The following is a 144,179-nucleotide window of genomic DNA, read 5'->3' as shown; positions in this document are numbered from 1 at the left end:
TTGAGTGACAGCAAGAACATGTTCACCGTTCAAGTCTTGATGAGTGAGTTTTATGCTGACTTCGGTTTCGTTTTGAATGGCTTTTTTAATTTTGTCAGCTTGTCCTTTTAAAATGTTGAGACTGATCTTTTGGTACATTTTTAATAGAAAAAGAAATTTTTTTTTCTCATCGACTGAAAGCGCTTCCGGAGAAAAGATCGTGTAGAGTGGATGAGATTCTTTCTCTGATGTGGTATCTGACAATGATGTCTTCTCCTCTAAAATCGATCAAGTGATCATCTTGATCAACGATTTGTGTTTCCATTCTTGAAATTTTGCTGACAACGATGGGAAGGTAAATCAAGTGAAAAGGTTTTTCAACAATTTTGGTTCCGGGTTCAACTTGTGGATAAAAGGAGTAAATGTCGTTTGTTGATTTTCCGTCTAAATAAGACGAGCCGATAATGTCGTTAGTGACTCGAATGACTGCAGTTTCTTCAATTCTTACGATGTTTTCAGATTCGTAAGTGCTGATGACGCTAGTGACTTTATTGTGATCAACAGGGTCTTCTCTTTTTTCGACGTAAGTATATTCGTTTTTGTCGAATCCAAGGAGAGAACCTATGCTGTTATTAACGTTAAAATCAACCCAGTATCTTGTCGTTGCTGTAGGCTTTCCAAAAGTCAATACGGCTTTGAGCGAAGACTCGTTTGCTGTAATGACGACTCCGTCTACTCTGTACAAGCTTCCAGTTTGTTTTTGCATTTCAGCTTGAAGGTAATCGTTGAGCTGGTTAATTTCGTAGGATCCTTCTTGAATGTAGATGGTGTAACTGTTTGATCCAGCGTTTGGACTGTATCTAAAAACGTTATTTTTAGAGGTGATGTTGGGATAGCTTCGATAAGTTTCGAGTCCGACGAGCGCCATTTCATACTGTTTGTTCATATCCAGCTCGATGGGTTTTTCAAAGTATGTTTTGATGGAGCTGTTGGATACGGTGGGAAGATCTTTTTTAGATTTGGTAAGCAAATAGAATCCAGACATGTTTTTTATACGTTTAGAAAATAAAAATCGTCAAACCCCCTTCGATATTTTCCATTATCTTTTTCGGAGGATAAATCAATGACAGCAAAAATAAATAAAATCAAGGAGCAGAGTAAAGTAAAAGCGTTGAACTTTGAAATGATCTAAAAAAATTTCTTCCCCATTAAAAAAAAGATGAACTTCGTGACGATTGAGAATTTTGGTGAGAGCAAATTATTTGCTGGGGAGATTTACCCAGCCACAAGACCTATTCAGTACCAGAAGATTCCGCTGTATTACGAGTATGTCAATGGAAAAGCTCCTTTTATTTTAAGAACCCCTGTTTTGTATTCTTTGAGTGTGTGTTTGAGAATTTGGATCCAAAGACAAAAGAGCTGACGGGATATTCCATGTCTTTTGTTTCTCATGAGGGATCAGAAGAAGAAAAGTTCATGGAGATGATTGAGAAAATAACAAAATTTCTTCGTGAGCAAGTCGTTCTTAAGACAACCTGAAGAAAGGAGGAAGAACGAAAAAGATCATGGTAGAGGATTTGTCCATTTTTAAGAAAAAGTCAGAAAGTTCATCTTCCATTTTTTTCGGAAAGTTGTATACAAAAGAAAAGAGAATCACTTCCTTGTTTTGCAAAAAGGAGTTTAAAAAGCTTGTCATGGAAGATCCATTGAGGTATGTTCGTCAAAAATGTTTTGCGGTTGCGTCTTTAAAAATTGAAGGTGTTTTTATTGGTTCGCAGGTAGAGTCCATTCAAGTCAAGCTTCCAGAGGTGGTCATCATTAAAAATGCTCCTGTTTTGGTTCAAAGCATTATGGGTGATTTGGATTTAGATGAAATGGAATCCGACGAAGAGATGTAAAAATGATCCATGGAAATCACAACTGATTTTTAAATTTTGCACGAATTTAAAAATGATCAACGTCGAAGGAATCGTTATACCTAACGAGGCTTTGACCAACTTTCAATTGGAAAAAGCTGCTAAACAGTTAAAACTAAAAAACTTTCGAGGTGTTTTTGAAAGAGATACATTGCCTAAAAAACCGAGAAGAAAAGAATGCGGAATTGTTAACACAGGTGATTCGAGCACAGAAGGATTTCATTGGGTGTGCTGGTACAAAGACGGTGATAAAAATTCAGCTTTGACTCTTACGCTCAACCTCCTCTTGCTGAATTGGTAAAATATCTGAAAAGTCCTGTTTATTACAACAGCGAGCAAGTTCAGTTTGGTAATACTTCTTATTGCGGTCACTTGTGTCTTTACGTCTTGAAAAAATTAAATGAAGGATTTGACTTTCAGGACGTTATCAACACCTTGTGGTAATTTTCCACGGATCCGCGCTCAGGCAAAAAATAAAATCTGAGGCATATAAAAAATGATTGACAAATTTGGTAGATCAGAATTGGGTCGTTATTTATACAACACTTATTCAACCTCTCTTTCAAGCGATCTGTATGTCAGGACTTATGGAAACAGCACCATCATTGCTGATTTGGATTTTAACTCTCACAAAATCATCAATCTGGCAGAACCGACCACTTCGCACGATGCCGCCACTAAAAATTACGTGGACACTCATGCGTCAGGTGGTGGCACGGTGATTGGTACCGCAGACTTGGATTTAAATTTCCACAAGGCGATCAATTTGAACGAACCGACAGCTCTTCATGACGCCGCGACAAAAAATTACGTCGACGTCAGCTCAAGCATGAATGTGAAAGTGGACGGATCGAGCACCATCACTGGAGCCTTGGATTTAAATAACCACAAGTTGCTCAATGTTCTTGATCCAACCACTTCTCACGACGCGGCAACAAAAGGGTACGTCGACACCAAAGTGGCTTATTCCAATATTTTATACACAGACGTCAACATGACGCAACACAAACTGACCAATATGGCAGAGCCCGTTTCTGCTTCGGATTCAGCTACCAAAAATTACGTCGACACGCATGTGTCAGGCGGAGGATCATCGATCGGAACAGCTGACTTGGATTTGAATTCGCATAAATTGATCTATGTGCTCGACCCGTCAAGCGCGCAAGACGGAGCAACAAAAAGCTACGTCGACTTGTTGTTGCAAAAATCGAGTTTGACCAATGTCGTTCCAAGCTCGAGTTTCACCAGTTTGGGGTTTAAGTCTCAGACCGTAGCAGCGCTAACCACTTCTCCTGTGTTTGCGTTTTCCGGAAAATCTGGAGTGCTGAGAAGGTTATGGTTGGCTTTATACAGCACCTCTGGCACAAATATTCCCGGTCAAGTTTTTATTCGAATCTTTACAGACGGTGAAATCAATGTGGGAAACTACGTTGAGGTGACCGACGGAATCGGAGTGGATCAAGCAGGACTTGCTACTGATTTGCTTTTTTCACCATTGGGAGGACCTTTTTACGCCAATTCTTTGCAAGGATGTAACATGTTTAACACCACTTCCTTGGGAGCATATTTCACGTTGGACATGCCTTTTAGAAACGACATCTCCATTCAACTGGTGAACAAAAATGCCACGGCCATCACGTATTGGATTCAACCCTTCATTTCCACTCTTGCTTCCATTCCTGCCACCATCCCTCTTTTCAAACTTTACTGTCATACGTTCCGATATTTAAACACCACTTACGGAAGCGAATACGTTTTGATGAACACCAACGGAAAAGGAAATGGCGTCTTTCTCAAATACATCAAAATGCACATCATCGGAGCTTCTGGAAACTGGTGGGAATCTCGAGTCAGAATGTACGATGGAAATGTGCCTCCTGGAAACGGAACCGTTCTCACTCCTTGGACACCATACAACACCAACAATTACACGTATTTTCCCGGATATGACGGTGACAGCACATGCTTCTTTTCCTCCTCCGGATTGGAAGATTTTTATTTGTCGTCGTGGAACGGCTCAAATTTAACTTCCTTCAACAACAAATCCACAGGACTTCTTTACCAATCCACTGCATCTATCGGATCCACCACCACCATCTCCTTTTACAGAAATTTCGGAGAAGCTGATTCCATGCCCAGCGTCGCATCCGGAAGAAGGCTTGTCGTCACTCTCAACTCGGGTGATGCGCAAGTCGGTCAATCCGGAAGCTTTTACCTTTTGCTCGGTCAAGTGTTTTATTATGCATAAAAGGTATATCTGAACCATGAAAAATATTATGCAAAAGAAACTAAATAAATTTCAGCACAAATAAAAATGTCAGAGGAAATCGAAGCGATCTTAAGAACCTGTGATAGACTTTTGCTCATTGCGGAAACTAAAGAATGGGTTCGATGGTTGCTTGAAAAAAAAGACGAGGATGCAAAATAAGAGGAGGATGCAAAAGAGAGAAGAGAAAGATTAAGAAAAAAGTTTCCTTTACTGTTAAAAAGATGAGAAGAATCATTTGTGTTGACGAGAATAAGTTGAAAGGCACCGTTTATTTTAACGACCATTTGGATCATCCTCCTAGACGGCTTTGTAGACGTTCCAGATGCGAAATATTTGCTCAAAGAGACATCAAGTTGAACCGTTTATCCAAGCAGACGATTGTTTTTATGTTTGGGATTAAAGTGGATAGAGGTGTTGCTTTGGTGAATTTGAGACATGCGCACAATTTAAAGCTGAATTATTTCAGTCACTTTTTAATTTTTTCAGAGTCTGTGGATAACGTCTTTATGGAAATTTATAACAGAAGCGACAAAGACGTCGTGATTAAAAAGGGAGAGAGCCTTTGCATTGTGAATTTCTTTTAGGTTCTTTAAATTTTTAGATCCTCGCCAGGGAAGAAATATTTTTATTTCTCCTTAATAAAAAAATGGATTTAAACAGTTACAAAGAAATATACCCAGTTCTTCCAACGGCTCCAGTCGATGATTCAGGACACGTTTACCGTCTTCAAAAAATAAGCGAAATCCAAAAAGAGATAGACAACGAGAGAAAGAAGCGAGTTCATCTCAGCAAAAAGTACCATTGCGTTTTCAGGATCATTTCGAATGTGGACAATGCGATGCAGGGATTGTGCATAACATTGGGTGCGACTGGAATAGGACTTTTGTCCACGATTATTGCCAGTCCAGTAGAGATTGCGTGTGAAGGGGTAGCTATTGGATTGGGTTTTTTATCGATTGTTGGAGGTCAAGTGAACAAAAGAATGGCCTTGAAAGCGGAAAAGCATGAGAAGATTAAAGTGTTGGCCGAGTCCAAGTTGAACACGATCAGCAAGCACATTTCGAAAGCGTTGATGGACAATAAAATAAGCAATTAAGAGTTTCAGTTGATTCTTGGTGAGCTTCAAAAGTTTAAAGAAATGATGTAGGAAATACGAACAAAAGCCAAAAACGGAATCGATGACTTGGCAAAAGAGACACTGATCCAAAAAGGACGAGAAGATGCCATTCAAGCGTTTAACAACTTTTACAAGAAGGGTGAAAAATAATTTCTATCGTATTTTAAAAACCATGCCTTTTTTTAAAATACAAGACCAGAATAAAAGAGATGAAATTGTGAAAGAAGTGAATGAGAGAAGAAAGAGGAATTATCAGATCAGCATCAACGACAACATTTCAGATGCAAATTTTCAGATGGATGTGAGCTAGTTGTTTAAACCGCTCATCCAAAGCAACAAAAAGACGCTCAAAAAGATAAAATCCGAGATTAAAGACGAGGTTAAAGACGAGGTCAAAAATGAGCAGGAGAGCATCAAGCCTGAAGCTTTTTTAGAATCGTCAAAAGTGGAAGAGCCGTCCATTTTTCCTGAGGACGATTAGTTCATCAAAAGTTTGTTTGATCTGGACACAAGAGCAAAATTTAAAAGAAGCTTTAAAAACAAGTTTGAATTGAGCAAAAGCGATGGTCAATATACGATTGGAAAAATGGGAGTGATGTTTGAAGGCAACGACATGATTGTTGGAGGTGAAAAGTATGAAGGCACAAAAGGCCTTTGGAATCTCATGACCAATCCAAACGTTTCAAAGGACGTGACGGCAGAAGATGTGGCTAATTACTCGAAAATTTTAGTGGAGAGTGAAGCCGTAAAGCCGGATGCGAGACACAACAAGCCCAGAGCTTCCGAGATGGGGAAATACAATCAATTCATCATCCCTATTGAAAATGAGCTGAAATCTCAAAAGACTGAAAGTAAAGAAGATCCTGTTTCAGCTCCTACGAGTTTTGACCTGCAAATGCTTGATCAAAAGCTTGCTGAAGATGAAAAGAGGAGAAGGAAGAAAGAGTGGAAAAAGGAGTACCGTAAAGGTATAGAACGGATTGAAAAAGAGAAAGATACGATGAGCATTGAAAAATATAATGAGTATATGGATCGCATGAAAAAAGCTTATGATAGGAAGAAAAAAGGTTTAGGAGTGATCGTTCTTCCAAGCGATCCGAATGCGTTGGTGGAAAAGCTTGAATTGAGCGTGGCTGCTTGTCGTGCTGGGAATACGGGATCGAGAAATGAAGCTGTGAGCATTTGCGATGAATTGTTGAGAGAAAAAGTGATTTGCAAAAACCAGTACAAGTCAATGATGAAGGTTATCTAAGGGAAAAATTTTTTTCGTGTATTTAAAAAATGATCATTCACAGAAACAGATATGTTAAGAAACACGTTGTTGGAGGAAGCGGAATCATGGATACGTTTCGAAACATTTTAAAAAGGGCAGCAGCGTCTAGCGCATCAAGAGCAGCTTCAACTTTGGCTCAGAAAATGGCAAAAAGCGAGTTGGGAAGAGAAGCGATCACCGCAACCAAATCGGCTGGTAAAGAATTAGCTTCTTCGGCAATTGTGACTGCGAAGGATGTAGCTATTGATCAAGGCAAAAAGGCTTTAGAAAAGGTGTATGCCAAGACTGGAACTCCTAAATCCGAAGGATCTAATCCTAAAAAAGTTGCTCTTACTCAAAAAAGCAAAGACATTATTTCAGGGATTGTTGCAGCAGCTCCAAAAGCTCAAAACGTCAGCAGCGATTATTCCTCTCTTGGAGGGTCTCTTTCCAAGAAACACGCCATCCGGATCCAAGTCCTCGTCAAGATGGGAAGAGGGCTGAAGATTGTCTAATCAGATGAAAATTTTTTTTTTCTTTGGTATAGAAAAATTGCAGATATTTTAAACATTACAGAAGAAGTCATCGTCGATGAGACCATTGAAAGAAATGAGTTTCACGAATATGAGCCTGTCAGCATTAATTTAAACACTCCCGGTGAGATCAGAATCATCATTGAGCAGCAAGATTTGTTCACGCATCCTTATGAGTCGTACCTTTTGATTGAAGGAAGGTTGACCAAAGCGGACGGAACCTCCTATGCAGATGCAGATGCAGTTGCTCTTGCCAACAATGGTATCATGCACCTGTTCAGTCAGATTTCTTACCAGTTGTCGAATCAGGAGATTGAAACCGTATACAGTCCAGGTCAAGCTAGCACCATGCTGGGTTTCATAAAATATCCTGTAGAGTTTCAAGTGTCAGAAGGAATGAATCAGCTGTGGCAAAGAGACACCACTGCCCTTGCTGATCTTGTAAACAACAGCGGTTTTAACGCAAGACAAGACTACATCATTAAGAAACCAGCGGATAAAGGCACCTTTTCATTTTGCTTTGAATCACATCTTTGGCTTTTGCGATGATTCCGAAAAAGTTCTTTACGGATTCAAGCACACCATAACCCTTGTAAGAAAAAGCGACACGGATGCCATTTTCAAGAGCGCAGAAACAGCCGCAGGAAAAGTCACCTTGAGCAAACTGTCTTTGTTCATGCCTCATTTCAACCCATCCGTAATGGCAAGCAACAATTTGTACAAGCTTATCGAGTCCAAAGTGGAGGCTCCATTAGTGTTTAGATCTCGACAGTGCGACACCATTGCTGTTCCAGTGTCCAATACGTTCAGTTGGAGGTTGAGTGCAAGATCGGCTAGCGAACGACCGAGATACATCATTGTTGGATTCCAGACCAATAAAGACGGCAGTCAAGATTTAAATCCATCCGTTTTTGACCATTGCAATTTGAAGAACATGTATATCACCTTAAACAGCGAGAGGTATCCTGCTGTGGATTACGACATTGACTTTAACAACAACAAATTTTAAAGGATCTACAGAGACTCGTGCAAGATTTTCCACAAGATTTTTGGTGTTCACGAAATACTCGCTCAACCCAATTTGACAGCTCAAAATTACAGGTACATTTGTCCTCTTTTCTGTTTTGACGTGAGCAAGCAGGCTGAGAGGTTAAAATCAACCGTTTTGGACGTGCAAATTAAGGCTATCTTTAACGCAAACGTTCCTAAAGATACTCAGGCCTTTGCCATTGTCATTTCAGACAAGCTGTTGGCTCTCAAATCTGACGGCAACAAGTTGAGCGTCATCTACTAAGAAAAAAAAAGGACATTTAATAAAAGGATGAAATATGCGAAAAAGGATTTGAAAAATTTACTTATCGAGAATGGCGTTTCGAAAACGTCGAAGAGCAAAATGGGTTTGGCAATGATTGCGCTGGAGAACCATTTGATCGACAAAAATGCGATGATGGAGGATGTCAAGCCGATAGACTCCAAATACAAAAGACTCCGTTCGATTCGAAACCATCCCGTGACTGTCAAAATAACTCATGCAGAAACAGGGGAGGTGACCGAATATGGATCTCTTTTCAAAGCGATGAAAGAGACGGGACACGGCAACAATTATTTTGAGAAGCGAAACGGAAAAATAGATGAAAAAGGAATTAAGATCGAGATCATTAAATAAAAATGACGTTTCACCCGTTTTTTCTGGAGTGCAGTCGAAGAGAGTCTGATGAGAAAAAGAAAAAGCAGCTCGAGGCTCTTGCGTTCAAGGATGTCCCGTTCAACGTTCCTGAAACATACAGCGATGAAAAAAGAGACGAGCTTTACGCGATGTTGTGGGAAGAAAAAAAAGAGGACGACTTTTCTTGGATGGAGAAGAAAATCAAAGAGCGCAACAAGGAATGGTGTCATTTGAACAAGCAAGAAAAGCTGAGAGCCATTGACAGATGCGTTCTTGAAATGGACTGCGAATGGGAAGAAAGGAAAAAAATATCATCAAAACTGAAAATGGAGACGATGCTTCAAAAATTCGAATGCTTTCCTTTTGCTGAAAAAAAAATTGAATTCGAGTTGAATCATTGACAGCGATTAAAAAAGATGGGTAATAATCAGAGCAAAATTGTTAAAGATGAATTTTCCAAACTCATTGAGAGAAAAAAAGAGTTGACTGAGGAAAGAAAAAAGTTGGCAGAGAGAAGAAAAGAGTTGACAGAGACGAGGGAAAGATTATTCCCGTGGCAAGGAAGACCAAAAAGAGAGTTGCTCGAAAAAATAGAAAATCTAGAAGCGATGTTATATAATCGATATGCATATGATGAAGAAGAAATTAAAGAGTTGAAAAAGGAGTTGGAAGAGGAAAGAATGAAAAAGTTGGAATATGAGGGAAGAAGTGAAACATGTGAGGAAAGAGCTGAAAGAAGAAAGTTGGTTAAAATGAAAAAAGAGTTGGCAGAGGAAAGAAAAAATTTGGCAGAGAGAAGAAAAGAGTTGGTGGAAAAAATGAGAGAGTTGAAAAAGGAAGGAGAAAATAAAGTGGATAAACTCATTGAAGAAATCAGACAGCAAAACAAAATGCTTGAAAAGATTTTCAAACTCAAATGCAAGGTTCGTCAAATTTTGCGTAGACCGTTGATGAAAGATGAGTTTAAAAATAAATACATGCCAGTTCACGAAATGATTCAAAACCTTCGCCATGACAGAATGCAGTCGCTCAAGAAATTACTGAAAATTCCTATATGTAAAAAAGACGAGTACAAGATTAATAGACTTTTTGGTAGTGATCTGTATTATCTAAATGATTTATTAATAGGTATGCCAAGAAGATTATTTGAAGAATATGATGAGGAAGAAGACATGCTTATGAGTGACGAAGACGCTCTACAAGAGATTAGGGTCTTTATTAATCTCATGCTTCCACCTTCCGAAGATGAGGACCGTTAAGATGAGGAGAGTGAAGATGAGGAGAGTGAAGATGATTTTTAGATTCTTTGGATCCTTTTTTTTTAATTCTTTTTTAAGAATTGAAAAAGTTCTTGCTGAAAAAAAAAATGAACTCGAGTTAGAGAAATGACGATGGATGTAAAAAAAATGAGCAGTGACAATGGGTATATTTCTTATGATGAAGACGAAGAAGAAATGGAGTTGGTAGATATGAGAATACGGTCTGACAATGATGATGAGGCTGAAGAAATGGGGAGATGGTTGGAAAGAGAGTTGAAAGAGTCTGAAAACGATATCATTGCTGAGGAGTGGGAAAAATTCTCTTCGTCTTCTTGGAGATTGGGAAGATTTTGCGCTCCTGCTGCTTGATGTGATCGCTGATATTTCTTTTAATTCTCTTCGGGGAATCGAAAGATGTTTGCTGAAAAAAAATTGAACTCGAGTGAAAGAAAAAACGCATCAAAAAAAGATGTGTGAATCGATGAAATCGTTGAAAAGAAAGGGTGAAGAAAGGGCGATAAAAGATTACACTAAAATGACAAGGGAGCAGCTCATTGAAGCGATAAGAACAACAAGACCTGTCATTGGACCTGTTTCGATGGATGAATTGAAAAGAAGGCGAGAAGAGATAAGAAGAATGAGAAAAGAAGAAAGGAAAAGATTGTTTGATGAGGCTCTGAAAAGTGCAAAAAGGGAGATTGAAAAGAGATTAAGACGTGATGAAGAGACAAGAGAAAGACGTGATGAATCGATGAGAAGACGATTGGATGAAGAGATGAAAAGGCTGTATGAAGAGAACCGTGGAAAAATTTTTTCACATCCTTTGTTTGATGCAAGATTCTTTAAGATCACAAGTGATATGGATGGTTTGCAACTCTAACTGCCCATGTCAAAGATAAATTTTTTAATTTTTTTTGAAGAATTGAAAAAAATTGAATTAAGATAAATAAAAATCTTTCAGTAATAAAAATGCATTACACGAAAAATGCTTTGAGAGAGTTGTTGAAGGAAAATGGTGTTACCAAAACATCAAACAATTTGTTGACTTTGACACTGATCGCGCTGGATAACCATTTGATTGATAGAGACGAATTAATGACAAATGCGAAAGAAAAAAGACCTGTGGGTAGACCGAGAATACATGCACCAAAAGAAAAGAAACCATTCGATCCTGAATGGAGAAGACTTGTTGGCATTAGAAATCATCCTTTAGCTTATAAGATAACTTTTGTGGAAACGGGTGAGGTGACTGAATACAAGTCTCATTACCAATTAAGAAAAGAAACGGGTCACTACTGGAAATACTTTGACAATAAACACGGTTATCAAATAGAAGTGATTACGCCGTGAAATTTTAATTTGTAACAAATTAAAATTTAAAATCTCAACAAATTGAATTGGCTTAAAGAATTTTTTCTCTCTATATAAAAAAATGGAAATGTTTAACATGAAAAGTCTGAGAGAGATGGCCCAAGAGCAAGGTCTCAAAGGCATCTCAAGGCTTAGAAAAGCCGAGCTCATTGCTGCTATTGAAAATCACAGCATTGGATCTGGTCCGGTTCCTTCGACAAGGCCGTTGCCTGCTCCTCGTAGACGAACGACAGAGGCGAGACCGTTACCTGCACCGAGACCTGTTTCCAATGACTTGATCTCGTTCGGTCCTGCTCGTTTGCAAAAGGATCTACAAAATCGAGTAACAAGAACTGAATCATCCATCCTTGAAACACCTGTTGTCGATTCAACAAACGTCATTGCTCCAAAACCTGTTCCTGCACCTAGATGGCTTTCAAGAATTGTGACATCTTTCTCCAACGGTTTTAACCAAGTGCTCTCTGCCATTGATCCCTACGTTACTGAATCGGTGAAGAATGCAGTGAGCAATGTGGGCAACGAAGTGAAGAGAACGGTGGGATCTCTCAAATCATTGACACTCAAAGCAATCGCGCGATCAGCAGTTTACAAACCACAAATAAAGTTTGAGTTGACTAATCATGCTATAAAACACGTCACTGAAAAGTTTTCATACAGCCCCTCTGTTCGATACGAAGACCCTGAAGCCTTTTTAAACATGGTTAAAGAGGCTTCCATTAAAGTCATTAAAAAAAGCGCAAAAACGAACCTTGTTTTAGTCTGCGAAATGGTGCGTGTGAATATTGCTACTGGAGAAGAAAATCTTCGAACTGTGGTCTTCCCTTCTATATATGAAATTATTCTCGAATCAACAGACAAAAGAGAAAGCTTTGAAACATGGAAACAAAGAATTCTTGAAAACATGTTCAACTACAACAAGGAAGGATCCAATTGGAGAGTCAACAAAATTTTAAGAGTAGAAGTTAACATGATCGATTGGATACCTTTCAGTGGTTCTTCCTACATAAAGTTACATAAAACGTTGGAAGACAAAAAAGCTGTCATCAACATGGAAAACGGTGACAATAAATGCTTTATGTGGTGTGTTACCAGAGCTCTTAACATGAAATCTATGCATAATTCAAGAATTGACAATGATCTTATTAAAAAATCAGAAGAGCTCAATTGGAATGGAATGGAATTTCCTGTAAAGACCACTCAAATAAAAATGTTTGAGAAAAATAATCCAGATATTAGCATCAACGTCTTTGGATACGAAGAAAAAATAATCCATCCTTTACGAATATCCAAATTTTTAGATCGAAAGGATAATATCGATTTGCTGCTCATTTCAAACAAAAACACTAACCATTACTGTCTCATTAAAAGCTTAGACCGATTGGTTGGTTCTTCATTAACAAAAGGAAAAAGAAAACAACATATTTGCAGAAATTGCATGCAAGCATATGACCAAGAAGAAAAGCTTCAAAAACATCAAAAAGACTGCTATAAACACATCTCGGTTCGAATTGAACTTCCTAAAGAAGGAACCACCGTTCAGTTTAAAAACTACAACATGTCCATGAGAGTTCCGTTTGTGGTCAATGCAGACTTTGAATGCTTCACCAAACCTGTCAACACTTGCACCCCTGACTCAAAACAGTCGTACACCAAAAAATACCAAAAGCATGTTCCAAGTTCGTTCAGCTACTTCATCAAATGCTTCGACGAAACCATTTACAAGGGAAAGCCAGTCATGTACACAGCAGAAAGCGAAGAGGATGACGTGGCTCAAAAGTTTATCACCAGGCTTCAAGCAGACCTTACAGAGATTCGGAATAAAAGCGATTTACTTCAACAACATGGAAAGAAAAGAAACTCAAGACGGATGAGGATAAAAAGAAGTTTAAAGACGCAACCGAATGCCACATTTGCAAATAGGATCTTAACGGTGACAAAGTGTGGGATCACTGTCATTTGACTGGAAAGTACCGTGGTGCTGCTCACAAACAATGCAACATTGATTACCAAATCCCAAGTTTCATACCCATTTTTTTACACAATTTGTCCGGTTACGACAGCCACTTGTTTATCAAGAAATTAGCTGGAAAAGACGGAAAGCTAACTTGCATACCCAACAATGAAGAAAATTACATCAGCTTCTCGAAAAAAATCAAAGTGAGAGACTATATCGATGAAAAAGGTAAACCTCAAAAAGTGATGAAAGAAATGAGGTTTCTTGACAGCATCAGGTTCTTGCCTTTCGGTTTAGACAAACTTACTAAAAATCTAACCGATGAACGATGCATGAACGTTAGAGAACATTATCCTGAAGATAGGCAGTTCAACTTGATTAGAAAAAAAGGCGTTTACCCTTATGATTGGGTAGACTCCATTGAAAAGTTTTCCGAAACGCAATTGCCACCAAAAGAAGCCTTTTATTCCAGACTAAACGATAAACACATCACTGATGAAGAATACGCACATGCGCAAAAAGTTTGGAATGTATTTGGATGCAAAACGTTTAAAGATTACCACGAGCTGTACAACATCTCAGACGTGCTCATTCAGACAGACGTTATTGAAAATTTTAGATTTACACAACCATTATCCTTTGGCTCCTGAAAGATTAACCATTGGAAAAGTAGAAAAGCTGGTTCCCAATTTAAACCCAAAAAAGAAATACGTCGTTCATCATGAAAACTTAAAACTTTATGAACGAATGGGCTTGATCGTTACCAAAATTCATCGAGGCTACACCTTCAGAGAAGAACCTTGGATGAAACCATACATCGATTTCAATACCGAAAAAAGAACAGAAACATCATTTGAATCTGATAAGGAATTTTTCAAACTCATGAACAACTCTGTATTTGGAAAAACCATGGAAAACATTGAAAATCATGTTGACGTTAGACTCATCACCACAAGAAAAGAAGCTTTAAAATTATCCAAAAAACCTCAATTCGAAAGCTTCACCATTTTTGATGAAAACTTAATCGCAGTTTAAATGAAGAGGAAAAAGCTGGTTTACAACAAACCTGTTTACTTGGGAATGTGCATCCTAGACATCAGCAAAATTTTAATGTTTCAGCAACACTATGACTACATGAAACCTAAATACGGTGATCGCTTAAAATTACTCATGACTGACACAGACTCGCTCTTTTACGAAATACAAACGGAAGATTTCTATAAAGACATTGCTGATGATGTACTTGAAAAATTTGACACGAGCGAATTTCCTAAAGATCATCCTACCATTCAAAACTTTGGATTTGACGTTGGGTTTAAAAATAAAAAGGTCATTGGAGAATTCAAAAACGAAGCCGGTGGGAAGCAAATCACAGAGTTTGTTGGTCTTCGACCCAAGCTCTACTCTTACACCATACATAATGAAGAACACAAAAAATGCAAAGGTGTTCAAAAGAACGTGGTTAAAAATCACATCAAACATCAACATTATAAAAAATGCTTAACGGATAAAAAAGAACATCTTGTCACCATGAACGTTATCCGATCTCATCTTCATGAAAATTACACAGAAGAAATTAACAAAGTCGCACTCAGCGCTAACGATGATAAAAGGATACTATTAAATGATCACACTCACGGAACCTTAGCCATCGGACACTACAAAACACGGTAAGAAATTTTTTTTGATTCAAAAGGCTTAGACAGAATAAAAAAGCAACAAATATACAAATAACATCATTATTTTTATATCTTCTTATCACATCACCCATCTTGCAAAATAACATTGAAACACACCAATATATTACGCTATCAATGTCACAGAACACGATGAATCATAATGACAACACATCCTTAACTATGCAAAAGGGTCCATGGCTCAGAACCCGCATTTTATATCTACTATCTCCTCTTATAGCAGCTGGTTTTAAATGTGTTTCCGGATTTCTGCCTTGACTATATACAAAAAACCAACTAATAATTCTAAAGAATTATGTATATTTTCGTAAAGGTCCATGGGTAGTTTATTACAAGCACATAGTTTACTGATTTGTGATAAACTAATAGAATTTAGAAATTAGATTGTTCGCTAATAATTAATTTCAACATGGATGGACAGAGAGGCGGAAAGAGAAGTTTTAAAGAAACCCACCTTTACAAATGTGTAATTTGCAAGTGTCTTATAATGCTGCTTTCCAAAAAAACAATTATTTTCTTGACCTATTATTGTTTAATTAACTTTCTCTTTTTAGCGGCTGTCCGAGAGACATATCCAATGGAATCAGAGAAGACTGTCCATAAATTTATTCAGAACATGTTCAAAACGCACCAACACACTTTGCATCGCTTAGCGGAAATAGGATTTTGTGCATATTTTTTAGTGATTTTTCATATTTAAACTTTTTAAGTTTTTTTTTTTTTGCATTTAGTTTTTAACTCTTTATAAAAAAAAAAACTATTTTAAGTTTTTTTAAACTTTTGACATCTTAACACGTTCGCTGCCGAGCTATTTTAAACTATGCTTTATTTCTTTGCTGAGCCATAATATCTGCAATGATTAATTTTTTCCGAGACTGTTTTACGTAATTTCATTCTCATTGCCAAGGCCAGATATCAACATTTCAATTAAAAAATATTTTTAATCTGAAATAATTCTTCAGTATTTTTTATTCTGAATATAACTGACAAAAAAAAAGCACTAAGAGTATAATCGTAGTTGGCAGCGAAAATGTTAAGGGTTTTTTTGAGGTTTTAAAAAACTCGCATTTTTGTTAAAATCCTTTCAAAGTATATGATAAGTGTTAAATTTCTATATTATTTTTATGCGAAATTAAAATAATCATGTATTTAATTGAATGTAAAACTAGAAATAGAAAAAAAGGATTTTGGCATGGCATTTTTTTGCTGATTTTTTGATTTCTTAAACATTGATTGATTTGAGCATGTGGTCACAGAGGTCGCCTCGTTTTTATTGAATAAAATATAGCAACTGCGAATTGAATTTACTGCCATGCAAAAAAATTGAGGCGACCTCTGTGACCTCATGCTTAAAAATCATTTTTACTATTGTGAATTTTATTCAAAAACCGACTAAATTCTGTGAAGTAAATGAAAATTCCGTAGTTCAATAACTTCCGGTAAGTTTTTATTTGATTCAGTTTTACCTTGCGATGATTTTTATTAACTATCGAAATGGCTACATTCACTCTTCGTCAACTTTTAACACATACATTTCCCCCAAGGCATATATTCTTAAGAAAAATTTTTAAAGCCGTTGCAAAACTTTTGGAGTCTAAGTTTATTGCACTAAATAATGCTGATTGTATGGTTAGTTTCAAAATTTTTCGAAGACGAGCTTTTGAGTTTATAAAAAACATTAGCAAATGTAGAAAAAAAAGCAGTTTGTTCTTCACTAAATACAAAGATTTTCTGGATAAAAAAATAGAATACAAATCATATGTCTGGTAAGTTTTTTATTAATTCTAAAATAAAATGTTATATATATATATATATATATATATATATATATATATATATATATATGTAGCTTAGAAACAGATCCTGAGCAACAGATAAGGAAATATGAGGAGGGACAACTTATTTTAAAAGAGGGTGAAAAGCTGATTCAGCAGGGTAACCTGCTCATCAAGCAGGGTGAACAAAAAATGAAGGAGGGCCAATTAATACTTGAAGGTCTTAGACTGAAGTTAAACAGGTACGTATGTGTGTGTATATATATATATATATATATATATATATATATATATATATATATATATATATATGTATATATATAAAGTTAAAAGTTGAACACACATTTTATACTTGTTTTAGGAGAAATACTGTAACAATGGGAACACCTGAAGCACCAAAACCTAGAAAATCTTTTTTAGAACTTACGAGTAGGATGAAACGTAAAAGAACTGATAATCTTCAGGGAAAAGAGCTGGAAGAACTTCAACATGCTGTAAAAAGGTTTGCATCTAATCCCTCTACTGTACCCAGGTCTAATTTATATGGTCCAAATTTATCATTGCATACTTTTTGCAATTTGAGACTAACAGACAGAACATGGGCTGAATTTAAAAAAATTGTTACACAAAATCATCATCTTGTTCCTCCAGGTTTAACCAAGTTAAAAGAATACAAAAAATTGACATATCCAGAGCAGGTGAAATATTCAGAAACTGAAGTAAAATGTAGTCTATTCAATATGATCAAACATTCAGTTTCTAGAGTGTTTGAGTATCTTTTGGAGGATGATGATAATTTTATTAAATTTTTAGCACAGGAGGAACGAGATAACATATATGTTATTTGCAAAGTGGGTGGTGATGGTCAGAGTGACCAATCTGAATTTCAGAATGCAGCAACTATGAAGAGAGGTGTGGATGATTCCACTGTGTATAGTATAGTGTTTGTACTGTTGGAGATTTGAAGTGGAAAAAAGATACTATGGAAAAATTGTAATCCAAATAGTCCAGATGCAACCCGTCATCTTATGTTTTGTTTTGCCAAAGAGACTACTAGTTTTATTCAAGAGAAGTTTGAACATTTACAAAATGAAATTTTGTCTTTAGAGAATATTAAGTTTACACTTCATGACAATACTTTTGTTATAAATTCAAGTTTGTCAACTATTTATACCACAATGAATGATGGTAAAACACTTAATGCTGTGGTATCAAAAATGCTTTAAAAAAATATAGCATCTCAGTGCTGTCATGTATGTCAAGCAAGTCCTAAGGAGTTTAATTTGGAAACCATTTGGAATAAAGATAAAGATGTAGACAAGAATATATTGAAACTTGTAATTTGCAGTCTTCATTTGTGGATATGCAGCAAGGAGTGGGTTTTCAATACTGCTTGCAAACTTCCAGCAGTGAAACAAGGAAGAAAAATTCCAGCAAAAAACAGCCAAGAATTTATTGAAAACAAAAAAAAATTCCAGCACTTATTCAAAATACAATTAAAAATAAGGGCATCTTTTGTCAGGAAGGGAAGTGGTACATCCAACACTGGCAATGTTGCACGAAAATTCTTTAATAATCCATCTGTGACTGGAAGAATTCTAAATTTGAATACGACTATGATCAAACTATTTAGGGACCTGCTAATTGATATAAATAGTACAACCGCAAGACCGGATGTGAAAATTTTCAAGCAGAAATCTGAACGTCTGTTTGGTCTCATTTCTAATGATCAGTTTTTAAAAGCTATGCCAATATCACATTCTGTGCATAGAATGGTAGTTCATGGTGTTTCTTTTATTAAATATTTTAAGTATCCAATAGGTTCTTTGTCTGAGAGTGCCATTGAAGCCAGGAACAAAGCCAACAAAACTGCACAAGTAGGTCATGCACGATTAACTTCTTTTGCTGAAAATACTAGGGATACAGCTAATTATTTATTTATGACATCTGACATGTACCTATACTGTAAGAAGAACAAAATGCAAGAGGTATAAAAGCTATACTGCAAGAAGATTAAGCTGATAACTGTTCTTAAGGTAAATATTGGAGAAAGCTATGTATATCTTTAAACTTAAATATTTAATGTTATCGTTTAATTTTATTAATGATACATTTTAGGTGCTGGTGGTAGCCAATCTGATATTTCTGAGATCTTTTTACATAATCAAACAGTATGTTTTTTTTATGCTTGCAAAAAAAAAATAAAAAAAAAATACTAATTGTTAGTAAAGTTGAAACATAAGAATCCCAAACTTTCATAGCGCAATTCATGAAGGCTTGTTGTAAATATTAAATGTTGCTCCACATAAGGATTGCTGAGATACGTTTAGAGTAAAAACTTTAATTATATTTCAATTGTATCTATTTATTACAGTGAATACAGTTTTTTCTTGAATTTATAATTATTAGAATTAGAATTTGATAGATAATTTCTATAATAAATAGTTTATATCTTAAACTATACTATTTATTAAAAAAACTTTTTAAAATTTTAATGCGTGTTATTAAATAATTTTAGGAAGATAAAGAGTAATGGTTCATATTATAAAAAGAAATCAAGGAAGCATCATTAAACCATGCAGCTGTAGTTGATAAGCAACTTTTAATAAACGGCTATTTTCATAGCCACATATTGTTAAAAACCTAAAAACGGCTATTTTCATAGCCACATATTGTTAAAAACCTATTTTAGCATCAGAACCTCTATTCTGCATTTGAGGGGAATGGAACTACTGGAGTATTTATTTTACTTTTATTTATAATAAAATACTTATGTTATTTCCTTTTTTATTTAAGATGAAAATATAAGTTGGAGACTAAAAATGCCTGTAACCCCTAAAAAAGATAAACTGATATATCAGACTTAAATAGAGACTTAAAACTGATATATCAGTTTTAAATATCAAAAACTATCGGTTTTATATCTTTTTAATCAAAAATCGAATTAGTCCGGATAAACCAACTAAAAAACCGGAATAAAACCGGTTTTAAAAAAGACCGGACTTTTTTTATAAATATATATAAAAACAATTTCTCATAATTGATGCTTTGTTCAAAAAATTACTTCAAAATGTTAAACAGTTCTCTAGTTATAAGGCTATTTCCTTTTTTTCTATCAGCGCGACGCATAGTGCAACATTACGAAAATTTTATTAAAAATATAATCATGTACTCTATCTTGTGGATGCGGTGAAATATTTCTATAGTAAATCATGTCTCTTTTTTTCATTAGTTGCTTTTGGATAGTTCATAATTTTCACACCTTCCTATATTCTGTTACCACCTTCCAGTCTCTTTCCAATACAATATAAATATATATATATTTATATTGTATATATATATATATATATATATATATATATATATATATATATATATATATATATATATATATATATATACGGTGGCGGCGTTAGGGTAGGGCCTGGTTGGGTGATGGCCCAGGGCGCCGAATATAAAGGGGCGAAATTTAGCCTTTTTTTGTATGGGGTTCAATTGAGCTAGGGGCGCCATAGAAATCTCGCCCAGGGCGCTGGTAGTGCTAAAACCGGCACTGTATATATATATATATACACACGTCTTTTTAAGCCTTCCCTAATACTTGTTAAATAGGGAACTTTAAGACGTTTTAGTTAAGACGACTTGAAATGTTTTATATAAGACCAACTAAAGATAGCTTTAAGACGTCTTAAATAAGTCATCTTTAAGACTTTTTAGTTAAGACAACTTACAGTGTTTCATTTGAGACCAGTTTAAGATATCTTTAAGACCAATTTCAAGACATTTTCAATTTGCCTTTAAGACGACTTGTTGTTGGGTGGGACTTGATTCCTTTATCAGCTGTAGAGTTGGTAATTTTATTCCTATCTAAGCAATTGACAAGTTCTTTTAGTTCACGAGATCCACCAACAAAATTTGTTCCATTGTCCGTCAAAACTTCCAGTGGTAATCCTCTTCTATTCACTATTGAAAAAAGGCAACGAAGAATGAATTTGTATCTAAGTTGTAAGCTATCTCGGGATTTACTGCTCGTGATAGTAAACAGGTAAACAAGCATAAGATCTTTTTTGTCGTGTCCTCCCTCTACCTTGCATAGTTAGAAATGGCCAAGCAAAGTTAATGCCAATTCTTGCAAACGCACGTAGTGGGTCCTTTAAGCGAATTTTTGGAAGAGGAGCCATCAGTTGTTAAGGAGGTTTACATTTTCTTCTTCTACATTTGTTGCATTTTGCTTCTGCATTGCGGATTTCTTCTCGTCCTCGTATAATCCAATACCGTTCTGATAATTATGTTTGTAACTGATTTGTTCCCATAACATGGTTTCCTTCTTCATGGTAATGTTTAACAATCAATTTTGTAACCGTATGACCTCTCAAGGCAAGTAGAAAGCATTTTGTAATCGACTACAAGAGCGTAATATTTGTTGCATTTTGCTTCTGCATCGCGGATTTCTTCTCGTCCTCGTTTAATCCAATACCGTTCTGATAATTATGTTTGTAACTGATTTGTTCCCATAACATGGTTTCCTTCTTCATGGTAATGTTTAACAATCAATTTTGTAACCGTATGACCTCTCAAGGCAAGTAGAAAGCATTTTATAATCGACTACAAGAGCATAATCTTCATCAATTTGTGGATTAAAATATATAATTTTGCTTGATACTGATATTGATTTACTACTTCGGAAGATAATGCGAAATTCATTATCACAGCGTTTTTCTTTACTTCAATTGAAGCTTCTTGTGTGATTTCAACGTGATTCTGAGGCCATTTTTCCTCTAAAGAGTTCAGTAAACTTGATCCATGCCGACATACATTATTGTTTTTTAATAGGTATGTACCTCTATTGTTTTTGTTCAGTCTTTGAATGAGTCCGACACGATTAGCAACAAATGGTTTCAACTTTCGATTGTGATTCCTTATCCACCATAAAACGTTAAGACTATCACACCATATAGTTACGTCTTTAATTTCAAGCTTCAAGGCCTTAACAATCTTCTCTGCAAGTCGTAAACCGAGAACAGCTCTAAGTAACTCCAGTCTTGGTATACTGATAGATTGCAATTGACTTACTCGGGCATTTGACATTATGACTACACAGGTCACTTCTCCTGTGTCATACAAAAATTGTTGATAAGCAACAGCACCGTATGCTTTACACGACGCATCCGTAAAAAACGTGTATGGGTCGATTTATAACTGTTGAAGTCGTTTGTAAACATCAAGGAATGTTTATCATAGAAAGATATTTTAGCTCTTGAAACCATTGATCAACATTTTTCAAAATCCTTTCCAGAATTCGATCATCCCACTCAATTCCGTCAATCCACAACTCTTGCATAATTATTTTTATTCGAATGATGTATGGTGATAAAAAACGCAATGGATCGAGCAAAGTTGCCATTATTTTTAACAAAAATCTTTTTGTATATACCGCATTTTCATCGGTAGCGACAGAATGAAAAGTAAATAAATCAGGTTTTGTTTTCCATACAACTTCAAGAGTTTTCATAGCAGGTAATTCTCCAGATTCTAAATTTATATGTTCTGCACGATCATTTTCGGGTGCTACTTTAAGAACTTCAACCGAGTTTGAAAGCCATTTTCGTGCAAACATTCCGGCTGAACTCCATAGTAGCATAAGTTCTTTGTATAATTAAATTCCTGTTTTTTCATCAACTACAGAAATTATTGTATCGTCCATGTAAATTGCTTCAAGAACAGCTTCAGAAAGCTAAAGGAAACGTTTGTGCATACTTTCTTGCGTGTTCTTGTGTTATAAATTGAGCCATGAAAGGCGCTAAGTTGATCCCAAAAACCAGTCGATTAAACTGAAACACATCAGGCTCAGCAGTTGGATCCAAATTTCTCAATAGAACTTGTTGGTACCTTCGATCATCTTTATGCATTCTGAAACTGTTAGAAGATCTTGTTGAAGTTTTGGTCCTTGATAGATAAAGTCTTTATTGGATTTACCATTGCATTTTGCAGATCCATCGAACACTGTTCTGACTTTGGTAGTTGGTTTCTCGGGACGTAGAATTGAAAAATGTTGTAAGTACCAACCATCTCCTAGATTCCTTTTCTAGATACTGCTTAATAATTTTGTTATACTCATCTCCGAGACTTTGTTTTTTCATTAAATGTTTTTCCGTGTTTTGAAGTCTGTTTAATGCCATATTATAATTATCATCCAGCTGTCTATATTCTTTCCATGGCAATTTTAGCTCATATCTTCCGTTTTCTGTTTTCAGCAAACTTGTTACAATATAATGGGCAGTAGTGTCTTCTGGGTTTGTTATTTTTTTAAGTTGCATCTCTTCCTCACCTTCAATTGCCCATAACTTTTTAATGGTGTTATTTGCATCTTCTATTTCATTTGCACTAGGTATCATTATCGTAAAGTGTGTTTGAAGAGATCCTCCAGTAGCGCCAATGCCCATTCAAGCGGTGTTAGCCGAGCGACTGGTTCATTAAATTCTCCTCTTACTTCCTTATTTACACGATGCAACTCAGCATAGTCCACACCAATTAGAATGTCAATTTTTGGTTTGGGTCCAATATTTGGGAATTCAATGTTTCTCAGATGTCTCCAATTGTTTGACACTTTTCTCCAATTAACTACTTTTAAGTTCCCAGTTACATTATTTACAGTAAAGGCTTCCATTGTTATAATTGTTTGTCCATTTAATGATTCCAGCTGGAATTCCACCGGCATTTTTTCGAATGAACTAATTTTTCCATTTATCATGTTTACAGTTACTTTTCTTGTTTTACCCTGCAGTGACAACTCAGCCGCCACATCAGAATTCAGATTCGTTTTCGTACTTCCATTGTCAAGCAATTCGTTAACTACAACTTTTTTATTTCCATTACGAAGAATAACCGGCACCGTACGAAGCGATATTCAGTTCATAACGTGTTTTGAATGTAGTTGGATGTTTGATGTATTAGATTTTTCAATTACCATGTCTTTTTTCTTGGGTTCTTCAGAAATTCTCTCATCTTGACGTTTCTTTTTGTGAAGCAAACGATTGTGAGTATCTGTACAGCCGTCAATCCCACAAATTCTTGTATTCCTGTATTCCTTTGACAAATGATTAGTGTTTAAGTATCTAAAGCAGAGTTTACATTTCTTGGCTGTTTCCCATCTTTCTTCAACACCTTGATTTTCAAATGTTGGACACTCCCTTATTTTATGATTATTTTTGCAAGCAGCACAGTTTTTTATCCAATTTGTTTTCATTTTTCGGTCAATGTCAGTAAAGTATGAATTTCCATCAGACGGTTTGCTACCAGTGCCTTTTTTTAAGTCATGAAGAGTCAATTATGTTTCTGCCAATGATAGACATGAACCCAAGTGACATAACATGGATATATTCTTCTCTGAAGTTTATTAATGAGCATGCAAGACGCCATGATGTGTTACCAATTATTACATTTGATAAGCCACTCTGGTGGAAAGCTTTGATGATAATTACCGCGGAACCTCCAGAGAGTGATTTTAAAAATATTGTGTTGCGTTTAGGCGGCTTTCACACCAAAATGAGTTTACTTGGGTGCATGGGACACTTGATGGTCTCAACTGGGCTACAAGAAGTTCTTCAGTTGATATATGCACCGAATGCAGTATTCCACATGTTGTCTGGAAAAGCCATTGCTCGTGCAGTTCGACGTCATTTTAATATGGATGCTGCACTGAATGCTAAGCTCTTGTCCCAAGCATTTAATATTCCTCTACCACATGCTATGGTAAATAATGCAATAAATTCCGATCAAGTACCTACACCTGAAACTAACATTAGAGCTGCAAACTCGTTGTGGAAAACATATGAAGGGGAAGTTTCTAGACTATATGAGAAGCTTATGGCTGGGTCAATGACTGCAAATGAAGTCTGCCAGACTGACATTCTAAAGAAAGTAGCTAAATGTCTTGCGAAGCAAGCTGAGACCATGGTGACATCTTCTAGAACTGCAGCTCTCTGGGTACATTACATGGATATGGTAGAAATTATAATTTATATATTTATAAAGTTTATAAATTTATGCAGAGGGACAAGTTGTACAAATGTATCTCAAATAAACTTTGATGATTCAGACGAAGAAGTTAACCTCATTTGACTTGGTGTTTAACCTAATTAATGCATTTATACTGTCAATATTACTTTTATAAAAACATCTGCAAATATTGTTTATGTTATCCTTACATCAGTATGGGATGTCAGTATGGGATCTTTTGTACCATTTTTTAAAGAAAGCTTTTACTCAATAGTACAAGTCAAAGAGTTTTGAAACAAAAAAGCATCAGAAAATTGTTACATACTGCAAAAGTAAAAAAAAAAGATTGATTTTGTCATACTTACCATTAAACTTTTCGAAAAAAGTGATAAGTATGACAAAATCAAAAATGATAGTCTTTTTGTTTAATTTGTGTTTTTTTTCTCTTTCCCCCACAAGGATTGCGTAGGACTTTTTATATGTCATTCAGGATATTAAGAGTAGACAAAAAATGCTGACAGACTTTTTGTAGCAATTTGTTCAAGGTGGGCCTACTTTTTTTCTTAAAATGCCTGTATTATTGGTGTAACATTTCGATCACTACCTGGACTTGACATTTAAAATACATAACGAACAGGTATAAAAAGTAGGGTAAATAACGCTGAAAAAAATATCTACACATCAAAAGACGTGTTTGAATAACCTTGATGCTATGGAAAGGAAATATTTAAGTTTTTTCTAAAACCGTTTTTCGAATAATCAGCGGTTTTCAATGTTTTAAAAACCAGTTTTCCGGTTTTCTAGTGTATTTTTTTATAATATATATTTCAGGGGAACAACAGCAGCAAAAAAAATATATATATAGCAACAATTTCAAATACAATTTAGCAGCAAACAAATAATTCTTTTTAATGGTTAGTTTGTGCGAGGCAGAGCTGATGGTCTAGTAAAACTGAGCTACCAAAATTTTTCATTACAGCAGCTCCGTCTGTGGTTACTGCAACAATATCACAGGCAAAACCTTGCCTAAATTCTTTCAGTTTCTTGTCAACAATTACACAACATTTCTCTGCTGGCATAGACCCATGTACCCTGATCATTCTAAGGTTCCAATAATCACCTTCGGTATGAACATTTATGTCCATATATCTTCTGTTTCTGGACGAAGTATACTTATCAAAGGGTAAAGCTAAATTTGTGACCAACAAGCTTCTTTTCTGCAAATTGCTGCTAATATGTTTTATTGATATCTTCATAATATTTTATTAGCAGAGGTTTAATCAACTTAGCATCTTTAGGCAATTTACATCCTTGTGTCTCTAGAGCTGTTCTCAATCGTTGACTAGTTGAGAAAATACAAAAGGACAGCACATTACATGAAATAAGCTCAGCCAAAACAACATCAGCAGAATCTTTTGTCTTAAAAAATGATTCAATAGGTTTGATGACTTCGAGTTTCCCCTCAGGAGTAACAACATCAGCAAATGTGATGTTGTGCTTTGTCCTCAGGCGGTTCCTCATGGAGCTTGTTGTTCTCCTTTGCACTTAATTTCTTGGTCGCAGAGCTTGCACTTAGCCAATTCAAGTTCTTTTTAGTGCAAAAAGTGCTTCCAAACTGGTTTGATATTTTTGTGGACTTCAGAAAACGATAACTTCGTTTTTATAAAAATTTGTTTCACTTTTTTACATCGCAAATTGTAGTAAAAGTTTACTGTTAAAGTTCAAGTGGAAGCAAATTAAATGTTTTCATTTACTTTCTCGAGCAACTACACATCAAGAAAAGTGTTTTAGAATTGCCAAATAACTAAGTAAACTTTGTACAAAAGATATATATCCAAAAACCGGTTTTGAAAATAATATTTTCGGTTTTCGATTTCCAAAAATTTTGCGGTTTCCGGAGACCGGAAACCGGTTTTCCTTTCCCTACTTGCTAAAGGTGCGATTATTAAACAACTTTGTGCAATGTGTCAATACAGTCATGGTGGTCCTGACAATCCGTATTTAAAGGATAATTGGGATAAATGCCTTAAATGCTGTAGATGGTGGCATGAAACATGTGCTGCTATATGTGGTGTTTATACTAAAAAAGTATTTACTTATGATGACTGTATGAAACATTGATTCTTTAAAAAAAAGTTTTATGCCATATATTGATAAATTGTTTTTCAGCTTTCTTAAATAAATCTCTTTTTATAAAGTTTTCTTTAAGTTTGTATTTTATTTTTTTATGTTTAACTATTGAAGTTATGTAAAATATTATTTTATAAGCTAGTTATGAGCTTATAAACATGAATTCTTATTTAAACAGAATTTAGAAATAATCATCGAAATCATAGAAATTAGTAATCATTTAATTTATAACTTTACTTTAGATTTTTCTAATAAGGTTTCTGTTTTGGGTGATTTAACCTCTTTACCTTTACTTCATAGTCTAAATTAGCATCAGCAAGAACCAATAAAACCAGCTCCTCAGTAAGATATCATGTGTGTCTTTGTATACTTTTGAGTAGAGCATGTTCTGGATATTGCTCTTTAATACGAAACACTTCTTTAAAAGCATTAAGATCATTGTTTGGAGCATTGTTAGTAAGATATGCTTTCAAAAACCATGGAATATAGCTGATTGCAACAAAGAAAGAAGCAGTTTCCACCAATGTTTTCTCTTTTTCATTCATGACTTTAGATATCTTTGAAGTAATTGTGAGTTTAAGAAGTTACAATGTATGAATCTTGCTTCATGGCAGTACAATCAGCATACCTCATTTTGTACAATCAGCAATCACATCGCAATGTTAACTTTTACAATACGACTCACTCTGACAATTAGCAACTGTTCCTTCTCACGGCCACCTAGTGAAAGACTGCATATTTAATTTAAAGTTGCCTATTTAGTATCAAAATGTTCAGAAAAAGCGAAATGGATGCAAACACATGTCATGAAGTTAACGTAGCCATAATAACTGTTGCGCTACATTGATGTCATGTTGTAAAGGCTACATTCCATCGGCAAAATACAAGTTAACCTTTTTTTTTTGCAGCCTTTGCTACTTAAAAACATTTCAAAAAATTGTTCTTCCAACTCTTGATACAACGTTTTTTATTAAAACTGAATATACATAAATTTACCTCCTAAAACAGGACTTTCAATCTTGTTTTAACACCAGCACCAAACTATGAAAAATGAAACTATATATATATATATATATATATATATATATATATATATATATATATATATATATATATATATATATTTAACTGCCAACCAATCTATGACACTAAATAACAAATAAGCTTTTGACAACGAAATTATTTAGTTAAAAAGGAAAAAACTGTTCTACCAAATTCAAAATATCACAACAAATCCGAAAGTTATGATTGAATGTTGAATGCTTGGGTGAGACACTTTAAGAACTTTTACAATCAATAAACTAATTTTAGAGAGCTATATTTAAATTTAACTAAATACAGCTATATATATGTTAGTTTAAAGACATACATATATTAAGCATCTCTATGAGCACTATTCTTAAATGATTAAAAAGTACGCTTTAATGCCTTAAAACAAATAAAAGTATACTTTAATTTGCCCTTTTATTATTTTATTATTATTTATCACTTTATTAATATGCTTAAGAACCATACTGGCTGTAGCCACTATAGCTCTTAAGCATATTTCTCAACTGTTTTGTTATTTAAACCATTCTGTGTGGCTTCATAGCGAATTTTTTAGTGAAAAAACAGGGTTGTTATACAAAGTGGTCCGCAGATGCGTCAACCTTAAGAATGAACACGTGGTAGAAATATTAACAGTTTGATCCACAATTGCTTAACCAGCCGTCGACAAACTTCAACTCGGTAGCCAAATACGGATCTTTGTATAATCCATCATGGCTCCTCCGAGAATGAGGAGAGATTCTTAAAAAAGTCGCACTAAAATAGCCAACAGCCTCAGTTTACCGGCCACTGTGCTTAGCAAAGCTTAGTTAAAATAAATTTTCCTTACATAAACAAAAAGTAAAATGAGAATTTTTTATTCAACTGAGACTCAAAGTAAAAATAAAAAACGCTTCTTTTCTTTTTTACTGAAAACCTTCAAGAGCTCTCCGACGCCCCCAAACTTCATATTAGACAAATTAATCTCTGGTAAAAATAAAGCTCACGACAAGAAAAAGTTTATTTGCAACTGTGCATTTACTGTTAAAACTAAAATATTTAGAAATACAGAACAAAAGAAATAAGAACAAAATAAACGAATAAGAAGTTTGTTTGAGTTTCATTTGGATAACGTCTTTTTACGCCATAGTTGTTTGTCGCATTTAGTGACCTACTCCTTGCCTAATCCACATATCTGCTTTGCGTTTTTAAATTATTATGCAATGGTGAGTATAATTTGTTTGGATGAAGCCCATGCTTGCTAGCATTCGATTATTAGAATAAACTTTTGTTAAACTAAACGAAATCCTCTCAGAAAAAAGTCTTTTTTAATTCAATCGTTAAATGCATCTTTTTGTTTTCAAAAATGTAAATGTCATATTTGCTTTGGTTAGAAAGATTGAAATGGTTCAGCTAACTAAATAAAAGTAAATTACAGTGGTGATAAAATAACTGACCACTGTTGCGTCACTTCTTGCTCCCAAATATAGAGTCGGAATTCCCGACTAAATAAAGTTATAGTAAGTTCGAAAAGACAAGACTACTAAGACTTGCCGATTCTGGCGCATTTCCATTTTCTATAGAAAAAATGACATATCGGGTTCTGGCGCATTAACATTTTTTTTAATACTTAATGAATTCAAGATGGCGTCATGTTTTACGATTCTGGCTCATTGGTATTTTTGCTCAGGATTTTTTTTGCGCATTTTCATAATGAGATGACATTATGAAAAAAGGTAGTGAATGACTTATTCTTTGTAGTAGTTCAAGTATGGAAAAAGATGTTTATATTTTTCTCTTCGCGTTTCTCTAATTCTTTGTGCATGTTGTTTTTGTCGTTGTTCTTCAAATCCATGTCGTAGTAAGAGTTTAGTATTGGTATGAATGGGTAAGGTATTTAATTTTTTAATTTTATTAATATAATTTTCATCAATTCTTTTTTTGTGATTCTCATCGTGGAATTGTATGGCCATTCTGTGTAATTCTGGATCAAAAGTGTTTATTTCCTGTAGTTCGCTGTAAAGGAATTCCTCAAATTCTTCTTGTTCTGTAATACTCATTGTTATTTTTTATATGAAAAGAAATTTATTTAAGTCATTTTAAAAAAGTTTTTTTTCACTGTATATTAGATCCTTCGGATTCATGGGAAATCTTCGATTTTTAAGCGTAATAATAGGCTTGTCCTAGAAGAAGGTAAAAGCTTCCGGATTGACCGACTTGGGCGTCACCAGAGTTGAGCGTGACAACGAGTCTTCTACCAGCTGCAACTGTAGGCATAGAATCTGCTTCTCCAAAATTTCTGTAAAAAGAGATGGTGGTGGTGGAACCGATGGATGAAGTGGATTGGTACAAAAGTCCAGTCGATTTGTTGTTGAAGGAAGTTAAATTTGAGCCGTTCCACGACGACAAATAAAAATCTTCTAATCCAGAAGAGGAAAAGAAGCATGTGCTGTCACCGTCATATCCTGGAAAATACGTGTAATTGTTGGTGTTGTACGGTGTCCAAGGAGTGAGAACAGCGCCGTTACCTGGAGGTAAATTCCCATCGTACATTCTGACTCTAGATTCCCACCAGTTTCCAGAGGCGCCAATGATGTGCATCTTTATGTATTTCAACGACACACCATTTCCTTTTCCGTTGGTGTTCATCAAAACGTATTCACTGCCGTAAGTGGTATTCAAATATCGAAACGTTCTGCAGTACAGCTTGTAAAGAGGGATGGTTGCAGGAATGGAGGCAAGTGTGGAAATGAACGGTTGAATCCAATACGTGATAGCAGTAGCATTTCTGTTGACGAGTTGAATGGAGATGTCGTTTCTAAAAGGCATGTCCAACGTGAAATATCCTCCCAAGGAAGTGGTGCTAAACATGTTGCAACCTTGCAAAGAATTGGCGTAAAAAGCTCCTCCCAATGGTGAAAAAAGCAAATCGGTAGCAAGTCCTGTTTGATCCACTCCAACTCCTTCCGTTGTTTCTGCATAATTCCCTACATTGATTTCTCCGTCAGTAAAGATTCGAATAAAAACTTGACCTGGAATATTTGTGCCAGAGGTGCTGTATAAAGCCAGCCACAATCTTCTCAGCACTCCGGATTTTCCAGAAAACGCAAACACAGGAGAAGTGGTTAACGCTGCCACTGTCTGAGACTTTAAGCCTAAACTGGTAAAACTAGATCCTGGAACGACACTGGTCAAACTTGATTTTTGCTACAGCAAGTCTACATAATTCTTTGTAGTTCCGTCTTGCACGTTGGTGGGTTCACCCAGGTTGATCAATTTGTGTGAATTCAAATCCAAATCTGCTACACCTACAGTTGTTCCACCTGAAGCATGAGTGTCTACGTAATTTTTCGTAGCCGAATCTGAAGCTGATGTAGGTTCAGCTAAATTAGTTAATTTGTGCGACGTCATGTTAATGTCGGTGTATGAAATAGTGTTGTAAGAGACTTTGGTGTCTACATACCCTTTTGTCGCTGCGTCTTTTAAATTAGTAGGATCGCTCACATTAATCAACTTGTGTGAGTTCATGTCGATGATTCCTGTGATCGTGCTGGATCCATCTGTTTTAACACATAGACTCGAACTCACATCGACATAATTTTTAGTGGCGGCGTCATGAAGATTAGTTGGTTCGTTCAAATTGATGGCTTTGTGAAAGTTCAAATCCAAATCTGCAGTTCCCACTACAGTTCCAGCACCACCTGTCACGTGATTGTCTACGTAATTTTTCGTAGCGGCATCGTGTGCGTTGGTGGGTTCACCCAGGTTGATGATTTTATGAGAGTTGTAATCCAAATCTGCAGTGATGGTGCTCGATCCGTCCGTTTTAATATAAACGTTGCTGGCTGAGTCTGAAGCAAGATTATCAAAATAAGCACTGAATTCGCTTCTGTTGAATTTGTCAATCATTTTTTAATGGGGGTAAAAATTTTTTTAGATCTTTTAGATCTGTTGAAAATTCTTCGAATTTTTTAAATGAGTAAAACTTTTAAAAAATCACCAAAGGGTATTGACAACGTCTTGAAAGCTGTCTCCCTCTTCGCATTTTTTCAAGACGTAAAGACACAAGTGACCGCAATAAGACGTGTTTCCAAATTGAACCCTTTCACTGTTGTAAAAGACAGGACTCTTCAAATAGTCAACGAGCTCGACGAGAGGTGGCTGAGCGTAAGAGTCAAAGCTGTATTTTTTGTCTCCGTCTTTGAACCAACACACCCAATGAAACCCATCTGTGCTCGAATCCCCCATGTTGACAATTCCACATTCTTTTTTTCTAGGCTTTTTTGGTAACGCGTCTCTGACAAAAACTCCTCGAAAGTTTTTTATTTTTAGTTTTTTTGCTGCTTCCATCAACTGAATAGTGGATAAAGCCTCGTTTGGTAAAACAATTCCCTCCACATTTATTTTTTTGTTTCTCATTTTTTTACTTTGTTATTTTTTTAAATTTGTTTCTCCTTCATTTTTGTTGACTTACCTTTTTGTGTCCTCGATAATCTGTCTCTACCTCGTGTTCTAGACCAAAGAGTTGATCATAGTCCATAAATGTAAAGCACGGTTTTAGTTTGTAATGTCCAATGGCTAGCGTGTGAATTCCGTCTTGCAAGATGTGTCTTTTGTCATCGTTAGCGCTGAGTGCGACTTTGTTGATTTCTTCGGTGTAAACATCGTGATGATGAGATCGGATAACGTTCATAGCTGCAAGCTTTTCATTTCCACTTAATAAGCAGTCTTTATAATCTTGATGAGTGATGTGTTTTTGAACGACTTTATTTTTAACCCCTTTGCATCTTTTCTCTTCTTTTTCATATGTTTTGTAAGAGTAGAGCTTAGGACGAAGCCCAACAAACTCTTTAATTAGTTTTCCACCAGCCTCGTCTTTGAACATGCCGATAATCTTATTATTTAACCCTACTTTAAACCCAGCGTTTTCAATAGCAGGATGGTCTTTTCAATAGCAGGATGGTCTTTTTCGCGCGATCTCCGTATTTAGGTTTGATATAGTTGTAATGGAAATCAAACATCAAAGTTTTGCTTATGTCTAGAACGCTTAGTCCTAAGTAAACAGGCTTGTTGTAAAAGAGTTTTGTTCTTTTCATATGAACTGCAGTAAGGTTTTCATCAAAAATGGTATTTCTATCATAATTAGACTTTCTTGACAATTTCAAGACTTCTTTTTTAGTGGTGATTAGTTTAATATCAACATGCTTTCGAATATTCTCCATGGTTTTTCCAAAGACAGAGTTATTCATGAGTTTAAAAAATTCTTTTTCAAACTCGTTTTTAGCTTTTGCTCTTAATCCAGTGTTGAGATCGATGTATTGTTTCATGAAGGGTTCTTCTTCAAAGGTGACACCTCGATGAATTTTAGTAGTGATCAATCCAAGTCGTTCATAGAGTTTTAGGTTTTCATGATGAATGACGTATTTTTCTTTGTTGTTTAAACTAGGAACGAGCTTGTCCACTTTATTAATTTTTAGTCTTTCAGGAGCTAAAGGATAGTCGTTGTGTAAATCGTGTAGGCTTTCGGGATAGGTTAAATCAACTTCGAGAATACAAGGCATGGATTTCCAATTAGCGAGTTCCTCTTCAGTCATCCATCTGAATTCTCTAAAAGGAAGAGGCTTACACATAGCCCATCCATATAAATTATTTGCGTCTAAATACTGAATGAATTTCGAAGGTTGTGAAGGATCATAATCACTCATGTATTTGTTATTAGCAGTTCCATGTCGTTTGCTGATCATGCAAATTCCACCGCGTATCCCTTTTTCTATCATATTAAGCATATCAATATCAGACAGAAGCTCTAACCGAATTCCAGTTAGTTTTAACATGGCATCCCAACCCAAACCAGGTGAGGTGTAATACCAAGCAGGATCAAGCTTGTAATAGGTACGGCACACGTCTCTGAAATTTTCAAAGATATCAGCAAGTATCAGAACGTCAGACATGTTGTACAGTTCTTGATAATCTTTAAACGTTTTACATCCAAATACATCCCAAACGTTTTGAGCATGCGCATAGTCTTCACAGCTTATTCCCTCATCATTCAGTTTGGAATAGAATGATTCAATAGGAGGCAATTGCGTTTCGGAGAACTTTTCAATCGAGTCCACCCAGTCATAAGGGTAAATACCTTTTTTTCTTAATAAATCAAACTTTTCTCCAGAGTAATATTGAGCAACGTTTTTGCATTGGTCGTTGTTTAGATTTTTAGCTAGATCTTCTAACTTGAAACTCATGAACCTGTAGCTGTCGATAAACCTTAGCTCTTTCCATACTTCCTGAAGTTTACCTTTCTTATTAATAAATTCTCTTACTTTGATTTTTTTCGAGAAACTGATATATTTTTCTTCATTGTTGGGTATGCAATTGAGCTTTCCACCTAATTTCTTGATGAACAAATGACTGTCATAACCGGACAAATTATGGAAAATGATGGGTATGAATTTTGGAAGTTTATAATTCAAGTTGCATTTGTTATGAGCAGCTCCTCGATACTTTCCAGTTAAATGACAGTGATCCCACACTTTGTCACTGTTAAGATCTGATTCACAAATATGACATAGAGTTGCAGTCTCAAAATTCTTTTCATCCTCATCCGTTACCACTTTCTTTTTTACTATATCAATCTTGTCGAGAATCTTTATAAGGTCGGCTTCAAGCATGGTTATAAACTTTTGAGCTACGTCATCCTCATCGCTTTCAGCTGTGTACATGATTGGTTCTCCTTTGTAAAGGCTATCGTCAAAGCATTTGATATAATAGCAGAAGGAGCTTGGTACGTGCTTTTGATATTGTTTGGTGTACGACTCTTTCGAATTCGGTGTGCAAGTGTTAAGAGGTTTGATGAAACTTTCAAAGTCTGCATAGACAACGTATGGAACTCTCATAGACTTGTTATAGTTTTTAAAATGAACGGTCGCTCTTTCTTTAGGAAGTTCGATTCTTACTGCATCGTTGTCATAGCAATAAGGTTGATGCTGTTGAAGCTTTTCTTCCTGGTCATAACCTTGTAAGCAATTTCTGCAATAATACATTTTGTGCTGATGATTTGATGTTTGTGTAGATAATAACCGACTCAAACTTCTAATCACGCAATAATGGTCAGTGTCTTCGTTTGAAATAAGCAACAAATCAATGCAGTGCTTTCGATCTACAAAGTCAGATATTTGCAAAGGGTAAAGTTTTTTATTTTCATACCCAAAGACGTTAATGCTAATGTCTGGATTATTTTTCTCAAACTTATTGATTTTATTAAGCTTGACAGGAAACTCTATTCCTTCCCAATTCAGTTCTTCTGATTTTAGAACCAAGTCTTTATCAATTCTTTCGTTGTCTCTATTTTTTAAATTCAACGCTCGAGTGACTGACCATTTAAAGCATTGATCGTCCTTGTTTTCCATGTTGATGATCGCCTTTTTGTCTTTCAGCTCTTTAGACAACTCAATATAGGAAGAACCGCTGATAGGCTCGTAATCAGTAAAGTTAATGTCCATTCTTAAAATCTTAGATATAGTGCAATTAGATCCTAAAGCATTGTATTTAACACTATTTTCCAAGACTTTTTCTTCCATTTCACCCATGAGCTCTCTTACATCCGTAGTCGCTAGAATAATCTCTGATCTTGATGAAAAGCTCGCTTCTCGAGTCACTTCTTCACCAGTCATGATGCTTACAGATTTCATTTTACACGTTAAAATAATTCTTACTTTTGTATTCCTTTCTCCTTCCATGGTTTGAATGGCAGACTCTCTTACCAAATTAAAAAAGGTTGCAAGGTCGTTATATCGAGAAGAAGGTCTATAAGAAAATTGTCTCACAGAACCCTCCGCTGAATGTTCAGTCAACTTGAATTTTATTTTATAAGACCTTGGCAAGGGCTGTTTATACACTGTTTTTAATACAAGTGATTTGATAGACTGTATCTTTTTATCGATTTGTTCCGCTGATTCGCTTACCTTCTCCTTGACTACTTCAGGAACGTAGGGTTCTATCCAATCTTTAACATCATCAAACTTAGTTTTAACATACGACGCCACACTTTTTGCAGCTGCCTTCAGACTTGAAAAAAATGAAGGTCTCGGTGGAATGACTGGTTTTGGTGTTATGGCAGGTGTTAAATCTAAAACCGGTTCATCAAGGATGTGTTTTTGCAAATGAATTGGTTTCGGAGCAATAGGAGGCTTTACCACAGATCTCGGTGGAATGATTGCTGGTTTCGGAGCAATAGGAGGCTTTATCACTGCAGAAGGAACAAACCTTACTTTTGTTGACTTTATTGAAAGTTTTACAGCTGGTCTAACAAACCTCACCACGGTAGGTCTACGAAAAGAAGCAGGAGCAGAGACAACTCTAGGAGGCTGCAAAGCCATTATAAGTTCCCCCTTTCTCATTTTAGAATACCCTCTTATTTTTTGCTCTTTAGCAATTTCTTTTAATTCTTTCAACGTTTTGTTTTCCATTTTTATTATAGCAAGAAATTTATTTAACCCAAAATCATTTTTCTAATATTTTTATTTCTTTTCAATTCTCTGAAAAAAGAATTGAAAAAAATTTTACATTTCTCACGGACTTTTTCTTTCTAGCTTTTCCGAATTTAAAATTTCAATCTTTATTCCATCTTCCACTTTTCCATTTCGACGTTCTAAATATCTCCATCCATGTCCTGTCTTTTTCATTGCTTTGTAAAGGGATTTGTATTCAACCACTTCCCCGGTTTCCATATTGGTTGTTTTCACAGACACAGGTTTATTTCGAATTGAAGCAAGTCTCTCGTATTTTGGATCGATCGGTTTTTTTTCCGTTTTCTCATTTTTCATTTTTATTTCTTTTTTTGGTCGACCTACTGGCCTGTGTTCTTTTACACCTTTCAAAAGCGAATCTTTACTTATTAGATTATTCTCAATCGCAATCATCATCAAAGGCAACAATTTGTTTGAGGTTAATGTGATTCCATTTTCCATAAGCAAATTTTTCAGATAATTTTTTGTATATCTCATGTTTTATTTTTAAAAAGAAAAAAAATTTATTTAAATCATTTTTGTTAAGAATCTCATGACGAACTTTCAAACCTAATAAACAACGTTCATGTTGGTTCCGTCGGAATCGAATTTGATCAATCTGTCTGAAATGATCACTGCAAAAATAACGGTGTTTTCTGGTACTGCTGTTCGAAATTTGAGGTTGACTACCAATTCTGCCGTTTCAGAAACAACTCTTTCTTTTTGCTTACTAATGTCTACAAAAAACAACGGAAACAAATTTTTATATTCAAGCAGAGACAAACCAGATTGACAAACAAGTTCGTTTGTACCGTAATATTTATCGTCAAAAGAGAACGCGTCAGAATGTGCCATGGTAATTTTCTTTTCTCCAAAATTCAAATCGTAATTGTAATTTGGATATTTTATTCCATTGACGGTTACGAAAAAATTGCTGACATCACAATGGTTGAAAATGGCTGGATTAACTGTTTGACTGGAATTTCTGTTTGTCTGAAGTCCTAACACGATATATCTCGGAACGCTTCTGTCTGTGATTCTTCCTAGGGTCCAAGTGAATTCTGTGATACCAGCAGGAACGACTTGTCTTTCGACTTTGTTTGACTTATAGGCTACTGGGACGGAAATTTTACTCGCCATTAATTTCAAGAATTCGGATTTCTTCGAAACATCCAACTCAATTCTAGGCATAAAAAGTCTGAATTTTTTAAGGTCGATCATTCCTGCAGCAACAGTCTCGGCTCTGTAAATGGCGTCGTCGTATTCTTTTTTTGTGAAGGTAATGATGTGTCTGAAGCCATAAACAACTTTGTCGTAAGTTTCGCAAAAACCAAAAATGTGTTTTAATGGTATCTTGAACGAAAATGCACCAATGGATGTCGTGTCTGCAAACAAGTGGTCTCGTCTTACAACAAATCCTGGATTTCCGGTGGCGTTTGAAGTGTCTTTATACCACATTTGCTTCAAACCATCTGCAAGCTGAAAACCAAAAGGGTATTTCAACAATCCAAGCATGGTTGTTCCTTGACCTGGATACATGACTCTTTCCACTTGTTGTCCTGATAAATCATAGGTGACATCATTAAACAAATACATGATGGCGTTGTTCACCAGAGCAATGTTGTCTGTTGCTGTGTATGCAGTTCCATCTGCTTTTTTGAGAACCCCTTCAACGAGGATGTAAGCCTCTGATGGTACTGTTTGCACAGATTGACAATCAATCTCAAAAACGATCGATCCTGAAGAATTTAAATCGAGGTTTGTTGGGAGGTACTCGAAAAAATCAACTTTTTCAATTCCAGTGTCATACTCTGGCATTTCATCAACTCTTAATCTATCGGTGTTTATCATTTTTAAAATGAGAAAAAAAAAATTTATGTCATTTTTGATTCGTTAAAAAAATCAAGCAATCAAAAGCCCTCTCCCCATTTTAACGAGATCTTGGATTCTAGTCGCGTTCTTTTTCGTCATTTTCTTTTTCACTTGAATGGAAGAACCAAACATTTTTTTATGCAGCTCTTCCATTGGATTAATATACGGATCAGTCTTTGCCGCTTCGTTTACAATCGTGGTGAGTATTTGGTTTGGATTCACCGTACCTGTCTTGGCGTAAACTTTTTCAAGCGCTTTTTTTCCTTTGTCGATGGCAACGTCTTTAGCAGTGGATATAGCTGAAGAGGCTAATTCTTTTCCAGCTGATTTGGCGGCTGTGATTGCTTCTCTTCCAATTTCGCTTGCTGCTGCTTTTCTCAATAAATGAAGAGACGATCGTGAAGCGTTTGAAGCTGCCATTCTCCTCAAAAAATTTTTAATCGCGTCCATGATTCCTCCACCTCCAACGACGTTCTTTTTAAAATATCTTCTGTTGTTCACAATGAGCATTTTTTTAAAATGAGAAAATATTTTTTTAGATCCGTTTGCGGATCAATGGAATTTCACTTGTGAAATTTTTAAATCCTTTGGATTCATGTAAATTCTTCGAATTTTTAAATCTGTTCTCACGACTCGATGTATTTTTGAATTGCTCTGTATTCTTCTTTGTTTATTTCCCCCTGTCTCAAAAGCTCGTCACAAATGGCAACGGCTTCGTTTCTCGATGCTATATTTCCAGCATGTCCTGCAGCAATACTCAATTGAAGTTTTTCCACCAACGCATTAGGATCGCTCGGAAGGATAATCAAACCATGACCTTTTTTTTCTTTAAGTTTGTTTTCAATAGGTATGATGAATTTATTGTATTTCTCAACCTCTGTTACTTTAGGCTTGTTGTGTCTCGCATCCGACTTTACGGCCTCACTCTCTACTAAAATTTTCGAGTAATTAAATACATCTTCTGCTGTCACGTTTTCTGAAACGTTTGGATTGGTCATCAACTCCCAAAGACCTTTGGTTCCTTCATACCTTTCGCCTCCAACAATCATATCGTTTCCTTCAAACATCACCCCCATTTTTCCAATCGTATATTGACCATCGCTTTTGCTCAATTCAAACTTGTTCTTAAAGCTTCTTTTAAATTCAGCTCTTGCGTTCAGATCAAACAACTGATCATCCTCAGGAAAAATAGACGACTCTAAAGGCGCTTCTTGCTTGATGCTCTCCTCCTCGTTTTTAACCTCGTTTTTAACCTCGGATTTTATCTTTTTGAACGTCTTCTCATTGCTCTCAATAAGAGGCTTAAAAAACTTGCTCAAATCAGTCTGATAATTTGCATCTGAAATGTTGGTGTTGAGACTCTCATTGTAAAGCTTTTCTCTATTAGCTCTATATTCTCTCAAAATCTCATCTCGCTTTTCAGGATCTTGTATTCTAAAAAAAGACATTTTTAGAATACGGAGAAAAAAAACTTAAAACAAAAACTCGATTGCGTTTACTCTTTTAGATTAGTTTTTCTTAGATCCTTTGGATTCATGGAAAATCATCATGATTTTTTAAACAGGTTGTTGAATGCTTTTATCGCGTCTTCTCTTCCTTTTTGGATCAACGACTCTTTAGTCAATTCGTCAATGACGCTTTTTGTCTTGGTTCGGATTTCTTCACTCATGGCTTTGAATTTTTGAAGCTCGCTGAGAATGAGTTCGTACTCGGAATCACTCACAAATCCATCCATAAGAGATTTTGAAATGTGGTCGCTAATCGTATTCAATTTTGACTCGGAAAGAACTTTCAATTTTTCGTGCTTTTCAGCCTTTAACATCATTTTTTTGTTCTGATGATTTCCGAAAATGGATAAAGCTCCCAATACAACAGCAACCCCTTCACACGCAATCGAAACTGGAGTGGCAACGACGGTTGATAAAAGTGCAATCCCTGTAACCCCTAAACCAATGCATACCGTTTGTAATCCGTCGTCGGTGAAACGAATTATTTTTGCCGCTCGATGGTATTTTTTACTCAAAGCCATTCGTTTCACTTTTTCATCCTCTATTTCTTTTTGGATCTCACTTATTTTTTGAAGTCGATATAAATGCCCTCCATCTGATGGTGCCGTTGGAAGAACTGGATAAATTTTTTCAGTGTTTTTGATTATCTCCATCTTTTTAACAAAGACACATTTTTTTTTAATTCGAATCGATGTAGTTTATTTTACAAAGCTTTTCACCTTTTTTAACGATGACTTCCTGGTTGTTATAATTGTGTATGGTCATAACTATGTCATCCACAGACTCGGAAAAAATAGCATCGTTTTTGAAATAATTCAATTGGTTGCTTATTTTATCCATCAAAGTGACGACAGCAATTCCTTTGTCTAATTGTAAACCTACAGACAACGATATCTGCTTGTGAGATACAGGAGGAAATTTAATGTCTTGTTGAGCAAAAATCTCGTGCTGCCTGTTGATGTTGAAATAGGTAGGATAATCCAACTTTTTCTTTGTTACAATAATGTTTTTCATATTTTTTCGTTCCAACTCTTTGACTCTATCCTCTAAATGGCTCAGCTGGAAATTAACATTGTGAATCTCTACTGAAGCGCTGTTTTTAAACAACTTGTGTGGGGCATGCATTTTTAATATGAAAATAAAATGTTTTAAGTCGTTTTATTTTCAGTTTTTGTGCTTTACATTTCCTCGTCTGATTCTTTTACCTCTAAATCCAAGTTTTCACACATCATGATGCTATGAGGTAAAGATGCATTTTTTACGATGATGGCTTCGGACAGTTTAACTTGAATAGACACAATCGAAGGACCAATATACACCCCCTCAATTCTAAGTCCTCCAATAGCATAACATCTTTGGTTGATAAAATCATGTCCAGAAGATAAGACCAAATTTTTATTATGACGTTCTCCTTTGGCTCCATTTTTTATATCAAGAGCTGTTTTCTTTCTATGAAATGTAGAAGTAATGAATATTTCGTCTTCAGATTCATGAAAATTCTTCGAATTTTTAGTTATATACATTTTAGCATAAAAGACTGGCGCTGCATCAGCATTGTCAGCTTTATATTTTAAAATACTCAATTCGTCTGAATTAATTTGCTTTTTTCTTCCTCCTTTTTTAAGTTTGGATGACAATTTATCTACTTCACCTCTAATAAACAAAGTAATCTTTTCCATTGTGCTAATAAACTTTGCTTCTTCTTCTGTCTTTCCCTTTTTAGCATCAAAGCAAACGAAGGACATGGAATAACCATTCAGTTTTTGTGTTGCCGGATCTTTATTCTCACACACACCATACGAAAATAATGTAGGTGTTCGTAATACAAGAGGCCCATCTCCAGTTGGATAAGAATATTTTACTGGCACTTTTTGATATACTACTGGTTTTGTTGCTGTGTAAATTTCTCCAACTGATAATTTGCTCTCATCAAAATTTTCAATTGTAATAAAATTCATTTCTTTTCTTATACAAGATTTTTATTTAACTCAAAATAAAAATTTTTTCACTTCTTTATTATCCTAACCCTTTGACTAAGGAATTAACTTTATCATCATTTGAATTATTTCACCAAATATATCACAGTGTCTACGCAAGTTATTCATGGTTGTTTCCAATTTAATATTTCTACTATCCCATCGAAAATAATCTTCCACTTCTAAAAAATCATCAACCAATTCACTTTCAAAATAAAACATCTTTTTAAGGATATCTTTCATATCATCTAAATTCTCTGCTTCATACATACTACAACGTAATTCATTCAACATCAATTGGTACTTAGACATAAACTTATTCAAGTCAATATGTTTCATGCATTCATACATATCAGCTTCAAGCACATTTATTTTTATAATCATCTCATTCATTGTCGCATTCATTTCTTTTCTATATACAAGATTTTTATTTAACTCAAAAATCAAAAATTTTTTTTCTTGCCATACAAAACGACGCGACTATTTTTGCAAACGTATCAATTCTTCATTATTCACCCAAGAGTTAAATGAATCTGGATATCCAAACCATTTTACTAAAGATCTGTTCTTTTGCTTTCGAATGACTTTTTCAATTCTGAATATGTCTTGAGCTGTCTTTTGCATTTCTTGTTCATAAAACGTACCTTTAATTTCTTCACCGTTAGCATCAGCGATTTTATACGTGGGTGGATTCGTATGCTGAACATTTAACACGGTAAAAACCTCTTCAGTCCATCTCGGTGTATACCCCTTTTCAAAATGAGACTTCTTTTTTACGATCCTCACTTTGTCTCCCATTGAAAATTTTGGTTCTGCTCTTTCTGTTTGCGTCTTTCCATTCAGGTTCATCCAAACCCTATATTTATTCTTTTTATCCCTAGCTTCCACTGGAGTCATTTTGATAGAAGAGTGTTTTGTGTGGTTGTAGTTATCAACCATTTCATCTAATACGTCAATGTATTTATTGGTATTGTTGGCTGAAAAATATTTAAACATTCTCTCTTTCATCGTTCTATTCCATCGTTCAACAACAGAACTTTTTTCCTCGTTTTCAGTGGAGTATAATTGTACACCTAGAGCTTGTACATGCTTGTTATAAAACTCTTTACCTTTATCCACACACATCTTTGTACACCTTCTCTCCTCAAATATTTTGCTTAGAGCGTTAGCTACATCAACTCCAGTTTTACTCTTTAACGGAACGATCCATCCATACTTTGAAAACACGTCGATCACCATGAGCAAATATTTTACGCCGTTGTTGAATTTTGAAAACGATTTCATGTCAACCAAATCTGCGGCCCATATTTCATCCATGTCGTTCTCAAACACTTTTCTTCTTTTAAAATGACGAATGGCTGGTTTATGAAGCTCGTTTGCAAGTTGATCCGTCCATTTCAGGTTCTCCGGTGCTTTTTTTTTAGACCTAATCCGAATTTAGCTTTAGCTTTGATGATGGGAGTGATCAGTTTTCTTTCGTTTATCTCTTTTTGAGTAGGGTTTGGAATGGAGTTCATTTCTTCAAGCATCATTTGATCCGCCAAATTTCTGCTTTGAACGTCGTTTAAATATTTATAAGCTAAATCGTGATGGTATGCTGCATTGTCCACTCTATCCACCGGTTTACTCCACTCTTGATACATATCGGTGGATGTGAGTCTTTTGTCCAAGTTTGTACCAGGTCCTGCAAAATTCATTCCTGGAATGTGCATTTCTCCTGGAAATTTTGCCCATGGAAGCTTTATTTTTTTTGAAAAATTGTTAATCGTTTCTACCAAGTCTCCTCCTTTTGCCGTATGCGAAGATGATCCTTTGAACGCATGCGAAGAAACAAACTTACATTTGGTCGTTCCGCAAACGTTGCAAACTCCTTTAACCATATGTCGGTTGTTTTTTGTGATTTCGTTTCTCAAATGATTCGTTTCTGTTTTCCTTTTGCATTTAACACAATACATTTTATTTAAAAAAAATATTTTTAAACTAAAAATGGAAGTGTCTGATTTGTCATGGAATATTGGAAAAATCAAAAGAAACAACAACAAGCTTTTACCGAGAAGCATTCGAGGAATCATCGTTGGAAAATCCGGATGTGGAAAAACAACGTTGCTTCTCAATTTATTGCTCAGACCTGGATGGTTGGATTATAACCATTTGCAAGTTTTTGGAAAATCTCTTTTCCAACCCGAGTACAAAATACTAAAAAGTTCGTTCGAAAAAAAATTACCAAAAAAAATAATTCTCGACTTGTTCAAGGTACAAACCGAAATTGAAAAATTGAAACTAGATCCTGAATGTGTTATCAACGATCTTTCAAAAAATTTTTCCGAAACCGAGGGTATGGAGTGTGAATTTTTTGAAACGGCTGACGATGTGCCTAATCCTGAAGATCTTGATTCATCCAAAAACAATTTAATGATCTTTGACGATTTGCAACTTACCAAACAAAACAAATGTGAAAAATATTACATCCGAGGAAGACACTCTAACGTCGACTGCTTTTACCTCGCTCAAAATTATTTCATGCTCCCAAGACAAACGATCAGAGAAAACACCAACTTTATTTGCCTCTTTCCTCAAGACTCAAAAAACGTTGATCACATTTATCGAGACCACGTTTCTAGCGATATGGAAAAAAAAGAGTTTGAAAAGTTTTGCATACATTGTTGGTCTGAACCTCACGGATTTGCGGTGATTGATTTGTCTTCAAAAAAGGACAATGGAAAATATCGAAGCGGATTTGACACTTTTTATTTTCCAAAAGAAGCCATTTAAAAAATGTTGCATAATAAAAAATGTCAGGTATAATCATCGACGTGGATGGATATTCCAACGTAATCATAACAGAATTTTTAGACAAAATCGTTTTTGAAAAAGAAAAAACTTATGAAATGGCTTTTCTAGGACTTGAGACGTACAACAGCTTTCCAAACATCATCAGCAAAAACAACTCTTTTCGGTATAGCATGAACAACGGAACCCATTGGGAAAATGTCACCATTCCAGACGGGAGCTATGACATTAAAGACATTAACAATTATTTACAAAAGACCGTCTCAAACACAATAAAAAATTATGCATTCCAAAGCGCAAGCTACGTCACAGCAAATAAAATCAGCTACTCTCCCGATAACATAAAAATTGGATCCAATTTAAACACTTTAAAATCAACCATCACACTTGGATTGAATTATATGATGGATTTGAACGTGGAAAACAGCATCGCATCAGTTTTAGGATTTACAAAAAGACAATTGGATCCCAATTCGGAATACGAGTCTGACGATATTGTTAGAATTTCAAGCATCAACACGATCAGAATCCTCAACAACGTCATCGGGTCGTCTTACGTCAACGGCTCCCAACTCAATTGCATCTACTCTTTTTATCCAGCTGTAGGTCCTGGGTTTAAAATCATTGAAAGACCAACCCATTTGACTTACCTCCCTGTTAAGGTTCCAGAAATCTCCACAATGATCACTCGCGTTGTTGACCAACATGGAAATTTGGTTGATTTTCGTGGAGAGGACATTACGATCCGTTATCACATTCGAGAAGTGAAATAAATATTTTTTCTCCCATTTAAAAATGAGCAAATATGTTAGTGTTAAATTAAATGTGTCTCAGGGACAGATTGAAAAAATAAAAAAATCAATGATAGCAGGTAAACCTGTGAGCATCCGTATTTCAAAAGATGATTTTAACGGAAACGACGTTTTACTTGTAACACAAAATCAACATCGAAAACTTTTGGACGCTCTCCATCGAGGAGTTGGAGTCACCATTAAAATGAGCAAAACCCAATTGGAACATAACGCAAATGTGAAAGGAGGATTTATTGGAGCTCTTCTACCTTTATTGGGTATGTTGGGTAGTACACTTGCAACAAGAGTAGTTCCAGCTCTTGCCACCGGATTGTTAGCAGGTGTAGGATCTTCTGCAGGTTCTGCTATGGTTGATAAAATTGCAGGAAGAGGTATCGTTTATTTGAAAAAGAATGGAAATGGAATGAAAATGGGAACGCACAGAGGAAACGGATTATTTTTAACACCCTGGCCTAAAGGAGGATCATTCAAAGACGGAGTTTACGTTAAAAGCGGAAGAGGATATGAATCTATCGGAGCTGGTTTGCTTCTCGGACCAAACTCTCCATTCTCAAGCATCCCTTTTTTAAATTTAATTTTGTAAATTATACAGTGAAAAAAAACTTTTTTAAAATGACTTAAATAAATTTCTTTTCATATAAAAAATAACAATGAGTATTACAGAACAAGAAGAATTTGAGGAATTCCTTTACAGCGAACTACAGGAAATAAACACTTTTGATCCAGAATTACACAGAATGGCCATACAATTCCACGATGAGAATCACAAAAAAAGAATTGATGAAAATTATATTAATAAAATTAAAAAATTAAATACCTTACCCATTCATACCAATACTAAACTCTTACTACGACATGGATTTGAAGAACAACGACAAAAACAACATGCACAAAGAATTAGAGAAACGCGAAGAGAAAAATATAAACATCTTTTTCCATACTTGAACTACTACAAAGAATAAGTCATTCACTACCTTTTTTCATAATGTCATCTCATTATGAAAATGCGCAAAAAAAATCCTGAGCAAAAATACCAATGAGCCAGAATCGTAAAACATGACGCCATCTTGAATTCATTAAGTATTAAAAAAAATGTTAATGCGCCAGAACCCGATATGTCATTTTTTCTATAGAAAATGGAAATGCGCCAGAATCGGCAAGTCTTAGTAATGACAAGTAATCAGAGATAAAAAAAACTTGAAAAATTGATCATTATTCAAAACCAGCATAAGTATTGAAATGGTCACACAATAACAAAGTAATCAACTTTAGTACAATATTGAAAAAGGCGCCACGGCAAAGCGAGAAATTACAAAACATCTATGCTTTGAAAGGATGAAACGAGAAACAGTTAAACTAGACGCAGCGGAATAAAAATAGGAAAAGGAAATGCATTATTAAAGATTCAGCACACGAAAATTATTTATGAATACCAGTGTGTAACTTCTTTTACGAAATCCAGAATCCTACTTCATTAATCCATTGCGCTAAACTCCAACTCAGTTAAAAGAATTTCGTACAGTTGGAAGATTTTTTTTAAACTCTTACTATTTATAGCAAAAACATTTAAAATTATATCAGTACTTTACGCAAAAACAGCATTGCTAGACTTATTATATGAAGTGATAAACTAGCATTGCAGAAACGAAAAGTAAAATTATTTGATTATAATAATTTTACTTTCCGTTTCTGCAATGGTAGTTTAATAATATGGTGCCAGGATTAAACTTTGTTCCTCCACCCTTTTTTAAAATAAATCGTGATAGAAATGGAGTTAAGATAGAGCTTATTATGAATACCATTTACGATCATAAAATTATCATTTTTTAACCGTATATGCTACGAGTAATGAACTTTGTTCCTCCGCCCTTTTTCGTAAACTTAGCTTAAAGCCATTTACAAAAAGAATCTTGATAAAAATGTAATTAGCAAATAGCTTATTTGAAAGTAGATAACGCATTCCTGAATGTAAAAAAGGCTTAAATACCTTTCAAGCGCGCTTGATAAATAATCAAAGTAGTATTATCTTCAACAAAAGCATTTACTTTTGAGACGTCTACGCTAAAATTGAATTTTAAATTCACATGAGACTGTTTATCGTGGGACATTTTAGTTCATTTTATGGTTTGGTAAATAAGAAGTCCGTCTTCAAAATTCACAAGATGTTCGTTTTCAAAATTAAACAAGCTGAAGAACTAAAAGAAACTAAACAAATGTACTTTTTTGCTACATTAACCGCTTTGCAAAATTCTGCAGCATTGATGCCCATGTATTGAATACTTTTTTGCAAGATGCAATCATCATTATATATAAGGAAAAGCGGGTTCTGGCGCATTGATACTTTTCCATACTTAAGGATGCTATCGTCATCGCGTTGTTTTACCATTTTTTCATTTTTTTCAAGATGTATTAACTTTTCTTCAAAAAATTCTTAAAGTCCAAGATGGCGACCGCGATGAGGTTCTTCTTAAAATCTAGAATGACGTCATATCATTTAAGATCCAAGATGGCGGCTCCTAGTTTTTATAATATTTAGCAACGAAGTACTTACCTTGTTTTGTAGTGACCAATGGTAAAGGTGTTGTGAGTGCCATCATTCAATAGAACCCTTTTATCATCGTTAGCGCTGAGTGCGACTTTGTTAATTTCTTCGGTGTATATATCGTGAAGATGGGATCGAAAAACGTTCATGGTTGCAAGCTGTTCTTGTTTATTATTCAAGCAGTCACCGCAAGGTGTTAATAATGCTTTGAAAATTGGCACCTTCATTCAATTTTTTCAGAACATAAAGACAAAAGTGAGCGCAATAAGAGGTGTTTCCAAATTGAACCCTTTCGCTGTTGTAGTAAACAGGGCTTTTTAAATAGTGAACCAGTTCGACAAGAGGAGGTTGAGCGTATGAATCAAAACTATATTTTTTATCACCGTCTTTGTACCAGCATACCCAATGAAACCCTCCAGTGCTTGAATCACCAGTGTTAACGATACCGCATTCTTTGACTCTTGGTTTTTTAGGCAACTCGTCTCTCACAAGGGCACCTCGAAAGTTTTTTAGTTTTAACTGTTTAGCAGCATCTATCAATTGAAAGTTGGTTAAAGCCTCGTTGGGTATAACAATTCCTTCCACATTGATCATTTTTTTAGTCTGTTTTAAAATTTAAGTTATAGAATGGAGCCTAAAATGGGTATGCTATTGAAGGGTGAATTAGGTCCGAGGAGTAAACCAGAGCCAGCAATAAGAATGCTTCCAAGCATACCGAGCAAAGGTAAAAGAGCACCAATGAAACCTCCTTTTATTTGTCCTTTTCCAGTTTTAACAAAGAGCCCTTTTCCAGTTCTAACAAAGAGTCCATCGCCTTGAGTATTTCCAGTCCAAGGTTTTAGGAATACTCCAGAACCAAATCTGGATATTTTTATTCCTTTTCCGTCTTTGCTCAAGTAAATTGTTTCAGGTTCATCTTTACTTGAACAAGCCACACCTCGTCCAGCAATTGAATCAACCATAGCTGAACCGGCAGATGAAGCAAGTCCACCCAATACACCTTTTGCAAGCACTGGAGCTGCACGAGATGCAAGTGATCCTAGTAAAGGTAAAAGAGCACCGATGAATCCTCCTTCTACTTTTGCGTTGTGCATGAGTTGTTTTTTGCTGAGTTTGAGAGTGACACCTTTTCCAGCTTCATATGCTTTTTTAATTTGGTTCAATTGGGTGTTAGTGACAGCGAGAACATGTTCACCGTTCAAGTCTTGATGAGTGAGTTTTATGCTAGCGGTAGTTTTATCATGCATCGCTTTTTTAATTTTGTCAGCTTGTCCTTTCGAAATTTCATAGCTTCCATCAGGGATGATAACGGTTTCCCAATGAGCACCATTGTCCATACTATATTTGAGCGAATTATTTTTGCTGTTTATGTTTGAGATACTGTTAAAGGTCTCAAGTCCAAGAAAAGCCATTTCATAACTTTTTCCTTTTTCAAAGACGATTTTGTCTAAAAATTCAGTCGTGATAACACTTGATTTACCATCCACATCGATGATTATGCCTGATATTTTTTAAAATGGACGAAATTTTTTAAGTTGCTTTAGAAGAATGCAAAATCGTCAAGCCCTCTTCGGTATTTTCCATTATCTTTTTCAGAGGATAGGTCGATGGTAGCAAATCCATGTTTCTTAGCCCAGCATTTTCTGCAAAAATCTCTTAACTCTTCTATTGTCATATCACATGAGGCGTGTCTTTTATTTAAATTTCACCAACAGTTCCATCGCTTTGAGGAAAGAGGCAAATAAAGTTAGCATTGGTTCTAATAGCATGTCCATCAAGATCGAAAAAACTTTGAGCGAGGTAAAAGCAGTCTGCATTAGAGTGTCTACCATACGTGTAGTATTTTTCGCACACTCCTTGTTTTTCTCCTCTTAAATCGTCAAAGATCATCAAGTTGTTTTTGGTACGGTTAAGATTTTGAGGTTCAGGCACGTCTTCTTCATTTTCGAAAAATTGACATTCCATGTCTGTTTCTCCGTTCCATTCTTTAGATTCTTTGAATCCTTGGAAATTCTTCGAATTTTTAGATATTTCTTCAATGACGTCTTCAGGATCCACCTTTTCAGATTTTTTTAGAGCGATGAACAATTTGAAAATGAGTTCTTTTGGCAGTTTCTTCTCAAAGGCTTTTTTGAGTATTTTGTATTCGGGTTGGAAAAGGGATTTGCCAAAGACTTGCAAGTGGTTATAATCGAGCCATCCTGGTCTAAGAAGTAAATTGAGAAGCAAGGTTGTTTTTCCGCAGCCAGAAATCCCGACGATGATTCCTCGAATGCTTCTTGGTAAAAGCTTGTTATGATTTCTAGTACTTTCTTTATCATATGACAAATCAACAATGTCCATTTTTATGTTAAAACTTTTTATACATATGTTAAAATGTACTGCGTTAAATGCAAAAGGAAAACAGAAACCTTTCACTTGAAAATTGAGATGACAAAAAATAATCGAAAGATTCTCAAAGGAACCTTTGACTCTTGCGGAACGACCAAATGCAAGTTTGTTTCTTCGCATGCGCTCAATGGATCATCTACAGCAACAAAAGGAGGCGACTTGGTGGAATCGATCAACAAGCTTTCGAGTAAAATCAAGCTTCCGTGGGCAAAATTTCCAGGAGAAATGCACATTCCAGGGATGAACTTTGCAGGGCCGGGTACCAATTTGGACAAAAGGCTCACATCCACCGACATGTATCAAGAGTGGAGCAAGCCTGTAGACAGAGTGGACAATGCAGCGTATCACCACGATTTGGCTTATAAATATTTCAATGACCAGCAAAACAGGAATGTGGCGGATCAAATGATGCTTGAAGAAATGAATTCGATTCCTAACCCCACTCAAAGAGAAATCAACGAAAGAAAGCTCATTGCACCGGTGATCAAAGCCAAAGCTAAATTTGGTCTGGGTGTGCGTGATTTGAAATGGACGGATCAGCTTGCAGAGGAGCTTCATAAACCAGTCATTCATCATTTTTAAAGAAGAAGGGTGATTGTGAACGACATTGATGAAATATGGGCAGCAGATTTGGTGGACATGCAATCGTTTTCAAAGTTCAACAAGGGTGTAAAATATTTGCTCATGGTGATTGACATGTTTTCAAAGTATGGATGGATCGTTCCGTTAAAAAGCAAAACGGGTCTTGAAGTGGCTGAAGCGTTGAAAAAAATCTTCGAAGAAAGAAAGTGCGCTAAATTGTGGGTAGATAAAGGAAAAGAGTTTTACAACAGGCATGTGAGAGCGTTGGGTGTGCAACTGTATTCCACTGAAAACGAGGAAAAAAGCTGTGTCGTTGAGCGATGGAATAGAACGATGAAAGAGAGAATGTTTAAATATTTTTCAGCCAACAATACCAATAAATATATTGACGTATTAGATGAGATGGTGAAAAATTACAACAGCACAAAGCATTCTTCCATCAAAATGACTCCAGTGGAAGCCAGCGATGAAAAGAATAAAGGTAGGGTATGGTGGAATCTATATGGAAAGGATCAAACATTACCAGCAAAACCAAAATTTTCCATGGGTGATCAAGTGCGGATTGTAAAAAAGAAGCCTCATTTTGAAAAGGGGTATACGCCGAGATGGACTGAAGAGGTTTTTACCGTGTCAAATGTTCAGTATACGAATCCTCCTACGTATAAAATAGCTGATGCTAACGGTGAGGAAATTCAAGGAACTTTTTACGAGCAGGAGATGCAAAAGACGCATCAGGACGTATACAGAATAGAAAAAATCGTTCGCAAAACCAAGAGCAAATCATTGGTCAAATGGTTAGGGTATCCAGACTCGTTTAATTCGTGGGTGGACAATAAAGAATTGATCAGTTTGCAAAAATGATATAAAAATCGTTTGAGATTTCCACGGATCCAAAAAGGATCTAAAAATTTTTGAAATATTTAAAAAATGCATGCTCCTCACAAGTTTTTTAGAAATGTTACCTCAGCAGAAGTTCACAGTTTGGAATTGGAACTAAGATTTTTAGAAGAGAGGATAAGAGAGTTGGAGGAAAGAAGACCGAGTAACATTATTGTGTCTACGAAAACGTTGGATCATCCACCCTATTATAACGACAACGGACAGTATGAGATTTTTGAAAGATATTAAATTTGCTGCTCTCTCTCATACAACGATAGCTTTATCCATCGAACTGAATTTGGAGAAAGGTGTTGCAGTGGTGACGTTAATGAACGCAATCACTGAGCAGTTGAATTATAGAAAAAATGAAGTCATTATTTCAGAGTCTGTAGATAACGTTATTATGGACGTGAATAGCAACAGCAAAGATGACGTGATTGTTAAAAAAGGAGAGAAGCTTTGTAAGATTACTTACATCGATTTAAAATAATTCTTCTTAGTAAAAAATGGAAATATTGAATGAAATACTTTATCCAATTCTCCCAACGGCTCCTGTAGAAGAAGGACATGTTTATCGTCTTCAGAAGATCGGTGAGATTCAGAAAGATATAGAAAGTGAAAAAGCAAAGAGAGTTCATCTCAGCAAAAAGTACCATCGCGTTTTCAGGATCATTTCGAATGTTGACAATACGATGCAAGGCTTATGCATAGCTTTGGGTGCGACTGGAATAGGACTTTTGTCAACCATTATTGCCAGTCCAGTAGCGATTGCGTGTGAAGGAGTGGCTATTGGAATGGGTTTTTTATCGATTGTTGGTAGTCAAGTGAATAAAAAGATGGCATTGAAAGCGGAAAAGCATGAAAAGATAAAAGTGTTGGCAGAGTCAAAATTGAACACGATCAGCGAGCACATTTCCAATTCGTTGATGGATAATAAAATAAGCGATTCAGAGTTTCAATTGATTTTAGAAGACCTTCAAAAGTTTAAAACCATGATGGAAGAAATACAATCCAAAACCAAAATGGGTATTGATGAAGTGACTAAAGAAAATTTGATCCAAAAAGGTCGAGAAGACGCAATTCAATCGTTCAACAATTTGTTTAAAAAAAATTAAAGATTTTTTCCAGGATTCGAAGAATTAAGAAAGGATAACATTGATGTAGAAACCAACTTATGTTTTTTTCCACGTATTTTAAAAAGATGTTCTTCTTTAAAATACAAGACCCGAATAAACGAGATGAAATTGTGAAAGAAGTGAATGAGAGAAGAAAGGGGATTTTTCAAGACAGCATCGACGACAACATTTAAGATGCGGATTTTCAAGCTAATGTGAGCAAGCTGTTTAGACCGCTCATCGAAAGCAACAAAAAGATCATTAAAAGCAATAAAAAGTTTGTGTCAAAAATGCCTTTTGAAGTGAATAAAGTTGGAGATAAAATGTTCATTGGTAAAATGGAGGTTGAAATGGATGGAGATGACATTATTGTAGGTGGTGAAAGGTATGAAAGAACAAAGGTTCTTTGGGAGCTGATGACAAAATTTGAAATACCAAACCAGTATACAGATGAAGACTTGGAGAATTATGAAAAAATTTTAATAGACAGTGATGCTATAAGATCTGATACGCAACCACACAAACCGAAAGCTTCAAGGAGAGCGAAATATCAGCAACTTATTGCTCCGATTTGGGAAAAAAATGATGCGTATTGAAAAAGGTAAAAAAGGCCGTGGAGTGATCATTCTTCCGAGCGATCCGAATGCGTTGGTGGAAAAGCTTGAATTGAGTATTGCTTCCTGGCATGCTGGAAACACAGGTTCAAGAAATGAGGCTGTTGCTATTTGCGATGAGCTGCTGAGACAAAGAGAGATTAATAAAGAGGAGTATAAATCGTTGATGAAGACGATTGATAAAATGGCTTGATCTAAAGGATCTAAAAAGAATTTGCTTTAGCTAAAAATGCTCATTGTTAACAACAGAAGATATGTGAGAAAGAACGTTGTCGGAGGAGGTGGTATTGTAGACTTGATTAAAAATTTCATCAAAAGAGCGGCTACTTCGAGCATGTCAAAAGCAGCAGTGAATTTGCTTAAAAATGCTGCAGTAAGCAAAATCGGGCAAGAAGCGATTACAGCTGCAAAATCTGCTGGTACAGAGTTAGCCTTTTCTGCCATTTCCACTGCTAAAGAAGCGGCTATTGATAAAGGTAAAAAGAAAATTGAGAAATTAAAGACTGGTTCATCCATTCAAACTAGGAAAATATCAAAACAGAATGCGATCCGAGTCCAAGACCTGGTAAAGATGGGAAGAGGCATGAAAATAGCCTGATGAACCTCATGTATGTGAAGTGAATTAAAAAAAATTTCTTTTCTATAAAATGATAAATACTGACCGATTAAGAGTGACTGAGAGAGCAGAACATGATGTTGGTATTGAAAAAGTAGATTTTTTTGAGTACCTTCCAACCAATCTTGATTTAAATTCTTCAGGTACGATCACTTTTGAGATTGACTGTCAATCGATTCAAACAGTACCCTCAGAGGCTTTTCTTCTCATTGAAGGTGTGTTAAAAAAGAACGATGGAACCGTTTACGAAGCTACAGACAAGATTGCCTTGGTGAATAATGCTTTGATGTATTTGTTTAACGACGTGACTTATGACTTGTCAGGAGAGCAATTGGAAAGAGTGATTTATCCCGGTCAAGCCTCTACCGTTCTTGGAATGTTATCATATCCTTATGGATTTCAGATTACAGATGGTTTGAAGCAAATGTGGTTTAAAATCTTGTTGAAAATTCAGGATTTAAAGTTAGACGAAGATCAAATCTTGTTGAAAATTCAGGGTTTAAAGTTAGACGAAGCCATTTGTTTGAAGACACTACATCCGTTGGCGCTTTTTCGTTCAGGTTACCTTTGAGACACATTTTTGGTTTTTGCAAAACTTATGAAAAAGTTGTTTATGGGTTTAGACACACTATCACCTTTACAAAGAAAGAATGCCATGATGCGATTTACAGAGCGGAGAGTGTTACTGCAGGAATGATCGATCTTAAAAAATTCAGGCTTTATATGCCTCGCGTTGAATTGAGTGTTTCGAGAAAGATTGAATTCATGAATGATTTGGCTGACAAGATTCCCATTCCAGTGGAGTATAAGTCGATCAAATGCGAAAGACAGCTCATACCATCTGGTCAAACAGAATTTACCTGGTCGCTTGGTAGAATCACTGACAAAAGCGTTCCGCAATTTATATTGTTTGGACTTCAGACGAACAGACCTTCTAGTCAAACTGTTAATCCGTCCATCTTTGACCACTGCGATATTAGCAATTTTTACGTGACTGTCAATGGAGTGAAGTATCCGAACTATAATTACGACTTGAACTTTGGAGAGAAGAAAGTGGTTATGGCTTATGAAGATCCGTTCTCTTTTGATGATAAATTTTATGGAACAAATGAACTTGTTTGTCAATCGGGGTTGAGCTTGTTTGACTATATAAAATTGTATCCCTTGTTCGTTGTAGATATCTGCAAGCAAAAGGAAAGGTTGTCAACAGAAACACCTGAATTGGTGCTCAACCTTAAATTTCGAACTTCGACTGTTGCAAGCACCGTTATTTTTGCAGTGATCATTTCCGACAAGGTTCTTAGTTTTGTTTCAGATGGAACCAACATGACTGTCGCTTATTAGTTTTTTTTATCTAAAAAATGGATAACAAAACGTTGAAAGAATTGCGATATAGCAGAAATGACTCTAAAGATAAAAAAAAAATTGAATTGGCTTAAAAAAAATCTCGGCGTAATAAAATGAGATATACAACATCGTATTTGAAAAAGTTGCTGGATGAAAACGGTGTCACCAAAACAGCAGACGATTTATTAACATTGATGGTTCTCGCGGTTGAGAATAATGTGATTAGTAAAGATAAGATTTTAGAAAGAGCAAAAGACAAGAAAATACGTGAAGTAAAGGAAAAGAAACCTACTGATCCAAAATACGAAAGACTTCGTCTTGTTAAGAAAAATCCAATCACTGTGAGATTAACCAACGTTGAAACAGGTGAGGTGACTAAATACAAGTCTCTTTACAAAGCGGAGAAAGGAACTGGTCATGGATGGAGATATTTAAAGCGTCGAGATGGAAAGGTGGATAATGGATATAAAATTGAATATTTAGGAAAGCTTGAAAAACATGAATGAAAAAAATTTCTTCCCTTAATAAAATGAGATATACAACATCGTATTTGAAAAAGTTGCTGAGGGAAAATGGAGTCACCAAAACCTCAAACCATTTAATAGGTCTGATGATGCTTGCGGTTGAAAATAATTTGATCAGTAAAGAAGAGATTTTAGAAAGTGTGAAAGAATACAAGCAAGTAGGCCGGCCAAGAATACATGAGCCAAGAGAAAAGAATGATGATCCGAAATGGGACTGGCTACGTTCAGTTAGAAAAAAATCCAATCACTGTGAGAATGACCAACGTTGAAACGGGTGAGGTGACTGAATACAAGTCTCTTTACAAAGCTATAAGAACGACAAGGCCCGTCATTGGTTCTCGAAGACGAACGACTGAGCCTGTTTTCGATTATTCGAGAGATGAAAGGATAAGAATGCGAGAAGAAAGGATAAGAATGAAAGAAGAAGAAGAAGAAGAAGAAATCAGAAGATTGTTTAATGAGATATTGGAAAGTGCAAAAAGGGAGATTGAAGAGAGAAGAAGGCAGCTTGAAGAGACAAGAAGACGTAATGAAGAGACAAGAAGGCAGCTTGAAGAGACAAGAAGACGTAATGAAGAGAGAAGAAGACGATTGGATGAAGAGACAAGAAGACGTAATGAAGAGATAAGAAGGCAGCTTGAAGTGACAAGAATACAACGAAATGAAGAGATGAGAAGGCTGTATAAAGAGACAAGAGAGATGGAAGAAAACGATATTATTGCAGAAGAGTGGGACTCTTCTTGGAGAGTGGGAAGATTTTGCGCTCCTGCTGCCTAAAAGATCTAAAAATTGCTTGTGACCTTTTTGTAATTCTTTTCACGTGAGAATTGAAAAACGGCTATAAGCATGCCGACAATGTGCTAAGATTGAAAAACGGCTATAAGCATGCCGACAGTGTGCCAAGATTGAAAAAAAATTGAATTGACTTAAAGAAAATCGCGGCAGAAAGAAAAAGAGTCGCCAATCTTCAGAAAAATTTATCTCCAAAGAGCGAAATGTTGAAAGCACCGAAAATTTTTTTCTTCCGCTAATAAAAATGGAACATAGAACTGTTGCTAAAACTGTTAAAGATCGAAAAGATCGAAAAGTATCAATGGCATCGTTAAAAAGTGATGCTCAAGAAAGGTCGATAAAAGGCTACACCAAAATGACAAGGGAGCAGCTCGTTGAAGCTATAAGAACAACAAGACCTGTCATTGGTTCTCATGCTCGTTCGAGACCTGTTCAAAAATCCGCCAAAGAGCGAAAAAATGAAAATGACTTAAAGAAAAATCTTGGCGTAATAAAAATGGAAGATGACTATGCCAAAATCAATATGAAAAAATTAAAAGAGATGGCCCAAGACCTAGAGCTCAAAGGCATCTCAAGGCTTAGAAAAGCCGAGCTTATTGAAGCTATTAAAAATCCCACCGTTGGATCTGGAACTCGTAGATGCACGACTGAGGCAAGACCGTTGCCTGCTCAAAAACCTGTTGTGCAAAAACCTCCTATTGCTCCGAAACCCTCCATCATTCCACCAAAACCTGTTGTTGTAAAGCCTGTCATTGCTCCAAAACCGGCTCATTTGCAAAAACCTGCTCCAAAAACGGGCTGGTTTTCAAGATTGATGACAGCTGTTTCTGATGGCTATAACCAAGTAAATGATATCATTGGTTCATACGTTCCAACCACGGTGAAGAATGCAGTGAACAGCGTAAAAAGCAGAGTGGAAAAAACAATCAAGTCTATCAAAGACGTTGCATTTGGCGCTCCTGTTACAACACCTGATTCCATCGTTGATCCTATTGCTCCACGTGAAAGACCTTTTACTATAAAGTTTGATATGACTAAGAATTCTGCAGAGCGTGCTGCTAGACTATTTTCTTACACACCTTCTTCTCGATACCAAGACATTGTTCCTTTTTTAGACTTGGTGAGAGAGTCTGCTATTCAAACCATGGAAGGAGAAAGAAACACAAAGGTAAGGATTATTATAATCTGTGAAATGATTCGCGTAAGTATCTTAACAGGTGAAGAGACTACTCAGATAGCTAACTTTTCATCCAACTCGGAAAGATTACTAGAGGGTACAGATGTAAGAACGTTAATGGCTAAAATGGAAGAAAAAATCTTGGAGCGAAGCGCTAATTACAACAAGATGGAATCCAATTGAGTCTTGTCTAAGATTTTAAGAATGGATATCAGCTTTATCGATTATGAACCTTTCAGAGGTTCTTCCTACATGGAGCTAACTCCCAAGTTGAAAAACAAAAAGGCTATCATCAACATGGAAAACGATGACGATCAATGTTTCAAGTGGTGTGTCACCAGAGCGTTGAATCTTAAGAATAAAGACAACGAAAGAATTGATGAAGACTTGGTTTTAAAATCTAAAGAGCTCAATTGGGAAGGAATGGAGTTTCCTTTAAAGGTGACTCAAGTCGAAAAGTTTGAGAAAAATAATCCTGACATCAGCGTGAACGTCTTTCACTACGAAATGAATAAACCTCAACCTATGCAAATATCCAAATTTCACGATCGAAAGCACTGCATTGATTTGTTAAGTATTTCAAACAAAGACAACAGCCATTATTGTCTCATTAAAAATTTCAGTCGGTTTGCAAGTTCCTCAACATCAAAAGGTAAAAGAAAACTACATTTTTGCAGAAGGTGCATGCACTGCTATGACCAAGAAGAAAAGCTCCAAGTTCATCGGGAATACTGCTATGATAACGCGCCAATGAGAATCGATCTTCCAAAAGAAGGTACAACCGTTCAGTTTAAAAACTATCAAAATGGTATGAGAGTTCCATACTGCGTCTATGCCGACTTTGAAAGTTTCATCCAACCCATCGATGGCAACACCGAGTATAATAATAAAGAGTCGTACACCAAAAAATGCCAAAAGCATGTTCCAAGCTCTATCGTCTATTATATCATAGGACCTGATGGTTTTAAAAGTGAACCTGTCACGTACACAGCTGAAAGCGATAAGGATGATACTGCCAAAAAGTTTGTTACCAAGCTTGAAAATGACTTTATAAAGATTTGTGACGATAGTTATTCACGCCAACAACAATGGGAGAAAAATAGAGTGGTTACTGATGAGGATGAAAAGAATTTTGAAGATGCAACCAAATGCCATATTTGCGAAAAAGATCTTAACGGTAATAAAGTATTCGATCACTGTCATTTGACTGGAAAGTACCGCGGTGCTGCTCACGATTCATGCAATAAAAAATATCGAATTCCAAAATTTATTCCCGTTGTCTTTCATAACCTATCCAGTTACGACTGTCATTTGTTCATTAAAAAATTAGGTGGAAAAAGTGGAAAGCTCAAATGCATCCCATGCAATGAAGAAAAATATATCAGCTTCTCAAAAAGCATCAAAGTGAAAGATTCTATTGATAAGAAAGGAAAACCCAAAAAAGTGTATAGAGAATTAAGATTCGTTGACAGCTACAGGTTTATGCCAAGCCCGTTAAAAGATTTAACTGATAACCTTGTTAAAGATTTGTGTGAGGAGTGCTCAAACTTAGATCCTAAAACATGAAAGAATAGCTGCATGGTTAAGAAAGGTAAAAAATGCAAATGCAAAGACAATTGTGAAGATTGCTCTTCTAGAAGATCTAAAAAAGGAGACATCTTGTGCAAAAACTTTAATTCACTCTTCAGCGGGACAAAACGAGATTTACTATTAAGAAAAGGTGTTTATCCCTATGAATAGGTAGACTCGATTAAAAAGTTCTTAGAAACGCAATTACCACCTAAAGAAGCCTTTTATTCGAAACTAGAAGATAAAGGCATCAGCGATGAAGACTATGCGCATGCGCAAAACGTTTAAAGATTACCACGAGCTGTACAACATCTCAGACGTACTCATTTTAGCTGATGTCTTTGAAAATTTCAGAGACGTGTGTATAAAACATTACGGTCTAGACCCTCTTTGGTATTTCACCTCTCCTGGTTTGGCTTGGGACGCTATGCTAAAGAAAACTGAAATTGATTTGGACTTAATAACCGATATTGACATGCTCAACATGATCCAAAGAGGAATACGCGGTGGAATCAGCATGATCTCAAACCGACTTGGAAATGCTAACAACAAATTCATGAAAAACTATGATCCTTCACAACCTTCTAAATTCATTCAGTACTTAGACGCTAACAATTTATACGGATGGGCCATGAGCAAACCTCTTCCCGTTAGAGCATTCAGATGAATGACAGAAGATGAACTTGTCCATTGGCATACCATGCCATGCATTCTAGAGGTGGACTTGATCTATCCTGATGACCTTCATGATAAACACAACGATTTGCCTTTGGCTCCTGAAAGATTAACCATTAGAAAAGTAGCCAAACTCGTTCCCAATTTAAACAACAAAGAAAAATACGTCGTTCATCATGAAAACCTAAAACTCTATGAACAATTGGGTTTGACCATCACCAAAATTCATCGAGGAATCACCTTTGAAGAAGAACCTTTCATGGAAATATACATCGGTTTCAACACTGGATTAAGATCAAAAGCTGAAAACGACTTTGAAAAAGAATTCTTTAAACTCATGAACAACTCCGTCTTTGGAAAAACCATGGAGAATATTCTAAAGCATGTCGATATTAAACTTGTCACCACAAAAAAAGAAGCTCTAAAATTATCCAAAAGACAACGCTATGATCGGAACACCATTTTTGATGAAAAACTCATCGCGATTCATATGAAGAAAACACTAGTCACTTACGACAAACCCGTTTACTTGGGAATGAGCATCCTCGATATTAGCAAAACTCTCATGTTTGAACACCACTACGACTACATGAAACCTAAATACGGTGATCGCGCAAAACTACTCATGACTGACACTGACTCTCTCATTTATGAAATCGAAACGCCTGATTTCTATGAAGACATTGCTGATGATGTTGAAACCAAGTTTGACACTAGCGACTTTCCAAAAGATCATCCTGCCATTGAAAACGTTGGCTTCAAAGTAGGTAAAAATAAAAAGATCATCGGAATGTTCAAAGATGAAACCGGTGGTAAGCAAATCGCACAATTCGTTGGCCTTAGACCTAAGCTCTACTCCTACAATATCCCTGAAGAAATAGATGATAAAGAACATAAACAATGCAAAAGAGTCAAAAAGTGCATTGTTAAAAATAAGCTCACTCACCAAGACTACTACGACTGCTTGAATAATAAACAAGAACAGCTTGCAACCATGAACGTTTTTCGATCCCATCTTCACGATATATACGTCGAAGAAATTAACAAAGTCGCACTCAGCGCTAACGATGATAAAAGGGTTCTATTGAATGATGGCACTCACAACACCTTTGCCATTGGTCACTACAAAACAAGGTAAGTACTTCGTTGCTAAATATTATAAAAACTAGGAGCCGCCATCTTGGATCTTAAATGATATGACGTCATTCTAGATTTTAAGAGGAACCTTATCGCGGTCGCCATCTTGGACTTTAAGAATTTTTTGAAGAAAAGGTAATTCATCTTGAAAAAAATGAAAAAATGGTAAAACAACGCGATGACGATAGCATCCTTAAGTATGGAAAAGTATCAATGCGCCAGAACCCGCTTTTCCTTATATATATCATTAAATTATCTTCAAGTGAATTAACATTAAATCAGGCAAAAATGTCATTAAATTTATTATAAATAATATATTGCATGTTTAACAGCCTCGAAGTATTCAAAACACGGGTACCACTTGTTATATAACATTGTTGAATTTGTCTACAAAAGTTACCTAGTCATTTATTCTGTTATTTTAAATTAATATTAAGTTCACTCTATAAATATATTTCTTTCTTCACGAAACAACCTTTTAACACTACGTTTCAAAGAACGATATTGTTATGATGTTATAAGTAATTTTAAGTTAAATACCTTTTCTTTTAAAGATTTCGCTTTTAGGTTAAAATGAAGCAATTTATAATAATAATGATAGTGCTTGGTTGCATCTATGGACGAGATATTCCGAAGAAGCCGAACAGTAAACGCAACTATAAAGATCACATTTCTATTGCGGATTTTTTTTTATTATTCTATTAACTCATCAGATGTAGGTGGATATCGAAGATGAAAACGATGAAATTGTTTACAAAAAACATGCATTGCAGGGAGCTATTGGCGATATTTATAGTCTGAATATTTGACGGAATCTTTACATGATTAGTTTTATCTTAATACTTAATTATTTAAAAAAAAAAAGACCTACTTCAACCCGAATCTTATTTTTGGTATTTTTTTCAAAAGCTTAGCTTCGCGTAAACAAAAAAAGTTTTAAACGAAAATCCTTTTTTCGATATTCTGAAATTATAAATGGCGTTATATTAGTTTTTTACATTTTGGCATCTCCAATGCTTGTTATGGTTTCAAAAATTTTTGTTAATGTTGAAATACCATTAATGTTATTTTATTAACTTCTCCATTTGGCAATAATTTCGTTGCTTCAGTGCAAATCTCTCCTTGTGCCCCTCCCCCTTCTAAAGAGAGAAAGCAATTTTTGAATCGTCCGCTTGAAGCAAGTTTGCGATTGCCCTTCAAACTTTGCTTTCTCAAAATAAATGAATTCCTATAATTATCTATCAAAATTTAATTCCTACATAATCCAATTTTGAAATGTTTAAAGATATATTTTCAACTCAGTTATAAATGAATATATTTATTCGGTGTGTGTGCCTTAATTTTTTAATTTTCAGACGAAATCATTAAAGCTGATTTGAAAAAAATTTCATCATATTTGTAGATTATTGACTTCAGATTTATAATGCAATAAGCTCATGTTTATATCAAACAACGGAGTAGGTTAAGGGCGTCCTAAAAAAGAAACCAAAAGGAGTAAATAAAGGGAATTTAAAAAATAAGAAAAACAATAGATACAATCTGCGGGCCAAACATTTTCCAATTTCTTTTGGTTGTAAAAAAGAATTCTTAAAATTGAGCTCTACCAACACATGGAAAATATTTTTGTACTAATTATAATTTTTTAAACTTTTAAAAATGGTAAAATAGGATTTAAAAACTTATCCATTAAACAATTTTAGACTTTTTAAGTTTATCAAATAAAACTGAAAACCATTTAGAACTGAACAATAAAAAAATGTAATAACAAAAATTAGAAACAAAGTTAAGTAATCAAAGTAAAGAAATCAAATTATATTAGTTATAGCAATAACACCTAGATACCCTTACTTAAGGTGGAAAACCCCTGAAAAATTTTTTTTGAGTAAATATCAATATTTTATAAATTTAACTTCATATACATAAAGTAAATAACAAAATTAACTGAAAAAAACAAAAAAAACTTTTTTTGGATAAAATGGTAGCTGTAGCAGGTTCCAAAAACACCAAAATATTGAAAGACCCCGGCCAATGTATCTAAAGATATACACAATTTTAACAAAATCTTTTTTGCATACTTATTCTAACAAGGTAGTTCTGTGATATGAACGAAGCAGATTTTTCATAATAATTTTTAATAGGCTAATATATTGGACCAAAGTACATGTAAAAAATTTGACCGAATTTTATGACTTTGTTGACCGATTTAAGGACTGGATTCAATTTTTAAAAAAATCTGTCACGGTGTTAAGTGGTGTTAAGCTAAAACTTTAAGTATGAATTTGTTTGATTGTCACAGAAGACAATCAAACAAATTCATACTTAAAATTTTAGCTTAACACCACTTTTAGTTATTTAGATATACTGGCCGGCGTCTTAAAAACTCTACATCTGAGAAAAACAGCTTTTAAAAATGCTGACATAAAAAATTTCAAAATAGTGTAAATAAATATCCAAATCTCTATATAATAAAAAAAGTTAAATCTTAAAATGCACCAGTTTGATATGGACTTTGCTCTTTTTCAATAAATTTGTCATATCGACTCTTCTTTTTTCCACGAATTACTTGTCTGCGTTTCTTTGCTCGTTCTGTGTTTTTGTATCTGGCTAAGTATAATCGCTTTTGATTAATTTTCCTACATCCTTCTAACAAATGCTTTCCAGGTCTTAAATTCATTTTTTCTAAAACTAAAACCCTAGCTTGTCTACCAATGTTAAAATGGGCAACTGCATCAAAAGTGCCAAATTGAAGATTTGTAAGCGAGACATAATGGCCTTTTGGTATACGCTCCCATATTGTCATGTTAAAAGACTCATTGTTGTTTTGGGTAAGGCCATGCAGACATTTTTTTAAAAGAATGTCACTACTTAATTCATCATAAATTGGCTTAAGTTTCCAAACAATTGATATTGGTAAGCCAGGACCAGGTCTGTATGTTGAGGTATGGTTTGCTTTGTCACGATTATACCGACACCAACTATCTGAACCTACTGGACAGTGAGGAAAATGTAAATTTTCATTTTTTGATGAAGCAACATGATTAAGTGTAGCTCTTACAGCAGATTTCATAGCATTTAAATTATTTTTGTTTTGACGAATTGCAATGCCATAAAAATTTTGAAGACGATCAATAGTTGCATCGGTCAATTTTCCATGACCACCAAGACCTTTTTCTTTTTTTTTTAAATTACGTAAACGTGTTCCTACTCTTTTTTGCACATGTCCAACACATTCAAGTTTATTTACAAGAACACCTTGATAAACATTTTTTACAGCATCATAACCTTTGCTATCTCCATCACCATAGAAATCAGTATATCGTAGATTATGTTTTTCAATAGATCTACTCCATATTCTGCGGGCTCCCTCTGGCTCCATTCCACCAGGTAGTCCTTGGTAGTTAAAAGTACATTTATGTCTATCATGCCATTTTTCATAGGCTAATGGGTTTTCTTTCTTTAGATGTTCTTTATGAAAACATGCTTTGCATACCTATATTTTGAGAAAAACATATTAAAATCTGAAGTATGTAACATCAAATAGATTTTCATATTTTAGAAAATAGCAATCTTTCTAGTATGTAATATATCTATGATAATATGTAATATATATAATAATATGTAATATGTATATAATACAGTATGTAATATATATACATATATATATGTATTGTATATATATATATATATACTATATATATATATATATATATATATATATATATATATATATATATATATATATATATATATATATATATCAAGTTAGGTAGGCGTTTATATACACACACAAAAACGTACGTGCTGCATCAAAGTGCAACATCAATAACATTGGGCACATGGTCTGGAATAGAATTTAAAATAAGATCACTCTTCAAGTCTTTTAGTTCTTGAACAGCATCCATCATAGTGTCTTCAGCTGCAGATTTTACTGCATTAGTTAGTTTTATAACAATTTTATTATAATTATTAGCAGTCATTGGTTTAGGCATGTCCATTAATGAGACAAATCTTGAGAATCCAGAATAGCCTTGACCACATGATCTCATAGCATAAACAGCCATGGTATTAATATCAAAAAAATTTTTGTATATTCAATGTTGAGGTATAAAATTCTCTTGAATAATCACATACACAGCAGTTAACATAAAGACAAGACGCTAGACCAATTCTCTTGTTTTCATTTTCAGAAAGAAACAACTTAGATGACATACATTCTTGACATCTAAGGGTAGAAATTACAGAGTTTAGAGTTTCTAAATCTAAAAACAGGATCCAGTAATTATATTACTAGATAACTTTGGTCTTAATGACGAAATTTTTTTAACTTTTCTAGCAGAAGCACATATTTCATCAGAATTAACAAAGTTAAAATCAACTGGTTTCCCCATATTTACATTTACATCTTCAACACTTGTAGTAACATTTATGTTCATATCTACAATATTCGATTCCATATTTACATCCATATCAAAATTATTTATAACTAAGTTCTTTTTTACATTAATTATTTTTTTCCTTTTATTATTTGTAGCTTTTTGTTTAACTCTGCAAGCCTTAGCCATCATAGAAGATTTATGATTTATTTATGAGCTTTCCAGTAACTGTTTTTATACTCAAGTTGTTTTGAACAATGGAAAATACAATTTACTTGATAAGATATATTTTTCATATAAAAAAATAGGACTATTGTTTAGTAAAATTGGACTATTTTTTAGTTAAGGCAAAAAAAATTGCCGTTGTTATGGCGGTTGTTAAGGAAGCTTAAAATACTGGGGTTCAATAAAATCTTTTTTAATGAAGATCTATAGCGAATTTTCAAAAATGGTTTTCAGATGGTGATTCTCTGATAAATTTTGCACAAAACAAGAAAATAATATTTTTTTTCAAAAATTTCATATTTCTGAGGGGTTTTCCACCTTAAATTAGTTTCTTAAATTTAGTGAATGTCTTTCGAGTAAAAGAATGTAAATTAAGTTGCTCATAAGTTTACATACTTTAATTCCTTATTAAAAAATTAGTTTTTATCTGAAGAAAAAATGAGGATTTGATATTTTTTCTATTTTGGTAGAGAACTTTCAATAGTAAGTGCAAATGAATAACAGATACTTTTTGAAAATTAAATATTAGATACTAATTAAATTCTTTAAACAACTTAGAGTTATTCGTTTGCAGTCATAACCCAAAGTTTATGTTTAATTTATTTTTTTTCTTAAAAATTTCCTTCAAACTCTCATCATGTCTAAAAGAAATACCTTGCTGAACATTAACATATTTCTTTTCAACATAATGAAGGCCTCTGTCTAAAGAAATTGCATGTTGAACGTTAAATAACATCATTCAAAAGCATATTCATAGTTTTGTTATAAAAGTTAGATATTGATCAACTTTTGGGTTGATCAATATCTAACTTTTCATGATAACAGCTAAATAATAACAAAAAACTAATTAGTTGAGTTGCTTGTATGTTTATGATATGCTGAACTCATATTTATATCAAATTACACAATGCATAAGAGCATCCATCAATGGAAATTAAAAAAAAAGAGAGAAATTAGAAATAAAAAAAAAAGTTGTTAATTTTTTATGAGCCAATTTTTACCAATTTGTATTTTTTCTTCAAAGTTTCCTTAAAACACTCATTATGACTTGCTAAAACACATGCTGCATTAACTCTAGCCTCAGTCCAAAGAAATTGCAGATTGAATGTTAAATAACACCCTTTAAATGCAATCTGATTGAAACAATAATTATTTTATAGCTTTTGTTATTTACTGAGAAGCATTCCAAGCGATTTTCATTTATTGATTAAAACTAATCGTTTCTACAATGCTAGTTCAAGTTACAGATTTGCAATTTGTTTTTAAATACACATAAAATCCAGCAAAGGTTTAAAAGAAGAAGTATTTCTGAGAGTTTATTGGATTTATTTGTTTTTGTTTTTAGACAAACCATCTCAATAAGTACCCATATTGATCCTCCAGAAAAGATATGTGAGTAAACATTATTCTTTTACTTGTTGTTTGTAGTATTCATCTAATAATCAATACTATTGAATTTTTTTCAACATTTATAATATTTTTCAGACAACTAAAGCTGATTTGAAACGATTATTATGTTAATATATCTATATATTTATAAAATTATATAAAATATCATTTTAACTGATTTGAATAGAATTTAATTAGATTTAAAAATTATGAAATCTAGATTTTTAACAAGATTAGCTTGTGTTTATGATATGCTCACCTCATATTTATATCAAATTACTTAGTGCACAAGAGCATCCATGAAAGAAAATTTAAAAATGTGAAGAAGAAAATTAGAAATAAAAAAACACAAATTGATAATTTTCTTTGGGGCAAATTTTTTCCTGTTTGTTTTAGAAAAAAAGAAATTAAAATTGATCTCTAGTAATGGAAATGGGAAATTTATATTTTAAAAAATACATCAATTTAAAAATGTTTTTAAAATATGAAGATTTATTTTAAATTACAGCTATTATACATTTTTATACATTTTTAGATTTATTTAGAGTTAAGACATCATCCTTATAAAATGATTGCTTATTCTACAAATGTTGTAATAAAAATACCAACTCACTGTTGTTTTAGAATATTTTATGTGTCTATAATGGAAGTTAGTTACCTTATGTACTGGTCAATGACCTTCTGTTCTTAACTGATCAGAGAAGTTTAATGTTTTATAATGGATAATTTAGATAAGGTGTATTTTTCACAGTTAATGTTTCAATGTTATTAACACAATTGATTCACTCTAAAAAGCATTAAGTCTCCAAATACACGTCTTACATAACTTATATAATATGAAGTAAGCATTGTTAGATTTTTTGAAACTTTTTGAAATAAATAAACATTCTCACTCTTGACTTTTAAAAAAAAATCCAGCCCATAAATGGTGTTTGCATTTAAATGATATACATTTTCTTACAGATAAGAGGGAATCTATAAGTAGCATCAATATGAAACATGGTAAAAAAAAGTATTGTTTGAAGAATTTATATTTTGTTGTTGATTCATTTTAGTAAATATGAAAAGTAGTTCTATTCTCATATTGTTTCGAAAGATATCTTTCATTTCTAAATTTATTTCCTTCAGAATGAAAATAACTTGTTTTTTTTTTAGGATTATTTTCTGAAATCGTTTTTAAAGATGATAAGAAAGCATTTTTTAGGCTGATCATCTTTATTTTTGTATCCTTATTGTGATCTGCAGGGGCGAATGTAATTATTAGTAACGCTGCATGGTTTCCTATGTCAGTTGGTCTGCACATTGAAGGATTTTTTTGTGAATTTTATTCCTTAATGGTATGGGATTAGTTTACAAGAAATCTTTTGACCAGACATTTACTCTCATCTACATACTTTAAAGAAAACAGCAAGTTCAATTAACTGTAACTAATTGTAGGAGCCTGTTGAACAAAACGGTTGCCAATCTGGCAAAGGTACTGATCCTGATCCAAAATCTAAAATCTTTCAGAATTGAATAATAATAAGCTCTGGCCTTTCTCCCATGAGAACAGATCAATTAGAATAGAAAGTAATTGAGCTAGTAGTGTCATGATTTAAATCTAAAAATCAGTCTTATTATGTTTTATTAGCTATTTTTTGTATTATTTAAGAAAAATTTGTTTTTATGATACAAGGCAAATATAAAAAATGTAATGCATGCATTATTTATTAGCTGCATTTAATGGCAAAAATAATTTGTTATATTTGACAAGTTTTCATTTCCCTGCACTATTAGTTTTAAATATATGTTTCAAAATAGTTTGTTTAAAAGCAGTTGTTCTTGAAGATAGACAAATCTTCATCAATCTTCTGGTTATAATGATCTTTCATTGACAATACTTCTAATCCATTTTTTTCAAACAGTTTGGAAACAGAATTTAAAATGATTTTAATGTCTTAAGTACTTTTAAAGGATGAAGTTCTTTTAATTGAAAGGATTAAGAAAATGTAATTCATTACAGATTTGAAGATCTAAGAAAAATAAATTCTTTTATAAAGGCTGAAATTAGATTTAAATTTAAAGCAGGCTTCTAAGGTATTTTTTCGCTGTTTGTTTATTTTAGGTTGGTTAATTCTCTTTTGTGTGTTTTGAGTTCTACAGATTAATTCGTTGTTTTGACATAATCAAAAGTAAGGATAACCAATATACCAACCATCATTGCATGAATATAACGTGCAGATTAGATTATATAGGAAACCATGGTAATTTTAGACTGTCAGTATTGCAGCTAAAGTCTTAAAGTTTGAGAATGCAACACTTTAATTTCCAAGAACTTTACAAATTGTATGTCTCATTGTGTTACTTCATAGATTAAATGAACAAATTACCCAACCTTTGGATAGAACCTAATAAACATTCACATGTTCCTTATGACTTTGACATTCACTTTTCAGATCAAGGTAAAAGCATTTTTTTTTAGAGTAACATTTAAAAGTTTTTTTTTAAGTTTATTTTTTTTTAAGAGCAGACTTATTGCATGTAGGAACATTTATTAGTATTAATATTTGATTTACTTTTTATTTTTTGTGTTTGTATATATGTTTATGTATTGTATATATGTGTATGTGTATGTATATGTGTGTATATATGTTTGAGTTAATCATGAAAGCATGTAAACAACTTCACCATAATTTATTACAATATTTCAAAAAAGGTACTTTAAATAACTTTTAACAAGATTGTAAAATCTTTTTCTCTTTATCAGATTACATAAAAGTTATCAAAGAGGCTATTGAAGATTTAAACTATTACATGAAAAACTACTCCTGCGCATCTTATCCTCCTGTTTGGCAACCTTGAACTACTGAGTTATGTTGAGATTATGTTTCCTTTACAAATGTGCTAAAGGGTAGGTAGGTGATTTATTTCACATATAAAGCTATAAATACTGGAGACCAGAGATTTATCACAACTTTAGTTAATCTGAGAAAAACATAAAGGTAGCAATTATTCTTATGCATAATGACCAATAATCTAAAAAAATACAATATGATTGTAAGTTTCTATTGAAATAGTGACTGTTCCTTTAGATGTACACAACATGCAGCATTTTATTAAAAAACTCAAACTTAGATGATCACTTAATTTACAACTGGTGGGGCCACTGAATTTTTTTATAACAATTTTCGAACAATGGCAGTCTAAGCTGTGTAAACAACACTTTGTTGCAGTTTTGTAACCTTAGGGAATTACAAACTCAAGTTTTTTAACTTAAGTCACCTTTTCAGATGTAATTAGAGATGTAAAAATCAGCCAGTTATTTTGTAATAATGGTTGCATGAATGGATGATTTGATATGGGATGATGAATGTTCATGATATGGGATGATGAATATTCGTTATTTGTAAGGAAACTTACAATCCTAATGTGATTTTTGTTTTATCAGTTTAGGTCATAAGCTAAAACAGAGTTGTTTTCGATTTTTAATTGACTTAAAGTGCAAGTTAGAGGCTATTTAAAATGATAGAAAGCCCCTATGGCTTTATTTCTGCTGACATGTCCTTTTTATCGTCAAAAGCAACAAAAGACATGGAATATCCCGTCGGCTCTTTTGTTACCACACTGCGATTTTCAAACACCCAGAGAAAACAAAACGGGGGTTCTTAAAATAAAAGGAGCTTTTCCATTTGCATACTCGTAATACAGCAGAATCTTTTGGTACTGAATTGGCTTTGTGGCTGCGTAAATCTCTCCAGCCAACCTCCTAGGATATGTTTGAATATGCTCGAAAAAAAAAAATAAAGCAAAGCTCCTTTACTTTATTTTTTTTTTCGAGCATATTCAAACATATCCTTCAACACCATGCCGCTTTTTTCAAAACGAGTCCCTCCACACTTTATTTTCAAATCAAATTCATCCATTCGACGAATAATGGTGAAATCCAAATCATTTTCAAAGCTGTAAATCTTGTAATGGTACTTTTCTTCATAAGGCGAATAATAATATGACTCCTCGTAATCTTCCGTCTTAAGGTATTCATTTATAAAGGGCTTAAACAAAACCATCATCTTGCTCATTTTTTAATGGGTCTGAAAATTTTTTTCAGAGAGAAAATGACCAATGTCGCTCGAAAGCAAACTGATCAATTCTTTATTGTCCACCCACGAATTGAACGAGTCTGGATATCCCAACCATTTAACCAGTGATCTGCTCTTGGTTTTGCGAATGATATTTTCTATTTTAAATATGTCTTGATGCGTCTTTTGCAACTCCTGCTCGTAAAAAGTGCCTTGAATTTCTTCACCGTTAGTATCAGCGATTTTATAGGTGGGCGGATCCGTATACTGAACTTTTGACACGGTAAAAACCTCTTCAGTGCATCTCGGTGTATACCCCTTTTCAAAATGAGACTGCTTTTTTGTGATTCCGCACTTTGTCACCTATTAAGAATTTTGGATCTTTTCTTTCTCTCTGTTTACCATTCAGGTTCATCCAGACCTTATTTTTATTCTTTTTTTCGCTGGCTTCAACTGGCGTCATTTTGATTGAAGAGTGCTTTGTACTGTTGTAATTTTTCACCATCTCATCCAAACAGCTACACCATTTACATTCAAGAAGGAGCCTATGACATCAACCAGATCAACGAATACCTTCAAACTGAAATGGAAAAACAAACAGGAATACAGAGTAGACGGTGTCACCATTACAGCGAACGAGCCTTCGTTAAAATCCGTATTGACCTTTGGAAAGCCTACAGCAACGACAAAATACTGGGTCGATTTTAACGTGAACAACAGCATAGGGTCACTCTTTGGATTCGATAAAAACGAATACACCTACGTTGAGAAAAAAGAAGACCCTATTGACCCTAATAAAGTCACAAGTAACTAACGACATCATCGGCTTGTCTTATTTAGACGGAAAAACAACAAACGATATTTACTCCTTTTACCCACAGGTTGAACCAGGCTACAAAATTGTTGAAAAACCTTTTCACTTAATTTACCTTTCCATCGTTGTAAGCAAAATTTCAAGAATTGAAACGCAAATTGTTGACCAAAATGGAAACTTGATCGATTTTAGAGGAGAAGACATCATCGTCAGATATCACATCAGAAAAAGAATTTCCTCAACTCTATCCGATCTTTTCTCCGGAAGCGCTTTCAATCGATAATTCGAAAAATCTCAAACTTTTTTTTCCTTTTCTATTAAAAATGAGCAATTATCAAAAGATCAGACTAAACATCTCGCAAGGACAAGCTGACAAATTAAAAAAGCCATTCAAGACAAAACCGAAGTCAGCATAAAACTCACTCTTTCAGATTTAGAAGGAAATCACATCATCGCAGTCACAAACTCCCAATTGAACAAAATTAGAAAGGCCTACAGCAACGGAAAAGGAGTCAATCTTAAACTCAGCAAAAAACAAAGCGCACACAACTCTAAAGTAGAAGGAGGATTCATCGGTGCGCTACTCCCTTTGCTCGGCATGCTCGGAAGCACTCTAGCCACAAGAGTCGTCCCTGCTCTTGCCACTGGCCGTGTAATGTTTTCAGGTGTTGGAGCTTCTGCCGGTCCTGCCATGGTCAACAAAATCGCTGGACGCGGCATAGTTTACTTGAACATAAACGGAAAAGGAATGAAATTAACCGCAGCTGGCTCAGGCTTATACTTAAGACCTTGGTCTAAAAACGTCAACGGAGACGGGCTCTTCTTAAAAACTGGCAAAAGCTACGAATCTGTTGGATCCGGTTTACTGCTCGGACCCAATTCACCCTTCTCAAACATTCCCTTTTTAGGCGCCATTCGCTAAAAAAATTTTTATTTGACAAGAATATAAAATTCATAGAAAATACACTTTTACCATCCCCATTTCTCCTGTGGACGAAATCATCAACGTCTCTCCAACAAACACATCCAACACGCTCGAAAAAGAAACTATTTTTGAAACTCGATACAGCTGCTCAGACCGACGCAACAAATCAAATTTCACTCCATTCTCAGTTTCTTCTCCAAACTTAAAGCTCTCAGAAAAAATACCGCTTTTATCCATTGAAAATATCAACATCCCTTTCTCTAAAGCCACTCCAAATTCCGAGGTCGGCTTTATCATCTTACACATATCGCTAAACCTCGAAGCCAAAATTCTTCTACTTGACCAAAAACAATAACGCTCACTCAAATTCACGTTTTGAACGCTTTCAGTCGCCACCTTAATATTTTACGAAAACTGGTCTAAAGATCTCACGGCGATTTCCAAACTTCCCGCATTCAAAATCGGCAGTCAACTCGCTATCACTTTTCACCGTTTTAAACAACTTACTCATATAACTCTCAATACCCACATGCAACGGATCCTCAAAATCAAACACGTGCTCGTCAAACCGATCTGCAAAAAGCTCCACTTCAAACATTAAATTTATCGTTGTTTTTGTTTTCACACAAATTCCTTCTTTACTTATCTTCAAACATACCATCCTCATGTTATTGAACAAAAGATCAAACAACGCTTTCATTTCACCTGCATGCTTTGTTCTCGCTAAAAAACATTTTTTTAAAAGAAGAAAATAAAATTAAATCATTGCGGTAAGAAATTTTTTATCACAATCATGGCAAGAAATAAAAAGAAAAAAAAATTTATAACTTAACAAAAACAATCATCACAGAAATATATTGCGGCAAGAAATTTTTTATAACTTCTAAACACATTTTTTTGAATAAAAGGTAAGTCATCACATCAAAGGTATCAACCTTAAGTATAGGAAAGGTATCAATGCGCTAGAACCGGCACTATCTAGTAGTTTTAGCTGTGTTAAAATATCTGGGCCACAAAGATGTTGTAAAAATTGAAAAAGGCCTGAAAGACGTCATGTTCAAGGCTAACAACATGTTACAAAGGAGAACAGAAAAACAAAATTTGAATAACCTTTATAGATTTGAAATTAAATTTGAATTGCTCTTATAGATTTTGTTTTTTATAATTTTGTTAGTTATAATATAATATAGTGATAAAAAATAAAATACATAACAATTATATTTAACCTTATAATTTATTTAGTTATAAATACAATATATTATCTGTGTAATTATACATATATAATTTATTATAATTGTGAGTGAGAAAACCTTAAAAAGCAAAAATTTAAACTGCTCAACTCATTCGTTAAATGCGATGTGTTTTAATTATCATATAAGTTGTATATTGGTGTTGTTATCAGGCTTCCCAGTTTACCATGTCTTTAAAATGAAGAATTTCTTAAGGGTTAATGGTATTTTAAGGGCAAATTGTTTCAGACATTTTTTATCAAGGCACATTTTTTAGCTTAAATTTAGTATATAGTTATACTGTTAATTTTTAAACATTAAGGTGTGTTTGGGGATGATCCTATAAGGGGTTGGTTTTGGCAAAATCATGACAGGATAGTTTCTTACAAATGTCATGACAGTGGACAGTATCCGATGAATACGGTGTGTCTTTATTTATTCCTAATGATATACGCATAGCCATGATGATCTTCTCTTGGTAATGGATAAATGAGATAATACATTATTTTGTTGTTTAAGTTTTTTTTAGTTGTCATGGATGGAGCTTAGAGGGCGGTTGACTGCCCATGAGCATCTTTTACTGGTGTTTAACACATTTATAGCACATGTAACGTGTGCATTCATTTAAATATCAATGGCTTTGGAACTCATGGCAAACGTTTTTTAAAACCTGGAAATTTTGCTGAAAAGTGAGTTTGTTATAGATTTACTACAAACAATTTATATATATATATATATATATATATATATATATATATATATATATATATATATATATAACGTTAGACAATATTGTTTTATCCTTAAAGATTCTTCAGTAGTCTATTGTTTTTTATAAGACCAAATTTCAGCAATAAAAATCGAAAACTTTTTTAAAGCAATTAAAAGTATGCTCAAACAGTTGCTCTACATCTAAGTGCACCAGCAATATGGGCCTCAGGGGAATGTTGAAAAATCTTATCCCATATCAAAAAGTATTATTTGGCCCAGGGATTATTCCCCCATCCGCCCTAGCCCCTCTCATTGGCCATGATTGTATTTAACATTCTCTTATACCTGTGAATTTAAGCATAACTATCATGTTTTTATATTTAATTATAGAGTTAAGTTTATTGTAAAAAAAATAGTGACTATTTTAGCATAATGTATTTATAGCTTCAACTATTCAAATTTTCTCAGGCAACCAAGACAAAAAAGATGGCACGATTGGCGATTAGAGATAGCAAAGTAGCACGATTTGCTAATAAGCGATCTCTGGCTCTAATGATTTGCTGCGATAAGACAGAAGTTTCGATGGAGGAAGGTAAGAAAGAAGACAGTGAAGAAAGTAATAACGAACCTTAAAAATAAAGCAGAAGATTATGTTTTAAGTAAATATTGATATCATGTAATAATATTAATACTATGTAAATGATAATGGTCATTTTTATTATATTTTATTAATAAAATAAAAATTTATAAAACGATCACGCTCTATTACTCTTTTTTAAATATATAAATTGAATGTTCTTCAATTAAGTGTAGAAGATTCAATTTTTCTCATAGTACCTATATGGTTTAATAAACCATATATGTACTATATATGGTTTATTAAACCATATAGGTACTACGTTTTTATATAACAACTAAAAGGAAACGTAAGAGGCTTGAATGACTGCGCGATTGCGCGCAACATTCCCCGCCCAACATTAATTTTTAACTAAAAGTTCAATATCATCTTCATTGCAAAATTTCATTTGAATAACCTTTTTGTCCATAGTTTTATATAAGGCTTCTAATAAATATAGCTTGTTTATATGTCGTTCTATGACAATTGGGCGATTATTAATAACGGCTTCAACTTCGGCTAATTGGTCAGAAGTTCTTCGTATGTAAGGCGGGCATTTGCTATTACTTTGCGGAGGCAACGTTTGGTTGAAGCAACAAGTCTTTCGAAGAATCCTCCCCACTAGGGCGCAGCGACAGCGTTGAAATCCCATGATATACCACGAGATGAACTGAAATCTTGAGTAATTTTAGATATAAATTGTGAGCCATTATGAGAAATGATTTTAGTAGGCGCGCCTCGTTTCGCTATAAACCGTTGTAAATTTCTTACACAAGATTCAGCTGAAAAATCTGGAACGAGATCTAAAAACAAAGAGCGTGTAGAACAGCAAGAATATAAAAAAATCCAAACTTTATCATAATATCATAATATAATTCATTCAGAAATGCTTAAATGTTCAACGTCGTTTCGTCATTAGTTACTAGGCTTTGAATTAGTTACCAGGCTTTGATAGAGCGTGTTCTGTAAATGCACGCGGTCATTGGAGAAAGATCTTTTAAGCGAGATGAAACTTTTTTCCTTTTGGAATTTAATTATTAGTTTAGATATATTACATAAAGAATCATATTAAGATCATCGTTAAGATCATATTATAATTGAAGTAAGTATATGAAATAGTTATATATACATTTTTATTAGATAAAGTAGAAAGGATTTTAATTTTTTAAATCGTTTATATTTTGTTTGTTTTACTTTTTCTTTTAGCAGTTTTATTTTTATTATTTTATATTTTAGAAGGAAAATAGGGGTATGGATGTTATTTAAAGTTATTTAGTTAAAGTTTAATTAAAGTTAAACTATTGCTATCTTCATAAAATGGTTATTACTACTTTGAAATTTCTGTGATGCTAATAACTATTTTTGTTCTTTTTTAGAAAATTTAGAAAAATAAATTAAAATTTTGTGCCGACAATGACATGGCATGTCACATGTTATTGTATGTAAAGGTCAAATTTTGTTATAAAGATTGCAGTTCTTATAAAAAAAAAAAAGTAGGTAAAGAGTTTAGTTTGTAAATATATATTTTGTATCTTTTTAAATTTTCTTGCATCATTTTTAAAATTTTTGTTTGCACACATGCTTTTTTGATATGAATGTGTATGTGGTAATAAGTGCTTTATAGTTGTTTTATCAATGTGTTTTTATAACAATGTAAAGTGTTTTTTTATTGTTTGTGTATGTGTTATTATGTGTTATATAATTGTTTTAAAAATGTGTTTAAATATGTATATAAGGCATATATATATAACCTTATAAACTTATTTAGACGCATTTATTATAGTTGGTACATGTGTTTATATTATGTTGTTTACGTATTTTCAAAATGCTGTCACTTGGTAAACATGTAGAGAAAGGTTTGTCAACTTTCCCAGCCAAGTGATGTACTTTTAACCGAGGGTTACATGATAGTGTTTAGTGTCAAAATGTTACTTTAGGTGTTGCTGTTTTCAAGCCTTTATTAAAAATTATTCTAAAAATATATAATAATGTACTTAAACAATATTTTGCGTAATGTTGTTACTCATGTTTTGTTATATATGAATGTTATCTTACTTAAGTTATATTATATACATATTATATTAACATATGGTGTGTGCTGTTGTTGTGTGTTAGGGAAGAACTATTTTGCCATATAAATGTTTTTTTTATCTCAATTTGATTTTTTGTCTTAAGCGCTGTTTTTAATACATGATTTTGCTATAAATATTTTGGAATCATGATGTTCCAGCATAAATTGCTATAATCGCTATCAGTCTCCCTTCACATAATGAAGTTGCAGTTGTATTTGTTGGTGAAGATGGTGCAACAGCTGCTTCCAGAGAAGTTGTTATTTACCCAAGAGGTCATCCTCTTAAAACTATATCAAGTATGTCTGCCAACTTAGATCCTATGGTTTATCCTCTATTTTTTCAAAGGGGTGATGCTGGTTGCCATAATCGATTGGTTCACAACCCTGAATGTGCTACATTGGTTAGAAATCATGTTACATTATCTCAGTATTACAATTATAAACTTTCAGTTAGACAATTTTTTTCTTCACTCTTTTATGGCAAAAAACTGTTTCAGCAATATACTATTGATGTGTATGTTAAAATTGAAGGCAAGCGCCATGCTTTCATCAGAAATAACCAAAACAAACTGAGAAGCGAGCAGTATAGTGTCTTACATGAACTTGTAAACAATTAAATTTGATAGGTTGTTAAAAGATATTTGCAACAACAACTTTCCGTTTGGAGGAAAAATCATTCTTTTTGGTGGTGACTTTAGGCAAAATCTGCCTGTTGTGAAAAAAGAACAACCAGCTGAAATAGTAGAATTGTGTATAAAATGTCCTCAGTGAAGAAGTGCTTGAATGTCTGCTGGGTGAGGTCAAAATTTATTTAAGTGCTGATCAAATTGATACTGATGACCTTATTGAAATAAAAAACGTTTCTGTTGAGTTTTTGAACAGCTTAACTCCTTCAGGTATGCCATCTCATTGTTTAAAATTGAAAATTGGTTGTGTAATTATGCTACTTAGAAATTTAGATCTCAAAGCTGGGTTATGCAATGGTATTCGAATGAAAGTTTGTGCTCTTTAAAATAATTATATTGATGCAGAGGTTTTGTTTCTGGTGATAAACGGGTTTTTGTACCTCAAATTCAGTTGGCTCCATCAGGTTCTAATTTACCTTTTGTTCTGAAGCGTCAAGAGTTTCCTGTCAGATTGGCTTAGTCAATGACAATTAATAAAAGTCAAGGTGAAACATTTGATATAGTAGGGGTATATCTCAAAAACCGTGTTTCTCTCATGGTCAACTATATGTTGCATGTTCAAGAACTAGAGCATTTAATAGTTTGTTTTTCAAAATTGATAAACATCTCATTCAAGGTATGGTAGGTGAAAAGTGTTACACAAATAATGTTATATTTTCTTATGTTCTTACCTTATAGTCTAAATTTTCATTTCGAAAACTTTTTTTTTATATATTAGTATTGTTAATCTTTTTGTACTTCGAAACAGATTTTATAGTTACATTTTCGATAAATTTTTATATTAACTGCCATGTCAAAATAGGTTACTATAAATAGGTAAATCGATTTTCAGTTTTTTTTTTTAGTTTTTTTTGTTTGTTTTTTTTTATGCATTGTTTTTTTTTTTTTTTTTTGATATTTTATCATAATTCCTCTTTTTTTTTTTTTTTCCTTTTTTTTCTTTCTTTAAGATTTACGATTGACGCATTAATACGATTTATAAAAAAAAACCTGATTACCTTTAATTGTAACTTTTTGTCAGTTAAAATGATATAAATATATGCAATTAGTTTAATTTTTTTTTAATTTTCTCTAATTTATGCCTAATAGTTTGTGGTACGTAACTTAGGGGATCTTTTTAAACGGGGGGGGGCGTGAATATTGTAGTTTTGCGCATTAGTCAAGTATCGAATTACTTAAGTTTTATAAGGTGTTTAACTAATTTATTAGCTTAGTTTGCATTTGTAACACTTTTGAGGAAAAATAAATTCTTATACATATTAAAATGAAAAAATTCTTATACATGTCAATATTGTTTTACTTTTTATTATTCTGGTAAAAGATCATCAAAAACTTGATTGTTCTTAATAAAGATAACTCTATTCTTCTCACCACCATTAAGGCATAAACGGGGAAGGGAGGTCCTTTATTAGTGTCATTATTTAAGAGAATTAAATTTCGAGTTACAAAATGAATTTTTAGTAAATGGTAGCGAATTACCGTTTACTAAAAACTATTGAAACAAAGAGGTCATATACGAAAATGGTCAGATTAGTGCCTTATATAGCAATGGTCAAATGGTGAGATATTTTTAATAAATAGACCGTTAATTTTGAAGTGATGTAAGTCCATTTTTTCCACTTTCGAGATATTTAAAGGTTCGCATTTTAGTCAATTTAAAAAAATGCATAAATTGTACTAAGTTTGGCAATGTCTCTACGAATTTAGAAATGTGTAATTTGATTACATAAATGACTTGCATGTGAATTTAACTAAAATAGGACATCATAATCAATTGTTATGCAATTTCATTTATTAACGAATTTTAAATTGATCAAAGCACATGAATATCTTTAAATACTAACTGTAAATTGTTTATAAATAAGAAGTGCACACTAGGTTTAATGTAAACTTTGTGATTTCTAATTTTTTTTTGAAAAATGGACTTGCACCACTTTCAAAATAAACGGTCCAAATTTATTTAGTTGTGTGCATTTAACCTTTTAAAGACAATTCCCTTTTTTAAAAAAATATGTGTCAAGCGGATACCAAAAAAATTAATAACTCATGTATAATTTACGTTCGCTTTTTATTAATCTTATTAATTACAGTTCATATTATAAAAAATAAAACAAGAATTTAGCTTTACTTTTTCGTCAATTTAAAGCATGATGAAGTGTTTTGAAATTAGTAATGTCGAGGAAAGTGGTTCTGCTTTACACTGGTATGACCTAATTTAGTTATAAATTACTCAATGTTAAATAATTGAGACTGGCATCACTAAACCCATGTAATAAAATATCAATAACCTCAACGTTGGAATCATCAAAAACTCCCCAATCCCCCAAACTGACGCCATGGATTCTTTCACTAAAGACTCTGGAGAATGAGATGATTCTGCTAGCATGACATGGGCAGTGTTAACACAACTACCTGAATCACTATTTTCAAATACTTTTTTAACAAAAATAGGACCACTAAGTAAAAAACCTAATTTAGATTTTAAAGCAATAGGATCATTGTGGTAGCCTCTAATGGTTGTATTTTCTACAAATGACCAATAAAAGTCAGCTCCAATCAGAACATCTACTTTCATACTACCATTTCTCAAATTACTGTCTGCTAACTTAAGATTATGTAAGTGTTTATACTTTTCACTAGCAAGATTTATATATTGTCCGTTAAGAGGAGAACATATATCTTTAATGTAGCAAACTATTCGTATTGTGCGGCCGAGTAGACATTTAATTCCTAATTCAACTTTTTCTAAGATTTCTGTTGTATTGTTGTTACCAAATGTTTTATACATATTTCTTTCGTACCTAATGTTTTGACTTTTAACTTTAAATGTAAATCAGGTGATATATAACTTAACTGAGAGCAATTGTCGAAAAGTATTCCGCAATTATGTAAATTGCCCTCGTTGTCCAAGGTTTGAGTTGATGCACTTTGCAGCAAAACAAATTGTTGACCTTCAGATGTAGCTTCTGCAACTAAAGTCAATTGTCCTTCAGATTGATTATGATGAGATTGACTTTGTAGGTTAGAATTTTGTGTATCGATACATAATGCAACGTGATGATGATGTCCACATTTAAAACATTTTAATTGAGATAAACACTGTTTACTTATGTGACCACTTCCTAAACATTTGAAGCAAAACTTTTTATCACTTATGATTTTCTTTCTTGATTGAATATTCGTAACTGATCGACAATATTGTGATTTATGTGGCTGGTCACAAAATAAACATTTATTTAGTTTTTGGAGATCTCTTGGATTGTTCCTTTCAAAATAGGAAGCTTGACCTGTATTATTTGAATAGGAATTGTACCGATGTGGTATCCTGTTAAACAAATTAAGTGAATGAATTCGATTTAATTCTCTATTATTTGCACTGGTGTGAAATGTTTCTGTAGTAATAAACCTGTCTGATTTATCTAATGAGTTAGTTAATGCTTGTTCTCGCGCACGCAATTCAGTCTTTAGAAGATCAACTACTAATTTAACATCCCAGCTGTCATTGTTATTAAAATGACGGTTGACAATTAATGTTAGTTCTTCTGGTATCTTTTCCAAAATTACTGGGATAAGGAGAGGTTCGTACATATTACTATTAATATTATTTGTCTGTGTCTTTTGTGATAAGTTTGACACCAACACCTCTTTTAGATGGGTTGAAAAAGTTCCCATAGTTGTAATATTTATAGTTTATGCCTTTTTCTGGTAGGCAAGTTTCTAATTCTGATTGGAAGTTTTTCAAAAGAGGAACAAGAACTGATGAAACCCAATGTCCTTTTTTCACTTTATTGGCACAATACTGATGCAAACACAGAACATCATGTTGAATTTTATCAATTGCTGTTTGTGTGTCGGATGCCCACATTTCACTGTTATGTTTGCACTTGGCAAAAAAAGGTTCAATTGCCTCAATTAATTCAAATTCGTCTGGTGTTGGGATGAGTTCTGTGAGGATTGCATTGAGACTGTTTTCCTGAACATGTCTCAAACCAGGCCTAAGGGTTAAAATTGATTTCATCATCATTTGGTTTGAGTTCCATCTTGTAGCAGCAGGTTGGATTAATTTGTTTGCAACTATTCCTTCTTCAGAACATGCAAGTTTGATTTCCTGCCAATCAATTGTACTCTGATGTGTTCTTTGAGCCAGTTTCTTGCATTTGCTAATTACTTCATCAACCATTTGTGTGTTTTTAACAGCAGACTGGAAAAAAATTAAAATTTTTTTTAAAAATTTTATTGTAAATACGATGGTTTATTGTAATTCCAATATTTATTGGTAATTGTAAAATCCGATATTTAACTGTAAACCCAAAGTTTTTACTGTAAAACAGATATTTAAAGTAAATTTCGCTCTTTTAATTGTAAATATTTACCTGTAAACAGAGGTTCATGATGTGGTCCACACAAAGCATGTGTTGATCAACAAGTCTTGATTGCGTAGCAGCACTCTTCATGTTACTAGCACCATCTGTCACACACACTCTTTTAAGAGTGTCTCCAGCAAGGATGAAGAATTTGTTAATCATATTGTCCAATCCTTGTGCTAGTTTGATACCAGTTTTTCTGCCAATAAAGTTCTGGCAATCCAAAGTGAGCTTTTACAACTCAAAATCCTTGTTACAATAATGGACTGTAAGGGATTCATAAGGATCATTGTTTCTGGCAGTCCAACCATCACTTGTGAAAGCAACAATTTTTGAATTAGGAATGTCTTCATCAAGTTGCTCCTGCACATGCTTTTCTATGTTTTTGTAAAGCATTGGAAGTTTGTACTTTGCTAATGTTGTCGAGCTTTTAATGGTTGCTTTAGGACACAAATAGTTTAGGAGCATTTGGATCCCTGGAGATTCAACCATTTTTTAAAGGAATGTTTGATAGGACAAATGAAAGTGTGAGAACTGCATCGAATTCTTGCTGATTATCACTATGTAAGGACCATTTTGGTGCATCAATTTAATCTCCGACTTGACTTTGTGCTTGCAATTTTTTCTGAGATTCTGCCTTAGATTTTGGCTGAGACTTAGACGAAGATTGGGTCTTCTTCATGGGGGGAAAGAACAAAACGTGAATTACCCATAATTACAGTAAAATTTCGGTTTTACGGTTTGTTTTGGTAATTTTAATAAAATGAACTAATTATTCGTTTAGTATAATACTGCACTTCTACAAAACTTCAGTCTACAACTATTGGCCTTCCTTCTTTAACCACAGTATATTTTAAAACTATAAGTTATTTACAGCGAAAACTCGTTATTATAGCTATAACTACATTTACGAAATATCTGTTTCTTAACAAAATGCGATGTATTATTTTAAATACTTACTCTAAATGTCCTCTGATTCCAGTAGTGCTTCCATGGGTACATTTGAGTGATTTTCTGATGCCTGGACACAGAATACATTTGGCATCATAATTCTTCCTCTTACCATTCTTTGTGTCAATCCATTCAATAGAATCCTCATCAATGGTGAAGTAATCCCAAATGAGTTGAACAACCATTGTAGTTTTTCTCGCAACCAACAAATCAATAAATAACAATAATCTTCTCTCTCCAAACTAAAACTCTCTTTTACAAGTTTTTTCCTTCATTTATACTCTATACTTTTCCTAAAATATCCTTTAAAAACCGTCATAAATAACTGCAAACACATGTTTACATGTCTTTGGCTTTCACTGATAAAAACTGTTAAAACTATTAAATCTACAACGTCATTAAATGCTCTAGAACTTTCCCCAACTGAGTTACAACCATGTTGATTGATTGATTGATCAATCTAAATATTTCTTCCCTGCACACCTTAAAAACATCAATAATCGACTCCGGACCATGCTCATATTGGCAATTAAAACCATTCCTAGCGCAGGAACAGTATCTTATTTACTATGAAAGCCATTCTTAGAGCCAACCCGTTTAAAAAAAAATTCAACTCATGGCCGAGCATGGGAACATTTTACTACTCTTAGGCTGGAAGAATTATCTTTTCGAAAATGTCCAGAATGTATGGATTTCAAACGGCATCAGGAAAAAATCACCCTGGAAAAAATTCCGAAATAGTTCTTTTATATACTTTGATACGCTTTAGTATAGTATCATTTTATTATTGTATCAGCTTTTTTCCTGATACCGTTTTTACTGTTTAATTTTTAAAAATTTATTTTATTGCTTTTTTATTTTTGATTTATCGACTGATTATATTTACATAAGGTTACTTTCAAAAACAATTTACTTTTACATATAAAAAGTAAATTACATTTCGATGTAAAGTATTTGTATAGGTAAAATCTAAATTACTTTTTAAAGTAAATTACTTTCACATGACTTACTTTTAAATTGATTTTCATAGACAAAGAAAAAGTAAATAACATTTTTTATGTTAATTACTTTTACTAGTAGTAATAAATTACTTTAACATGTAAAAGTTACGCATTTTTAAAATTAACTTTATGTAAGTGTTTTTTACATGTAATATATTATTTTACTATGCTACTTTTTAAAAAATGAATTACTTTTAAATGTAAATATATTTGATCATTTAATCTAAGTTATGTAAAGTAATATTTGTTTAAAAGTAACTTTTTAACGTCAAAGTATGTAAATGTGCTATCTCTAGTAGGTTTGTAGGAACTAAATATAAAAACTTTAATCAAATTACAGCTTTTACAGCTTTACTAGTTTTTCGTCATTCGGAAATTTATTTCCAATTAATTTCCGATGGAATGTTTAATTGCGGAGGGAATTTGCGAAAATCTAAATCGGTTTTTACAGTTAATTTACTCTTTTTATAGATTACCGTCGCAATTTAATCAAATACCTCGTATTATTAGAAATACTTCGTATTTACAGTGAAATCTCGTGATAAATCATCGAATTACATCGCGCCTCGAAAAACCTCGTAAAGGTTTTCCGATAAATTACCGTACTTTATTTTAACCATCGGTCGCGTATTTTTACGATGGAAAGTAATCCAATTACGCACTTTTGCGTAAAAACCGATGCATCGCTATCGTAAATCTCGTAAATCTCGTACGAGATTCCCGCCGAGTACGATGCACAGTGGAGTATTTGTATGACAAAACTGCTCAAAAATATTTTATGAATTTTTTTTCGCTTTATTAGTTTAAAACACAGAGTTTTATTAAAATTAAATGTTTAATTAAAAAAATAAAATTTTTTAAAGAGTAATTTATTATTAACAAAAAGACATATTCGCTTATCAAAGCTTCATGCTGAGATCATCATATTGACTGCTTCTTTGGGAAAAGGTAACGTTTTTTTATGCCGTTTTGATCTAGAACTACTTATGTATGGGTCTGAACTCAATAGCAGCCTATTTAATACGTCTGTATTGCAGTCGATACGAGAAAACTTTTGACTAAAATTTTGTCTGTACTGCCGAAAGTGTTTGTTTCGGGCTTCAGCTGCCTCCTCGGATAACTGGCCGATAGGGAGGATTGCATGAGTTATTACTTCGGCACCATGCATCAAAACTTTATGCATGGTTGGAGACATGGGATACCAACCATACAGATTGATATACAGTTTAGCAGTTTCATGAGCAAAAGCGTCGAATTTAACAGCATCAATTTTATATCCACTTGAAATGACTTCAAGAATAACGTGTAAACCTTTTATCAAATCCAAGTTAACACCAGTTATTTGTGAAGATAATTCCGGGTTTGAAAAAAATCTTCTTGACGTATTGCCGTCATTCGTATTTCCAAACCCTGCTTTAGGTATATCTACTTGAAGCCCTAATTCTTCTTTGAAGGATGTTTGTATTTTCTTCTTTGCTTCTTTGACAATTTTTTTTTCCTCGTCTGATCGAGCTTGCCACTTTTGTAAAGGTATTTTATAAGCTAAATGAAGAAGCGATTCAAAAAAGCGGATCCTTGCATGAAGAATCGAGAGTCCAAATGAGATGGTTTCCGTATTGATTGGCTCTTTTTTAATCAATTTATTAAAATCTTTCGATGTTTGTCCACATATGTAGCACCTCATAGTTGATGTAGTATCAGTTGCAGCGTTGCACACTTTACCATCTACCATTGTAAAAAGCAAGGTATGCTTTATTTTTCCAATTTCATTGGGCAACCTTGTTTCCCTGAGATTCCTTATTTGGTTTTTTACGTGCTCTATCTCGTCCATTGTTATGTCTTTAGATTCACTAATGAAACGTATTCGAATGGGCCTGCAGAACCTTGGAGATGAGGTGACTGAGTTTTGCCATATAATTTTTTCCTGTTGGCCATCAATTTTAACAATCATTCTCAGAGGTACTAAAGAACTTTGAAAAATATTTGCATCACTGTCGGTGTTGTTTTGAAATTTTTGCTTAAATTTTGCTTGTTGCGATCCATCACAGCCCCATTTTGATATTAAAACCATATTTTTCTTTTCTTCAATTGAACACTTTTCTACAACCTCTGAGACATATTTATATAAGCGTAATGTAGTGTGGTCAAGTAATGCTTGTAGTTGAATTTCAGCTGTTGTTTCGGTTACTTGTATCGATTCCTTATTAGGGTAACATTCTTTTTTGGCTTGTTGTATTATTGAGTAGCAGGGGTAGACACTTTTGTTTCTACTTTGAATAAGTTCCCACTGTTTTCTGGTAAAATCGCCTTCTACAAACAGTGCCAGTGCCTCTTGAGGTGTTAATTTATTGACAGTTACTTTTTTAAAAGCAGAATTAAATGCTTTTCGGTATTTCTTTGCTCTGGTAGGCGTGGCCGTAATTTCTTTAATAAATTTTGAAACATCAGTATTTCCTGAAGTGTGCTGGCTCATTCTGGCTGCATACGTCAACTCATCAACAGAGACCTGTTTGCGCAAATCCATAGTTTTTCGACGCTTGCTGCAATCACTTAGTTCTATAAATGATTTTGATGGTCGTCCAGGTTTCTGTCGAATGTTTATTGACCAATAAGGTAGCTCGATGTTTGATTTGAGCCATTGTTTATTGTTTTTTATAAAACTTTCTTGTTTATAACTTGCAGCTATCCATCTTTTCTTGAAATCACTCTTAAAGAATTTTAAAATTCTTGTTATGGTACTTTTTTGATCTATTGGATATTTCATGACTGTTATAAGGTGTTCTTCTAACAACGAAAACTTTTCATCAAATTTTTTACCTTTACAATCTTTCATTATTTCATATAACTCTCTTCTAGTGAACAACTTTTTGACTTCTGTCGAATCTACATGATAAATAATAAAATCAGTAAATACATAGTGGTGTGACCTTAATGAAAGACAAATAAGATATATATATATTTTTTGAGATTTTATAGTTTGATAGTTTAATATATTAGATACAATTTAAGATTTACGTAGTTTGGTTAAGTTTGTACAAAAATATTCAAAAATTAGACAACAAGAATTTATTTTATAGCTATTTCAAGACGTTTTACGAGATTGTGTATATTACGAAATGGTCTACACACTATTTTTGAAGCGTTAATATAAAAAGTGGCGGACGTTGGCGGATAATTTTACAAAAGTATCTGATTGTTTACAGCCTATAGTTATTGCTCGTAAAAAAATTATAACTCGACAAGACCATACTTGTTAACAAAAACATTATTACATTATAATTTTATATGAAAATTAAAACTCAAATAGTCCATCATAAAAATGCTTTATATTATGCACAATAACTCAGAAATTTAATGTAATTTTATTTTAAAATATAGGTCATACCTTCCTCTGCCATAATTAGCCGTTTATTTTTTCAAAACTGAACAATATTATAATAATAGCTGCAATAGCAAATGTCACAAATTTTTGAATTTTTTTTTCCTACGAAATTTCAAATAACAACGCCACGTTCTGAACAAAAATACGACAAAAGGAAAAATCGAGAAGAATTTTCTGTTACATAATCTAATGAAGCAATTATCTAGCTTGAAAATAATAAAGTTAATAAGACTTTTATGCGAACTTGATTTTTTGACTTTTGAGCGGTTTTGTCATACAAATACTCCACTGTGCGATGGCGGGATGCTCTAATCGAAGCGATATTAGATGTAATTAAAAAATCAGTCAAGCAAAACACTGTTCACAAATTATCTAAAATTCCAAACGGCACTTAAAACAAAAGGAAGAATAAAAATGAACGTAACTTATCGTTTTTTATCTTTGTCATCCGTGCTTTATTCAAAGATATCTCTCCGTGGGCTCCATGTCGTAGTACTTGTATACGATGTAAAACATTTACTTTATAACTAAGCGTGCTAGAGCGGTCTTTATTTCTTGTAAGAGAGAGAAAAGTAACAAAATGCTCATTTTTATATAACAACTAAAAGGAAGCGTGAGAGGCTTGAATGACTGCGCGATTGCGCGCAACAGTTAGGATTTCGCACAGTTGACAGCAGGCGAAGAATGGAAAGTCGACGAAACTCTTACCATGAGCGAAAGTGATAAGTTGGAACGTAATACAATGTATGGATGTCAAGGTACGTAGTTTTTAATATACTTAAGACATTTGTTTCTAGCTCATACGCTTTTTAAAAGATTTAAAACATAGAGCTTCTTTCTAAATTATTATAAGAGCAACTGAAGTCAACATTTAAGAGCGGTCGAAATTATCAGCTGACATGAAAAATACCTTTTTTAAAACTTAGTTGCCAAAATCATTGCTAATTCTTAATCTATATTCAACAAAGTGCAGCATTATTGCAGCGAACACAACGTTGCAATTCTGCATTTTCCCGAATAATTCATAGTTCTCAAAATCCATGAAAAGCCCTCAATTACCGCTCTGCAGTATCCGCAGTTCAATTCAAATTTTAGGTTCACTTTTTTAAAATTTTTTTTTTTTTTTTCAGCTTATGCGAGTTAAAACATTTCCAAAATATATCTGATTCTAACCTGTTAGTAACCATTCTTCCGACACGATAATTGAATTATCAAAATTTTTAATTTAAACTTCCCGCCTTATTCGAATCGTCCAATCTTTTTTATTTTTAAGTTGGTAGGAATGTCATAAACATTTGCGCCAAATTACATGTCAAACTCATAATTATTTTTTTTTGTTTACGCTTGTTTCTGAAGTACCAAAAGTGCATTCGGCGATTTTCACGATGTCTAATTTTGTTGAGCAAAGAAGTGCTATTAAATTTTGTTTGCGGAATGATATTTCTGCTGCTGAAACGTATCGAATGTTGCAAAAGGCCTTCGGTGAAGAGACTATGTCTCAAAAAAATGTTTACAAGTGGTACAAAGACTTCAAAGAAGGCCGAGAACGTGTTGATGACTTGGAACGCTCCGGACGACCATCGACTTCGATTGATGATTGCCACATCAACAAAATCAAAGAATTGGTGCTTGCAAATCGTCGGTTAACCATTCGAGACCTTGTTGACATGGTTGGAAAATTATTTGGGTCGGTGCAAGCGATTTTGAAGGATCATTTGGGCCTCAGGAGACTCAAATCATGTTTGGTGCCGAAATTTCTCAATTTCTTTGAAAAAGAGCGTCGCGTTAAAACGTGTGAAGCAATGCTTTCTGACTATCAAGACGTCTACAAACAAATTATTACTGGCGATGAGACTTGGGTCTACGCATACGACCCTGAAACAACCGACCAATCGAGTGAATACCGTGAAAAAGGCGAGCCGAGACCGAAGCAACCACGTCAAAGTCGCTCAAAAATCAAGGTCATGTTGACTGTTTTCTTTGATTATTGTGGTGTCGTGCACTACGAATTCCTTCCAACTGGCCAAACTGTCAACAAGGAATATTATTTAAGCGTTATGCGACGTTTGCGTGAAGCTATTCGCAAAAAGAGACCGGAATTATGGGCCAATAACTCTTGGATTTTGCACCACGATAATGCGCCTTCGCACACAGCACTGGTTCTTCGTGAGTTTTTCGCCAAAAACTCTACCCATGTTGCTCCACAACCACCGTATTCGCCCGACTTAGCACCGTGTGACTTCTGGCTGTTCCCAAAGCTCAAGAGACCACTCCGGGGAAATCGTTTTGAGTCCATTGAAGAGATCCAACGTGAATCGGCACGCGCATTGAAGGCTATCCCTACCGAGGACTTTTCGGCATGCTTCGAAGACTGGAAAAAACGTTGGCAAAAGTGCATTGGGGCCGGGGGGGATTATTTTGAGGGGGACGATACAGATTTGGAAGAATAAATAAAGATTTTTCATTTTATAAAAAAATTCACCTTACTTTTTGATCACAGTAGTATAGTTTTACCTTTTTAAATAGGAGCTCTTGTTTTAAGTGCGGCAATATTGCCACTGAAAACTGATAGACCTTGACAGTGAAACTTCTGAATTAAAAAGGAGAATCCATAACTAAATATTTCTATGTTAATTTAAGGATATAAATCTTAAACATTTCTCTGAGTACTTTCTATTTTTCTTAAGCTATTAAATGCTACGCTTTACTGCCTTAAAAAATAACAAAATGGCAAAATAAAGAATTCACCATGGTTCTCAAGAATATTTCTCAACCATTTTGAAATCTAAATGATTCTGTATGTACCTAAAGAAACAGAAATCATACAGATGAGTGGCTTCATAATCAGTTTTATAGTGAAAAGGATGTAATGCTATACAAAGAAGTCAGCAGGTGAGTCAGCCTTAGCTCAAACACGCTTCGGAAAAGTTGATGGTTGGATCCACAACACACGAAGTGTTTCACTAGTGGTAGACAAAACTCCAGCACGCTGGCCTAATACAGCTCTTTGTCTAATCCATAATAGCTCCTCCAAGAACGAAAGAAGCCCTTGAGAAAGCCACACTGAAATGGCCTAACAGCCTCAGTTTACCGGCCACAGCACCAAGCAAAAATGAATTATTGGAGGTTTAAGAAAATCTAATACAAGTTTATTAAAAAAAAGTATCCACTACTCCACTAAAATTCAAAGTTCTTTGATCACTACTATTGCTCGTATAAAACAATTCACTTTAGGCGTAACATGTTAAAAGCAGACAAAGGCTTAAAAAACCATCAAACAAAGAACTGAGTTCATTAAGATAATGAACTCAGTTCTTTCGCTAATCAATGCATTGATCATAAAACTCTGGAGAAGACAATTAAAGAAAGGAGGGATTAAGAACATCGAAATGAACAAAAATTTAATTGAAGCTTCTCCACCTTTTACTAAAATACTTTAAAAACACTCCGACACCCGCTATATTCAAGTCAGACCCACATTATTTTTTGGTAAAGCCACCAGAGAAAAATAAAGTCTGCGATATGAAACATTTCAATTATTACGGCGCATTATCTATTTAAGTTAAATTGTTTAAAAATACAAAATGAAACACGCGATTAGAAAGTCTCTTTGAGTTTCGTTTCAATTAAGCCTTTTTACGCCATAAATTTTTGCTCCTGAGGATATTTCCATAATCACACCAGCAAAAGAAACACGGCAATTGCATATCTAGGAAAATTATTTTGCTAAAAATAGTTCCGCATTATTTATACATTTCCAGTTTCCTGTTACATGAAACACTACATTAGTAGCACATCAAATGCGCTTGGAATTGCAATGGAAACATTACAACTCTAAATCTAAATCCAATATTTATACCACGTAATTCCCGTACTTGACCTATCTAAATACCACGGGACCCAAATAGGGAAAATGTTATTTGTCGCACTTACCTATATTAATGTTAACCAATTCCTAGCCTAACCACATATCTACAATGCGACATTAAATGATGAGTATAATTTGCATGGATGAGGCCCGTGGATGCTAGTACTCTATCATTCGAAAAATACCATTTATTAAACAAAACGCAATCCTCTCAGAAAGAAGTCTTTTTTTAATCAATTGTTAAATGCATCTTTTTGTTTTCAAAAATATAAATGCAATAGTTGCTTTGGCTGGGAATGTCAAAATGGTTCGGCCAATTAAGTAAAAGTAGATAGTATTCAATAACGATTAGTGATAAAATAACTGACCACCGACGCGTGACTACTTGCTCCCAAACAATCAATTTATCTCATTCCGAGATTAGGTAATCTGATCTTTTTCCTTAAATGGAAAAAGATCAGTTTACCTAATCTTTATTAGAGTGGTCACAAAAGAATAAAATATAAGAAATTTGAAAAGATATTTTAAAGTTATCAGTGATCATAACATGTGATAAATTGATTACTATCTAATAAACAGCATAAATATTAGAATGGTGACACAAGAACAAAGTAATCACATTTAGTTTAAAATTGCTAAATACCCCTTGGTAAAATGAGAAATTACTAAATAATTATGTAATAAGAGATAAAACGAGAAACAGAAAAACTAGACATGATGGAATAGAAATGGGAAAAGAAATTGCATTTTTAATGATTTTGCACACTGGCATATATTTCTGAAATCAAGTGTGTAATATCTTTTATGAAACCTAGTGCTATTACAATAATTCAGTGCGCTAAACTCCAACACAATCAGAAGATCTTTGTAAAGTCGAAAGATTTTTTTTTAAACCTTACTTTTAGTAAACACATTTAAAGTATATCTTTAACACATTATGTAAAAAGAAAATCCATCTCTAGACTTGAAATATAATAGGTGATAAAAAAGTTAAAATGTTGGCTAAAATATTGGCTAAACCTATTATTGTTTAACCGTAAATTAATTAGCTTAAATGGTGCCAGAAATGAACTTTGATCCTCCATCTTATTTTGTGAATGTTGCTTAATACGATTAAGCCAGAGGTTAGTTTAAAGTAGATAACGCATTCCTGAACTGTGAAAAGAGCTTAAATTCTTTCAAACGTACTTGTTAATTAATCGAAGTAGTGCTACCATCAACTAAAGCAATAACTTTTGAGATATCTGAACTAAATTTGGCTTTAGAAGGAAATACAAACATGAAACTATTAATCGTACAACTTTTTAGTTCTTATTCTGATTTGATAAACCAAACGTTTGTCTTTAAAATGCACAAGGTATTCGTTTTCAAAGTTGAACAAGCTGAGGGACAGAAAGAAACTTCTATAACGCAAGCACGCCTACACGCCTACACGCCCACATGCGTGTAGATGCTATTAACAGTTACATGCAGTTTCTACTCTATTAAGTGCTCTGCAGAAGTCTGCAGCATTGATGCCTATGTATTGAATACTTTGGTGTAAGTTGCAATACTTTGGTGTAAGTTGCATTAAATCAACTTGAACTAAGTTAACGTTAAGTGTGGCAAAAATTTGTGTTATATTTATAACAAAAAGTTGATGGCTAGTTTTGCAACCAAAATGTATTCAAACCAAGGTTATCACTCGTTATGTTAACAGTTGGATAAAATTTATCTACAAAAATTACCAAGTCATTTATTTAGTTATCTTGATTCAATCGATTTTGTATGTTTACTGTAATAATGTTCACTGTATAAATATATTGTATAAATATGATGAATAATGAACAATCGAATTTTAAATTTTATTTTGAAATTTATTTTTATGATGGTATTAGCAATTTTAAGTTAAATAGCTTTTCATTTCAAGATTTCGCTTTTAGGTTAAAATGAAGCTACTTGTAATAATAATAATAGTGCTTGGTTGCGTCTATGGACGAGGTATTCCGAAGAAGCCGAACAGTAAACGCAATGATAAAGGTTACATTTCTTCTATCAAGAATTGATTTTTATTTTTTATTCTTCTATGAACTCTTCATATAAATGTAAATTGAAATCGAGGATAAGAAAGCCAAACTTAGCGTAAATAAGGACTTTACAATAATGAAACATTTAAAACAATTCAAAAGTTTACAAAAAACACACATTTCAAGAAGAAGGCGTTGGCAATAATCTTAAAGTGAAGTTTTAACCGAGTCTTGGCTGCATAATCTTGCTTTATCTCAATATTGAGATTATTTTTTAAAAAATGAAACTTGTTACAAATCCGTTTCACATAAAAACCTTTTGAAAAAATTAGATGGCTAAAAGTAATTTAATTCACTAAAAATTACTTTTTAAAAATTGAAACTTTAAAACCCCCGTGCCGACCAAGTCTGGCTTTTATTATTTTGTTCTTTACTTTACCCCCCTCCCCTCCTTGAAATACGTAATTTTTCGGAATTATGCAAATAAATTAACCGAGAAATGTTTTGCAATTTTTATCAGTTCAAGGTAAAATATCAACTGTTTTATATGGCATCTATTAATTTGATGACAATTGACTTTCATATCTGTAAATTTAAATGCCAGTTATAAGTCTAATGTCTATTGTTTTTCATATATATTGTTTTAAATCACAAAAGATGTTTTTAACTAATAGACTATTTTTACCATGGATTTTTACCATGGATTTAAGTGACAGTTATCAGTTTAATTCTACTGTTTTTTATACATATTGTTTTAAATCACAAAACAACTATTTTTAACTAATAGTCTAGCTATTTTTACCTTGGAATAGGGATATTTTTCAAGCGCGATGCATAGCTTTGATCGAGGTCAATCTTTTTCATCAGACAAACTTTTAAAACCATTTTGACTCCTTCTCAGTCTTCATATAAACTGCAAGTTGAAAGTGTTGCGAGAAGCCGTCGAAACAGTTTAAAGTAAAGAGGCGTAAAATATGTAAATTAAAAAACCTGACTCGTATAATTAACTCTAATTCAATTTAAAAGGAGAGAAATGTCGCAGTTTAAGAGGAATGGTTAAAAATTTATCTGGAGTTACTTCTCACTGTCCGCCTTTATGCCATTTGACAATTTCAAAAATTTTTGCTAATGTCAAAGTACTATTAATAAAGTTTTAATAAATTTTCCATTAGGCAATAACTTCGCTTTTTCAGTGCAAAACTCTCCTTATGCCCCTTCCCCTTTTTCCGAGGGAACGCATTTTTTGAATCCTCCACTTGAAGCAAGATACTGCGATTGTCCTACATATTTGCTTTCTCAAAACAGATGAGTTCTTATAACAATCTCTCAAAACTTTATTGCTACGGCGAAGCTTTATAATCCGATTTTGAACTGTTTAAAGAAATTTTCTCAAAACAGATATAAATGATTGTATTTAATCGGTGTGTGCGCCATAATTTTTAAAATTACAGACAAAATCATTAAACTTGATTTCAAAAGATATTTATCCAATGAGTATCCAAAAGAGTTTTATCCAAAAGAGATTTATCCAAATATACATTAACTAGATGTCTAACTTCACTGAATTTCCGTAGGAAAAAGTAAAGCAAGTTTTTCAAGTTTTTAATGCCGGTAGCCGTTTTATTTAAATTAACAAAAGTTCATTTTTACTTTGCTTTGATTTATCATTGCGTCGTTTCAGCTAGGCAAAAACAAACCTGGGCCCTATTCTATAAAGAGTGTTACGCAAAATGCAAAAAAATTGATTAAATACGGAAAATTTTTGCGTTAGTTAAATTTTCGCTGAATTGGCTCTTGATTCTCAACTTTTGCTGGTCTCATAAGTTGACGCAAACTGGCCATGTAAACATTGACTGATTCGCCTTCATTCCATCTCCGATACCTAAACAGCTCGTAGGCTTCAAAATTATCCACTGCAAAAACATCCAATAAAGCTTTTTCAATATCCGCGGCGGATATTGACTTGGTATCGCTAAGTTGTTCATTTAAGGCGAATGCACTTCTTTCAAGAATTAACGGAGCTATTAAAGACAGATTGCCTATCTTCTGTAGTTCTCCGACCAGTTTAACTTTCTTCAGCTATACTACCACATCGCCAGACCCATCGAGTTTTTCAATCATTTTTGCCATGAGTGTCATACTGCCTAAATAGCTTGTAAAATCAAGACTATTATAGTTATATATTTCTTTTTTTTCTCACTCCGCTTTTTCCTAGTTGTACAATTTCTATACATTTTTCGGAATTCTAGAGTGTAATTTCTTACGCAATTGTTACGACATAAGTACAATGAATTATACAATAAGCTATAACAACTTCAGACACGTCCAAATGTTTTACTGAAAGTCTAGTTTTACGGCCATCCCAAGACCCAAGTATTGCTTTATTTTTTTTCGAGAAAAGTATCAGCATTTCTCAAAGCTTTATTTAGAATTATAGCATTATTATTATTTTAATAAAAATAATTTAAATGTTTTTTTTAATTAAATGTTATGCCTGAGAATTAATTGAATGAGAGACTTTGTTTGAAAACTAATTAATTTTCTTGTTTAAATTAATTTTAAGTTAATAATCGTATCTTGAAATGATTTTTTTTTATCGTTTTTATTTGAAAGACAATATTGTTGTTATGTCCATAATTTCTACATAAATAGATATATGTTAAGTATTACAATTAAATATATAATCTAAGTGTTAAATAATTCGTTGTTTCTCTTAAACTATTTCTTTTTAAGTTTAGTGCTCCTGCTTTTAATTGTATTCACACAAGAATTTCTCCGTGCCAAACTGTCTCACGGAATTGCAGTGTTGAAATCGTTAATATTTCTCCAAAGAGCAAATCATTAATAATTGTCCCTACGGAATTTTTTGTTTTAGTTAAAATTATTTTTTACACGTGCAGCCAAATCTTACGCGCGAAAGTAAAGATTTTATATTATATATGTTTACCTTGTGTTCCAAAAAATGGGTCTGCATTTCTTCAATTTAGAGGTGGAAAAGTTCGTGTACTCAGTGCAATATTATGTTCATTTTTTACTGACTAAAACTAAACTTCGTTTAAGAAGACGAAAATCATTTGTTTTTGAAGTTAACCATTCATTAAAAAGCAAGTTATTTAATGAATAGTTAACCTCTTCTCCACTATTGTTGGAAATATCATAATACCTTTCTTTTGCTCATTTGCTCCTTTTATATATGTTCAGATAAAAATCGCATAATCACAGTGTTTGAATAACGGTCCGTCACTCTACAAAAACAAGGGGTGGAATGCTTAAACGTTTTGTAATAAAAGTTTTTTGATTCATTTTTTCAAATACAACAGCTTTCAACTCATTATTTTGTCACGGGCGCCTGTTGTTAGGTCTTTTATGTCTTATATTGCAATTAATCGTGAATTTGCACTATTATAAACTTACAATTTTGATAAAAGTTTCTTCTTCAAGTTCAGAGATTTTTAAATATATTAAAGTTAAATAATGCATCTCACCCAATGCTTACTTTTAGAAAAATGTCAAAAATATTGTAGAAACACTTAATATTCAGTGAATTTATGTAACGCTACTTTTTTCGAGGAGAAAACTTTTTGTTTACAAAAGTAGACATCTGTGGTTTGAAGAAAAAATCACGAACCTTTGCACACATCACTTTGCAAAATCATTTTTTGGTTAGAATTTTGCGTAATTACGCAAATTTTAGAATTAGCGGCAGATTTATTTGCAAGAGAAATTCTGTTTAATTTACTCAAAAGTTCTGCGTAATTTTGTTTATGGGTAATTCCGCATCAAATCACCCAAAATTTAGAAAATTTTGAACCATGGGTACTCAAATTTTTTAAAAACTTCTTTGGTTGTTGCATGTTAAAAAGAAAAGTTAACACATAAAATTTCAGCTAAAAATGTTGAACCGTTGACAAGATATTGCAATTTTAGTATCGACCTGGTTTCCCAAAATGACCCGGTTTTCATAACATTCTAAAAAAACATTTTTATTAAAAAAATAAGAAATAAAAATGGAAAAAATATGAAAATAAACATATATAATGTTTTTTTTATGCTGAATTCAATAAATGTACTTAAAATGCTCAAATATAAAAGGAACATGCTTAAAAGTTAATAAAACAACTAGTTTCTATAAACCAACTTTGGGGCCCAATATCTCAAAACACCCCCATCAAATTTTTTTTTTTTTTCCTGTTAATATTTTCAGCTGCTTATAATCTTACTAGGCACAAAAAATCTAACTGGAAAAACAACTGAAACATATGGAACTTTAATTTCAAAGATCTATTACTTTTTCAAGAAATTATTTTAAAAAACTTGCAAATAGAATTTTGTGAAATATTATATTTAGTCTATAGACTCCTTAAAAAAAAAAAAAAAATTTTGTTATATTTAAGGAAGTCTTAATTATATGATAACTTAGTTATTTGATCTTAACAACTGAAAAAAACATCCTGCTTTGTTTTTATATAAAAACTGAATAAGTGTGATATTGATGTGCATTTGTTTTTAAAATTTTGACAACTATATTTTGTAAAAGTTTATAATAACTAGTTTATAAAAAGTTCAGTTATAAAGCAACATTTATTGGTAAATTTTATTTAAATTTTAACAAATTAACAATTTGATATATATATATATATATATATATATATATAGATTGTATATATATATAAATTGTATATATATATAAAATATATCTATAAAGAAAATTAACAATAACTATCAGTGTAAAAAATTATACAACAGAGGGATTCTGAAAAGGTTTGAATTGTTTCTATATTTAAAAAATCTTTTTTTACTAAAAATTAAGTAGGAACTATAAGATGTGTTCTATTGGGTTATTGACATCAGACGCATGCAAAGGCCAACAAGAAGCTATTGAAACTTTAAGCAATGAAGAAAAAATAACTATATCATTACGATGTAACGTTGAACTATCAAACTTAACAATATTATGTGAAAGACATACTACAAAATATTTGAAAATGTATCCTATATGGCAGAAAGCATGCTGTGATCCATTCAAAACACATACAAAGAAAATCACAAGTAAGTAAAAGTAGAATTTAAGTAATTTAATATATATACTTTTTTAACCTGTATTTTCAAAAACATAAACAATTTTTTAAACAATTGTGCAGATAAGCTATATACAATTATACATACAATTATACTATATACAAAATACATAAAGCTATCCCAGCAAGCACGCAACGTTGAAACAACGTTGAAATAACGTTGATTGACGTTGATCAACGTTATTTCAACATTGTTTCAACGTTGTGTGCTTGCTGGGTATATACAATTACATATACAATTCAATTACTTTTAGAAAACCTTAGAGTAGTCGCAATAAATGAGTCACAAGTCATGATGAGAAGTGGTTTAAATATTGCTCCTGGGAAGAAACTTTGCAAACCTTGTAAGCAAAAGATTGCCAAAAAAGCAGATCTTAAAGAAGAGAAGCAAAGTCAGGGTGAACAAGATGAGGATTTTCTAATATCATCATTCAAATCAAAAAGACAGAAGATCAATGAAGAACTTGAAAATTTTAATATATCTCCTCTGAAATCTCATTCCAAGTCATCAAAACATATACTTTCAGAAGGAAAGCGAAAAATTGCGCGCATCAACGAAATGGTAAGTAACCTTACTAGAAAATCTGAAAGTCATTTCAATGTTCCCTCAAAACTGTGTTATGAAACAAATAACATGAAAAAGAAGGCTGAAAACTTTGATGAAATTATGAGCTTGATAAAAGAAAAAATTCTATGTTCGGACAAAAGGACTATTGTTCAACTTCTAACACTGGCGCCCCCAAGTTGGTCAATATTAGAAGTACAAAATAACTTTGCAGTTACAGAATACCAAGCAAAAAAGGCTAGACAACTTTTTAATAAAAAAGGATTATTAGCTATCTCTCCGTTGTATAAAGGTAAAGTCTTACACAAAGAAATAGAAGATTCTGTTAAATTTTTTTATGACTCAAGTGATTTATGTAGAACTATGCCTGGAAAAAAAGATTATGTTAGCATTCAAAAGAACGTCCATAAACAAAAAAAACTGCTTTTGTGTAACTTAAAGGAACTATATGTATTATACAAAGAAAACAATCCAGAAATACAAATAAGTTACTCAAAATTTGCTTCACTTAGACCAAAGTGGTGCATTTTGCCAGGTGCAAGTGGTACACATTCTGTTTGTGTTTGTTCTTATCACCAAAATGCCATATTGCTAGTAGATGCCTTAAATATTGGACTAAAGTATAAGGACTTACTTTCGAAAACCGTTTGCTCAGTAGAAAACAAAAAATGCATGCTTGCACAGTGTGATAATTGTCCTGGTAAAGAACCCCTCACCAAATATTTGTATGAGATTTTTGGAGAATACGAAGATGATTTTGAGATACAATACAAACAATGGCAAACTACTGATCGCGCAACACTATTGAGTTTAACAGCAGATGTTCCAACGTTTGTTGAACTACTAGTATCTTGCTTTGAAAAGCTACAAGCTCATTCTTTTATTGCTCACTCTCAATCACAGTACCTTAACCAACTAAAACAAAATATGGATCAATCAAACATTATCATTATTGGCGACTTTGCTGAAAATTATGCCTTTGTAGTCCAAGATGAAATACAAAGCTATCATTGGAACACCCAACAATGTTCTTTACATCCACTAGTGATATACTATAAAGATGATAAAGGTGTACTGAAACATATTTCTTACTGTTTTATATCAGACGACATTACACATGATGTAACTTATGTGTACAAAGTATTCCAACTAATCATACCAATATTAAAAATAAAATTTTCCAATCTGTCCAAATTATATTTATTCACTGATGGTTGCGCAGGACAGTACAAAAATTGTAAAAGCTTTTACAATCTATGCCAACTAGAGAGCGAATTTGGCCTTAAAGTTGAATGGAACTTTTTTGCCACGTCCCACGGAAAGTCACCATGCGATGGGATTGGCGGTACTGTAAAAAGGTTAACAGCACAAGAAAGTTTAAAACGACCATACAGAAACCAAATTCTCACGTCAGAAGCTATGTATGAATTTTGTATTGAGAAAATCAAGGTTGTTAACTTCATTTACATAAAGGGATTGGACTTACAATTGCAACGTGAAGAGCAAAAAGAAAGGTACACTGGTCTAACAACTCTACCTGGTACTCGTAGCTTTCATCAATTTATACATCTTGGAGATAACAGGGTTGGGGCAAAGAGGTTTAGTATGGACACTAATTATACAATAATCCACAATCTTAAAAAGAAACAAGATTGTAGTCTGTAGTCTGTGATGATAAGTGGTGGATCGGCATTGTAACTGAAACCAACCTAGAAGAAGTTGATGCTAAAGTTAAGTTTCTTCACCCAAATGGTCCATCAATCTGTTTTAACTGGCCTGAAAGAGATGACTACTGTTTTATTCCCAATACCAACATATTGAAAAAACTATCTGTTCCACAAGCTTGCTCTAGTTCTGGTAAAAACTATGTGTTTGAAAATGCTGAAATAGAAGAAGTACAAGTAAAATGGGAACAATATTGTAAACTATTACAAACACAGTCAAAATAACTTACATCTTCGATACCTTTAAAAATCTTGTATATTTAAGTAACTTTTTAAATTACAATTAACTTATTTTTATTTTATTTACAAATATTTTTTGAGAATTTCTTGAAAAAGTAATAGATCTTTGAAATTAAAGTTCCATATGTTTCAGTTGTTTTTCCAGTTAGATTTTTTGTGCCTAGTAAGATTATAAGCAGCTGAAAATATTAACAGAAAAAAAAAAAAAATTTGATGGGGGTGTTTTGAGATATTGGGCCCCAAAGTTGGTTTATAGAAACTAGTTGTTTTATTAACTTTTAAGCATGTTCCTTTTATATTTGAGCATTTTAAGTACATTTATTGAATTCAGCATAAAAAAAACATTATATATGTTTATTTTCATATTTTTTCCATTTTTATTTCTTATTTTTTTAAGAAAAATGTTTTTCCAGAATGTTATGAAAACCGGGTCATTTTGGGAAACCAGGTCGATACTAAAATTGCAGTACCTTGTCAACTGCTCAAAATTTTTAGCTGAAATTTTGCATGCAATATTTTTTTATAATTAGGAATAATGTGTCAAAATATAACACAAAAGGAAGACACATGGTTCAATGGACTGGGTGATTTGATGTGGAATTACCCTTATAGGATTACAGTTTACGGAAACTTTTTTGCGTCAGAAAAAAAGCTGCATTTTTGTCCTAACTACACATTTTTCAGCTTTATAGGATAGGCCTCTGGGCTGGCAAAAAATTTGCATCACTGCGGAAGCGCGAGTAGTTTACTCATGTAGTTTAAGGCCAGTCTCCGTAAATTTCGGGTTTGTTTCGTTTATCTGAGGGTGACGTAAAATTGTGTCGTTCAGATCCCGCGGGATTTTTTCAAATTTTTTAAGTATATATCATGAGTTCATTACATGTTATGAATTAGTATATAATATAATGATTTATAGCAAAACACATTATTTATTATTCCAATCTTGAATACTTATTATTCGCAATAGATTTTTTAAATTGGATGTAAATTGTGTTAGTGTATTTTACTAAATTAGTGCTCAATGTCCACAACAGAACATAGAAAATAGAAAGTGCTCATTGTTCTTAAAGAACAAGAAAATAGAAAAACTTCTTGACGATTCTGAAAAAAGAGAAACTGGCAGCAAGTATATATATATATATATATATATATATATATATATATATATATATATATATATATATATATATATATATATATATATATATATATATATATATATATATATATATATATATATATATATATAGATAGATAGATAGATAGATAGATAGATAGATAGATAGATAGATAGATAGATAGATAGATAATCTAGATAATATCCAAACAAACAAAAAATTAATAAATCAATTGACTGGATGATTATTGTTAAAACAAAAGGAATAAAAAATTATAAATTAAATAATGATAATCAATACAAATCATATCCTATTTAACAAAACTTTATTACTAGAATATAAACTATTACTCCAATAATATCACAAAGGATGTTTTTAAAACCAATCTCAAAGGTTTTTCCAATTCATTTTAATGTATATAAACATTAGACAATTGCCATAATCTTTAAACTTATTTAGCTGCTTTTAATAAGTTTATGTAAATTACTTGTTAATTCAACTAATGACCATGCATTTGTTGTCATTGATTTATAATGTATTTCGAATAATAATAATTTTACTACAAAAGAATTTAATGAATCGATTTCTATTTCTTCCAAACAAATCGGTTAAATTCGTTGTGTCAACAGTCTACTAAAGACTACTGCTGATTTTATTGATTTATTTATTTTCAATCTAGATTTTTTTCTTTCTCGCAATATTTTCATTCTTGTTAAATAAACATTTTCTTTTTCTTTATTTTCTCCAGTTTTATTTATCTTTACTATACAAATTAAACATGCTATCAGTCAAATTTCAATGTGTTGTAATTAAGCAGGATCCATCCTCCTATAGTAAAATAAATCACATTTCTATATAATTATAAAATATACTTGGAAATAATTTTTTTTTAGTTATATAGTAAGCATTGTAAAATAGTAATTGATTTCTTTGACCAGGAAGTTCCATCAACTACATTAAAAAATTAAAAAAATTATGAAAAGTACTCAAAAGAGACTATGCTGTCAAAATATATTTGGCAACTAAAAGAAAAAAGTATTAACTTTAAATTAAACTGGTCTATCCTAAAAACTGCGCCTACCTATAATAACATATCTCAAAAGTGTATGTTTTGTTAACAAAAAAGTTTGAAATTATTACTTATTTAGATCAAGAAAATTTACTAAATAAAAAAAACTGAACTTATTTCTGAATGCAGACATAAAAATAAGTATCTTTTAAAAAATTATAAAAACAAATGAGCAAACTTATTAACCAAATTTATTTAATTCTAAATACCAATTAAAAAGAATAAATTGTATTAACGCTATATATACATATAAATATGTATATTTATATGTATATGTGGTGACCACACGCTCTATTTTGTTTATTACGAATAAATTCCACCGACAGAAACCATTCTGTTTATGCGGTCATCAAAAAGCCTTTCAAAACAAAATCGCTAAGTATTACCGAGTTCTCGACACTTCATTGTACGTCGTTGAAAGAAATTATTAAATGTCGGATTTTCTACCCTACCATCTGAATCAAAGTATGAAAAAACAATGTAATTCAATATCGATGTCTTTTAGCTTGTAGATAACTAGAAAAAATGTGCTTAACAATTTAAACCCTTGTTTTTTGAAACATTCATCTTTAAGTTTAAGGACAATATGCGTCATCCACCATATTTTTGTCAATAATATTTTTTTCAACTTAGCCCAACTTTTGCTAAGTATTATTCAGCTTAGAAAACCAGTATTTTCAAAAAAAGTTTTTTTTAAAAAGGAGTTGTAGAAGGTAGGACGAACTACCATAAAAATTTGGACTGGCCTTAAACCACCTGAGTATCCTGTTAACTAACGCTATTGGTTTTAATATAATTGACTTTAGATTTATAATACGATAAAATTATGTTTATATTAAATAATGGAGTAGGTTAGGTCGTCCGCAAAAAAAATATCAAAAGGAGTAAATAAAGGGAATTTAAAAAATAAGAAAAACAATAGATATATTCTGCGGGCCAATCATTTTCCTATTTCTTTTGATTGTAAAAAAGAATTCTTCAAATTGAGTTCCACCAACACACTGAAACTCTTATTGCACTAATTTTGACTGACTAAATTCTTAAAAAAGGTAAAAAAAAAAATGATTTAAAAACTAATCCATTAAACTTTGGACTAAAGAAGAATTTTTATGTTTAGATTTCAAGTTTATCAATGAGAGCTGAAAATCCATTAAAGCTGAACAATAAAAAAATACAATAACAATATTAGAAATAAAATTAAGTAATCAAAATAAGGGAACTAAATTAAATTAAACATTGCAATAACATGTAGATACCCTTACTTAGATTATCTTCTTAACTTAAGTGAAAAACTCTTCCCAGTAAAAGAATGTAAGTTGAGTTGGTCATAAGTTTATATATGTTAGTTCCTGGTTAAAAAGTGCAGTTTTAGTGCAAAAAAAAACGAAGGTTTTCGATTTTTTCCGTTTTGTTAAAGAACATTAAAAAGTAAGTGCAAATAAATAATTGATGCCATTTGAGAAATAAGTAGAAGATAATTTTTGAGTTCTTTATGCACCATGGAGTTGTTTGTTTGCAGTCATAAGCTAAAGCAGTTGTTTAATTTCTATGTTTTCTTAAAAGTTTCCTTAAAAGTCTTAACATCTAGAAGAAATAGCATGTTGAACATTAACATGTTATTTCTTTTAGACAAAATGAAGGCCTATGCCTAAAGAAATTGCAGGTTAAACGTTAAATATAACACCCTTCAAAAACAAACTGATTTAAACACTGATCATCTAATAGTTTTTATTAGTTACTGATTAGCATTCCGAATAATTTTCACTTATTGATTAAAATTAATTGTTTCTGCAATGCTAGTTCAAGTTGCAGTTCCGCAAATTGTTTATAAATACACATACAATCAAATAAAGGGTTAAAAGAAAATGTTAGTTTTGTAAATTTACTTGAATTATTTGCAATTGATTTTAAGCTGTCTTGTTTTTAGACAAACCATCAGTTGCTAATATTGATCCTCCAGAAAAGTTATGTGAGTAAACTATCTTTTACTTTCTATTTGTAGTTTTCGACTATCAATCGATACTTTTGAATTTTTTTCATCATTCTTAATATTTTTCAGACAACTAAAGCTAATTTGAACTGGTTATTCTTATAATATATATCTAAAGTTATATATAAAATCTATAAAGCTGAGTTCAAAAGAATTTTATCACATTTGTGACATCCAGATTTATTATACAATAAGCTAATGTTTATGAAAAACGGAGCTCATATTTATATCAATTACTTGCTGCATAACAACATCCATATCAAAAAGCTTGAAAATATAAAGAAGAAACTTAGAAAAAAAAAACAAACAAATGGAAATTTTCTATGAGCCAGTTTTTTCCAGTTTGATTTTTTCTTAAAAACTTCCTTAAAACAGTAATAATGATTGCTGGAACATGTGCTGCTCTAGCTCTTGCCTCCTAAAAAAACTGCATCTTGAACATTAAGTAATAGCCTTTAAAATCAATCTGATGGAGATAATTATCTAATAATTTCTTTTAAGTTACTGAGTAGCATTCCGAGTGATTTTAATTTGTTGATTAAAAATAATTGTTTCTGCAATGCTAGTTCAAGTTACAGATCTGTAATTTGTTTTTAAATCAACGTACAATCAAGCAAAGTGTTAAAAGAAGAAGCATCGTTTGAGATTTTACTGGAACTTTTTCCCATTGATTTTAAGGCGTTTTGTTTTTAGACATACCACCAGCAGTTGCCAGTGCTTCTCCTGCAGAAAAGTCAAGTGAGTAAACATTATTCTTATACTTGTTATTCACAGTTGTGCAATGATGCTCTTCAGTTGATTAATATCTAATATTTTCATGACAACAGCTCAAAATAGCAAAAAACAAATCAGTTTAGTTGCTTTTGTTTTTATTTATGTTAAGTCCATCTTAAAACGTTAAGTTTTTTACATGAAAAAAAAAAAAGGTTCGTAATTTTTTCAGTTTTTCTAAAGAAGTTTTAAGAGTAAGTACATCTAAGGCACTAATCTCCACAATTGAAAATATGAAAATAATGAAATCAAGATTTATAATATGGTAAGCTTGTGCTTATGATTTGTTGAGCTCATAATTGTATCAAATTCTTTAGTCCATAAGAAATGCCAGAAACGAAAATTAAAAATGAAAAAAAAGAAATAAGAAATAAAAAGTAAAAAAACACTTTATTTTCTATGCCAATTTCTTCCAATTTGATTTTTTTCTTCAAAGTTTTCTTAAGACAATTATTATGAGTTGCTAAAACAGGTGCTGCTTGAGTCTTTCTAAAAAAATTGCATGTTGAACAATAAGTAATGGTCTTTAAAAGCAATCTGATGGAGACAATTATCTAATAGTTTTTGTTAGTAACTGAGTAGCATTCTGATTGATTTTCGTTTATTGATTAAAATTAGTTGTTTCTGCAATGCTAGCTGAAGTTACAGATCTGCAATTCGTTTTTAAATACACAGACAATCCAGCAAATAATTAAAGCATCCTTTGAGAATCTACTGGAACTATTTTCAATTGATTATAAGCTGTTTTGTTTTTAGAAAGACCGCCAGTTGCCGGTGCTTCTCCTGCAGAAAAGTCAAGTGAGTAAACATTATTCTTATACTTGTTATTCACAGTTGTGCAATGATGCTCTTCAGTTGATTAATATCTAATATTTTCATGACAACAGCTCAAAATAGCAAAAAACAAATCAGTTTAGTTGCTTTTGTTTTTATTTATGTTAAGTCCATCTTAAAACGTTAAGTTTTTTACATGAAAAAAAAAAAGGTTCGTAATTTTTTCAGTTTTTCAGTAAATGCAAGTAAACTACTATTCGATACTTCTGATTTTTTTTTATCATTCATAATATTTTGTCAGACAACAAATGTTAATTTGAAACTGTTATTGTCATAATATATATCTAAAGCTATAAATAAAATCATTAAAGCTGACTTAAAAAGAATTTCATCAGATTTAGAAGTTATGAAATCTAGATTTATAATGCGATTTGCTTTTGTTTTTCATATGCTGAACTTATATTTATATCAAATTACTTGCTGCGTAAGAGCATCCATAAAAGAAAATTTAAAGAAGTAAAGAAGGAAAATAGAAAAAAATAATTATTAATAGATATTTTTCTATAGGCAAATTTTGTCATGTTTGTTTTAGAAGAAAAAAAAAATTTAAATTGAACTCTAGCCACTCATGGAATTTTTTATTTTAAAAGATATATCAATTTTTGAAATTTTTTTAAAATTGTTATTATGTATTTTATGTTACACCTATTTCACATATTTGGGCATTTAGAGATTTTTCAGTGAAAACATAATGCTTATGAAACCTTTGCTTATTCCACAAATGTAGTTTTAAAACTAGAAACTCAACAGTGTTTTAGGGTATTTCATGTGTCTATTAGGGAATTTATTTACCTTATCTACTGGTCAATGATCTTCTGTTCTTAACTGATTACAGAAGTTTAATGTTTTATAAGTTAAGGTATTTTTTCCACAGTTACTGTTTTCATGTTATTATTTAATTGGATCCACTCTAAGCAGCTTTAAGTCTATAAATATACACTCTATATAAGTTATATAATAAGAAGTAACTGTTGTTATTTTTTTTCAAACTTTATGTAATAAATTGACATCCTCACCCTTTTAACTTTTGAAAGAATATTCAACCTAAAAAAAAGTTTTTGCTTTTAAATGATATACTTTTTCTTTCAGATAAGAGGGAATCTATAAGTAGCATTAATATGAAACATGGTAAGAAACAGTTTTGTTAGAAGAATGTATAGTTTGTTGTTGATTCTTTTTAGTAAATATGAGAAGTAGTACTGTTTTCATATTGTTTCAAAAGATATTTTTCATTTCTAAATTAATTTCCTTCAGGATGAAAAAAACTTGTTTCTTTTTTTTTAGGAATAATTTCTGATATTGTTTTTAAAGATGGTAAGAAATCATTTTTTAGGTTGATCATTTCTAATTTAGTATCCATAGTGTGAGGGAAGGGGAGAAACTACAACAGCTATTTTATCTGCAGGGACGAGTGTAGTTTTTAGTAATGCTGCCTGATCTCCCATATTAGTTTTCTGCTCATTGAAGGATATTTTTGTGAATTTTATTTCTTAATCATATGTGATTAGTTTATAAGAAATATTTAGACCAGACATTAATCTCATCTACACATTTTAATGAAAGCAGCAAGTTCAATATACTGTAACTATTATTGTTGGAGCCTGTTGACCAAAGCGGTTGCCAATCTGGCAAAGGTACTGATCCAAAATCTGAAATCTTTCAGAAATGAATATACTATTATTCATTTCTAAAAGATTTCAGATTTTGGATCAGTACCTTTGCCAGATTGGCAACCGCTTTGGCTTTGGCTTTTCACCTATCAGAACAGATCCATTAAAACGGAAAGTAATTGATCTAGGAGTGTCATAATTTAAATCTAAAAATTAAGTTTTGTTTTTAATTATTTATTTTTCCACAGATATATTTATTCATTGTTTTGACATAATCAAAACCAGGTATAACCAAAATACCAACCATTAAGGAATGAATATAAGATGCTGACCAGATAATATAAGAAACCATGGTAGTTTTAGACAGTCATTGTTACAGCTAATGTTTTAAAGTTTGAGAATCGTAGAATTTAGCTTCTTAAAACTTGACAAATTATATGTCTTATTGTGTTATCTCGTAGGTGACAAGGACAAATTGCCTAACCTTTGGATAAAACCTAGTAAACATCCACGTGTTCCTTATGTTTTTGAGTTTTCAGATCGAGGTAAAAGCATTTTTTTTTAATACAATGATGATTGTGTTGATTTGAGTACTTAAATCATAATAGTTTGAGTTTGTTTAGGTAAAAGGGTAAGATTAATTTTTTATATTTTTCTTAATAAATCTTTACTCTAAAACTCTTTTAGTTTTAGAGTTGTGATTTTTTAAGAAAAACTCATTGAGGACAATTAATCAGTAAACTGAGGGTATCAAAAAGGTTTCTAAAAAGAAATTATAATTAAGTTCTGCTTGTGGTGGTTTTTTTAGCATAATATTTAAAAGTTTATTTTTATTTAATACCAATTTTATTAAATGTAAGAACTTTTATTAGTATAAATGTTTAATTTACATTTTATTTTATGTATATATATATATAAATATCATGTGTATATATATATATATATATATATATATATATATATATATATATATATATATATATATATATATATATATATATATATATATATATATATATATATATATATATATACTTCTAAGAGCGCTATTAGGTCTTCATGGTAAAGAAACCGCGTTAAGGGCGACACTGTGTTTTAGCTAAAATATTCATTAAATTTTAATTTTGGCCTATTAACGTCTTTGTTTATAGCTTTTATGTAAACTTGATATAAAAAAAAAGTTTTAATAATATTTTCTAAAAACTTCGTGTAGCCCTTAATTTTTCTGATTTTTTTATGTAGACCTTAATAAAAAATATCTTTAAAAGCTATACGAGGACTACACGTATATAAAAGTTTGTTTTAATGCGTCGCATGTTTCCGACTGCAAAACATCTTCCTTTATAAAATTAATTAATAAGAATTAATGAAACCGCATTTTTTTGATTTTTTTTGTTTGTTTGGTTATTATCAAAAGAATTACTAAATAAAAAAAAATAGATAAATAAATACACGGAATTGTCTGATTATGTTAATGTTGTCTCTTGGTCGATATTTTTTGCAAAAAAAAAAAAGTAAAAAAATGTTATACGACTCATTATTTATAAACCTTCATAACTTTTATACACTTTGTTTATACTGTTTGGAATAAATTAATTTTTTTTTAAAGTTTGAAAACAGTTCTGCAAACAGTAAATGGACGTCAATAAACACGAAGCCGTAAGTAGGTTATTTTTTTCTTAAATTGCTTGAATGTTCATCGTACGAGAAAAAAATTGTCTCGAAAGTATTTCTGAAAGTTATATCTTTACTCGATTAAAATTGAATATCTTTATAATATCTTAATCAGTTTTATTTATTTATTTATTTAGGCAACATGTAAAAAGTAAAAAGTAAAAAAAAAAATTTTTGATGTTAGGAAAGGATAGCATTTAAGATGATCATTGAAATATATGATGATGAAAAGAAGAAGAGAAAGAAAAAAATTAAAACAATAAATAGATAATAGCTTTCAAAATTTGAATACGTGCTCATTTTACCCTAGTTGTGGAATTAAACGGTGGTGTAGATTATGGCTGTTAGTGCTGTAGTCTCTTCGAAACCCCTCTGTGACACAATTATGGGCCTGAGGACATATATGTATTACAAAGCACAGATGTTTTTCTTTTTCCCCATCTCATCCCCTACAATTTATTATTAGCATAAAATTTAGTGTAAAAAAAATTTTTGTGTATATGATTTCGTAAATCTTCTTTGTTAGCAGTAATACAGTGAAGGAAGTTTTTGTTTGGAAAATGCGTACATATTTAAAATAACAACAACTTATCCTAAAGTTCGCGTGGCATAGTGGATGGTTCTAATTCTGATCAAACCGCGTTTAAGGTTCGAATTAAACCTGCGTTATACAAAAATGTTTCTTTTAGGTTATATAAATTTTAAATTCTTTTAACCGCGCTCATTAAACTTTAGTACGTGTTAACATTGTAAAAAGACAAGCATATATAAAACAATCCGGTGTTTTGTTGTGTATGTTTGTCAACTATGCATAGCAGTTAAACTTATTCATCTCCGTGAGTCTAGACATCTCCCCAAAAACATTTTTACTATTTCTAATCTTAAAACTTATTTTATTTCTTCCGAGAGGCAGCTACTCCTCGGTCTCAACTAGTATGTGCAAATACAAAGGAAATAGAATTTCTGATATTATGAAATGATGTTTAAGAAAATCATAGGATAATGACGATAAGAGGTAAAAGAGAAAGAAAACAGTTTACTGCAATAATTAAAAAATGTTTAAACACAATTTGGGATGTTTTTAAAAATGAGCAAATAGCTTATGTTGCAGTCAGTTTTAGTTTTCTTTTAAATGTTGTTCAAATTCTGGCATGTTTGAAAAAATGTAAAAATTATCACCAACATGCAAAATTTTACTTTTAAATAGATAAAGTTCGCTTCTAATCTTAAATTTAAATTTAATAAAGAAATATTTTCACTCAAAGGACGATTTCCTAATTAGAAAATTATTTTACGGATAGATGTGTAAAGTTAAAAAAGTTGCACTAAGTTTTATAACTTAGGTCAATTAATGAATTATTATGATATTACATTTGAATTTTACTTTGTGTCACAAGTCATGAAAGATTACCAAGTAATGGAAAAGGAGCCATTATCAAAAGATTAATAGAAAAAGTTTAAAGCGACCATGTAAAAAAACAATAGCATGTCAGCTTTCTTTTTTGAATCTTGATCAAAAATTTTTATTTTGTCATTTTGAAAAAAATTTAAGCCAATTAGCAAAACACTTTGTTTGCATAAGCCTACATAAATTTGAAATCGTTTGACTTAGAAATTAAAAATTAGAAGAACAAGTTTTTATTTGAGGAAAAAGGTACGTGGCACGAAAAAAAAAACTTGAATATGAAAATTAAGTTTTTTATGAGCCCGACTTTTAATATCTAACGAATTTTAAAATCCGCCACCAGATTTGTAGGCTTTTTGTAACAACTTTTATGCTTCAAAAACATCTTTCCCTATTACAAGAAAACGACCTCTCCGTTCAAATGTTTAAAAAATTTCGGTTGCCGTGAAATAAAAAACAAAGTTCTTTGAGAACTTTTATAATAAATTCAACAGCATTACAAGGAAAGAAATTAGCACGATGCGATAATCTTTGACGCGCTTTTGTTTGTTAGCAGTTCAAGTTAATACACATATTTTCCAATTCTGATTATTTGCTGCTGTAGCATTAATTAAAGCATCTGTTAGACAAAGGCAAAGTGTTAAAGCAAATCTAGGTGACTAAACTCAAATACAAGCAAGTAATTCATTTTTAGGATCCCTAATAGAATCAAAAATCGCAAGAAAGGAAAAATAACTATGATTATAAAATGTTAATATCTTTTAAACGTTCTTTCTTTTTATTTAAACTTTTCATTCGTTCATTTGTAAGTTTGGTTCGAGCTGTTTTATATGGAATTTCCTTCAAAAACTCTTCCAAAAACTCAAGCAACTCTTGTTTACCTAAAAAAAAAAATAAGTTAGAGATCTTCTTTGCTAGCACATCCAAATAAAAAAACAGTTAGTGTTCTAAATCTTTTTTTTTTCATGATGTAGTTTGAAATATTGCCTTTTTATATCTCTTATTTGTTTGTTTTATATTTTTTATTAGTTAAGCAGAAATTAAGATTATCAATAATTATTTATAAATGTATATCTATAATTTATATAGAACTATGGTTTTAAAATATTTATTTGTTATTTTTTATGCTCATGATTATGTTTCAGATTGTAAAACATAATCAAAAGCATAGTTCTTAGCGTAAAAGATTTCATAGTTTTTAAAAATGGAGATTACTTGGCATTTTGTTGTCATCAATGCAACTTTGAAATTTGTCCAGCAGTATTTTTTCATCTCTTTGCACCCAAACATGATACTCTCTTTCTAAAAAATAAAAAGAAAAAAATGATAATAATAATTAGAGCATATTTGTGCAAAATAAAAAAGAAATATTTTTCAAAAAAAAGATACACACACATATATATATGTATTTATACTCTACACCACTATCATGTTTACATGATACTTGTGTAGAGTATATATATAACTATTAGGAGAAGTTTAGTCATGTTAAATCTGGTTTATTTGTTATGACTTTTTTTAAATGTTTAATATATTTTAATTTTTTCATTTATTCTGTATGTTTTGTTTTTGTTTTTTTTATTTTAGCAAATAAAAATGTGATGAATAACACTGGAGCGCCATGTGTCTTGAGGTATTTCTCTTTTATTTCAGTCATTTGTTTTTTTGTTTTGTTTTGTTTTGTTTGTTTAATCTTTAAAAAGCTTTAAAATGTTTTAAAAAGCTTTAAAATTTTTTTTTTTTTTCTAAGCCAATAATTGTTGGCTGCCAAATTTTATAGAAACATTATTTATTATAAATATGATTCTCTAGTTTACAGATAGTTTTATTTATATCTCAGAAACATTCAAACAGTTAACCATTTCAAAAAAACTAATTAAAAATTATATTTGTTACTAAATAATTAGATACCTGCCAAATCTTTTTGTGGTTCTTCCACTTTTTGTCTCTTTTTGTTTCTTTTCACAATTTCTAAGAGAACAAATGATACAAGTTACAAAAAATAAATAATAAACAATACTAAAATCTGACAGTCAAATTAAGAACAGTGTTTAGAATTTTGAATGTAGATCATTCAGTTACACTGAGGTAATTTTTGACCTTTTACTTGATTTCAAAAGGTAGCTTAAATTTAAATAAGAATGCGAAACTTTTGAAACAAAGTACTTTTATTTATTAAAAGCTGAATTAAATGAAAAAGTTTTAGCCAAAATATAAGATAAAATTTATGGGATATTATGGAAACTAAAGTAAAAACAGTAAATTTAGAAACATTAGAACAGCTCTTAAATGCTTAAATTTCTGCATAAGTTTGGACTTTTTGTGCAAATTTATGCAAAAAGACTTTTTCTTATATTATTAAGAAAACATAAAATACTTTACCACAAATTTAACAAAAACTGTAACTACCTTTTTGACTTTCAGCTGATGAATCTGCATAAGCTTTATCTATGTCATTTTTAGGTTCAACATCAGCTTTGTTAGATACAAGATTAATAGTTTGAGGGAAACTTGAGCTCTCATTAAGTGTCTTGGAACAACTTCCATCTTTTTAAGAAAATAAAATCAAAAAGATATAAGTTTTTAAAATTTTTTTTTTTTCTAGTTTTTTCTAAGAGCTGAGCTTAAGTGCTCTTTTTCCTACATCAAACTCTGTATGATAAATTCTCAAATTATAATAAAAAGTTAAACCTACTTGAATCAAAATTAAGAAGATGTCTTCCAACTTTAGTTATCTCCATCAAGGCAAGTGGTACTTGGTAGGTGTTTTCATTTATTTCTTTTGAATGGCCCATATGCTTAAAAAATACTGCTCTATCCTTTTCAGGTAAATCAAGGGCAGAAAATAATGTACTCACTCTATGTCGATTTGTAGTGGCTTTCAAGTTTTCTGGTTTTTTTAGATTTAATTTTTGAATGACACTATGAACAGCATTCCAACCAGATGTATGTCCTTCAGAATTTCTTGTACATGCAAATAAAAACTTATTTCCTTCTGGTATATTTACCTCTCTTCTTATATCGCTATTAGCTATAATTTTTAATGCTGGAAGGGTATCTGGAGGAATAAGAACAGGAACTAGATGATTGTTTCCTTTTCCAGACATAAAAGTTATTTTTAAAGTTTCAACTAGCTTTTGATCAATCTCATCTAGATCAAGCAAGCGTTGTTTGTCTATCCATGTGTTTTCAATAGCTTGTTGGTATTCATCAAGATGAAGCCTGGCTGGTTCACCACCTTATATGTAAAATGCAAATATAAAATTTAAAGTTTGTTTTATATAACTACTTTTATAAAAAAAAAAAAGCTTCAAAATTTTAATTTTTTTTAATTAGATTATCCTTTTATTTGTTTTTCTAATATATATCACATTTTGTATATATAAACACTAAATATAATATTAAGACATTTGAATAAGGACAATAATGATAATAATAGTTATCATTATTGTCCTTAGTAGTAATAATGATGATAATAATAATAGTAATGATAATAATAATAAGAATAACAATAATAATAATAATAATAACAATAATAATAATAATAATAATAACAATAACAATAACAATAATAATAATAATAATAATAATAATAATAATAATGATAATAATAATAATAATAATAATAATAATAATAATAATAATAATAATAATAATAATAATAATAATAATAATAATAACAATAATAATAAAATAATAATAATAATAATAATAACAATAATAATAAAATAATATTAATAATAATAATAACAATAATAACAATAATAGTAGTAATAATAGTATCGATAAAAATAATAATAATAATAATAATAATAATAATAATAATAATAATAATAATAATAATAATAATAATAATAATAATAATAATAATAATAATAATGATAATAATAATAATAATAATAATAATAACAAAAATAATACTAATAATAATAATAGTAATAATAGTAATAATAAAGATAATAATAATAGTAATAATAATAAATAGTAATATTAAAAATAATATTATTAAATAAAATATATAAAGTTATAATGATATTATTAAATAAAATACATTAAAAGTAAAATAATAATAATAATAATAATTATTACTACTACTGTTATTATTATTATAAAAGTAAAAAAAAAAAGAAGATATTTATTGACACTTAGCCTTTATATTTTTGCCATATATTTATAATAATGATCTACCATTTCATATGTTTAATATACTAGGTTTGTTTAGTTTACCAATATAATTAATTATTTGTATTATTTAAATCTGTTAATATTCTATTCAAAGAACAATTTTACTTTAATCAAAGAAAAATCTCAAATACTGTTTTATGAGGATTCTTGTTTTTTTTTTTTTTTTATTTTTTATTTTTTAGCAGAAACTATTGATTTATTAATCATGTGTTATAATTCTTGACCTTGTTATATCACTTAAAAAGTAGGCATAGATTTTAAAAAAAGATCTTGTATACAAATAACATAAAAAATGAAGTAAACAGATTTTAAAGCCACAAAGTTTGTGAGAACAACAAGCTTTTATGTCAATCTCACAAATATTAGTTGAAAACCTTTATGTTTTACAAAATATCTTTTATAGTAAAAAACCACAAGGTTATGTTGCTAAATTAACACTATTTAAAATTACATTAACATCAGTTACAAGCTCTAATTTTTTTTTTCTTAAGCTTAGATAAAATTGTATTTGTAATTATAACAAACTAAGATTATGCAAGTTATATGGAAGTAGTTCATCCTGAAATGATATGATGTTAATAGCTGATATTATTTTAGAATTTGTTAAATAGTATAAAAACAATAGTTGTAATTCCATACCTCTTCTAGCATTTAGCAATGTAAGTCTTGCACATGCGCAATCCCGAAGCTCAACAAAACATTCAGAGTCAAACCATTGGTAGGAATCTTTTGCTAAATCTGCCATTTTTGTAATTACAAAATTGCGAAAAGCAATCACATCTTCTTCAACTGGAAGTTCAGATGGTTTACGAGATTTTACGTTTTTGTTTTTATTTAGTTGGTAAGTGGCATCTCCAAAGATAAAGTCCTCCCACATTTCTAAAACACTAACAAACTTGTCAGTTTCACTAGCATCATTGTCATTTGCTTCTGATAAATATAATGCTTTAAGAACTTTTGCAGCACGTTTTATTAAATAAAATAAATTTTGTTTTAAACCAGCTTTGATGCCTGAATCTGCCTTTTTTGTAAAAATATCTATTGCTTCTCTTAAGGCAAAGAAGTTAGAGCGCAAAAACATACTACTAGAATCATTACTTTGTGTTGGTAAGTTTTTGCAGTGTAAAAATAGGTTGTAAAGATGTGCCAATTGTCTCATGGCGTTTCTGACAGAGCTTCTTGCTTCCATAACTTTATCAAGTTTCCTCTTTTCTTTATCATAAAAGACTGAACCAATTTTAAGAATTGTTATGTCTTTTAGGCAAATCTGACCAATTTTATCTGTTCGAAAATGTGATAAAATGTTTTTTTTAAATTCATCACTTAATCTTGCTTCTTCAGGTAATCTTAGAAGCCCCACTGGAACAGGAAGAACTTTTTGACATGAGTGTTTTTGACACGACTTCACATGATTGTGCCAGAATCGTTTTGAAACAAACACAAGGCATTGACTGCAATAACTAATTTCCTTATATTTTTGAGCCTCTCGTTCTCTTTCATATTTTGGTTCCGCTTTTCCAGCTTCAGCTACATTGACTTCCAAAATCCCTTTTCTTTTAAACATTCCAAAAGCTTCATCTCTTTCTTTTTTTGATTTAATTGATGATGCAACTTCAACTTCTGGATGACTTTTGTGCATAAGCTTTATGTGTCTTGTTAAATATGATGTAAACTTTTTACAAAAAATGCAAAATCGATGTGGCTTCTTTTTTCTTACATTCTAAAGTTTAGAATTTTAAATTTCAATTTCTGAAAATTTTGGGATTTAACTTTATTCAGATTGATTTATAAATTGTGTAAAAAAAATGTATTTTTCAAAGGTACCTTAACTTTTTTAGGCATTTCTTCATCAGGCAATTTTGGTTGGCTGTTTTGACCTACCTAGAATATTTAACAATAGTATGAAGTAAGAGATGTTTTCTTTTTTAATAGTTTTTCTTGATTTTATTTCATATAATGCTAAGAAAGATTTAATATGTTTAGTATAAAATCAGTGTTTTTCTTAGTTTTTAAAATGTTAAGTATTTAAAATATTTTTTATTAAAAAGTCAACTTAATTTTTACCTGAGATTTGTCTGTCACATCATCTATCATAAAAGTGCTTGAAGCTATTTTGGCATTTTTAATATCGGATATCTGCAAAGAAATGTGATTAAGATATTTGCTACATTAATCAAAAATAAATCAAACAGCAATAAACTTAACTTGATTTTGATCACTTTAAACATGGAAAAGTTATTCATAATCAAATAACATTTAAAAAATTAAATTAAATAACACATTTTGTGTATTTAAAAAAACATTTTGTGTATTTAAAATTGTTTTCAGCTTAACAAATAAAATAATAAATTTACCTCTAAAACTAAGTTGTAGTTAAGAGCTTCAAAATCAATGTCATCCTAAAAAATCATTAGCATTTTGTTTAAATCAAATCATATCATAAATGCAAAGTGGTAGTAAATTAAAGTTAAAACTTCACATACCTCACTGGAATCTGATCTTGATGTGCTTTCATTTTCTAGAGTATCAATTCTTTCTTCATCACAGGACTTTAAATTAAATTTTTAAAAATCTATATCATTTGTTGCACATAAAATATTTCCATTAAAGTTTGAAATGCTGAATATTTTTGCTCTCAAATGATCAATTAGTTTTAATCAATCTTCAAATATTAAAAAGCATGAATTTGTTTACAAAAGCAGTATACCTGTGGAGTTTGGGGTAAAGACTCTTTTTCACTTTGATGTTCTTGGGTGATTGATGAAAAAATCTATTATAAATAAAATAAAAAGATGTTTCTTTTTTCTTTTTCTTTTTTTTTTTTTGATAATTGATAAAGTCACTAGCCAAAACCAATGATGAAAAAAGTATAATAACAATTGAAAAAGAAATAGAATTAACATAATCAAAGTAGAAATCAAATATCTTTTGAATTTTCATTATGAGTTTGATTTGGCTTATAAATACTAGGTTTTAAAAAAATATTACTCCCTATATTTAAAATATCCTTACTTTATTAAGAATATTTTTAGGGTTAGAGTACATCAGATGAACCTTTAAGATTAAATACAAGAAGTAATATAATTAAAATAATGAATCTGTTATAAGTATGTTGCAAAACATATGAAGGAAGTTTGCTTTTTTTGCCAAAAAAATTTTGCTTTTAAATAATAATATCATGTATGTTTGTTATATATTCATTTAGTCTTTTTTTAGAAATATTTACTTGAATATTGTCTTTTTCATCACAATCTGTAGCTGCCAATTTTGTGACTTTATTAAACTGTACATCACTTCTGACTTCTTTGTCTTTATCTAACTGTGCACTTTTCTCAACTGGTTCTATGCCATTTTTCGGTCTTTGTAATTTTTCAATCTAAATGTTTGTTGTTTTTTTTTCAATAAAAAGAAAATGATCAATTTTCTCATATAAAATAAACACTTTTTGATTATACTTTTTTAGTAACAGGAGTGAATATAACATGAATATAAAAAAAATTTCAAAAATGTCTTGTTTTTTAAAATTGACTTTGAGATAACAAGAAAATAATGCTTCAAAATCAAAAATTAACTTTAGAACTAAAAAAATCAGTAAATTGTTCTCAAAAATAAATCTTTCTCACTTAAATTATTATTCATCCTTGTGAAGAAAAAAAAAAGTGTAATTTATGATAGCCCTAAAAACAGAACAGCTCTAACAATGTGAAAATGATTTTAGAGGTAGGGTGCAGCAAACTTTGTTTATTACAAAACAATTTATTTGGGTATTATTAAATCGTTGTGCACACAGTTATTATCTTATAAAGTGTGGATAAAATTTTTAAAAGGTTTTTTTACCTTTGATATTCTTTTTTGCTCTGTCTTCATTTGAAATTCCTGAGTTAAAAAAAGGTTTTTTAGTAACATTTTAAGTAAATCACCAGGGAATGCAAATAATTGGCAAAATATAAAAATAAGTAGTTAAAACTTGAGAAGAAAATAAAAAAAAACCTCAGCATGCCACTTTAGATTATCAACTCCATAAAAGTAGAGAATTTCATCACCAACACAAATGTCTTTCAAAGCAAATAAACATAAATGAGGAACATCACAATGCAAAATCTTTTTCATGTATGCATTTGCAAAGTATTTTGAGTCATTAACATAGCGTCCTAAGTATTCATTGTATGGAGTTGCATCAATGCTAAATAAAAATTTTTGTTTTAAAAGAATATCAATATAAATAAAGAAAACATTATAAAATTTAGATGAATTTTAGAATAAAATTTAGTTTAGTACCAGTATTCAATATTTTTGTGTAAAAAGTCATAAACATAACTGCCAGCATTTGTTTCTTCGTATAACTTTTCTTTATTTTCCAGTGTGCTTTTTGCAACGAAATCCCCCCTATATTCTACTATGAATTCTCCTTTTTTTAAGCTTTTGCATGCAAACACTCCAAAACCTATACAAGTAAAACCATATTTGATATCTGTTATGTAATATTTCATTCTGATATTCTTTTTTTTACATTAGAAAGTTTGTAGAAATATATTTTCTGACAAGTTTTCTGACCTTTTGTTTGGTTAATAAATTCTCTTTTTAAATAACTTGGATCTTCCTTTAATGAAATATAGTGCTTTGCTGCCTCAATTGGAGAAAGTCGTTTTCTCTAAAATTATAATTTTTAATCACTGAGTTTCTCCTAAAAAATTGGCTTGCTATTTACAATATAAAAACATAGGACAGTCAAAATGTTGTTTTTTTTTCCCTCTGGATTTATATGAATAAAATTCTGCAGCAAAAGTAAATTTTAATATAAAGTTTATTATAATTATTGTAATATATATTTTAATTATTATAAATATTATAATGATAATTACTAAAGTCTAAGTTATATAAATGCTCTTTGTTGTTATCATTGTTGAGCTAGTAACCTAATGGGTTTGTTACCTGACATTTATTTACTATCTTCTCTTCATGATATGGCTGAATGCTACTTGATACCTATAATTGTATTTTTGAAATAGTTAGGAAGAAATTTGTGTGCTATTGAAGGGTTATTTTCAGAACTACTTCTTTAAAAGTGAATTACTCAAAAGTCTGTAGAAGTTGCAAGTTTTCTTGCTTGCATGTTCTATTTAAAAAAAAACAAACCTGCAATGTTGATGTATTTATGTCACATGCTTGAATTGGTGCACCCTAATTTAATATAAGTATTTATAATGAACTGTGTTAAATAACATTTGGAATATTGTACTACTCTTGTTACTCTCACATTGCATGAAATAAATTTTCAGAAGTTTTATTTTTAGCCTAGTATAAAGGTGGGCGTGGTAGTCAATTTTTAATGAATAGGTATGTGAGGATGCATATTAAAAAAACAACTTTTGAATTAAATAAATTACAAGTTTGCAATAAAAATGTTTGTTAATGCTATAGCTAAAACATGAAAGGTCACCTACCATGACAGATGTTATTATACTTGACACTGTTTCTCTCCACTAAAAAAATGTTTTTAATGAGCTTGTTATATATATCTTTAGTATATTTTTATATCTAAATTTCAAAGTGAAAGTGAAATTAAAGCTTTTCTTTTTTTATTACCTCAGATATGGTTGGTCTAGCCGTTGGATTGTCTTGCCATGTAGTCTCGATCAGGTTAGTAACTTTAACCACATTAATTGTATTTTCCGTATATAAACCGGTAATGTGGCTTATGTTTGGTCGTTTTCCAGATTTGATTGCATCAAGCAAAAGTATATCTTTAAACAATGGTATAACACCATGCCATGCTGTGGAAAAACTGCTAAAAAGCTCGAATGCAGTTATTGCAAGAGCGTACATATCGGATTTTTTGTTTGGAGATTCCACCTCACAATTACACAGTTCAGGACTTGTGTAGGCAAGGGTCATTCCTTGATTGTTGGGCTTCGTCATATTACATGTAACTGTTGCTTTTATATCAACAAAGTCATCAAAGTCGCTGACTTGTAAAGTTACATTGTACTGATGCCCTGTCACTAAAATGTTTGAAAGCTTGATATCTCTATGAACTATATTGTGTTCGTGCAAATATTCAATTCCTTCTGACATTTGTAAAAGAAAATCTAATCTTTGTTGAAATAAAAAAATTTTCTCTTCATTTAGGAGATCAATGAGCTGAGACAGATTATTGACTTCCATTTGTTCAATATTAGTGGCGCATAATTCAAAAAACAAAGCGGTTGGCCTTACAGAATAACCTAGAAAGTTTACAACGTTTTTATGTTGTAGTTTTTTTAATTTTGTTGCAATTAGCATTGTTTTTCTTTGAGAAAATTGGGTTTTAATCAACTTCACGGCCGTTTGTTTGTTTCCTAAGCTATACTTGAAGACTGAAGCCGATGTTCCTTCACCTATTTTGGAAACCAAGTTTATAGGCATATCAAATACTTCATAGTTTTTTATGCAGTCCGTTTCAGCAACATCTTTTACAAGCTGTAATATAAATCAGTAATAATAACGTTTTAAGTTTAATTATGCTAAATTTATAAATTAGTAACGTAACAACTTATGATGAGATAATAGTAAATGCTGCACTGAATTTTTGAAAATATTAGTGATCCAAAACCTTTATTATCTTAGATTTTCTTGTCAGGTATTACCAGATTTATAATTACTCAGTTGATTATTAATGAGTTAAGTAATGTTAAAAATTTGATAAGTAAGTAATGAAATTTAATAATATCTGATTATCCAAGAAATTTTATCTATATAATAATACTATATTAAAAAGTAAATTTGCTTACCGTAGAACTCATTTTCAATAGTCCTCAGAACTTCGGAAAACAGTTAAAAATATTTCTAAATATAAAGTTTTAAGTTAATGTTGCTTTTGATGTGGCTTTTGATGTGATATAATTTTAAAGTAGAAAAAACATTAATTTCTCTACTTCTTAATGTAAAACCATGTTAAGCAGATGTTTAGTTGTTTATTATACTTTATTTTAATTTTGTTCACTGTACTAATAAACCAAGAGAGCGTGTTTATGACAGTAATGATAAATAAATTTTTTTGTTAGTTTTATTTATTTTTGTAAGTAATCCAGTCAACTACGTTAAATTACAGGTGAATAAAAGATTTTACATCTCTTTAAAAAATTTTCCAAAGTTTGAAACTTATAAGAAATTCAAATTATATGCCATGAAATTCGGTTTCCAAAGTTGCACATTACAGTAGCTAATGTAGAAATTAGGCAAAATTTATAATAAGATCCATAAACATTTTTTAAAAACTCAACAAGTGTTTTTTTTAACGCTCAAGCTTCAATGTTTAACTGAAATCCACGTCTATTTTTTATTATAAACACTTGTTTTTGAAAACATTTCCAATTATTTGAAAGATGATAGTAAATATAGAATAAACATAAACAACTTAAAAATGGGTTTCATTTATAACCAGGTAATCTCAACTTGGGTTACCTTTATTACTGTTCTAAGATTCTTGATATTAAGTTACAGTAATTTTGAAATACTCTATAAAAAATCAAGAAACAATTCGCGAGGTTAGAATTATTTTGTTTTATCTCCCGTTTTAAAAGTTGGGAGAAAATGAGTTGTTAATTTTAGTTAGCAATAATAACTTTTAAAACACGCTTTATTTTACACATTTTTTTCTAAATAATTTGCTTAAACAAATTATTTAAAGCATAAGTTGTTGTTTTTTTTTTTTAAATTACAGCTAAAACTTTAAACAATTTTTACTTTAAGAAAAAATCAAAAACTTTCTCCCAACGTTTAAACATGGAGATAGAACAAAATTATTCTAACCTCGCGAATTGTCTAACACAAAACTTTTAAAAAATAAGAAATACCTTTCTATCACTTACTCTTCACAGTCTTCTTCGGTCACATATGCCTCATGATATGTCCTAAAGGCTATTTAAACGTTTTCAAGGAGTCAATTTCACGTTTTTAAAATGAGAATTAAAGTAAATCGGAAACATTTTGAAAAGAATGAAGTCAAATTCCAGTGATGGATAGAAACCAACTTCTATGTTTACCGACTTATTAAGCAGATGAATTATTAAATTAACGACTTTTAAACTTCATAACAACTTTTTAACAGTAAAAGGTTACTCGAAAGGTATTAGAGTCATTGACTGCTTTTCTTTTGTCAACCCGTTCTTAATTTATTTACTTCTACTTAATTGTTCTTAAATTCAATTTCCACTTTCACTCTTAATTAGGTTAAAAATCTGATTTCACTTCCTCAAACTATTATGCAAAATATCACTAGTTAAATTTAAGTTTTCTGGTTCGGAAACTAAGTGTTACTAACAACTGCCTCATTTTTAATATCGCAAATATTATTCCTTTGTGAGCTTTTTTAAAAGTGTTGTTAATCTTCAATAGTATCTTTGAGAAGTCATTTGATATCTCAATTTAAAATTCTTTCTTGAACTTTACTAGTTAGTTAACTGTTACAAGAATCAACAGTTTAGAAAATCTTGAAGCAAGTACTAAAAGATGATAATTTACCCACAACATTTTCACTACTCAAAAATATATAATACTGCATTCATTTCTTATAGATGACTTTAAGTCTGCGAAGTTCTTTACCTTTTAGTAAAATTGCGGAACAGCCATAAATTAACTCTTCTTGTCATTCATAATTATGAGGCAGACCTTTACTTCAGTTTCTGAAATAAAAGCGTTTTATATTTTTAAATTACGAATAATTGCATCTTTTTTAGTTCGTTGTAATTTATCTAGTCACAATTATGTAAGAACAAATAGAAAAACGCACACAATATTTCAATTGTTTAACAGTTGGTTTATACATAATCGTAACACTTTGCAACTTGTAATCTAATCGTTGGTTACAGGAGTGTAACAATTTATCTCGCTGCGCATGTTTACGAGTGAACGCCGACTACTAAAACTCATAAATTATTGTCAAAAAACTATTCTTCTTTAAACCCTTATATATTCGTCGAATTGATTGGTCTTCGTTAATTCTACCGAAAATCGAAATAGGTTTTTTTCCATAATTTGTAACAAGTTACTAGGTTTCATCAATAGTAACTCGTTCTTTCGAGAAATGTTTCTTATTAATCACAAGAATTACAGATGACGAATGAAATTTTTTGGCGTTTCTCTCCTTGTAAAAAAACTGCTGCTAAAGTTGAACTCGGCACTGATATTGGGTCACACTTTGAAACTATATTTTTAAACAAATGCAAATAAGAATCAAATAGCACGAGGAAGTTTGGAAACCCATGGAAAATACTGAAGGTTATATTCACTGTTTTAAGTTTGGCAAATTAGCAAATTCGAGTTCACGTTGAGCACACAAACACTGAGAACAAACTATTTTTGCAAAGATTTTTAGTTCATTACAAAAGCTGTAAAATGTTTCATTTTAGTAATTAAATTTATCTTTAATTTAATTTTTTAATATGAACTAGAAATATAAAAGTTCTTGGGATGTTTTCCATTTTATATTTTTAGTTTTAAAAAAAGATTGAAGGTATTGATATTCTATAGAAGGTATTGATATTCTACTGTAGGAGCGCGACACGAAAAGGCATAGCTGCTTATACAGAAGCAAATAAAATCCTGGAATTGATAGTTAGCTTTTTCTATACATAAATTTAAAAAATCCGTAAGAGGAAATTAGCTTCCCGTAAAAATAAAAATTTAATAAATCTGGAAATCTCTATGTGCGGAAGCCGCTGTAATCAATTCTGATAGAATATTAATAAAAATTTAGCATAGTTAAATGTATAAAAGCATTCACTTAAACTATTACGGCTACAAACAAAACAAAACTTAAGTTTTTTGTTGTGAAAAGTAAAACTTAAATATAAAAAACTCATTTATCATAAAAATGTGACCTATGGAAAATACTGAAGGTTACATTCACTGTTTTAAGTTTGGCAAATTAGCAAATTCAAATTCACGTTGAGTACACGAACACTGAGAACAAACTATTTTTGCAAAGGTTTTTAGTTCATTATAAAAGCTGTAAAATGTTTCATTTTAGTAATTAAATTTATTTGTAATTTAATTTTTTAATATGAATTAGGAATATAAAAGTTCTTGGGATGTTTTCCATTTTATATTTTTAGTTTTAAAAAAGTTATGTTAACTCGACTTAGATGTTTTTTTTATGACAGCGCTAAAAAAGTTGACACAAGCACCTTATTAGTATTGTTGTACCTATTTTTGTTTAAGTTGTTCCTATTGTTAGTTTTACTGTTTCTAAAATTTATTAATATTATTTTGTTATTATTATTATTTTTATTATTATTAATATTATTATTATTATTATTATTATTATTATTCTTATTCTTATTCTTATTCTTATTATTATTATTATTATTATTATTATTATTATTATTACTATTATTATTATTATCATTATTATTATTATTATTATTATTATTATTATTATTATTATTATTATTATTATTATTATTATTATTATTATTATTATTATTATTATTATTATTATTATTATTATTATTATTATTATTATTATTATTATTATTATTATTATTATTATTATTATTATTATTATTATTATTATTATTATTACTATTATTATTATTATTATTATTAGTAGTAGTAGTAGTAGTAGTATATATTTGTTACAACAAAAATAATAATAATTGACAAAATACAAATTATAGATTATCAGATTACAGTTAGTTTTTGTGAAGCTCATATTGCAACTTTCTCTAAGGAAAGCTGCGAGCTGTAGTAACATTAAAGCTTATCGAGGTTCGCTTTAAAACTGTTGACAGTTGGAGAACTAATTACTTTATCTGGTAACATGTTAACATTATATTATTAACATTATTATTATTATTATTAACATAACATAATATTATTTTGTTATTATTATTTTTATTGTTTTTATTATTATTATTATTATTATTATTATTGTAATTATTATTATTTTTATTATCATTCTTATTCTTCTTCTTCTTCTTCTTCTTCTTCTTCTTCTTCTTCTTCTTCTTCTTCTTATTATTATTATTATTATTATTATTATTATTATTATTATTATTATTATTATTATTATTATTATTATTATTATTATTATTATTATTATTATTATTATTATTATTATTATTATTATTATTATTATTATCATTACTATTATTACTATTATTATTGTTATTATTGTTATTATTATTGTTATTATTATTATTATTATTATTATTATTGTTATTATTATTATTATTTCTTTTATCATTACTATTATTACTATTATTTTTGTTATTATTGTTACTATTATTGTTATTATTACTATTATTATTATTATTATTATTATTATTATTATTATTATTATTATTATTATTATTATTATTATTATTATTATTATTATTATCATTATTATTATTATTATTATTATTATTGTTATTATTATTATTATTGTTATTATTGTTATTATTATTATTATTATTATTATTATTATTGTTGTTATTATTATTATTATTATTGTTATTATTATTATTATTATTATTATTATTATTATTATTATTATTATTATTATTATTATTATTATTATTATTATTATTATTATTATTATTATTATTATTATTATTATTATTATTATTATTATTATTATTATTATTATTACATTAATTATCAGCGTTATAACATAGCATAATACTCATGACAAAACACACTACTCATAACAAAACAACATTAATTTGTTAATGACGTTTTAGTGATTTAATTTATCTAAGAGTTTTGTTAAGTGTATTGTAAACTCTGGAAAACTTAAATTTTTTAGCTATAAGAAATATGGAAACATTAAATTAAATTTTTTTCCTTCTTTTTTTGAAGCTTAGCATGATTTTGAGTCCATTTTAGGGAGTATATTACAGATACCGTTATTTTTTTCTCTTAATGTCTTTTCGAAAGATAATAGAATATATTGAAGTTAGCATTCATGGGCGCCGGCAGGCAAGGGCAAGAGGGGGCAGTTGCCCCCTCCTGAAAAAACAAAATAACAAACTTAATATTCATAAAATTTCTTTTAACTGTTAGAAGATTTTATTTCGATATCTCATCAATTTAACTCATTTATAGTTTACACATTTTAATGTAAACTACTACCGTTTAAAATCAAATATTACTATCAAATGCAATGACTTCCACGATGGCGGAAGCTTTTTTATAAAGGCATATTTTATGTTTTAAAAAAAAGATATTTGAATGAAAGTTTAAAAAAATATATGATAGAAAAAGATCATAGAAAAATAAAAAAGGAATAAATAGAAAAAACAATAGATAAAGGAGAAGTATAGAAAACAAAAAAAAGAGAGGAAGAAAAATAAAGGAAAATATAGGAAATAATAATAATAATAAAAAGAAATCGAATTACAATAACAAAGTTCTTACACAAACAAATAAACTTCGAACTAACGAAGAAAGATGTCAATGTGTCAGTTTCATTTACTTTTTTATGCTGTTGTTTTTTTGTTTGTTGGCAAAATGTTTCTTGTTTGTATTGTATTTCTATTTATTTATTTTTTCCAATTTATTGTGCTATATTCATTTTAATAATACTATTACCTTGTGTTTTTTGCTTGCTAAATGTTGATTATTATAATTATATATATTTAATTTGATTAACTTGCATTAACCTGCGTATTTTAATTTTTGTTTTGTTTTTTGGAATGTCTAATTTGTATGTAATAAATCATTTAATGTTTTTTAACTAATCATTATATTATTATAAAATTTAGCATTATTAGGTATAATTTAGCTTTATTAGCAATCTGAGCGTTTGTCTGGCCTTTGCATGATGAGCGTGCATTGTGAAAAAATACGCTCCAGAAAATCTGAATTTATGGAACAAATTGTAAATAAGTTTGGAAGTGAACGCAGACGACTACAATTTCTATTTACTGAATAACAATGATTTAATTCTTGTGTTTTTATTTTTATATTTTCTTTAATTTTTTGTTGTCACTGGTCTTATAAAATGACTTGATAAATTGATACATTTATGTAGTTTTTGAAATATCACTGTTAAATTTTGTTTTGCCCCCCCCCCCCTTGTAAAAAATCCTGCTGGCGCCCATGTTAGCATTCATAAGTAACATATTCCAGGTAGCTGTTTCCCAATTCTTTTTACCTTGAACTTGACATTGTAACTATGGATTTTAAACTTCTCTATTACGGAGATGTTTAATAACTACGTGATTTTCCATATATTCATAATTATTATTTTTCGTGTGAACTCTATATTTCGCGTGAACTCTATTTTCGTGTGAACTCTATGTTTCGCCATTCAGCTTATCATTTACACTCTCATTTTTTTGATTGTCTTAAAACACGGGGGCAGGTAGGGAGAGAATGAAAACATTAATTAAATAATAATACTCATAGAAGTTGAAGCGCGACACGAAAAAGCATAGTTGCTTATACAGAAGCAAATAAAATCCTGGAATTGATAGTTAGCTTTTTCTATACATAAGTAAAAACTACTGTAAGAGGAAATTAGCTTCCCGTAAAAATAAAAATTTAATAAACCTGGAAATCTCTATGTGTGGAAGCCGCTCTAATCAATTCTGATGGAATATTGATAAAAATTTAGCATAGCTAAATGTATAAAAGTATTCATTTAAACTATTACGGCTTTAAACAAAATAAAACTTAGTTTTTTTTTATTGTGAAAAGTAAAACTTAAATATAAAAAACTCATCATAAAAATGCTACGTTTTTGGGTTTGTTCATTTGAACGCGCAATTTATCTAAATCTATTTAAGAACTCATGAGAGAGAGAGAGAGAGAGAGAGAGAGAGAGAGAGAGAGAGAGAGAGAGAGAGAGAGAGAGAGAGAGAGAGAGAGAGAGGGTTAAAGTTGTTATGTTCAACTGAACGCCTTGTTTTCACATTTGATATTACATTTTTATCCACAGCATAATTTCAAGCTTGACATTCTGCTTTACTTTTTAAATTTTTCTTGATAAAAATAAAATGATAGCTTTATTGTTTTTTCTTTATTAGAATAGATTTTTTTTATAATGCAGCTGCTACTACATTATAATTCAAATCTATTCAAAATGTATTCAACTAAAAAACTGAAATACTATCCCTTATGAAATAGTTTCTGAAAATAAGTTTTCCATGTTTCACTAAATTGTCTAAAACTCTTTCTTTCTCTAGAATATTTTTTACCGAGGTATAATTATATTTAGTAACATTTATGTATTGAATACTAAGTGCAACAGTTGCGCCTTAAGTATTGCAAATTTCTGAAACAGGTTTGATAACATCTTCATGATTAAGTTTAAAATTATTTTTTCGCATTAAAGAATATTTTAGTGTAATTCCCGTCACTTGTTTTTGAAAATTATAAATTGTCCTTTCTTATTGGAAATTATAGATTTTTTAACTTGATTTATAAGAAAAGTTTTCGTTTGAAATTTGTCGTGATTTTGTTTCGTTATAGACTTTCTACATTTGGAGTCTAAAAACACTTTCTGCACGTATTTGTACCAATTTAAATTAAATAATATTTACAAACGGATATTATTTATAAAAAAAGACGCCATTTATAACTTGACATTCTCTATATAGTTCACCGAAATTACACTATATTTTGTATATAATAATAAATTAACGAAATTGCCTTTTCTTTGTCATCTGTAATTGCATTACTGAAATTCAGTATCTTCTGTAATTGCATCATTGTACATCAGTGCGCAGATTACTACTAAAAAAATAAACTATACTCTTCTAAAAAAATACAGATTAATAATGAAAATTAGAACATAAATATCTTATCGGAACAAATGATTACAAAAGTGTTTCAATAAAACTTCAAAAGGTAATTTCATTCTTAGTTCATTCGAAGTTTTTTTTTCGAAATCTCATTATGATTAAGTTTCCTTCCTTTACAATAACAACGATATTTTTTTTATTATTTTTTTAAGTAGCTAGCTACTTTAGAGTGGAATTTTATAAAATGTTTCGCAGTTTGAAAATTTTTAGAACACCATTAAAAAATAGAACAGTTAAATAAATCCCATCATCATTATAAATATAATTAATAGTAAAAAATTTTCAAAAATTTAAATTGTGAGCATATTTCTAATACTGAGTATGAATACATTTCGGATCCACCATTTATCTAATGAGATTAGCCTTAGCTCTGATTCAGTTTTCCACATAAAACCTAGCATATAAAAATGTCTTTGTTTTCGATGAGTTTTTCATGTGGTTTTGTTTCGTTTGTTAATATGCGTGATTCTTTAAATTTAGATTGATTTTATCATTTCTTATTTAAAGTCAGCTAAGAAATTATTTCGAATATCGCTGTAGGATATTACAAACTCATTTCGTGTAGCCCTTATCTGCAACTTGAAACGCTCAAAATATATATGCAATTTAAGGACGAGTCGCTTTAAAATTTTATTTATATTGTGTGACGTTAATCTCCAATTTCAATTGCTCAAAAGTGTATATGCTTTTGAAGACAACACCGTGTAAAAATTTACAAAATTCGTGTAGACCTTATATTTTTAAGTACTCGAAAGTATATATATGCAGTTTAAGGCGACAAGCTGTAAAATATTGTTAGTTCCGTGTAGATCTAATCTCCAATTTTAAACATTTTTTTTATTGTATTATATTCGGATTGTATATCTTTATTTCATTAGTAATTATAATGTATAATATATGGTATATTTACTTACATCTAATTTAATCCATAAAATATGCTTGTTTATATATATAGTATATTTATTATATATTTCTATATTAGATTTTTCATTGAGTTTTCCTTATATTTATTTATCATTTATTATATTTGTATTTATTATACTTTATTTATTATACATTATTTAGGGTGGCCATCTGCGAGTATTGTGAGGTGGGGCTTTTTATAATTTACTTATGGGTATATTTTAGGGAATGGGGATGGGGTTTTGGTATTTCGCATAGGTTAGGAGGTTCGGGTTAAAAATGTGTGGGGATATGGGGAAGCCTCTTGGTTCTGTGTAGCACTCTGACTTATTCTTGTTAACACGCGTACTTTTCTTTACGTGCAAACTTTTATTTTAACTCTAATAATAACAGTCCTTTTTCTTTAATATACCGTAATCGTTATTGAAATCTCTACACTTGAAAATTATATAAATACTTATTCTTCTAAACTCCTTTTATAAAATCAAACCTCCGGTCTACTTATATTCCGAAGAACCTAAAACTTTGTACCAACTCTTCTCTTCGTAATTCTTGAAGTTGAGTCTTGTATCCCCTCCTTACGTATCTCTTAACTAACTCCTGACTGACCACTGACTGACTCTCATTTACCGACTAAACCCAACTAATTCTTCTCTGATTCCTACTCCAACTCATTCTTCTGTTTTGTATCTCCCTTTTTGTATTGGTTCCAATGCTTCGGGCGTTGGCGTCTTTTCATTTTTTATTCGTTATTGTGTAAATTATTAATTAATGGCTTTAGGTGGTTTTATTTTTATTAACGACATCTTGTTTTACTTAGAATTAGCTTCCTCACAGTATTTAGCCAGGACAGTCTCGTATTTTTACAAAATGTCCCGTGTCCTTTATTTGACCACATTTGTCCCGTATTTTTAAATTAATTAGTACAAATTTCACTTTTGAATTTTTAATGAAAATTTTAACGTTTTTTTTTAAAATCAATTTGCAAATAATGATGTTGTCAAACATTTCTATTTGAAAAACTAAATTTGTCATTTTATTAAATCAAAATATTGTTTTATAAATTAAACTTCTTTTGTCTCACTAAAATAATGTTTTCATCAAATAAATTAGTCAAGGAACAGTTTTGATGTTGTATCAAAGTAGCAAATGTAAAAATCGACTTGATATTAGACAGTTGATTCATTGACAACAATTAATTACAAATCTAAATTAAAATGCTTACATTTTCATAATCTAATTAAGGGAAATGTTTCCTTCCTTAATAATGTTATTTCAAAAGAAAAATATATAAAGTAAAAGTAAATTTATTTTTAAAACTTAATTTATTTGAAAAAATATCTCACAGTTATTATTGAATTTCTCAGCCATTAAATTAAATTTTAAATTAGACAAAAAAAAATTTTTTTTGCAGCACAATAACGTTGTACTTGAGATTGCATTCTCAATTTTTTTTACTTAAACGCACTTTTGTCATTCATTAAGAAATAAATTATATCTGAAAATGTTGAGGAACTTTTTAAAAATAACTACAAAATTTAAAATATTTTGAAAAACAAATTAAAAACTACTTTTTGCTTCAATATATTTACAATAAAATTTTTTTAGCTAATGTCCCGTATTTTTAGCAAAAATCCCGTATTTTTTGCCAATTTTCCCGTTTTTTTTTGAAAAAAATCGAAGGCCACCCTAACTTTATATATTGTTTATTGTATTTTATTTATACTTTATCTTTTATTTCTTTCGAATAATTACTTGAAAATATATAAGTTGTTCAATTGATTTCGTGTAGACCTAATCTGCAATATTAGATACTCGAAAGTATATATGCAGTTTAAGGCGACACGCTGTAAAATGTATAAAATTCGTGTAGACCTTATCTCCATTTTTAAGTACTCGAAAGTATGTATGCAGTTTAAGGCGACAAGCTGTAAATAATTTGTTAGTTCCGTGTAGACCTAATCTTCAATTTTAAACTTTTTTTTTAAAATTGTTTTATGTTCGTAATATACATTTTTATTTGATTTGTGTCTATAATATATAGCATATAGTATAATTATTTGCATCTAATTTAATTCACAAAATAATTTGTTTTTATATGGCATATTTATTATATATTTCTATATTATATTATTTTTCTTTGAGTTTTCATCATATTTTTTTATCATTTACTATATTTATCATTTGTTATATGTATTCATTATACTTTATTTATTATACTTTATTTATTGTTTATTGTATTTTATTTATACTTTTTCTTTTATTTCTTTCAAATAATTACTTGAAAGTATGTAAGTTGTTCAAATGATTTCGTGTAGACCTAATCTGCAATATTAGATACTCGAAAGTATATATGCAGTTTAAGGCGACACGCTGTAAAATATTGTTAGTTCCGTGTAGACCTAATCTCCAATTTTTAACATTTTTTTTTTAATTGTTTTATATTCGTAATATATATATTTATTTGATTTGTATTGATGATATACATCATGTATTCATTATGATTTGCATACATATATCGTATTTTATAAATTTATACTTCTTACCATTTTGCATATTGTGCATATATTTTTACATAGTATATTCAATATATTTATTCTATATTTATTATTTATTCCTATTGTAATTTATCTATTATTCATCATGTTTTATTTATATATATTACTTTTCATTCATCAAAAATTTCGACTATCTAATCGAATGTATATTAGTAGCCTAATCTCAAATTTGAAGTATTCGAAATTATATGCAGTTTAAGGCGACATCATTGCAAAATAATATCGATATCGCAGCATTATATTCTTATTGAAGTACAATAGAACAAATATGTAGCATTGGATGAAGTTATTGCATTATTTTGTTGAGAAATAACAGGTTGGTGTTAAGTTAAACACAGTTTTTAAGTATACAAGGAAGTGTCCATTGCAAGCATCATTTCTTGTTAAGCGCGGTAAAAATGTAAAGAAACTATGATGATGTGGATAGATTTATATAGAAACCTTGATAGTTATTGAATTGGTATAACTAATATTGTTTACATTGATATAGCATAATATTGTTTAAAAAAACTAATTTAAAAAAGATTTTCATTACTTAAAAATCTACGCATTACTTTTAAATTATGAAATGACGTAACTTTGATTCCGTGCCAAATTGAATTTTTTTTGGCGTAAGAAAATGTATATCTTGTTTATTTCGATACACACTCGTTTTCAAGACAAAACAAAATATTTTTTAAATAAGTATTCTAAAAGTCTTTATTAAACAGTTTTTACTTTTTTGATATAGACTTAAATAACATAAATAATTGTTATAAATATTCGTGTAGGCCTAATCTTCACTTTTAAGGATTTGTACGATATACATGCTTAATAATAAAACGCTGGTTTTTAGCGAAATTTTAAATAAAAAACAAAAATATTAAATGGAAACTCTATAAATGATCAAAGAAAACCACGCAGATTGTGAAAAAAGTATCAGCTAAAAAAAATTAGTCAGAAAAATTATGCTTGAATTAAGGTCTACACGAAATATGTCGCCCTTAGTTATATGTAGACCTAATATAGCAAACTTTCACATTTCGTGTAGACGTAAACTGCTCTTATATATATATATATATATATATATATATATATATATATATATATATATATATATATATATATATATATATATATATATATATATATATATATATACATAAAATGTCATGTTTTTATCCTTATATTAGTTTTAATGCATTACATATATGGGCTCTTTTAGCTCTCTTGGTGTGTAGGCCCAGCAAGCATAAAACGTTGAAACAACGTTGAAATAACGTTGATCGACGTTGATCAACGTTATTTCAACGTTGTTTCAACGTTGTGTGCTTGCTGGGGGGTAATTATGAAAGTATTTTTACAATTCCTAACAATATTGTAAAATCTTTTTCTCTTTATCAGATTACATAAAAGTTATCAAGGAAGCTATTAAAGAATTAAACTCTTTAATGAAAAACTACTCCTGTGCATCTTATCCTCCTGTTTGGCAACCTCGCACTACTGAGTCAGATTATGTTGCCTTTACAAATAAGCGAGATGGTGGGTAGGTTATACATTTTTTATGTATACAATCTTTTATTTCACAAAAACCTATAAATAATAAAGACCAGAGATTTATCACAACTCTAATTAATCTGGGAAAAACATAAAAGTAGCATTTATTCTTATGCATAATGACCGATATACTAAAAAACACATTATGATTTAGAAATAGTGACTATTCTTTTAGATATACACAACTTGCAGCATTTTATTAAAAACTCAAACTTAGATGATTACTTAATTTACAACTAGTGCGGCCACTGTTGGTTGGGAACATTCACGTAGCCACTGTACCTGAACTGTGATCATGATATTCTATGACATTTTTTGCAGTTTGGTTGTTTTTTTTAGGCAATTGTTCATCAACTATAAATTCTGAAACCAGTTTTCTAGGATGACAGTGCTTATGAATGAGATTATATTTGTGTAACGATAATTTTCAAATAATGGCAGTCTTAGATGCGTAAACAAGGCTTTTGTTGTAGTTTTGTAACCATAGGGTATTACAAACTCAAGTTTTTTAACTAAAGTTGCCTTTTTGGATGTAATAAGAGATGCAAAAATCAGCTGGTTCTCCAGTAACCTTGGGTTGCATGAATGATTTGATATGGAATGACAGTTTTCTCTTGTATTTTCTCAATTCCTATGTTAACCCCGTCATTGCCATCATTTTGAATGAATGATTTTGAGCATTATTGCAAAACATTGGAATTTCTATATTCGTTTCATAAATACAGTAAATAACCTAAGACAAAGAGTTTAGCTTTTGCCTCAGATCTCTCATTACATTATAATCAAAAGTGTGTATTCAATAGAGGTAATAAATTTCCAATATTTAAAAAATATTTAAATCAAAAGTTATAGGATTATTGCTAAGTTAATGAGGATAAGCTAGTTAATTTAGAAACAAACTTGCTTTCAAATAGAAGAATACTAAAAATTGTCAATCAATGCTATACAATGTACTCCACTTATAGCAGATTTGTAATCTATCAGTAACAGGTATGTAACAAAAAAAAAGACCGTTACCAGTTTTAAAAACTTTGTTAATCCTCATTCTGTGCTTAGTATGTGTGTCATGTTTCTTACTTACAGATCTACATTTGCAGGAAGTTTTTATATAAATTTTCAGTGCACTTATACCAATTTGTGCTCAATCTATTATGCTCCTAGTATTTTTTCATTAGTTTGCAACAAACTAACTTTCACTTAGTCATCTTCTCTAAAGGAGTTAAGAATCCTTTTATTAGACAATTTTTTATGAGAGTCAATTTTAAACATTTACTTACATTCTGTTAGTAGATGCTTATGTTGTTTTCAAAGGTTTTAATATTTTTTCATAGATTCTAATGTTTAAGTAATTTAACACATTCTAGTGAAGTCTATTCAATTCTAATAATCTCTTAATAGATGCTGGAGCAGACTTGGAAAAATTGGTGGACGTCAAGAACTAAATATTGGGAAAGGTTGCAACTACAAAGGTTTATTATTACTTTGTATAACTTTGTATCATTTTTGTACTGAAGGTTAGTTTTGATGGAATTTATTAGAAGACATTTTCTTTTCTTTTTTCCTAGTGAAAAAATCGAAAACTCAATATAATTTATTTTAAAGAAAAAAATAAAACAAAAGAAAACATGTAGGTTTTATTGAAATCATTTAAAGCACAAAAAATTGGAAAAATCAATAATGGCAAATGGTTTATCTAGATATTCTTTTTTTTCATTTTCCCCATCTCCTCTTATTGTTCAGAATAACTTTGTGAGTGAACAACTACTATAATGGTTTATGCATTTTCAGTGTATGATTTATGTATTTATGTTAGAGATTTCGAGTTATAGGTATTTAAAAATCGCTATTTTCAAACAAAATATTTTTGAATGAAAGTTAAAAGTGGAAGAGTTGAGTTAAAATGCTTTGAAGAATTTCTCATAATTTTATTGTTTTACTTTTTGTTGTATATATATATATATATATATACATAAAAAAACCTGGTTATGAACTTTTGTTTTTGTGAACTTTTTATACTTTTCCATTCAATTTATATTTTTTTAATTTTATTAACTAACAGACACTGTATTGCATGAAATGCTTCATGCAATGGGTTTTTTGCATGAGCAAAGTCGTTGTGACCGTGACACAGCAGTAGAGATTGTATATGACAACATTAAACCAAGTATGCAAAAGATTTATTTGTTGCTTTAAAAAATAATAATAGAGAGTTGAACTTTGTAAACATTTTTATCTTTGAATTGTACTTCTTTTAATGATTGCCAGAATGAATTATTTACTGGAGCGCAATGAATAAGAATAAATAATATATGTTAAAAAGGAAGAATACAAACAAGAAATCTTTGATTTGAATTGATTTTTATACTGGTTCTCTTATTGTTCCTATATTTTGTTTTAATTTGCATGCTAATATATATAAATATAAAATAAAGATTAACAAATTGACCAACTATATCAAAATGAATATACAACTGGTATATACAAAAACTCAATGTAATTGTAAAGCTAAATTTTTTCTTGATTTAAGGCCAAGAAAATCAGTTTGATATTGACACGACTAGATCATCTTACACTTCGGTAAGTTTGCTACGATGTAATACTTTGAATGAATTATTGTTATGTGTGGTGACATGAGTTGTGATGTTTAATTTCAAACAAAATAGGTCTTTGCTTAAAAAATGGATTTGAACTTGAAAAATGAAAAAAACAAATCTCAGGAATATTTTTGATCCATCTTAATGAAATTTTTATTTACTTAATGTAGTTTTAAAAATTCTTTTAAAGAAATTTTAAAAAAATTTCTTTATTTCTAAAATTTGAGAAAATGAGTTCTTAGCAAGCTACTAATGTTAAGAACTAATTTAATCGGTGCAATATTCTTTAGAAATACGATATATGGTCAATCATGCAGTATGACTTGTGGGCTTTTAGCAGAAAGAAGTCCAAAACCGAGGAAACAAAAACAATTAAAGTGCTGGATACGTTCTTAGAGTTGACAGAAGACGAGGAAAAAGAAATCGGCAACCCTCCTACCTTGAGCGATACTGATAAGTTGGAACTTAGCATAATGTATGGATGCTTAGGTATGTCATTTTTTATATCCTTGAGACGTTTTTTTTCGAATCGAAGTCAATTTATTGGAGCGGTTGCCATTTTAAAAAATGCATTTTTAAAAAATCAGTTACCCAAATTAACTAAGTATTACAAATTCTTAAGTTATATCCATTATTAAACGAAAAAAAAAAGGTTTTTTAAAATTAATTTGTATTTTTTAAACAGAATTTTATTGCTTAACCTTGGAAAACTTAAATACATAAAGCTTTACGCAACCATTTCCGAATGTAATGAGTCGGTTGGAATTTTTAGAATCTCTTAAGTAAAAGATATCGTAATAACTCCCCTGTAGAAGTTTCATTTAATAATGTACGTTGCGTTGTTTTAAGTCCCTGTTGTTTCGTATTTTAGCCTCTACTTGTACAGTAGGATGTGATGGTGTCAAAATATGTCCAGGTAAAAATCTTTAAACCCCATCTTGATCCACCTTAACAGGTGTTCTGTTTATGTTACAGTTTTCTTATGCTATCTGATTTTTTTTTGTTGTTGTTGTTGTTGTTGTTGTTGCACATGACAAAGCGGGTTATATATTTTTCAGATGAACACTCAACCCACGACAACCTCAAAGACACCATCAAGCACTCAAGCTCCGACCACCACTTCAAAATCAATAAGCATTCAAATAACAATCAATAGTTTGCAAACACTTATAAAAAGACTGATTGCTTTCCAAACTAATACGTCACAGCAATACAATTTTATGTTTCATTGCAAATAATCTCTGTTGCACTATTTAACTTGAATTAAGTTTGCTTTAAAGCATCGGAACGCTTTTTTTCAATCGTTCGAATTATAAAACTTTACCATTTTCACGTAAATTGTTTTTCGGTGTTTTTTTTTGTTTTTTTTTTGTTTTTTTCTTTTATAAATGCATTTTTAAAATTGTTAGTTGATGTTTTATTTTATGTTTGCATTTTAATGTCAGCATTTTATGTAGATATAATTTTTTTCATTAAAATCAAATAAAGAATATTCTTAAATGTTCTTTTATATTTCTTTCTTTAAAAGTGAACGTTGCAACACGCGCTCGAGGAGAAGAAATTATAAATATTGTTTTTTTTTTCTCTTTAAGTTCAATCTGATAAGGTTCAGGTGTCAAATTCATAGTTAATGTAATATTCTATTTGCAGATATAGTTTGTAATGCATGACCGTACTTCTAGAGTCGACGGCTGTACTACTAGAGAAGATATGCTAGGCTCAATAAAATTTAAAACGAACAAGTTGCCAATCGTTTCATCTGAAACTAGATGGCTTTGTATTAAGTCGTGTTTCTGTGACCGGAAAAAAAAAGGAAAAGGTTAACTCCGCCACGCTGTAAGTGGTAGATCTAGAATTTGGTGACGACCTGTAGAATCTTGATGAAAGATGTTTGAGTTGGAGAATTGTTGCGTCAAGCAAGATCTAAGGAAGACAAAAAAAAAGGTACCTATTAGTAATAAAATGATTCAGACTGGTTTTATTTGTCATCAACTATTGTTTTTATACCAATTTAATCGTCCTTCCCAGAGCGACATCTTGCAAATCTTAATGCTATTTTTTTAAAGGGAATATTAATAAGATTAGGAATTGTTGCAAGACGTGCAAAAAACGACATTGTGTAGATTTGTAAATTTTTGTACAATTTCTTAGCAAAGTTTGAAAGAGATGTTAAAATAAAAAATATTATTAAGTTATTAAAAAATATTATTAAGAAATAAAAGATATTATTAAGTTATGTATATATAAATATATTTTTAAAATTTATAATATGGTTTCTCTACAATTGTTACTTTGAGGTATTTTTTAGAGTTAAGGGCCGCGTTAGGATTCGTGGCACCATTCCCTAATAATCTTTAAAGCGCCCCAAACCAAAGAAAGATGGCGCACTAAAATATTTCACTTTCTTTATTATATTAAGAAAAACAAGAAATAAAAAATTCTCCCCGAGAAATCAATGTTCTTTACATATAAGCCCCTTCCTCCATATTTTCTCGTCGAAGATCCCGGCAAAGCAAAAACAATACACCATTTTAAATAAATAACTGTAACTTATAACTTTTCATTTTTTGGAATAAAATAATTGGTTTTGTTAACACTTCTGTGATTTTCTTTTCTACTCTAATCTTTAGTAAGAATAAAGTTGTGCCTTTTTTTGAGACCATAAACTAGTTTTGAGGCTTCAGTAACAGACTGTACAGCTCGTTTAACTGATTGAGAGTTGTTAGGAAGATAAGTGAGCTGCAAAACCTCTCCAGATTCTTTTGCTTTCATCAGGTCAACAGATGAAAAATATATTGTAGTAGGAGGTTCCACTTCAATTTCAGATACTTGTACTAGATCAGTCCAACTTTTACAACCAAAATCAATCTTCATAATAGTTTTGAGTTTAATCTTAGGAATAAAGTTTTTAATTTCCTCATTTAGCTTCCTAATTTTGAGTATTTGATCTATAGCTTTGTCTCGATTTTTTTTCTCATCATCCATAATCATGCAATAGAGAAAGTTTTCCTGTAAATAGCAAAATGAATTACCAGCTAAGTTTCTTAAGACAACTTCTTGCATCTTTTCATCTTGTAGTTTAGTCAGCTCAATCATTTTGAAAAGAATTTTTGCTGAACCTTTATAATGACCTGACCTTTTTAAAGCAAACCATATCGGAGAATACACTTGAACTATATACTTTGTTATCATAGTTAACTCTGAAGACGGATTTTCCTCTCTAGTGTATTTATACATAATACGTAACGCAAGTGTCAGCCATCTTGCATGGTTCACAGGTCCAGGTTTTTTCATTGCATATTTTTTGGAGACTTTGCCTTTACTTATGCCAACAGTATATTCATATAGTTTTCTTTGATCATTACTTAAATCAGAAATAACAGTTTCATCTACAAATGATTGAATTTCTGACTTAATTGTAGAAAAACGTATTATAGGGAGTTCATGTATGGAATCTTCTGAAACAGATGAACAAGTCACGCCTTTAAATTTTTTTGGATCATTTGTTTTTCCATCAAATAAAGTAATTACTTGTCTAAATGGTAATTCATTTTGGTGGAGTTGACATCCTACTAAATGTAATTTTCTACTTATAGCTTTTTCCAGGTGAACAATTAAGCAATTGTCAGCACCAGTATTTGAACTTGTATTATCAAGAACCAAAGCTTCAAGAGTTTCCACACTATTAAATTCTTCTAGAACTTTTTTAGTTAAATTTGCTTTAGTAACTCCAGTTCCATTCATAATAACTTTATGTGTTAAATACCTTCTTGCCTTTTTTCCACTCTCTGCAGTAAATCTAAGATGTTCTTCTTTTTCAATTCCTGGTCTTATTATTGGTTCACCTTTCAAATTGTAACTAATTTTGTGAACAAGTGTTTCTTTATCTTTTTTATCATCAACTCCAATAACTTTTAATTGAAAAATCTCTTTTTTATGTTCAATGCCAAGTTGTACTCCCATTCGAAACTTCTTATTAAAAACTTTTTTTTCAGTAATAATATTAGCTCTATATAATATTAGTAATAATATTAGCTCTATCAGTAACTGTTACTATGCCATAGTCAATGAGTAATCCTGTAGCTAAATGAGCAGCAGCATTGTTACTAATTTCATAACGTATGGTTGCTTTTGAAAAGTTAGGCAAGGGTTTATAACTGTATGAAATTAGCATTTCTCCATAAAACTCAGGATCATGGCTGTTTTCAACATTTTCACTATCATCATCACAAACATTGTCATTAGATGATACATTATCACACTAGACAAAAATGAAATTCATTTAAAAATATTTAAATTAAAAAAATTACTTACACCATTAATTCTGCTGACCTAAAACGGATTGTAAACCCACATTAAGTACCACTAGAGCAGGAGTACTTAAGTACTTGTACAAAATACTATAAAACCTAAGAATAAGAAGACACACAAAAGCAAAAGCAAGAAAATTAGTATAAAAATAAAATGAAAAAATAATAATGAATTTAAATATTTATATTCATACCAACCTCTAAATTCAATTTGTTAAGACTTTCACCTCAAGATTCTTGTTTTTTCAATGTTCCATTTACTTGGTTTCTCTTTATGTTTAATTTTTCTTTTTTTTGGATATGAAATGTCTATTGAGCTTGTAGCTGAACTGTACAACTTGTTTAAATGTGGGAAGGTCACTAATAGGTAGATCATTTGGTAGTCCTGCAAACCGAGAACTTGTGTGACGAGTTCTACTTTTAAGTAACTTAGCGACTTTTCCCATTTTAAATATTATCTATTTGAAAAATTGTTGCATAGTAGAAAATATCAACAGAATATTGATACATATATTTTTCTATTTCAGTTAAATTTATGCATTTTATGCGATTAAAAATATTGATAGACAAAAAAACAGTTTTAATATTATTATCAATAAATATAGCAATTGTTACAAAATTTAATAAATAACTCAATATAAAAACACTAACAAAGTATATAATCTATACAAACTACTGGTATTGATTTATTGTTATCTGTTGAAGCTATCAAAAATAGTTCATTACAATAATTTTAAGTTTCTTTTTGATGTTTTACATATATATATTTTTAATATATTATATAAAGGTACTACCATTATGTCGGTTTGTTTACTTTATTTATGTGGAAGTTTATTGTTTAAAAGTTCCGTACAGCGCGCTATAATGGTGATTAGTTCAACTTGAAATCTTTCTTTTTTTGATAGAAAAAGCACTAAAAATAACTTTCCCAAATCAGTTTTTTTTTTTATTAAAAGTTAATTATACCATTATTCTTAGTTTTAGTCACAGAATTTTCCTCATCTACACAAACTTTAAATAGAATAAATGGAATTGCCCTAATATATATATATATATATATATATATATATATATATATATATATATATATATATATATATATATATATATATATATATATATATATATATATACAGTGGTGGCCAAAAGTCTTGGAACAACATATTTTATGTTCTGATAAATTTTTATACTAAAAATAATAAACGATAACA

General features: G+C 31.3%; 5 protein-coding genes, 3 long non-coding RNA genes and 2 pseudogenes across 16 annotated transcripts; 6 read left to right on the top strand and 4 right to left on the bottom strand.

The window, feature by feature from the left end:
* Positions 1-16,711: 16,711 nt before the first annotated feature.
* On the top strand, positions 16,712-18,104 carry LOC149894404 (uncharacterized; annotated as a pseudogene). Its single transcript, XR_016456557.1, has 3 exons — positions 16,712-16,779; positions 16,863-17,030; positions 17,150-18,104. The product of XR_016456557.1 is annotated as an uncharacterized LOC149894404 (transcript).
* Positions 18,105-63,972: 45,868 nt separating this feature from the next.
* LOC149894403 (uncharacterized) lies at positions 63,973-75,835 on the top strand. Of its 5 annotated transcripts, none has more exons than XR_016449983.1 (7): positions 63,978-64,370; positions 67,308-67,354; positions 69,456-69,594; positions 69,703-69,792; positions 70,098-70,245; positions 74,907-75,066; positions 75,557-75,835. It is a non-coding gene; the product is annotated as an uncharacterized LOC149894403 (long non-coding RNA). The 5 variants fall into 5 exon arrangements; XR_016449979.1 differs by having other exon boundaries at positions 63,979-64,370; positions 70,098-70,241; positions 74,700-75,066; XR_016449976.1 differs by having other exon boundaries at positions 63,979-64,370; positions 74,700-75,066.
* Positions 75,836-76,687: 852 nt separating this feature from the next.
* Positions 76,688-79,515, top strand: LOC149894402 (uncharacterized). The gene is made up of 2 exons (XR_016450004.1): positions 76,688-76,806; positions 76,941-79,515. It is a non-coding gene; the product is annotated as an uncharacterized LOC149894402 (long non-coding RNA).
* A 2,547-nt stretch (positions 79,516-82,062) lies between these two features.
* LOC149894401 (zinc finger BED domain-containing protein 4-like) lies at positions 82,063-83,329 on the bottom strand. The gene is made up of 2 exons (XM_090078170.1): positions 82,835-83,329; positions 82,063-82,662 (listed from the first exon to the last, which is right to left on the bottom strand). Exons 1-2 carry the CDS (start codon positions 82,985-82,987, stop codon positions 82,063-82,065), a joined length of 753 nt encoding a protein of 250 aa, XP_089934296.1. The 5' UTR covers positions 82,988-83,329.
* Positions 83,330-85,684: 2,355 nt separating this feature from the next.
* LOC149894400 (uncharacterized) lies at positions 85,685-88,440 on the bottom strand. The gene is made up of 2 exons (XM_090078162.1): positions 88,163-88,440; positions 85,685-87,660 (listed from the first exon to the last, which is right to left on the bottom strand). Exons 1-2 carry the CDS (start codon positions 88,173-88,175, stop codon positions 85,685-85,687), a joined length of 1,989 nt encoding a protein of 662 aa, XP_089934288.1. The 5' UTR covers positions 88,176-88,440.
* A 5,462-nt stretch (positions 88,441-93,902) lies between these two features.
* On the top strand, positions 93,903-140,154 carry LOC149894397 (astacin-like metalloprotease toxin 1). The gene is made up of 14 exons (XM_090079349.1): positions 93,903-94,046; positions 105,755-105,796; positions 106,511-106,555; positions 107,345-107,386; positions 108,512-108,550; positions 108,707-108,736; positions 109,494-109,577; positions 135,912-136,053; positions 137,463-137,533; positions 138,124-138,228; positions 138,592-138,641; positions 138,949-139,147; positions 139,530-139,574; positions 139,717-140,154. The coding sequence occupies exons 1-14, from the start codon at positions 93,956-93,958 to the stop codon at positions 139,812-139,814; spliced, it is 1,083 nt and encodes a 360-aa protein (XP_089935475.1). The 5' UTR covers positions 93,903-93,955; the 3' UTR covers positions 139,815-140,154.
* LOC145186958 (uncharacterized) lies at positions 98,469-101,702 on the top strand (annotated as a pseudogene). The gene is made up of 2 exons (XR_016449918.1): positions 98,469-99,082; positions 99,366-101,702. The product of XR_016449918.1 is annotated as an uncharacterized LOC145186958 (transcript).
* LOC149894399 (uncharacterized) lies at positions 110,379-122,596 on the top strand. Its single transcript, XR_016449991.1, has 8 exons — positions 110,379-110,691; positions 110,891-112,766; positions 113,699-113,744; positions 115,015-115,356; positions 116,945-118,202; positions 121,591-121,633; positions 121,888-121,936; positions 122,014-122,596. It is a non-coding gene; the product is annotated as an uncharacterized LOC149894399 (long non-coding RNA).
* On the bottom strand, positions 112,763-123,218 carry LOC149894398 (uncharacterized). Of its 3 annotated transcripts, XM_090079117.1 has the most exons (21): positions 123,067-123,218; positions 121,883-122,755; positions 121,741-121,779; positions 121,433-121,477; positions 121,229-121,282; positions 120,851-120,947; positions 120,575-120,740; positions 120,287-120,479; positions 120,134-120,172; positions 119,523-119,672; positions 119,004-119,066; positions 118,780-118,845; positions 118,651-118,695; positions 118,361-118,432; positions 118,121-118,177; positions 116,936-118,016; positions 114,807-115,349; positions 114,521-114,658; positions 114,023-114,082; positions 113,327-113,413; positions 112,763-112,992 (listed from the first exon to the last, which is right to left on the bottom strand). In XM_090079117.1, exons 1-21 carry the CDS (start codon positions 123,076-123,078, stop codon positions 112,853-112,855), a joined length of 4,020 nt encoding a protein of 1,339 aa, XP_089935243.1. In that variant the 5' UTR covers positions 123,079-123,218; the 3' UTR covers positions 112,763-112,852. The 3 variants fall into 3 exon arrangements, with proteins under 3 accessions (XP_089935243.1, XP_089935246.1, XP_089935251.1); XM_090079120.1 differs by lacking the exon at positions 118,651-118,695 and having other exon boundaries at positions 123,067-123,093; XM_090079125.1 differs by lacking the exons at positions 120,134-120,172; positions 120,287-120,479; positions 120,575-120,740; ... (4 more) ...; positions 121,883-122,755; positions 123,067-123,218 and adding an exon at positions 119,742-119,795 and having other exon boundaries at positions 119,523-119,651.
* A 923-nt stretch (positions 140,155-141,077) lies between the features above and the next one.
* LOC149894396 (uncharacterized) lies at positions 141,078-143,125 on the bottom strand. Its single transcript, XM_090079202.1, has one exon. It carries the CDS (start codon positions 142,619-142,621, stop codon positions 141,278-141,280), a length of 1,344 nt encoding a protein of 447 aa, XP_089935328.1. The 5' UTR covers positions 142,622-143,125; the 3' UTR covers positions 141,078-141,277.
* Between the last annotated feature and the right edge of the window lie 1,054 nt (positions 143,126-144,179).

This window comes from Hydra viridissima, unplaced genomic scaffold, assembly GCF_058129835.1.
Source record: "Hydra viridissima isolate aposymbiotic clone 2 unplaced genomic scaffold, HvirCarnegie_v1 scaffold_1, whole genome shotgun sequence".
Lineage (NCBI taxonomy): Eukaryota > Metazoa > Cnidaria > Hydrozoa > Anthoathecata > Hydridae > Hydra > Hydra viridissima.
The sequence above is the reverse complement of the archived record's forward strand: the minus strand, read 5'-3'. Positions and strand labels throughout refer to the sequence as shown.

Coding starts and splice junctions, on each gene's coding strand:
- LOC149894401 (XM_090078170.1), bottom strand. CDS start 82,987: ATGATTAACAAATTCTTCATCCTTGCTGGAGACACTCTTAAAAGAGTG. Junction 82,663..82,834: donor TCATGAACCTCTGTTTACAG/GTAAATATTTAC, acceptor ATTTTTTTCCAG/TCTGCTGTTAAAAACACACA.
- LOC149894397 (XM_090079349.1), top strand. CDS start 93,956: ATGAAGCTACTTGTAATAATAATAATAGTGCTTGGTTGCGTCTATGGA. Junction 108,551..108,706: donor TAGCATTAATATGAAACATG/GTAAGAAACAGT, acceptor CTTTTTTTTTAG/GAATAATTTCTGATATTGTT. Junction 136,054..137,462: donor ACAAATAAGCGAGATGGTGG/GTAGGTTATACA, acceptor ATCTCTTAATAG/ATGCTGGAGCAGACTTGGAA.
- LOC149894398 (XM_090079117.1), bottom strand. Junction 121,283..121,432: donor TAAATACATCAACATTGCAG/GTTTGTTTTTTT, acceptor ATACAATTATAG/GTATCAAGTAGCATTCAGCC. Junction 113,414..114,022: donor ACCACAAAAAGATTTGGCAG/GTATCTAATTAT, acceptor TTTATTTTTTAG/AAAGAGAGTATCATGTTTGG.
- LOC149894396 (XM_090079202.1), bottom strand. CDS start 142,621: ATGGGAGTACAACTTGGCATTGAACATAAAAAAGAGATTTTTCAATTA.